The sequence below is a fragment of the Chionomys nivalis genome, chromosome 9 (genome assembly GCF_950005125.1).
Source record: "Chionomys nivalis chromosome 9, mChiNiv1.1, whole genome shotgun sequence".
NCBI lineage: Eukaryota > Metazoa > Chordata > Mammalia > Rodentia > Cricetidae > Chionomys > Chionomys nivalis.
In genome coordinates, this window is record NC_080094.1 from 29,547,433 (window position 1) to 29,691,611 (window position 144,179).

General features: G+C 41.6%; 1 protein-coding gene across 3 annotated transcripts; it reads right to left on the reverse strand.

Annotated features, from left to right (window-relative positions):
- Window positions 1-9,560: 9,560 nt before the first annotated feature.
- On the reverse strand, window positions 9,561-119,708 carry Kiz (kizuna centrosomal protein). Of its 3 annotated transcripts, XM_057781487.1 has the most exons (14): window positions 119,529-119,708; window positions 114,742-114,804; window positions 113,735-113,897; window positions 105,918-105,998; window positions 86,622-87,267; window positions 85,372-85,675; window positions 51,582-51,663; window positions 38,700-38,865; window positions 37,959-38,021; window positions 30,244-30,309; window positions 27,687-27,773; window positions 24,616-24,712; window positions 10,366-10,409; window positions 9,561-9,690 (listed from the first exon to the last, which is right to left on the reverse strand). In XM_057781487.1, exons 1-14 carry the CDS (start codon window positions 119,642-119,644, stop codon window positions 9,587-9,589), a joined length of 2,082 nt encoding a protein of 693 aa, XP_057637470.1. In that variant the 5' UTR covers window positions 119,645-119,708; the 3' UTR covers window positions 9,561-9,586. The 3 variants fall into 3 exon arrangements, with proteins under 3 accessions (XP_057637470.1, XP_057637472.1, XP_057637471.1); XM_057781489.1 differs by lacking the exon at window positions 105,918-105,998; XM_057781488.1 differs by lacking the exon at window positions 37,959-38,021.
- Window positions 119,709-144,179: the final 24,471 nt, after the last annotated feature.

Genomic DNA, 144,179 nt, shown 5'->3' on the forward strand with positions numbered 1-144,179 from the left:
TAACTGTCACCAGAACACTTTGCTAAGGATGCAGCCATTGGTGACAGGGATATCGAAAGTGGACAGAAGCTTGAGAATTAAATAAAAGCTGCTAGGATTTTCAGTTGCTTGGTTTTTGTCCTTTTTTGTTATTGTTTTGGGAAAAAGAAAGAAAGAGAATTGGAACCTAAATGAAATCTTGTCAACCAAAAACACAACTAAATAGTGAGCCTAGCAAATCCCATAGTAATGGAGAAAGTCAGAGAGGAAAGGTTGGTACACTGATCACTTTAAAAGAATTTGAAAGTAGAATAACAATTTATTAAAATGAAAAACATTCAAGAATAACCAAGATCTAGTGGCAGCAAATATAGGTAACTGTCTGGGCTTAAAGTCTCCATCCAAGACTTACTTTCTTAGGATGTATGCGTTGACAAAGTGTGGGTAGTTATAGAGATGGGTTTCAAAGGACAAAAACTTGTGTTTACAAATGGCACCCAATGTGGGGTTTAAACCCATGACCTTGAGATTAACAGTCTCTTGCTTTACTGACTGAAACAGTCATTCTGGTGAAACCTCATGGGTGTAGCTTCTCATGTTACTAGATGATAACTGCTAAAGTCACTTTTAGGAAGGGAGGTAGGAAGGAAGAAGCACATGGAAGTGAGGCAGGAGATTGTGGAAAATGTACAGAAGCTATGCATTCATGGTTTAGATCACATTTTCACAACTTTCTTTTTGTATTTTTACTTACTAGGCATATAATAAAAGAAATTGCTAAGTCTGTTTAATAAATACTGTACATGATAATCGCATAGGGAGTGACTCTATTAGTAGATGTGACCTTGTTGGAGTAGGTGTGGCCTTGTTGGAGGAAATGTGCCACTGTGGGGGCAGGCTTTGAGGTTTCATATATGCTTAAGTCATAAATACTCTAGAAAGCAAAGTGTTCATCTATGGAATTGCTGCTCTTTGGATCCTATCCAAGTTAAAACGAAAAAAAAAAAAAAACAGCAGCAACTCCATAGATGAACAGTTAGATTTTATACAGTTTGATAAACAATACAAACAGACATGAAATTTTCTATCTATTGTCCATGAACTTGGTTTTCTGATTTTAGCTTTGAATTTTCTTTTGTCTTATTTAAATAAGTTTTCTTCCCTCCTTTCTTCCCATCTCCTCTCTTTTCCTGTCTACTTCCCTCCGCATCCACTCCTCCTCCATCTTCATTCAGAAAGGGACAGGCCTCCCATGGGCTTACACAAAGCATGGCACATCAAGTTAAGGCAGGACCCAGATCCTCCTCTTAAATCAAGGTGGGGCCAGGTAATCCAGCATGGGGGGCAGGTACAAAAGCCAGCTAAGCACCAGGGAGAGGTCCTGCTCACCCTGTTAGAAGATTTACTAAGAGATGAAGCTATTGTCACACACATGCAGAGGGCCTAGGTTGCTCCCATGCAGGATGCTGACTGTTGGTTCATCCATGAGCTCCTGCAAGCTAAGGTCAGCCATCTGTGAGTTCCCCCATCATGACTCCCCTGGCTGACATAATCCCTCCTCCCTTTTCTTCCACAAGACTCTCAGCTCAGTGTAGTGTTTGTCTTTGGATCTCTGCCTCTGCTTCCATCAGTTACTGGGTATAGTATATCTGATGGCAATTAGGGAAGTCATCAATTTACTTTCAGTAGATGGCCAGTTCAGGTACCCTCTCAACCACTGCTAGGAGCCTTAGTTGGGGTCATTCTTGTGGGTTCCTAGGGGTTTCCCTGGCACCAGGTTTCTCCTGAACCCTCAAATGCCCTCCATCAAGACTTCTTTCTTGTTACTCCTCCCATTCTGCCTCCAACCTGTCTCCCTCTAACTCCCATCCCTCCAACCCCCAACCCCCGCTCCCAGTTTACCCAGGAGATCTTTTCTATTTCCCCTTCCCAGGTAAATCCATGCATCCCTCTTTGGGCCCTCATTGTTATCTAGCCTCTCCGGGGCTGTGAACTGTAGGTTGGTTATCCTATCCTTTACTCCCAATGACCACTTATGAGTGAGTACATACCATGTTTGTCTTCCTGGGTCTAGGTCACCTCATTCTGAATGTTTTAGCTTCAGATTTTCTTAATTGCTTCTACTCTTCAAGTGTACTGGAATTTTGACACCTGATTAATAAATCGGCCTTCTTATTTCAGTTCCTCCTGGTGTTCAGCATCACCTGCACCCATGGCAGCATTCAGCATCTTGGGAAACAAAATTTCAAGACTTGGATACAAAATCCTTGATGAATGATCTTCATCGGAGGCTCTGGGAGTAGCTGAGGTGGGCAGGATACCTCAGGCCAGGGCTCTTCATAGTAATGTAATGTGAAAAAAATTAAAAACTCGACTCATAAATCAAACTGTTATACGATCCAGCAATCCTACTTCTGGATATGACCACCCTCTAGAGTGAAGAAAAAATCAGAAACATCAAAGAGATATTTGTGCATTTACATTCATAACATCAGTCTTCATAAGCCAGAGTGCAGAAGGAACTTGGCTGTTCATCCATAGACAAGTGGCCATATAAAATGGGTCTACATATGGGGCAGAAGCTCTTCAGCCTCAGAAAGGAAGGAGAGTCTGCTTCACCTTGAATGAAATGTGAGCACATTCATGGTGAAGTGGGCCACAGAAAGCGACAGGTACTGGATAACTGTCAGATACCGGGAGGGGGGAGGGACGGGGACGACTCACTGAGACAAAACATTGAAGCATGGTCACCAAGAGGTGAACAGAAGTTACAGCTTAACCCTGGCGTCGGTTCTGCAAGGTGAATGTGCTGAAACCTGATGCCATACTTTGTAGTGGTTAAAATGGTTTAGGAATTTTATCAAAGTTTTTTTTTTCTTTTTGTCTTTTTGAAACAGCATCTCACATAGCCCAGGTTGGCCTCAAACTTACTATGTCCCAAAGACTCCTTTGAGTGCCTGATGATGACACTGCCCCTCCACCTTCCATGTGCTGGGATGACAGGCATGTATCACCATGCCTGATTAATGTCATGTTGAGGAATAAATTAGGGCTTCTTGCCTGCTAGGCAAGTACTCCAACAACCAAGCTATACCCCCATAATTTTTTAACCATAATTTTAAAAAGAGAAAAGGATTTCACTGTCATGTATGTGTAGAAAGGAAAACACAGGATACATAAATCAGTTAGTTCCCCAGATTCCTTCGCAAGTAAGATCTGTCGCCTCTCAGTCATTTCCGATTCTGAGTGGCTGATGTCAATGTTCCACAGTGTTACCCACAGTGCATGAAGTCAGGTGTCCTTCCATTGTGTCAGACATAATTTTATTAATTGTATAAACCATTCAGCAATGTGTTTCTAATTAATTAATTATTTTGGTGTGTATGATTTATACGTGTGTGGTATGTGCGTACGTGTGAGGGCTGTACAGTCCTATGCACAGAAGCAGAGGCTATTAAAGGATGTCAGGTGTCTTGCTCCCTCACTCTCTGCCTTTTCCCCTTGAGACAGCACATCTCGGCTTGAACTTGGAGCTATGCTGAAGGCCAGCAAGTCTAGCAATCCTCCTGTCTCCACTCTGCATAGGGGCTAGAAGTGCATGTCAGCACACCTGACTCTATGTGTGTGCTGGGATCTAAACTCAGGTCCTCCTGGTTGTGCAGCAAGTGTGCTTACCAACTAACCCAGCTCCCAGCCTCCAGCAACGAGGCTTAATAATTCCTCCAGCAATGAGCAATCATTATGTTCTTGCTGAAGGTATTAATGTCCCCATTTCTCCTACTTCAAACAACACTAACAAAATTGTTGATTGTTTCTTTTTCTTATCAAACTTGCTTTTTATTTATTCTTTGTGTCTTTCACATCATGCATCTGAATCCCATTCATCTCCCTGTCCCTTTGTATCCACCCTCTGCCCTTGAACAACCCAGCCCTCCCCACCAAAAATAAAATAAAATTTTAGAGAAAAAAAGGGGGAAAAAAAAGGAAAAATCTCATCATGGAAGCTGTAGTGTGACATAGTGAGCCACGCTGTAAACCCTTTTATCCATATAGCTTTACTTGCAAGTGTTCATTGCAATGAGTTTTGGTCTAGTTCAAAGCCTCTGGTTTCTGCTACCACCCATGCTGGACCCTCATTGGGACTCCTATTTGATATCCTGTTGTTGCTCTGTGTCATGGAGGTCATGAAGTTTAGGGTCTTCAGGACCCGTCCCTTCATGTGCTCCAGCAGATCATACATGTGGTGGGCTATTTCATAATCCTGGGTCTGGGCCTGGGTAGTTTCAGGGTTGGTCAGGGCCAGCTCTACTGTGTCACCCAGGTGAGGTGCAGAGTATGGCAGCTGGCAAAGGGGACGTTCAGCTCCCTTGCCATCTGGAGCTGGTAGGGACAAAGGGGGAGGGCATCTTTCCCTCACTCCCACACCACACGAGGGAGGCAGTACCTGCTATGCCCTTCTCATGCCTTCAGGGCTGGCTCACCGATGCCCTTGTCTACAGGGTCAGCTCTACTATACTGCCAGGCAAGGCACAGGGTCCATTCTCCTGAGTGCTGCAGCTAGTGATGGATTGGGTCAGGTCCCCCACCTGTTGCAGGTGTTGATGGGAGGAGAGCATCTTTCCCTCACCCATGCCATCACAAGGCAGATAAGGACATGGCCTGCTCTCCAATTCTTATGCCTTCAGGATCAGTTTGCCTAGGTCCATGTGAACGAGATCAGCTCTAGTTGCTGTCCAGGTGGGGTGCAGGATCCTCTCTCTTGAGTGCTTCAGCCTTGGCAGCAGAGGTCACCCAGATCAGTACAGCCCTGAAAGCAGCATGGGCCTCAGACACCAATATGGTTTCAGGTTTTCCACATTTCTTAATAAGTATATTCTTGACAGTGTAGGAGTCCCCCTTTCCTGAACTCCTTCTTAGTACTTCCTATGATCTCTCCCCCAAACAGCATCTTATTGTGTGTTTCTTTTGTAGTATACAGCATTATGAATTTGGTTTCCTTATTATGTCTACTGATTGTATTTTCTAGAAATTTCTCCTTCTGACTCTTTGATTTTTCCATGGAGTTGTATATTTCTCATTGATTTTGCAGATTTTGGCAATCAGGTATCTTACAAATGTCAGTGTTTCAACAATGGATTGTGACCTCACACTGTAGCAATTTTGCCACCCATATGTTTCAGAGTCATATTTATTGACACTTTCCCTTCATGAGTTTGTCTTTTCTGTTAATAAATTCTCTTTCTCAAAGTCATGATAGTTGCCTGTTTTCTTTAAAAATCTCAAGTTTTCTTTTCCACATCTAACAATACTTGCCATCTCCTCCCCACTTCCCTTGTTTTCTTTTTGCACCCAAGCTGTTTTCTCCTGGCTGCCCATCACAGGGTTTCTAACCGTGATAAAACACCATGGCCAGAAGAAAGTTGCCGAGGAAGGAGTTCATCTGGTTTACTCTTTCACATCACAGATCATCATCAAAGGAAGTCAGGACAAGAACTGAAGGCAGGGACGTGGAGGCAGGAGCTGAAGCCGAGACCATGAAGTAATGCTGCTTACTGGCTTACTTCCCATGGTAAGACTTGTTCCATGGTCTTTAAAAAAAAATCAAATGCTTAGAAAGTTGTCTAAAACATTCAAAGTCTCTTTAAAATGCCCAGGTATCTCTGAAAATTCAGATCCTCTTTAAAAGTTCAAAGTCTCTCAACTGTGGGCTCCTTTAAAATGAAAAATAACTTAGAAACTTTCTTATTCCAGGAGGGAATAACCAGGGCACAGCCACAGTCGAAGCAAAACCAAAACCGAACAGTGTGAAGCTCAGTTCAGACTTCTGGGACACACTCAGTCCTTTGTGCAGCGACAGGTATGCTAGTTCTGCTTCTCCGGCTTTGCCATCTACAGCACACACAGCTCATCTCATTAGTTCAAGCCAGCTCGACGCCACACCTGCTGCTGTGCTTACATTGTCTCATCTCCAAAATGCTGGGGTTGCCTGCTCCAACTGGGCTGCACTGTCACCACCAGCCTCTTCTGGGTTCTTTGCAGGAACTCTGACCTTGCCACATGGTGCCCAGGCTCAACCTCTCTCCATCCCGGGGCTTCTACTGTACCTTCACCAGTGGCCTCCCCTGACCCCGTGCCAAACCTCAGCTGTTCTCCATGCCCGATTCATGCGTTTAAACCAGTACCACCTGGGAATCTATTACACGACTGGCTGCCAGCACAAGGTACAGTTTTGGCTCTCTCTGGACTACAGATTCTGTGTGTTGACCCTGAGGAAATACTTCCCAAAGACTGTGCCATCATCAACAATAATGGCTCTTCTTAATCATAGACGATTCTTCCGGCTGAGCTTAGCAACATCCATTGCAAAGGTTTCACTTTAGTGAGTCTGGTCTCGTGTAAATCAGCAGATTATCCAACCCTTACTACCTAGAACCACATATTCTTAATACAAAATACCACACAAATGGTCTTTGCTTCCCTCCAAAACATTGTAAGTCAGGCCACTACCATCTGCATCACTCTGAACATTCTTATCTTCCAAGCCCCCACAGAATAGCCCATTAAACCCTGAGTACTCAATGGCTTTTCTAGCTCCAAGTTCCAAAATACTTCCACAATCTTCCCCAAACCAAGGTCAGGCCTGTCACAGCAATATCCCACATATCGGGTACCAATTTCTGTCTCAGAGTGATAAAACACCACGACCAAAAGGGAGAAAAGGGTTTATTTCATCTTACAGCTTCTAGTCCATCATCCAGGGGAGTCAGGGCACGAATGTGGAGGCAGGGATAGAATCAGAAGTAATGGAGGAATGCTGCTTGGTTAAAAGATTGAGTTTGGCCCTATTCCCCTCCTCAACTTAACTTCTCAGTTGCTCTACCATATGACACAATATAAAGATCTTGCCATATGCTAGCATGTGAAGAACTCTATGAATTTCTGTTTTATACATTATTCCCCATGGCTTTCTCATAAAACCTCCTTCCTTCCTTCCTTCCTTCCTTCCTTCCTTCCTTCCTTCCTTCCTTCCTTCCTTCCTTCCTTCCTTCCTTCCTTCCTCCATCCTCCTTCTTGTTTTTCGAGACAGGGTTTCTCCGTGTAGCCCTGGCTGTCCTGGAACTCACTCTGTAGACCAGGCTGGCCTCAAACTCACAGAGATCCACCTGCCTCTGCCTCCCTGAGTGCTGGGATTAAAGATGTATGCCACCATCACCCAGCTAAATTTTCTTATGGCATCCAGGACCATGGGAAAAGAGGCAGCATCCCATATGCCACCTCCGTGGGATCCTATCCATCCTATCCACAGTGGGATGTGCCCTTCCAAATCAATGTCAATAAAGAAAATGCCCCACAAACTTGCTTACAGGCAATCTGATGAAGGCGTTTTCTCAATTGAGACTCATTCCTCTTCCAAGATCACTCTAGCTTGTGACAGGTGACAAAAACCTAGCCAGTATACACAAAGACCACTTCTGTTTCTAAAATGAGAGGCTTGATGATTTGGTCCCCTTTTGACTCAAAAACTTGAGAAGGTAACTTCTAGAAAGCTTTTCCAGCCCTAAAGCAGTCCAACTCTTTCCATTGTGTATGTTAGGCCACAATGTACTTTTTGTTTATTTGTTGGATTGTCTTAGGCCTTTTCTGATGTCATCACAGAATACCTGATGTGAGGTAACACGTAGAACAGAAATTCTTAGTTCTGAAGGTGCCAGCATTTGGCAAGGTCTTCATGCTTTATCAAATGCAGTGAGTCAGAGAGGGGAGAGGGGCCAAACTTAATCCTTTAACTGAGAATTCATTTTCAAGAAAATGTCATTCATTAACCTATGACCTACCCTCTTACAGGTCCCATTTCTTAAATTTATTTCAATGGCATCAAATCTCAACACAAGTTTTAGAGAGAACATGTGAACTATTGCAACATAACTCTCACTTTCCCATGATAGCAAAAAGAAGAAAAAAGAATGTTGGAACATGAAACTAAAGTATTCTGAATAATAATATACTATATTAGTCAGGGTCTCTGGAGGAACAGAACTGATAGAACACACACACACACACACACACACACACACACACACACACAGGACTTATTAGCATGGCTTGCGGGCTGTGGTCCAACCAGTCCAACAAAGGCTGTCAACCAACTGAAGGTTCAAGAATCCAGTAGTTGTTCAGTCCACGAGGCTGGATGACTCAGCCGGAATTCCAAAGAAGGAGATTCTAATGCCAGTGAAGGAGTGAACTTGTTAGTGAGAGCAAGCAGGAACAAAGAGAACTTCCTTCTTTCATGTCCTTTAGAGGCTGCGTCAGGTGTGGTCCATTTTAAACGTGTATCTTCCCACCTCAAAAGATCTGGATTAAAAGTGGGTCAACCCACTTCAAATTGCTTAATTAAAAACCCACACAAGTGTTACCAGCTACTTGAAGTTTTAGTTAATTCTAGATGTCGTCAAAAGGGCAACCAAGAACCACCACCAGATAATTTAATTTTAAAAATTATTATATATGCACATTTATATGTATATATGTTCATATATATATATATATATATATATATATATCCCCACCTAGCCAGGAATTCCCTATGTAGACCAGGGCAGCCTGAACACATTTCATATAAACAAGTTATAGATCATGCAGTCTTCTGTGGCTTCCTTTCATTTAGTGTGGTATTTTCAAGGTTTACCCATGTAGCACACATCAGCTTCCATTCCTTTTTATTTCACTATGTGGATAGATCTCACTGTTAATCACTTACCAGGTGATGGGCATTTATTTCCACATTATACTTGCTATGAATAACATTTTTATGGACATTTAAAACACACTTTGGAATAGATATAATTTCTCTTGGAGTGGAATGGACAGACGGCAGGGCAAGTCTGTGGTTAACCCTTTGAGGGCTGTTTTCCAAAACTGCTGTACCGTATCCTATCCAACCCTTCCAGCAGCCTGTGTGATTTCTTCACATCTGTATCAACACTTGGATTGTCTCTTTAGAGCCCAGTGGTATCTCTTTGCGGTTTTTACTTGCATTTTCAAAGACTAAAAGCTTTTTATTGTGCTTACTGGCCATCTATATCTTTGGAGAGATGTCCAGTCAAATGCTATGTCCAATTGAGACAGGGTCTGTCTTAGTTACTGTTCTACTGCTATGTCAAAACATCATGATCAAAGCAATTTATAAAAAAAAAAGCATTTAGTTTCGGGCTCATGGTTCCAGAGGGCAGTGGAGTCTATGACTATCATGACTGGAAGCATGGACGCCAGCAGGCAGGCAGACAGGCAGGGTGCTACAGTAGCTGAAAGCTTACATGTTGAGATAACAACCATGAAACAGAGAGATGTGCCGTTACACTGGCTTCCCACAGAACTCCCTGGGGCCAGGGACGAACGCCCCTGAGCCTCTCTCATGCTAGGCAAGTGCTGTAGGACAGAACTACTCCCGGCCCTTGTTCACATTTCTATCATGCAACCTCACTTGAATAGTGTCAGTTTCCCCTTTAACAACTAGCAAACTTAGAAGGATATTTTTATGTTGGGAATTACACACAAACATACAGTGACAGTTTGTTTAAAGACTTTATTTCCGGCATGGAACAGCTTACGTGTCATAGAAATCATCGAAGTCATCAGACACGTTATGGTCTTTAGGACGAAGAGCAGCTTCGATGTCAGAGTTGCTGTCATCAGACTCCCCCCAGAAGGCTGGAAGAGAACAGGACCTGGCTCATTAGCATTTTGTACTCTAATAGAGGGTTTTCAAAACTGCAAGGCAATCGCCTAGTTGAAGGACTGGCTTGCTAAAGGTCTAAAGTACTGTGTCACCTGTACAAATTTACATATTTCATGCTATGCTTTTCACATTGTTCCAGAGCAATCCTTGAAGAATCCTTCTTTTATCTTTCATTAAGTCCAACGCTTTATTATAGGATAGACATCTTCTGTGCCACAATTAGTGAGAGACAGTGGGATTAGAAAGCAGGCAAAGAGAGTACATCTGGGTTAAATGCTAGTAGCTGGTAAGGATGGGGGGAACTGGGTATGGAGAAGCCAGTTAGGGCTACTGCAAAAGTCCTACCAGGCATGGGCAATACATACTCATGGGCCCTGCCTTGGGGGCAGGGAAAGAGAGGCAAAACACTCTGAAGGTAGAAGGCATCAATTCTGACAATCAATTCCAAATAAACTGTACTACCACTGCAGCCCATGGCACCTTCACGGTCCTTTCACTGAAGGCCTTGTTCATGGGCACCTGTGTGCGCTGTCCCTGGGCTCACAGGACATGTCACAGTCCTCACACAAGGACACAGAAGACAAAGACATAACATAACTATTTTGGTTAAGATGAGAAATGACAATTGGTGTCCGTTTATTTCTTACCATTTGACTTGATAGTGGTCACGGGGTCCCTTTTGCTTTCATGCCTATAAAATAAGAAAGTGAAAATGGCAGCTGGTCTAAGAGCTTCACAGGGAGCTGCTTGGGAAGAAGCGGTGGTGTTTATGGGAAGGAGAGAAATTTTATATTTCCTTCCCAGGCTCTAAAAGCATAAAAGTGTCAAGGATCAGGGTGGCCAGAGGCATTTGCTGGGGGGCCCTCCTGCTGAAGGGAGACACAACAGTAGTCGGCAGAGGATGATTTCCGTTCAATAGTCCTCTGCAAAACACTGTGTACAAAGTGTCAGCACTTTGGAGAAAACGCGAAGTGGAATACCTGAAGAGAATTCAAGATGTTGGGGAGGAAGCTGAAATACCTCAGTCAAAGCAGCAACAACAGTGCTAGCTGTTTAACAAAGGCAGTCACAGTAGACACACTGTGAGAAATAGCAGCTGTTTTGGGCACCCAAGTTTAGCTTTCTAGATACCCACTGATAGAAATACTTGTGGCTATGGCCTTTGGTACCTTCTGGCCTCCTCTGGTGAATGTAGGAGGGCAGGATAGCGGCTCTTTGGAGTGGGATTTCTCAGTGTGCCTTTCCAGGGCTGTATGCAATTTTATGAACTTGAAGAGCCCTTCTGGAAGCATCACTTACACTCTGTATTGTACCTAAATTCTCCAAGTGTCATGCTGAGGGACATTAGGGAAGAAATACACTTTTTCTATACAAGGTATCACATTTCCCTCTCATGGCCAGGACCCTGTTCACCTTGATGGAAGAACTTTTCAAATTCATCCCCCACTTGGACAAGTCTTGACAACCTGCAGTTTACACATATGCCTTGTAATACATGCATCAGCAAAGCAGGCTCTACTAAGGGTCCATCCTCTATGCTCTACAGTACCTTACAGCACTCCCTTGCACTTGGTACCAACTGCTGACCAGGATCCAGCAGTAGAGCCCATGGTCATTCTTCATAAAGAAAACATCAGAAAGGAACCAACAGACAGGCAATAGTCATGCTAGCACCCAATGCTACCATGGGGGTGGGCATCAACAAAGTGAGCCTCAAAAATCCTTTTAGTAAGGTATGCACACACACAATGAACCCCATGTGCATTGTGAAATTATTTACCTACTTCCATTACCTAGGAGCTAGGTAGCTGGGCTAGGTACAGGGAGGCAGAGGTAGATTATAAAAGCTCTGGGAAACCGGTAGTCTTCAGACAGCTGTGGTCTGGATAATAAGAGGCATAGGAAGAGGGTCAAGTCTATTGCTGGATGGAATTGAGAGGACAAAGAGCTTGGTGACAGAGAGGGCTGAGAGCTGCAGGGTCCCCAGATGGCAAGGTACTTCTAGTTGAGAAAGAGGACACTGCAGCCCGGACTGAGGAACTGGATGTGGCAGCTGAATATCTTGATGCAAGAATCAAACCACAGAGGCAGCCACGACCAGGCCAGGTCACTACAGCTTCAGTGACTACTATGGGTTCCAGAAACATGTCCAGCATACTGGTAGCTCTACTTGTCCTCCTCCAAAACAATTTGTCGTCAAGCTCAGCAACCTTCAAGTGTGGTCTCCACTCCAACAGGATAGTCCTTTCTCCCACTGCAGAAAGTGGCAATCCCAACTTTCTGATTCCCCCAATGTCCCTTACCAAACATAGTCAATAACTATGCCCTGCCAACTTGACTTCCTGGTAATTCCCAAGGCCCTTACCAATTCCTTATGTACTTTCACCACAATGGCAAGCTAACCAGAAACTTCTGCCTGAATGTTTGCAATGGCTTCACTGATGACACCACACCTAATTTCTTCTCCTATTATCCAACTTCTACTTGGCAACAAGAGTGAGATGCTTGACACATAAATCTTACATTTTCTGGTGAAAAACTCTTTAATGTCTTCGCCACTGTTTTTGGCATAAAGCCTAAATGCTGAAAGGTACTTCCCGAGGTGGCTCCCAAACGATGCTGAGCTTCCTGACTGTATCCCCATGCCCTTTTCACTGCAGTCCTCATCAAACTGCTGTTTTCCACCCATTCGCTCTGCTAACCGATAGCTACTCCTTACCCCATAGGCTGCACGTGGATTATCCGGCGCTTAGCAACTAGCAGGTGCTAGGGTGGAATGAATAAATGACCTTTTTAATGACCTTTTTACAGCACTGGGTCCTGCCGAAAGGCTCATGATCAATGTTCAATGACACAAAATGTGATCTGTATGTTTATAATTAACATGTGACTCCAGTATCAGGCTGAGTTTCTTTGTCTTCTCAGCAAAGGGAAAAATATCCAGGGGGGAAAAAGAGGAAAGAAAAGGAAAAAAAAGTACCTCACACAATGCTGCAAATGTGGCCATGGCCGAGTGACTATCCTCCATGCAAGTGAGTGTTTGTAATCACCTAACTCTCAAAAGCAAGTGAACTGAGCCAGCAGCAAGGTCAGGTCCCACTGCGTGGAGGTGACTCACTGAGCATGTCAGGGACCCTCTTGCTTTGTGCAAGGTAGTTTAGGCATATCATCTCTTTATGAGGCCACTCGAACTTCCCTTTTCTGTTTGCTCTGGGTTAAGCTGCGTAGTTTTGAATCATTTAAACCACTGGGAGCAGGAAACAATATCAGTCAAATATGAATTAATTGTACAGTCGCTTTTAATTATTAGACTTCTTACAAGAAACCTATTTAAGAACTACATATGCCACAGTTGATCGCCGAGAAAGGTAGAGGATGCTCTCAAGTATTCTCCATTCTACCCTGGTAACTTAGGAACAATATATATATTTTTTTCTCTCAGTAGGAACCCATCTCTAAAAATCAATGTGATACTTTTTATTACGTACAACTCCCAGGGTCAACATTTCTTTCAAGGGTCTCACCAAGCATGTAAAGAAAGGCACAGGGGAATGACTGTCTATGGAATCCTGGACAGAGTCAACTAGTTTAGTTATGGAGAAAAAAGTAGACGTGAACTCCCCCTTTCAGAGTAAGAAACTGGGTTTTACTTTTCAGGCCACACGCTTGGGCCATCAGTCCATCAAAAGTGTTTATAAATGAATATGGTTGTACCTCAATGAAACTTCATGTAGAGAGAATGGCACTTGACTCTCATGTACTTTCACACGTCTTGAAACAGAACTTTACTTTAGGCCCTTTTAAATAACCAATTAGAAGTATAAAAACTAGCCGGGCGGTGGTGGTGCACAGAAGCTACTTCCAGGACAGGCTCCAAAGCTACAGAGAAACCCTGTCTCAAAAAACAAAACAAAGCAAAACAAACAAAAAAAGAAGTATAAAGACTGTTGGACACAGTGGTTAATTCCAACACTTGGGAGGCAGAGGTAGGCAGATCTCTGTGAGTTCAAGACCACCCTGGTCTTGGGAACTAGTCCAAAAGGAATAACGCAGACCACAATTTTGCTGTTATTTAAAGTTGCAATGCTGAGGATTCTGAGACAGTCCTGGCATTATTGCAGTGTACACGTAAATTGTCTTATTAAGGGAAGGTGTAAGTGGCAACACTAAAGCAGGAAAGGAGGTGGAAGTAACATACTGTAAGGATTCACATGGGCAAGACCTCACCTAGCTATTCATATTAGCTCCTGAATTTCATAAACACTCAACACTGTAAGATGCTAAAAACGTAGAAGGCTGGAAAATTCCGAAGCTAAGAAGCATGCGCTCTAAAGAAGACAGGGAGAAACCAGAGCAATAAAAGTCTAAGAGGACAGAGCAACACAAAGACCAGGCCAGAGAGTGCATCCTGGTAAAATGGGATTCCTGCAGGATTCCTCCTAGATTACAGATGACCTGGATCAGACATCATTGGTCAGCCCAGAAAGAAATGTTTGCAAAGACAGCCTGTCTCCCCAAATAGTCTGTCCGCTTGAAGCAGAGAGTTTCAGGAAACAGACTATGAACACACATAGCCCCCAACGCTGCAAAGTTCTCCTCATTTCCAAGTCCCTAACCTGTATAAAGGTTGCAGCCTCCCCGCTCCGAGACCCTTCAGTTCCCCTTGTTGTGTGTGCTAATAAACACAGTCTGTTGAAAGTCAGACTCTGGTCTCTTTCTTCCTTCTGCCTCTTTCTGATGCTTCAGAAATCTAATACCAGGGGCTTCAGAGACTGAGGTGTGGGAATAAGGTGGTGAGTTCAAGAGCCTGTAGGCAAGTCTGTGGTGCATCTTCTCAATTAGTGACTGACATGCAAGGGCAGTACTAACCGCTGGAGAGAAGCTCACAGTCGCTTAAGAAAGCAGGGCAAGCCATGGAAAGCAACTCACTAAGCTGCATTCCTCCTCTGCTTCAGTCATGTTCCTGCTGTGAGATTCAGCCTTGATTTCCTTAAGACTGCGGCAACCAAATAAACCCTTTATTCCCTAAGTTGCTTTTGGTCATGGTAATTATCAAAGCAAACTAGGACACTCACTAGATTGGAAAATCTAATAGAAACAGATGAGTTTCTTGATACAGCCGGCCTACTAAAATTAATGACTACGCTATGTAGCTACCAGTGGCCACTTTCACGCAGACCTTCAATGAGAAGGAGCACATGAAACAAGTAGAAATGTAAAATGTGAGGAGAAAAGGAACACAAGGAAGGTGATGCCGACTCAAGTCCTGCACTCAAGGAGGTATCCCAGACCCAAAAAGAGGAACATGGGATGTACTCACTCATAATCGGTTTCTAGCCATAAATAAAAGACATTAAGCATATAATTTGTGATCCTATAGAAGTTAAATAAGAAAGTGAACCCAAAGAAAATCATATAGTCATCCACATGGAGAGGGGGAAGTAGACAAGATTGCAGGGCAAAAACTGGGAACTTGCGGGTGAGGTGGCATGGGGCAAAGGGGAAATGGGATGAGAAACATGAGAAGGGGAGGATGGGAGGAGCTCGGGGGATTGGGATGGTTGGGATATAGGAAGGATTGATACGGGAGCAGCGAAGTATATACCCTATCTAAGGGAGCCATCTTAGAGTTGGCAAGAGACTTGACTCTTGAGGGGTTCGCAGGTGTCCAGGAATATGTCCCCAGCTGGTACCTTGGGCAACTAAGGAGAGGGAACCTGAAATGACCCTATCCTATACTGATGAATATCTTGCATATCTCCTTAGAACCTTCATCTGGCGATGGATCGAGGTAGAGACAGAGTCTCAATTTGGAGCAACGGTCTGAGCTCTTAAGGTCCAAATGAGGAGCAGAAGGAGGGAGAACATGAGCAAAAAATCAGGACCACGAGGGATGCACCCACCCACTGTGACAGTGGAACTGATTTATTGGGAGCCCACCAAGGCCAGCTGGTCTGGGACTGAATAAGCATGGGTTGATTCCGGACTCTCTGAGCATGGCGGACAATGAAGGCAGATGAGAAGCCAAGGACAATGGCACTAGGTTTCGATCCTAATACATGAACCGGCTTTGTGGGAGCTTAGCCTGTTTAGATGCTCACCTTCCTGGAAGTAGACAGAAGACCTTCGTCTTCCCGCAGGGCAGAGAATTTGGACTGCTCTTCAGTATCAAGAGGGAGGGGGAATGGTGTGGGGGGAGGAGAAGAGGAGTGGGGATAGGGGGAGGGAAGTGGGGGGAGGGGGCAATATTTGGGAGGAGGGGAGGGAAATGGGAAACGGGGAGCAGGTGGAAATTTTAATTAAAAAAGAATAAAAAAAAAAAAGAAAAAAAAAAGAAAGCTAAAAAAAAAAAAAAAATTTAAAGAAAAGCCTATGCTAAATGGAATAAAGAGAGTGGTAACCCCAGGGAAACACCCCGATCTTGCTAAGCTTCCAACTTGTGAAAAGAAATGAAAGGAACACTAAGGCAGCAATGGGAAACACCAACAACAGAAAGTTGGGGTAAAGGTAACTGAAAGAGGGGACAAGTTCCAGCCCCAGAAAGCCAGACTTGGTAGTTTCGGCCACGTGCCTCTGACTTACAGTCAAGGACACAAGACAGGGGTTGTGGAATCTCCCTTCACAGTTAAGGAAAGCCACTGAGGCCAGGTGTGTATTAGGGGTGTCCTTGAGTGGAGGCCGAGAAAGGTCACTATGTTGTAGGGACATAGCCCCACCCATTGGGGGCGTGTTTGCCTCGGGCTAATGTTTACGGATAAATCTGCCGGGCGTGAGCCCAGCAGCCCTTTTCTTTTGCTCTGCTTTTCCAGTGCTCCGCGGGAACCTGTGGTCCTGTAAGTTTATTTCCTTATTAAAGCTGTATATATCTATATAATCTGTCTGCATTCATTTGCGCCACCACATTTGGCGCCCAACGTGGGGCTATTTTGCCCCCGACCCGGCACAGGGGGGGCGCAAGCTCCACCTTTCCCGGCTAGTTGCCTGAGCTCAGGAAGGCGATTTACAGCGTGCTCCCTACTCGCTTTTCCTTCCCCCTCCTCCCTCTCTCGGCCTCTCTCTCACAACCACCACGCGCGCCCGTGCGCATGCACGCGTCCGTGCGCACAACACACGAGCGGCCCGGGTGTTCCTACCTCTATTTTTGTATGAGTATGCTTATAACTTTGTCCATATTGTATTGATACATCTACCATATTACATTGTACATTTCTACCTCTGATACTATGACATTGTTTACAGTTGAAGATCATTGTCTTCATATATTGCACAGTTGTTTATTCTTTTAGTCTTCAAAGTTAGATAGGTATTGAGAATTATATGTTTGTCATATTTATTTTTAAGTTTATCAGGTCTTTTAGTTACATAGAGATTATATTTAGTATAGATAGTATGATCTTCAGCCTCTTCGAAGAGCTGTAGAAAATGGCCTTTAATCTAACCTAAAATTTCTATGCCAAAGAGACACAATTACTCCTGGCAACACCACTCTACTCCCGAGAGAACGTTGAGCACCAAAGACACTCCACTGGGAGCTTGTCTTCTTGGCAGAACTGGCCTTTGGGTTAAGAAAAGCCCATACCTCAACTTCTGACAAAGATACAGAATATCCCTAAGTGGATAAAACAGGATTGTCTTATCTTGCCAAGACAGGGTAGGATAGTCCTAAGAAAGTTCCTTGCCTTTAATAATGGTATGCCAGTTATGTTAGGCCTTAGCCAAAGTTGGTTGACTCAACATTGCAAACGAGACTTTGGGTGATTGCCCAGGTAGTCAGTTGTCTCTGTCAATTGTTGCACATTTTGGATATCTCTCGATTGTTAAGTAATATTTATTCCCTTCTCAGATCTTTGACGGAGTTGAAGATTATATAATTGTAGTTACTCTCTATGTTATTTAGACTCCTTGAGATAGAATGTTTAGCAAAAGTTTTGTTCTCAATATTGTTTGTTATATTTATTATTTGTTATTATTGTATATAGTTGTATTTGGTTTGGTTCTATCTTATTTAGACAAAAGGGGGAGATGTAGGGACATAGCCCCACCCATTGGGGGCGTGTTCGCCTCGGGCTAATGTTTACGGATAAATCTGCCAGGCATGAGCCCAGCAGCCCTTTTCTTTTGCTCCGCTTTTCCAGTGCTCCGTGGGAACCTGTGGTCCTGTAAGTTTATTTCCTTATTAAAGCTGTATATATCTATATAATCTGTCTGCATTCATTTGCGCCACCACACTATGTGAAGCTGTGAAGGTGAAGCCTGGATTGTGTTAGAGACCCCCAAGATGTAGATGCCAGATTTGTGGGATACCTGCCAACAGAGCTACAGACTGGGTGTGGGACCAGCCCAAGAGAGAGGAATATGTCATAGTCAACAAAGCTGAAAGGAGTTGGAGATCTAAAGACAGCTTTTGCATCACACATAGAGATGCAGAATCTGGCCTTTGCCCTGCTGGTTTTTATTCTCCAGCATTTCCTCACTATGCTCCCTTGACTTCCCTTTTGGAATGTAATGTACATTCTGTACCAATGTATGCTAGAATACGTGATCTGCTTTTGATTTTGATTTATAGGAGTTACAGTAAAGAGACTGCCATGAGTCCCAGAAGAGACTTTGGACTTTTAAACAGTGCTGAGACTGTAATACACTATTCTGTATTTGGAATGAATGCATTTTTTGCATTATATGGCTAAAAGCCTAAGGGCACCAGAGAGCAGATGGTGATGGTTTGAATAAGAATGGCTCCCATAGGCTCATATATTTGAATGCTTAGTCACCCACCAGGGAGTGGAATTGTTTGAAAGGATTAGAAGGATTGGGGGTGTGGCCCTGTTGGAGTTGGTGTGGCCTTGTTGGAAAAAAATGTGTGCCACTGGGGGTGGGCTTTGAGGTTTCAAAAGCCCATGCCAGGCCCAGGCTCCTGTCTTGTACTCTGCTTTCAGATCAGGAGGTAGCTCTCAGCTGCTTCTCCAGCACCATGCTTGCTTGACAACATACTCTCTGCCATGATCATAATGAACTAACCCTCTGAAACTGTAAGCAAGGCCCCAATTAAATGCTTTCTTTTATAACATTTGCCTTGGTCACTGGCCTCTTCACAGAAACAGAACAGTAACTAAGACAGTGGCTTCATTACAAACAGTGAGACTGATTGAAAAAAACAAAACCAAACCAAACAAAATCACTGAGGGGCTGGAGAGACGAGTCTTCAGTTAAGAGCACTTGCTCTTGCAGAGGGGCAGGCTCTTGGCACCTGCATGGCACTCACAAACATGTAAATTCCACTTCCAGAGGACCCGACACCCTCTTCTAACCTCTGAAGGCACCAGGCACACATATGGTGCATATACATATAGGAAATCAAACACTCATACATACAAAAAACACAATAAACACATCTAAAAAGAAAATCTGATTTAACAAAGGCCAGGCCCAAATGCAGTCACTGGTGAATTTTAACATACTTTCAAAGAAGAATTAATACCAATGCGTCTTAAACTATTCCATAAAACAGGAGGGAGCACTTCCAAACTCTGTCTAAGATGATACCAAAACCAATAAAGCTATAACAAAAGGAAATGATAGACCAGTCTCCTTGAATGCAGGCACAAAAATTTACAACAAAATTCTTGTGAACTAAAATCAATAAGACAGCAAAAGAAATGCAAAACAAAACATTCGCCCTAATAAAGCTCAATAAATATTATTTATAAAACAATAAATTTAACATATCAATAAATAGAATCAAAAGACACAAATCACAAGGTCATCTTGGTAGATACAGAAAAGGTTTTGGACAAAAATCCAATGTCCTTTCATGACAAAAGTACCGTAGCCCAGGAACAGAAGGAATATATCTCAACACAATAAAGGCTGTTTCAGGGCCTTGACATGCGCCAAGAGTCTACATATTCCCATCTAGGTCAAGATGAAGACCAGTCTTCTATCAACAGACCGAAAGGCAGTCAGGAAGGAGCCCATGAAGACTTTCTTGAGCAATGCCCACCCAGTTCCTGTTTCTCAAGACGGAATGCAGATGGCACTGGGGCAGTCTGGGAAGAGGACCTCACTTGAGGGGAGCTCAGATTTCCCTTTGAATGAATGTGTATACCTCTCCTATACATACCACTTGCAGATAACTGTATAGAATATATACTGCCCTTCAGCTCAGGAATGTGATACCAGACTGAGAGGAGGCACTTTTGCTTAAAGAAGAAGGCTTGAGTGGATGGCAGAGCACACTCTAAGCAAGTGCAGCAGTGACCTGGGTGCCTGTGAGAGGCTCACATGGGGAGGAGAGATAGGTACCTAACAGCTTTTATACCTCGCTGGGTGGTGATAGGAACACCATGGGGCCACTAGAAGTTCATCTGGCACAGTCACCCTCTGCTCAGGAAGCACTGGAAAAGTTAACTGAAGCCAGGTAAATGGTAGGGTAGGTGTATTCCAGTCAAACAACGAAACCCTCAAAGACAAAGGACAGTATGCTGCGTCAGGGCATGACAGCAGACTTGACACTGTGCTGGACATCCCATAAGTCTACACAGTAGGTCAGCAAGAGCACCTAGAACATGGCTACTCCAGTGGGAGGGGTACATGCAGTACATTGGGATGGGGCCTGCTTGATACTCACTTCTGATCCTGAAAGGAGGACAAGCAGAGACTAGAAGACTGGGGGATATGGTAATGTTAGCAACATAGTGATGGCCAATCCTCTCTCGCTCTATCTCTTCCTCTCCCCGCCCCTCCCACCTGTCTTCCACAAGGGAAAAATTCGACATTAACAAACCCACCCAAGTTACTGGATTTGGGGTCCACTTAAATTTGGCAATTAACTTTGAGGATCCTGCCAAGAACACAACTTGTGACAGCGAGGACAATTAAGGCTGGCTCTCGGTGGGCTGTACCCTCCCTGTTCTAGGAGAGAGCCTGCTGTGAAAGCTTGAAGACCTTCCTTTGGATCCCCAGTGTCTAACTCCATGTGCTGGCGGTGGGGCGGAAGTAGGCGCATCTTTAGAACTCAGTGGCTGAATCTAGACAAATGGATGCGTTTCAGGTTCCTGAGAGAACCTATCTTGAAAAGTAAGGTGTAGAGAGCGAGCAACAAAAACATCCAACATTAACCTCTGCCCTCCACAGTATGCCCCCCACACATACAATAAGAAGACATTAACCTCTGCCCTCCACAGTATGCCCCCCACACATACAATAAGAAGACATTAAAAAACTAACCTATGAGAAGAAGTAAGATGTAGTATCTGTCTGTGAACCACAAAAATTTCTGTGGGCTTGAAATCAGTATTAAAATTTTTCAAATAGCATGTTTAATTGGATTTTTCTTCGAAATAAACATACTTCTGGAAAAATGTAGGGCAAAAAGCAATCCAGAAAGAAAGGAAAATAAGTACAAATGGCCAGATCAACAAATCTCCGCGAATACCAATTTTAAGTTTTAAAAGGCCACCGGCTGAGGCTGTTTAAATTTGACAAAGCCTGAGCGCCCCCTGATGGCTAGTTGGAGCTCCTACAGCATATGCTGTAATTTTAGCAGCCCTGGGGTCAACTTGTTTACTTTTTTCCTTCAAATAATCAAAGTGATTATTCTTAAGCAAAAGTGCTGTGTGCAATAAAAACAAAGTGTATGGGTTTACGACAGCAAATGTGGACTGTTTAAGAAGCTTCTAACTTAGTAAAATTGAAGGTCAAAGCAGATTCCTAAGCTCGCGATGAGGTGCGCACTTTTATAAGGGTATATAAAGAACTGCCAGGGAATTTTTGCTTTTAATTCAGTGGATAACTAGTGTCTAAGAGTCTTTAAACCGTTCCAGCGAAAATAACACAAGTGATCAGATGAGAAAGGAAAGCTGCGACCATCATCTGAGCGTCAGCTGCAGGCTGGCGCCCCCCGCTGGCCGCTCCCATCACTGCAGGGCTGGCAAGGAATGCCACCCACGGTGGCCCAGTTAAGGGGTGTGGGTGGCCGGGTGACTTTTTGTACCTTTCCCTCAGGCAATTCTGTTGCAAGTACACACTCTTTTTCTTTTGGCAAAACTCTTATCTTGATTCAACCCGAAGGCTGGAGTTACAAGGGAACCGGTAAGCCGAAGTTACAAGGGAGCTGTGCTGATACAGTCTCCATTGAATAAATGGATCCTGGAGAGTGAAGCCGCCTCCTGGGGAAGGTAAAGAGAGACGATGTTTGCTGAGAGGAAGCTCCGGCATGCACCCCGGAACAAAAGGGAACAAGTGGTCTTTACTCGGAGAACAGCTTCCTATTAGGACTCACTCCTTCGGACACCATGCCTTTCATCCCCACTCAACCACAAAATGATTTTACTGAAGCAAATACAATGGTAGAAAAAGATTTACACTCAAAGAATCTTTAATAATAAACTGTTGCCGATCGGCCTATTTGCCCGTGATTTATAATACAATAAACATCGGATTCTATTACGGCTCATGCACTGAAGCCTCTGCTCTGAAGAACGGAATCTGAAAGCACGAGGACCCCGCCACCATCACAATGAAATGAGCATGTATAAATGTGCTAAGAGTATCTCTTTGCATCTTTTATAGCTTGTGTGTATTAATCTGTAACGCTTATTAAGAAAGTCATTGCTATGCAAAGCAGCACCCAATCCCTTTCTCTGGCTTTTCAACAGAGTGCACTGTTTAGCCAATAGGAGGGACCCTCTGGCCCTCATTCTGCATTCATCACAGGCAACATTTGCACAATGTATCTCTCAAAGGCGGCTGAAAAGAAGGCCTTAATACTCATGTAAACAACTGCAAACCAATTACTTAATGAATCAGGCCCACACATAATGAGGTGCAGACAAAGAGCTATAAATGCATTTTTGCGCCCAAGCCCCTGCTTTAAAGTAAAATCCCTCAGCTGTAGTTTGGGCTTAACTAGCACATCATAATTATTGTCTCTAGGACATCAGAGGAAGCCATTTTTTTTAAGGTCCAACAGGGTCCTTTTTTTTTTTTTTTTTTTTTTTTTTTTTGAGGTTGCTCATCAGCTCACTGACAAAACAGAGCAAAGAAGAATTTTTAAAAGTGCTACAGCGCGCAGCACAGTTATGTTTATTCTCAAGTACTGGGTTTCGAGACCACTTGTAAAAGCAATAAAGCACAAGGAGTGACTGCAGTAAGTGGGATCCTTAAATGTAAAGCCTCTAAGAAATTTCAGCGAAGCCAGGCACAAACAGCAGAACCTGAGCTCTCCAAAGCCCAGGGTGGGGTATTAACAATAACAGCCCCAGCACAAGAACCAAACTGCGCCCAACGGCACACCAAGCTGTACACACTCACCGTCGAAGCCTTACATGCTCGATTACTATCAAGTGTCTAGAACCAAGGGTTCCTGGAAGACCTTTTAGTGGGTTTATTTTTCTTAAAGGGGGAGGGGGTGATGAGATTACCTATAACTTATTAGGAAATTAGCTTCATGCAGAAATATCATAACAAGAGGCTTCTTGCTTTAATTTGTAGGGAAGCAAAGTTTAATTTTAATCTTTGAAATGTGCCCAAATGTGAAGGAACAGGTTGAGGAAATGTCCTACATAATCCTATTCCTTTCTAAGTGTGATTAAGAACTTCCCACAAAACTTGTTTTATGTCTTTAAAATATAATGGAAACAAATATTCTTAACACTCTTAAAAACTGAAAGGATAAATTTTTAAGCCAAATAGTAACATTAAGCCTGGGAACTACCTACAGAATTTATTGACCTTTTAAAATTCTCTTAAAAGACTGAGAACTTGAATTTACAGTGTAACCCTAACGGTATCGTATTCAACACTCTGCCAAACCCAGTTAACTCCTGTTTCCCTCAACAATGTGAACAAAAACCAGGATTAAAGGTAAGTTCTGATAAATGAGGAAGCATCTTGGATACTCATCAAGTTTCTAAAAGCAAGAATTTTAGAAAGTTAATCCATCCAAAGAGTCCAGGTCCTAAAATACTGAAATGTTTTTGTAAAACACAAATGAACAGTTTTTTTCCATTTTCATTTCCCTTTAATATGACATTTCTGGATCAAATCATTTTGTTATGTGGACATTACACACAGCAGTAGGAATGTAAAGGTCACGTTTTAACATTTTAGCAGGGTCAAGTAGTAAATTCAAAGGTAACACAATCATCTAAAGGACACTTTTTTAATGAGCATGCTATTACAAAGGAAACTTGCTAGGCTGCTTGAAATAGTATTTAGCCAAAGGTAAAAGAGTAGGCACTGCATTAGGCAAGTGCTCAGATTCACATTAGAAAGGCTTCCTAAGAGACTGGAAGTCATATTGGAGGCGGATGGCAAATTCAGCACACAACTCACTTATCAGAACTTATAAGGAGTGTTACATTCTAGCGAACGTAAAAACATCAATTCTGCTCTTTAAAGGGAACAGGCCGGAACGCATTAGAAAAGGAATGAGTAATGTGGCCCAAAGACTTGTTAAGAGAAAAAGAAACCACACACAAAAACTAACATACAGCAATTGCCTGTTCGTCTATCAGTTGCCTCAGAAAGAAGAACATGCCACTTTATTTCTTTTAAGGCCTGATGTTTTCTCCCTGCCCTTTTCCTGACAACCTCCTTTGTGCGGTCTCTAAGCAGTCCTACTGCGAGCAGCTGTAGACGCTAATTTGTGGTTCACTGAGGTGTCAATTGAGTCTTAAACCAAGGAAACAACAGCTGCAAAACAATACTTGGCTCTGGTGCAAATATTTTCAGAGGTAGACTAAAGTTTCAACTGTTATTTCAGATAAACAAAAAATCCAAACCATAACCCTCCATCAAGTCATACAACAAAATAACAAACAGCCAGGGCTGAATTCACTGCGTAGTGACATTTCTCATCTTGTTACTGCTATTCAGAAAGGCTTTCACGACTTTACCTTGACAAAGGACTTTCTTCACTAGATGAAAAACTAGCTTCCGAAGCGATTTTGTGGGCTGTCTTTGTCTTGAATGTGCTGCTGCCAATATCCAAACCTGTGACAAGCACAGACAAGGAGAGTGAGAGCTAGCCACCAAACAGCCACGAAACAAGCGCAGATACAGCCCCAGATAATTTTGGAAAATCAAGAGGAAAATTCTGTTTAAATCACAGAAGGTTTTATGGAGGAAAAATACTCACAGATCACTGCAAAAAAAAAATGAGAATTTTCTTTGTAATAGAAAAAAAAAGGTAAAATAAAAAAACAAAACAAAACAAAACAAAAAACCCCAAAACTACCCAAAGAGTTCTGCTTTTACTTCAATTTTTCATTCTATTTTGTGGTACGGGGGCGAACCAAGGGCCTCCTCAAATGTGCTTGGCAACCATGTGACCTAGAGCTAAGTCCTCAGCAAGTTCTGCTTGAAATGGCCAACATGTACACATAGGAACATGGGTTGAATAACTCCCTTAGTTAGGACTTAGGCAGGGATGGCTCACCAAGACAAGTACTGGGAACCAGGTCTCAGACACAAGTGAAACTCCCGCATGACAAGCACCCACACTGCCTACTCCGAAGCCCCTTTGCTAAAACCTGTTTCCCATCCCACAAAGAATAAATTTCTGCTAAAAGCCACCAAGGCCACTCTTTCAGCTTGTGCTGAGGACATGGATATACAACACACTTTCTTCCCTGGGGATGGAGACTGGAGTCCTCACTGTCTTCAGCCTTGGATATTTCTGCACCAATCTGGTTTCAATGGGCAGTCACCCCAGATCCCAGACTGTGAAGGGCTTGCCTGCATGCCATCTCTGTAGCAGAGTAGCTCTGCCAGCACCCGGTCCATGTTCAACTCAACAGGGCCTCTACTTTCATATAGGACTATGAAAAGTGGTGTCCAAAACTTAAGTGTGTTTTCCTCCGTAACAGATCTGGAGACAGAGACCTAAACCATCTAACTCGGAAAGTAACTGAAACACCACTGCTCCTTCAGGAATGAGGGGTGGGGATGAGAGTCCTGTCCACACCACCTTTAACTGCTGGGAAGGTTCCGTTTGCCTCACAGATGGTCGACTGCTTCTCTGCAGCCCATAGGACCTGCAGGCAGCAGAAGTGAGAAGACAGTGCACAGCCAGTGGAGAGTGGATGCAAAGCTCCATCATTCCGAGGGCTCATGCCCAATACTACCATCAGACCACGGGGTCTTTCAAGGAATACAGTGTCACTGTGAGGAAACTGACCTGCATGTACTTAGCTGTACAACCTGTGATGTGTCATTTCATGCATGAAAAGTTTAACAGGCTATGATCAAAATACACTGTCTATGAACTGTTCAAATAGTATTATTTGAAATAAGTTATTAATATATTTAATAGTAGTATAATTTTTATAGACAGCCAAAAGATGACAATTTATGTCAAATAGCCATCTTTTGTACCTCCCAATTAGGTATCAAAATACATTTGCCAAATCATTGCAGCACCCCATTCCCAGTCATGTGGATTGCTAAGCAGTTATGCTTGGAGCAAGGCACGGCTCTCTTGGGACCTTATTTATAAAATGAGGGGGCTGGCCAGGCGGTGGTGGCGCAGGCCTTTAATCCCAGCACTCGGGAGGCAGAGGCAGGCAGATCTCTGTGAGTTCGAGGCCAGCCTGGTCTACAAGAGCTAGTTCCAGGACAGGCTCCAAAGCCACAGAGAAACCCTGTCTTGAAAAACCAAAAAAAATAAAAAAATAAAAATAAAAAGTAAAAAATAAAAAAAATAAAATGAGGGGGGCTGGACAAACACCTTCAAGACCAGTCTTGATTCAGATTGTATGACTCAAATGTGAACAGAAAGATGACAGGAATTAAAATCTTTCCAATGCAATAAGGATCTCCTTTAGGAAAGAGGTCCTGCTTTATACTCCAAGAGACTTTGATTTTTGTATTTTCAGAGTTAAATCATAGCCACCAAAAGCTCTGCCCAGGAGGGGTCTTTAACCTAAAGTGGTTCAATGAGTCCTTAAAGCAACCAAAATAAATATATAACCACTAATATTATCTAGCCATGTATTCTCCAAACATAGACAGTTCTGATGCATCAAAAGCAAGTGTCTTGAAAAGGTGTCTGTCTGAAGAAGAAATGCTCAACAGAACCTGAAATCTGAATATAATCCAAGAATTGTATGACATTAATAAATCACTGTACAACTCTGACCACAGAAACCTAAAGCCACTCCGAGCTGGGAAGATGGCTCAGTGGTTATGAGCACTGGTTGACCTGGGGTTTAATTCCCAGAACTCTCATGGTGGCCCACAGTCAACTGTAACCACGGTCCTAAAGAATCCAACACGCTCTTCTGATATGCATGGGCATCAGGAATGTATATGATACACATTCATACATGCAGGCAAAACACTCATGCACATAAAGTAAAATATACATAAAATAAAATAAAAATAAGCTACTCATACACTTTCTCCTGTATTATGTATATTTTATAAAGGATGCTAAATTGAGTAATACCTAAAAATAAGATATAAGATGAAAATCACTAAAATAATAAATGTAAAATAGGAAAATATAAGAAAATCAAAATAGAAACAAAATCCTATGCTAAAGAAACTATATTTTAAGCCTACATTTTAACTTACTGGGGTTTACAGACCTTTCCTTAGGAGAATTTCCCTTCCCACAAAGTGAACACGCAGCACAAAGCTGCTCATTTGATGATTCAGAAATGAGGAGATGTGGGGAAGAGAAGACAGGGGCATCTTCTGTGATAGCTGGTGAAAAGACACCACTGTGAAACACAAGTAGAACATAGAGTCTGTAAGAGCTATTACCATGCTGGGCCAGCCCCATGTATCCAGAAGGCAGGGACTTTCCAAATGTTTGTTTGCTAGGGATGACGAAGTTCTTGCTCACTCAGACTCAGTAACACTCCTCACAAAGCAAACTCTAAAACCACACTTCTCTCAGCATAGTATAGTTTTTGTCCTGAGCCCAAAACAGGATTCAAATGTTGAATTTGTCCTTACTTACTTGAAAATTGACTTTCAAATCTCTCTTCAGTTTGATTCAAATTATCCTGAAGGGTAGACTTCTTCAGTAACTGGTAGGCTTTTGTCTCTATAGATGAAGAAAATGAAGAAAAGCACAGAAATATTTCCACTGTTCATAACTGTTACTTAAATTCCTCTTATGTGGCTAACACTGATGCATGGTCTCCCTATGGAGCCCAAGTGATGGCATAACAGGTGTGTGCAACAAATAAAAATTGTGTTGAACCTAAATTTTAAGATTCGGGTTGAATTTTAGGTAAATTAAAGCACTCAGCTTTTTTGGTGGACTGTGGATAGATTCACCAGCACATGAACAGCTGCTCTCCATCCCAAGCCCTGCAGATGTATCCTGGGTAGGCAGGTAACTCCAGAGCACTCCAGGCCCTGGTTTTCAGGCTCTTATGCTAGAGAGTGGGGCTCTGAGAGAGAGGAGGGAGAATGCAAAGATCTCAGGAGGGGCAGAGGCAATAGGATGGGTTCAGTAAAAAATCTGATCGCAAGGGCTGAGGGAGCCTGCCTGCAGAAAGCAAGGCCAGGTGCACAGAGGGATCATCAAAGCTGCAGCCAAAGGTACAAGTGAGATGCTAGGGAAAGCCCTTCTGAAAAGGCACGGACCTCAACATGATCCGGAGGGGTTGTTATGTGATATGTTAAGTGGTTGTGGATCAGCTTCGTCTTTGCAGGCAAGTGTACTTTTTGCAAGAGGTTCTCAAAAAATGCACATCCCCAAAGCCAACTCACAGTGCAAAAAGGCCAAACAATGCATATGAGTTTTTGGCAACATGGGCCCAGGCTCCTCTGTAAGGAAAAAAGAGAGCAAGGAATCGTGCAGTTGAAGTTGCAGTGGGCTGCTGCCTTGCAATGCAGTTAAAAAGCCAAAGGAGAAGTGAATAAAGGAGACAAAGTAACATGCAGAAATAAAAGCTGGCCTACTATAAACAAAGGACTAAGGGATAAAGAATCGGCTGTAAGTACGGCATAAATCCGAAAATCTGAGGACTAGGTGGCTGTTAAGGGCTTGATGCACACTGTAGCTTGTGCCTGGGAACTCCAGGGAAACACTTCTCTCATTTGTAACATCAACCACTCAGAAAATATGGAGTAATAAAAATTATTAGATGAAACCAACCTTTTAAAAGAAGTCAATTCTTTTCATACATAGAAACAAATGTATATACATCTTCAAGTTTTTGGTTCTGAATCCTGCAGTCAAGCACCATTATGTATTCAATTCTATGTCAAACTTAAGCTTAAAAGTAGAAAATGTTGCAGTTTAAAACATATAGCAAGGCAAGAGGTCTACATCCCCTGTAGTATCCAGTCCCCAAGATATGAAAATCTATCCTGTTTTCTAATTCCAGCCTGATGACACAACAAGATAAATACATTTTTCCTCTACTTTGTTGCATCAGCTGGAACCCAATCATTCATCTCCCTGCAAAGCGCTGAGGCGATCTTTTTCTTTTTGGTATATATTTTTGGTCTAGAAAATAGAAGCAGCTATAGAGAAAAAAGGTGAAAACATGCAGAATAAAGGGGCTAGGAGAGAGATGATGCTGAGGAGAGGGGAAAGAAAAAACCCCAACTTCTTATCTTTTATTCTCTTTTATATGCAAATGTACACCTGCTAAAATACTCCTAAATCTACAAATAAAAAGAAAATATCTGATGAACAAGTGCTTTTAACAGCCCATTACAAGATACCATGTGTCTCACCAGTCTCTAAGGGGTGTATGGAGGCAAGGATCTGCCCAGTGCTTGTGCAGAAATCCTTAATGGAAAAAAAAAAAAAGAGCTGGCCTGGAAAGGAATAACAAAGGGAAATACAAACAATACTATCACTGCTGCAAGGGAACCAGACCTTGAACTCACAAAGAACTGGGGCATTTAACTCAGGGTATATAAGTACTCTTCCTATATGAAGTGGATAGAAATTCTAAAATTAAAATTGAAAAACGCTTTCTGTATAAAGAATGCTAAGGTTCTATTTATTACTTTTCATGGATTTCTATACATTAAAAATGTTTTTCCATTTATATTAGAAGCATTGCCGATGAAATCAAACTCAGTTGCTTTTGCAAAATAAAATTAAAAGCAAAAAATATATTTCTAAAATTAATTCAAAAGATATATATTATCATTTTAAGTCCATAAATCAGCTATCTAGTAATCTGCTCAAATAAAAAAAAATTTGAATACAAGTGCTTTTACAATTATGAAAATATAAAAAATTCTTGTATATTTAAGACTTCAGAGAAAGAGGCCAAAAGTCTATGAATGTGGCAGCACTGGCCCAGGGGAATCCTCACATCTGGACTTCCGGTGCTAAACTCGTCCCCCTGGAGACCTAGATCAGCAAATCCACTGTGAGGTCTCTCTATCTGCTTTCTCCACGAGTGCTGCTGATACACAAGGAACACTCCTAATTCACAGGGGGCCTGGGGCAGTGTCAGAAAATAGATTTACATTCTAGTTTTAATGTCTGTGAAGCAACTCAACAATTAAACCTGAAAATAAATGCCAGCTTTGTCACTGACCTTTCATAGCTGCTCCCAAGCTGAACTGAAACAGCTCTGAGGGTACAATATCCGCTTCTCTGTGTTCTTCAGTTCCACATCCACAGGCCCAAAAACAAAACATTGATTAAAAAGATTTTGGAAAAAAATATATGAGTCTTGGATATGTACAGACTTTTTTCTTGATATCACTTCCTAAATGACGCACTATTATGCAGCAGTTACATCATATTAAGTGCTAAAAGTATCTAGAGACGATTTAAAGTACATGGAAGGATGTATGAAGACACCAAACAGTTTGATGTACGGAAGTTGAGCATGTGTGCCCATTCCCCTTGTATACTGAACAACAACTGTGCTTCCTACAAACTTAACCACCATATTGCTTGCTGCTTATCACTGTATAGTAACAGGAAGCAAATTTTCAGCTCTCAAACTCAGGGAACCTTTAACTTTTAAAAGATTGAGGGATTTCTGTGAAAAGCTGGGTTTTAACAGCATATTCCAGGGCTTTTCATTTTTCCTAGTGCCGGTGAGTGAACTCACGGGCTCATGCAAGTTAAGCAGGTGCTCTACCACTAAGCTGCACTCCAGGCCCTAAACAGCTCTGGAAAAATCACTTTTAGCAATTGATACTAAATAATTTATACGTTGGAAGGAATCAGAAATATTGGCATTATCTTTGCTACTTACAGAATGGCCAGGAATAATGGGTATGAGGTGACCCAAATGCTAGAAATGTAAAATATGAAGAACGGCCTTCTTAACCCCACAGTGGATTGAATATGGCACTGACTTCCCCAGCCCAAATTCAAATCCACTCAAACCCCAGAATGTGATCTTTGCAGACACATTAGCTGAGGAGAGCAAGATGACATCTCCCTGCATTTTCACTGGGCCCTAAGCCAATGCCTGGCATCTACTTGCTCACAGGAGCAGACACACAACACAGAAAAGGAAATAAGAAAGCAGAGGCAAACACTGAAGGGAAACCACCACAAACCAGAACCACAGGGGCTGGGAAGAATTCTTCCTTGGTGCCCCACCCTGGTGGTACCTTGGTATTTTTGCATCTTGAATTGTCCTACTATCTCAGGTTTGTGGCATTGTTTTGTTGCTGAGGGAAGCTTCCGTTAGCACCAATGCTCCCCCTGCTGCGGCCTGCTGAGGACCTGGGACTACAGGTGAAGGTCACTGCGCCTGGTAAGGTTATGGCACCTGTCACAGCAGCTCAAGGAAAATGACGCTGTCTCTGAGTCCTGATTTTATAAAAATGTCTAAATTCTGACCTCTTGTCTTGATTTGAATTGCCTCTGTAAAATATAGGTCTTTTGACAATCTACTGTAGAGGCTCTCCCAGCTTTGAGATTCCCACTGCTTAATTCTCAACCTGGAGACTGACTTGGATGTGTCATAAAATGCTTACACCTGGGATCTACATTGAGTTCTGCTGCAGCACAGCACAGGAAGCCCACATGGAATTTACTGCATATTCACTGAGGGACTCTCTTCTCAATTACGAGTTCATGTCTTCAAACGCTGACACACTAATCAACAGCACTTCTCAGAAAGGTCTTTTTTTTTCTTTCACATCTATGTTGAACACGTCTGTCCCCCAGCTGCAAGCAGCAGGTAATAGGATCAATGGCAGAGGCGCTGTCAGGCTGCCTTCTGCCTAGAGACAGAGGTGCTGACTATCATGGACAACACTACAGCAAACCATGCCCTGCTTTCACATTCATTGAAGTTCTGTGACCCAGGCACAGCAGATAACTTGTCTCTACTAATTCTTCTGAGTAAAGCACTTCTGGGACAAGGGAAGAAAAAAAGCATTCTTGGTGAACTTGCAGTCCTGGAGGTTATATGCCATTACACTTGGGTGGCCCAAACTTGTCACTGCATTCTTTTCTTCTGGGGTAAATCCAGTCACCAGTGACAACCTGGCCATTGTATGTATCCAGCTCCCTTTCAGCCTGGTACAAAACAGAAGCTGTAATGTTTGGAGGGCAGTGTCCAGAACTCCAAGCAGCACCCTGCAAGTCGATCTGACCTGTAAAGCTTCTCCGCGGATGCTTCCGTGTGACGCCAGGAGTATTTCAGCTGGCCAGAGAATATTGAGGAGGAATGGCACAGGGAAGTGACACTTTTAACACAGCTTGACCAACAGAATTGGTGTTAAAAGAATGAGGGGCTGAATGGACATTCTTAGAGGCTTAATCCTCTTGAGATGAAAGCTGACAGCCCTTTTCACATGCAGCTTAAGGAGATGAGTTTTGCCAGGATGGGCACGTGGGGTGGGAAGAGTGGCAGTGGAGTGAGCGATTGAAGAGATAGTGTTCTGCCCTGAATCAACAAGCATTTAAGGAAACTCCTTAATTCCCCATTTTTATTCATTTGTTTGACAAATTAAGGGCCCACTGTGTGTACATACTATGTAAGGGGCTGGTTTTCATGATTTAATGTAAGTTGTATCATTTGCTTAAACTAAAGCTTGATACTGAAAGGGACATTAGTGTGAATACAAATTAAAATGCCATCACTGAGGATGTGAGTACTTCAGAGGGACATGTTCTCTCATAATCTTACTAAGCTTCACTTTCTTCCTAGCTTGAGTGTTTCCAGGGAAACTGACCAGAATATCCTGCATCCTTCATCTGGATGAAGATGGTCGAGCTGTGCTCAGGCCTGTCACACTTTAAAAAAGGAAAGTCTGGCCTTGGAAAATTTTTGCAAGCTGCTCACTTCTCTAGGTGTAGTCAAAGAGAAAGAAAAGATATGACTGCTCAACACTGCTCCCCAGAACTTCTTTGGTAAACCCATCTTTTGCTATGATGTACACTGAGTTCTAACTGACCCAGATGCCTGAATGCAGCCACCTTTCTGCTGTTATAACAAAAGAGACAAGATGGAGGAATGAAAACATCGAACCCTCAAGTTTGACTTGGATTCCACATCCACTGAGCTAGCCCTTATGCTTCTGTTTGACGTCAGGATGAGCTACTCAAATTGAATCCTGTAGGACTATTGTGAATATTAGAAATGACTGAGGCTTCGAGGCTAGCCGGGTCTACAAGAGCTAGTTCCAGGACAGGCTCCAAAGCTACAGAGAAACCTTGTCTAGAAAAAACAAACAAACAAGAAAAAAACAAAAAAACCAAACCAAAACAACAACAACAACAACAAAATGACTGAGGCTTACTGAGGGCAGAGGCATTCTTTTCTGACCTTAACATCCCGAGATTCAGTCTAAGTAACAGGCTAATACATTAAACATGTAAATGGTATATTACTTATCATATAAAGAAAGACATATGTTCATAGATGTGACATTCATCTGTTTTATCTGGATTCTTTATTAAGGATACTAGACAAATCAAAAGGGGCAGCGTGTGTTAACAACAGACTAGTCTGTAGAAATACTTGATCTTGTTGACTGGAGAATGAGTGCTATTATGAGGGGCATTCTATTTAAATCTTGGTGAAGAAAACTTACTTTTTCTATGATGACTAACAGAGCAGATGTCTTTAGAGGAATAATAAATTAAGAATGAACTTCTCTGCTAAGAAGACTTAAAGTTTGGGATGGCATAAGTAAGAAGGGGAAATAAAGACATTAGAATGTTGGCATATTATAGTCGACTTTATTTGGGCCACCAACTCACAAATAACAACACAGGGACTTATTAATTATAAAAGTTTGGCCTTACCTTAGGCTTGTTTTTAACTACCTCTTATAACTTAAATTAACCCATTTCTATTAATTTATGTACTGCCCATCCTGCTTCCTCCGTGTCTCCTTGCATCTCCAGCTGGCAACTCCCCTGAGTGCCTAGATTCTTCCTCCTACTTCCTCTCTCTGCCTGGAAGTCCTACCTAGACCTCTGCCTAGCTTTTGGCTGTTCAGCTTCTTATTACACCAATCATAGCAATACACCGTCACACAGTGGACAAATATCCCACAATACATTAATTCCCTTAGTGTACAGGGAGAATCACAGTCTTGTATGAAGGAATGACAGGATCTATAACAAGAATTCCTTCTACAGGGCCTGCTGTGGTTCAGGTTCTCAGCCCATTTACGATATGAAAGCTAGAAAGCCTCTGTTACTGATCTGTACTTTAGCTATGTTCAGTAAATGATCGACTTTGCACAGAGCAGCTCCTCAAATATACAGAAAAAGAGAGGGGGCAGGTGTGCCCTTCTCATGTTAATGTCTCAGGACTCTTATTCTGAGAACAGTGTAATCTCAGAGTTCTCCACCCAACCTGGAACCTGCCCTAGACTTCACTTTCCCTCTTGCTTTCCTATTTCCTTCTAAAATGGATGCAAAGTGAATAGGAGAGCTTTTCCAGACACCAGTTACTACTATTACCTTCTGGTTAGCCTGAGGGACAGTTTTATAAGTAGTTTTCAATTCTAACACCCCAATATAATTTTATTTGAGTAGCCCCAAGTCTCATTAGAAAGCAGTTTCATCCACTAGGAAGGTCCCACAAAATGGCACACAGAAAAACAATTGAGGATAATTACTCTACTGAGAAAGCTGATATCCCAACTGGATCTCTATTTTAAGAAAAGGTCCCAGCGGCAGGAGAGATGGCTCAGCAGTTAAGAGCATTGGCTGCTCTTCCAGAGGTCCTGAGTTCAATTCCCAGCACCCACATGGTGGCTCATGACCATCTACAACGGGATCTGATGCCATCTTCTGGCCTGAAGGTATACACGCAGAGCACTCATATGTAAAGCTAAATAAAATTAAAAAAGAAAAATAAAAGGTCCCATGTATGTGTTCTACGGTTGTTTCACACACACACACACACACACACACACACACACACACACACACACACAAAAGTTAGTTTTGTTGGCCATTAAAGGACTTCATCCAGCCTGGTCTACACAGCAAATTCTAGGATATCCAGGGCTACACAGAGAAACCCTGCTTCAAAAAACAAAACAAACAACAAAACAAACAGCAACAAAAACCAGGACTTCATTTTCAACTACACAACACAGTTGTGAAATGGCAGCTCACACTTTCAGTTTCCTTCTGAGTCTTTATCATGGTATGCACATTATGTATGCTACAGAAAGCTAAAGATATCGTACGGTTGGCCTCAAACTATGTTATTCATTGAAATATTTTCTGCACAGAGTGCATTTTGGGTAATGTTGCATTGTTTATCAATACTTATGAGACAGTACATTAGGGAAGGCCTGCTACATGGCCATCAAATACCTTGCAGTACATTCATCTGTGAGCATAGAGTCACTAAGGGCTTCTAGGCACGCAGAACCAGACACCCCCAGCCTGATCAGTAAGATCCCAGGAGCCAGTCTGCAATTCACCTGTAAGGGTTTCACTTGTGGAACTCACTGGAATTTCCAAAAGTATCCAGAAATTCTTCAGGATTCTTTTCCTGATGAGTTAAAAATATCTTTCTGGAGTCAAATCATTGGCTGTGCTCTCAAGTGGAGTTGTCCCGAAAGAGCTAACTCAGCAGTACTGCTGGGAAGTACTATCCCCATGAGCCACAGCTACACCATGTTCAGGCTGGTCTTGGGCCTCAGTCACGTCATAACTCAGGGAGGTTGAGCAGTGATAGCCTGACACCCTGGAGCCAGCCAGCCACCATGCAGACCAACCCAGGGACTTCTTTTTCTGAGCACTGCATTCTCCCCCCATGATTATTTTGTTTGCTTGTCTTACTCGTTGAGCTTGTTTTATAAGAATCCTTTTAACTGAGTGCTAGGAACTGATTTGTAAGTGTTAGGGGGTGTGATATCCTGCACAAAAGACCTTATTGTTACCAACATTTGGACTATTACTGTGGACCACAGACAGCAGGTCTTGAGTGTCTAATATCTAGTATTGTTATACAGAGAAGCCCTGTCTCAAGCACGAACATCCTAAGAGGCTGCAAGGGGACACTTGGAAGGACAAGCCCATGGGTGGAGAGGACAAAACAGCAATGCTCTAGGAAAAATAACTTTACAAAGTTTTCCAGGACTTCAACACTATTATTTATCTATTTATTTATTTTGAGACAGGGCTTCTGTATGTATCCCTGGCTGTCCTAGAACTCACTCTGTAGACCAGGCTGGACTTCAATATACAGAGCTGCCTGCCTCTGCCTCCCGAGTACTGGGATTAAAGGTGTGCACCACCACCATCTAGCCTGAAACTTGCTCTTTATGCCAGACAGGCCTTGAACTGGAAGATCTGCTTGCCTCTGCCTCCATCAGATGCAGCTCTCCTGTGCTATAATACAGTTAAGACTTCAATACACGCTGGGCAGTGGTGGCGCACGCCTTTAATCCCAGCACTTGGGAGGCAGAGGCAGGCGGATCTCTGTGAGTTCGAGACCAGCCTGGTCTACAAGAGCTAGTTCCAGGACAGGCTCCAAAACCACAGAGAAACCCTGTCTCGAAAAACCAAAAAAAAAAAAAAAAAAAAAAAAGAAAAAAAAAAGACTTCAGTACACTAGGGCATGGTATTCTCTGTCAACTATTGACAGATGGAGGGTGGGCTTTTAAAGTTACAACTTATTTTAAATAAGTTTACAAATGGCCCTTTGTGATCACAGGTTTATAGTCCTAACTGAAATACATCCAGAGGTCATTAAATACTTCTGCACTCAAAGGTATCAATAAATATATACCAAATAAAAAGATAACCAAAGGACTTCATGGACATCTACAGCTTATGAATCATATATACTTCTAGTAACATCACCAACAAAAATAAACAAACAAAACCCAGAGGGAACCCTATTATAATTTTCTCAAAATGACAAAGAAAAGCACAATGAACATCAATTGGGAAAAAATATTTAAACTAAGGAAAATCTTTGTATTTGGGAGTAAAATGTTACACATACATAATAATTGCTCTGCTATAAACTCCATTTTCAAAACAAGAGTTTATAACAGAAACTTGAGTTTAAAAATTAATCATCATGCCATGAACTACATTACCATAGGAGCAAGCCATTCACTTTTGCTTGTAAATGAGAACAAAACTACCTCATGCACAGATGCACGCTCAGTACCTTAGCAACGGTGTGTTTATTTGTATAAATATTTCAAGTCAGACCTTTGAATTCATAATCAAGCAACACAGCACTTTACAAAATAAGGATCTAGTGAATTTAGATGTATAACAAATAAGGTTCTGTTCAGAATACTAATTGCTGCTTGTTGATATTTTAAGCCCAAAAATTGTAATGATACAATTCAGATTCCACCTATAAACACACCTAATAGATGTGCAGAAGTCTTAATAGGTCTTGATAGACGAAGCATGATTATTAAGACTTTTGAATTGCCAGACAGGCTTTTGTACCTGAGGTATGAGCAAATTTCTACCTAGCACATTTTTTTAGAACATTAGTTTTAAGCAGTTTTCAGTCTGATTACTACAGGAAAGAAAAAACAAAATCAGAAACATCTACAGCTTGTCATCTAGTAACTGGGCACTCTGGCCAACGGACACTTCTCAAATGGCTACAGGGGCTGAAAAGCTGCATGATGGAGGATATTTACAGACTGAATGTTTAAAATCAAGACGAAGAGCTCAGTGGATAGGGGCTATGCTAACACAGCCTGCATGCAGTAGTTAGGATATTCTCTCTCCTCACGGAGTCCCTGGACCCACCAATGACTGACCCTGGAAGCTCTGATGATGCAAAGACTGCATTCTGGGCCTGCAACTGTTAGGCTCTGGCAACTTTACCTGTGGCTGGGGTTGCAGCTATGCTTTCTTCCTTGCTCTCATCTCCACAGACACTTGAAACTTCTAAAAGTAAAAACATAATAAAAATGTATTTCAAATTTATGGAACAGATTTGTTCTTCAGTGCTAGCGGTGGAACTAGGACCTCACACATGATAGGCAAACTCTCTGTACCACTGAGCTACACTCCCAGCCCTATAGGTGTTTTAAGATTTATTTTATGTACAAGAATGTTTCACCTGCATGTATAAATGTATGTTGTGTCTCGTGCCTGCTGGAGGCCGGAAGAGAGCTGGAGTTAACAGACAGTTGTGAACTGTCATATGGATGCTGGGAAGCAAACCCGAGTTCTCCCAGAGCAGCCAGTGCTCTTAACCCCCTCTCCAACCCCTGTATGAGGAGTATTAATAACCATTCTTTTCTTTTTCACTGTCTCTTCATTTACAATTCTTGTCTATTTATTTGTCTAAAGGGCACATAAGTGATTGGATTAAGATTTTTTTTTTAACTTGTGAGCATTTTATTTCACTAGAAGCTTAACAGAACAACACTTAGGGTTCCCACTCCTGCCTGACTGAGAACGTGCATATTAATTGGAAGGTACTATAGAACAAAGACAGACCATGCACTTAAAACCTGAACTAGGCTTTAGTTAGTTGTCTCTATAGTAATACCCCAGAAAGAGGATGCTGCATTGACTTGGAATGCCTTTTTGCTGTGGACACTGTTTAACAATGGTTACCTTGTTCCCTTGTAAGAACACTGTTGAGCCGCAGAGCGGGCTTTGCTTCCTTTATTCCATTATTGTCATTCAGAATAGATGGCATGCTGCAAGATGATTCATTGCTGTGAATAGCTGACCTATGGTCACATTCTTCTGTAAGGACTTTTTTCAATAATGCTGTGGCCTACAGTGTTTCAAAGAAAGCACATACACACAAAATCAAAACAAACTGGAACCCCATTCTCTTTGCTCTCAAAGACTCAGATTTAAAATATAATTTTAGGTTAATCTTTACTTAGAATTTAGATTGTTTCCTGACATTAAAATGTCCTCAAGATCAAAATAGCAGAGAAGGGAAGGGGAGAAAGAGAACCTGCATGAAGTTATGAAGTTGGGTGGGTAGGGATGTGGAGAGAATCTTGGAAGAGTTGAGGAAAAGAAAAAACATGATCAAAATGTTTTAAATGAAAAGTAACATCTGGTTATTTTCCAGTACAATTTAATTCTATACAACAGTTTCATCACAATAATATGTTCTTGAAGACTGAACCTTGTGCACACGAATGTTCTACTTAAGAAGTAGGTCTGTGAGATGAGGTCACCTCTGTTTATCTGAGCTAGTCTGTTTTCCCTTTGGTATACATAAGAGCAGACCCTCAGACCTCCTTTCTGAAGGAAAGATTTTTTTTCTTTCATTGCATGAGTCCTGTTTTCTAGACTTGTAAGAGAGAGTTGGTTTAGGGCTGGAGATGTCTCAGCAGTTGAAAAGCACTTGTTGTTCTTGCAGGGGACTTGGGTTTGGTTCCCTGCAGCCTGTAACTTCAGTTCCTGGGGATCTGATGCCCTATTTGGACCATTGCAGGTATGTGATGCACATATAGACAAACACGCACACATACCTAAAAAATGAATTAAAGAAAAAAAATGCACCAAGCAAAAAGATAACCAACTTGTTTGAGTCTTAATCTTTAGCCAAGGATAAGAGTCTACACTTGCCTTTGAGTCTCCTGAGCAGTTGGGGAAATTCACCTGCGACCCTGCATATCTTTTTCAAAGTACACTAACTAGCCTATCTATATAAGGAAACTGATTTTTAATCATAGCCTACCTGAGAAGCAAGGTGAAGAAAAATGGCAATGAATGGATCTGAGCTAACTAAGTGTTTTAATTTCCAAGTAATCACTTTGTTCCTAAGACACAACTTTGCTAATAACAATAGTTCGGTATCTAGCAGACAACCTCCATCCCACTGTCCTACTGACAGAGTACACACTCTATTTGGGAGTGGTGATTTGCTCCATCCTGGTTATAGTGCTGGTGACCTGTTGACTAATGATTATAGAAAATATGGGCGGCATCCAATCTGTAAGAGATGGGTCCAAGACATCACAAGCCAATAGCACAAAGGCCCTCAGGTTCTATGCAGTTCAGTGTCTGAGTAACAAGCAATTGTTCAGTGAACAAAAAAGAAATCACAATCCTTCATGATTAGCATGAAGAAGGAAAAGATGCTCCATGTGAGAGCCACTGAAGCGGAGCATGGGAGACCCAGCCCTGAGCATTCAGCTCAGCTAATCCTTCAAGACCACAGCCTTTGGCTCTAACGCTGCCGCAGCAGCAAAGCTCGTTCTTTCTGACTTCCTTAGGGCTGGTTTATCTCCTGGACCCAGGGCTTATGACAGAAACTAGAGGAACTGGTCTGGGGGTGTTGTGTTAAACAGCTGTAATTGTTGACCAAAGACCCAGCTATTAAGTTAGCCTCAGAGTAGACCTTGTGCTGCAGTGCTAGTTATTAGGTTCTTTGCCCCTATTGGTATAAACTGTGCCTGGATTTTACTTTAGTTCTGACCAGTCTATGTAGAGGAACTACTCAGGACTTCTGCTTCAGTAGACTGAGGTATGGAAATAGAGCTCTGCCCCTGAAGCTAGGCCCAGAATGGCTCCCATCATCAGCTGTCATTCTGACAGCCCAGCAGCCTACATACACCTCTTTACTATGTATGTTCCTTAGATCTAAAAGAAAGAAAGCCTCCTTGAACTGCATCCTCACACTGCCCAAGGGGCTTTTTGAACCCACCCTGGTCTATCTGCTTGTGCCCAGAAATCTAAAGCATCATAAAGTATGAGTAAAAAGAAACCTCACCTTTTAGAAACCTGACAGTGAAATCCATAACTTGTTATGTTCTCAGGTTTAAAATAATCCATACATTCTAAAAGAACTTAGAATGTGTATTTCTAAATTATAATATATGATATAATTGATAATAATTTTTAATCTCTTAAGAGTACTGTCTTAAACCTGTCAGTAGTGAAATTCCCAGGAATCCACAAGGATGACCCAGCTAAGACCCTAAGCAATAGAGGAGAGGATGCCTGAACTGGCCTTGCCCTGTAATCAGATTGATGACTATTTTAAATGTCACCATAGAACCTTCATCCAGCAACTGATGGAAGCTGATGCAGAGAGCCACAGCAGAGCACTGGGCTGAGCTCTCAAAGTCTAGTCGAAGAGAAGGAAGAGTGATAATGAGCAAAGAGGTCAAGATCATGATGGAGATACCCACTGAAGCAGTTTACCTGAGCTCGCCCATTCTGGCCTAACAGTAGGGGGAACAAGCATAGGACCAAAGGAGGACCTCTGAATGTGGGTGACAGTTGTGTGTCTGGGGTAGACCAGTGAGCCCTGGCAATGGAACCAGGATTTATCCCTATTGCATGTACTGGCTTTTTGGGACCCATTCTCTTTGGATGGATACCTTGCTTAACCTAGATAAAGTGGGGGAGGTCCTTGGTCCTGCCTCAAAGCAATGCCCTAAACTTTGCTGAATTCCCATGGAAAGCCTTACTCTCTGAGGAATGGATGGTGGTGGGAGATTGGAGGGAAGGTGGAGGGAGTGCGAGGAGGGGAGGCAGTGGGAACTGGAATTGGAATGTAAAATGAGAAAAGATGGTTTTTAATTAATTAGTTATTAATTAAAAAATACTGTCTTAGAGAGAAGCCTCAGCAGTGTGGCGCATGGCTTGTGGCTGGGAGAAGCCCCAGCAGCATGGTAGGCTATGGTGACAGCAGCAGCCTCCCGAAATTATCTGACCACAGTCTCAGCCTCACCTGCACCTGGAGGAGTGATCATCTGAGTCTTGGGCCTGAAAGCACCTAGAGGACCGATCACCAAAGCCTCTGCCCTGATTACACCTAAAAGAGCCTTCAAAAAAGCCACAGTCCCCAACTACATCAACTGGAAGAAAAGGAACCCCCCTGAAACACAGTTAGAAGAGATGGGTAGACAACAGGGTAAGAATACACTCAACAACATAAAGAGCAATACAGCACCATCAGAAACTAATGTTTCTACAACAGCAAGTACTGAACATCTCAATGCAGATGAAACAGAAGAAAATGACCTTAAAAATTTTATGAAGAAGATTGAGGTCCTTAAAGAAGGAAGGAAAATTTCCCTTAAAGAAGTGGAAGAAAAGATAAACAAAAAATGGAAAGAAACCAACAAAGCCCTTAAAGAAAACCAAGAAAAAGCAATAAAACAGGTGAATGGTTCAAGAATTGAAAACTAAAATAGAAGCAATAAAAAAAACCACACAAACTGAGGGAAATCTGGAAATGACAAATCTGGTGAAATGAGCCGGGCGGTGGTGGCGCACGCCTTTAATCCCAGCACTCGGGAGGCAGAGGCAGGTGGATCTCTGTGAGTTCGAGACCAGCCTGGTCTACAAGAGCTAGTTCCAGGACAGGCTCCAAAACCACAGAGAAACCCTGTCTCGAAAAACCAAAAAAAAAAAAAAAAAAAATCTGGAGAAATGATCAGGAACTATAGATGCAAGCTTAAACAACAGAATACAAGAAATAAAAGACAGAATCTCAGACGTTGAAGATACAACAGAAGAAATAGATTCATTGGTCAAAGAAAATGTTAAATCTAACTTTTAACACAAAATATTCAGGAAATCTGGGACACCATAAAAAAAACAAATCTAAGAAAAATAGAAAAATAGGGCCGGGCGGTGGTGGCGCACGCCTTTAATCCCAGCACTAGGGAGGCAGAGGCAGGCAGATCGAGGCCAGCCTGGTCTACAAGAGCTAGTTCCGGGACGGGCACCAAAGCTACAGAGAAACCCTGTCTCGAAAAACAAAACAACAAAAAAACAAAACAAAACAAAACAAAAAAACAAACAAAAAAAAAGAAAGAAAGAAAAGAAAAATAGGAATTGAAAAAGGAGAAGACCAGCTCAAAGAAACAGAAAATATATTAAACAAAATCATAGAAGAAAACATTCCTAACCTAAAGAAGGACATGCCTATGAAAATACAAAAAGCTTACAGAACACCAAACAGACTAGACAAAAAAAAGGTCCCCTTGTCACACAATAATCAAAACACTAAACATACAGAATAAAGAATATTAGGAACTGCAAAGGAAAAAGGCCAGGGAACATATAAAGGCAGACCTATCAGAATTACACTCGACTTCTCAATGGAAACAATGAAAGCCAGAAGGTCCTGGTCAGGTATTACACTTGCACTAAGAGACCAAAGATGCCAGTCCAGACTACTATATTCAAGCAAAGCTTTCAATCAACATAGAGGGAAAAAGAAAGATATTCCATGACAAAACCAGATTTAATCAATACCTATCCACAAATCCAGCCCTACAGAAAGTACTAGAAGGAAAACTCGAACCCAAGGAAAGAAGCGCACACGCAATACCACCACCAACAAAAACAAACAGGAACTAGCAATTACTGGTCATTAATATCCCTTAAGCTCAATTGACTCAAATCATCTATAAAAAGACACGGGCTAACAGGCTGTATGCACAAACAAAATCCATCTTTCTGCTGCCTACAAGAAATACACCTCAACCTCAAAGACAGACATTACCTCAAAGTAAAGGGTTAGGAAAAATTTTCAATCAAATGAACCAAGAGAAACAAGCTGGTATAGCTATCCTAATATCTAATAAAATAGACTTCAAATTAAAGTTAGTCAAAAAAGATGAAGAAGGTTATTTCATATTCATCACAGAAAAAATCCATCAGGATGAAGTCTCAGTTCTGAACATCTATGCCCCAAATAAACACAGCAACCCCATTTGTAAAAGAAACATTACTAAAGCTTAACTCACACACCAAGCCCCACAGACTAATAATGGGAGACTTCAACACTCTACTGTCATCACTGGCCAGGTCTGCCAGACAGAACTTAACAGAGAAATAAAGGAACTAACAGATGCTATGACTCAAATGGGCTTAACAGACATCTATAGAACATTTCACACAAACACAAGAGAATCTACCTTCTTCTCAGCACATCATGGATCCTTCTCCAAAATCAACCACATACTCGGTAACAACACAAATCTCAACAGATACAAAAAAAAAAAAAAAAATGGAATAACCTCCTGTGTCTTATTGGATCAACATGGCTTAAAGTTCAACAAGAACACTAATTGCAGAAAGTCCACAAATTCATGGAAAATGAACAATGCTCAATTGAATTACAGCTGGGTCAATGAAGATATTTAAAAAAAAAAAAAAGAAATTAGAGACTTTCTAAAATTGGATGAAAATGACCACACAACATACCCAAACATATGGGACACAATGAAAGCAAGTGTGAAGAGGAAAGTTCATAGCACTAAATGCCTACATAAAGAAGCTGGAAAAATCACGCACTAGTGATTTAACAGAACACCTTGAAACTCTAGAACCAAAAGAAGCAAACTCACCCAGGAGGACCAGACCACAGGAAATAATCAAATTAGAGCTGAAATCAACAAAATGGAAACAAAGAAAACAATACAAAGAATCAATGAGACAAAGAGTTGGTTCCTCGAGAAAATCAACAAAATAGATAAAACTTTATCCAAAATAACCAAAAGGCAAAGAGAGAATATCCAAATTAACAAAATCAGAAATGAAAAGGGGAACATAACAACAGACATGGAGGAAATCCAGAGAATCATCAGGTCATACTTCAAAAACCTGTACTCCACAAAACTGGAAAACTTAAAGGAAATGGACAATTTTCTAGAAAAGTACCACATACCAAAATTAAATCAAAACAAGATAAGCAAATTATACAGACCTATAACTGCTAAGGAAATAGAAACACTCATCAAAAGTCTCACAACCAAGAAAAGCCCAGGACCAGATGGTTTCAGCTCAGAATTCTATCAGAATTTCAAAGAAGAACACCAATACTGCTAAAATTGTTCCATACAATAGAAACAGAAGGAACACTGCCAAACTTTTTTATGAGCTACAGTTATCCTGATATTTGAACCACACAAAGACACAACTATGAAAGAAAATTCAGACCAATCTCCCACATGAACATTGATGCAGAAATACTCAATAAAATACTGGCAACCTGAATACAAAAATACATCAGAAAAATCATCTACCATGACCAAGTAGGCTTCATCCTGGAGATGCAGGGATGGTTCAAGACATGAAAATCTAACAAAGTAATACAACATATAAACAAAGTAAAAGAAAAAACCGACATGATCATCTCATTAGATACTAAAAAAGCCTTTGACAAAATTCAACATCCCATCATGATAAATGTCTTGGAGACAGCTGGGATATACAAGGAACATATCTAAATATAATAAAGGCAATATACAGGAAGCCAACATAAACCAAATGGAGAGAAACTCAAAGCGATCACACTGAAATCAGGAACAAGGTTGTCCCTTCTTTCCATATCTAGTCAATACAGTACTTGAAGTTCTAGCTAGAACAATAAGACAACAAAGGAGATCAAGGGGATACAAATTGGAAAAGAAGAAGTCAAACTTTAGCTATTTGTTGATGAGAGAATAGTATACATATGTGATTCCAAAAAATTCTACCAGGGAACTCCTACTACTGCTAAACACCTTCAGTAATGTAGCACGTTACAAGATTAACTAAAAAACAACAACAACAACAAACCAGTAGCACTCCTATGTACAGATGATAAATGGGCTGAGAAAAAAAATCAGAAAAACAGCACCCTTCACAATAGCCACAAATAACATAAAATAAAATATCTCGGAGTAACTCTATTCAAACAAGTGAAGGATTGTAGGAGAAGAACTTTAAATCTTTGAAGAAAGAAATCGAAGAAGACATCAGAAAATGGAAAGATCTCCCATGCTCCTGGATAGGTAGGATCAACATATTAAAAATGGCAATCTTACCAAAAGCAATTTATAGATTCAATGCAATGCCCAGCAAAATTCTTCACAGAGCTCAAAAGAATAATATTCAACTTAATATGGAAAAACAAAAACCCAGCATAGCCAAAATAATCCTATAAAATAAAAGAACTATGGAGGCATCACCATCTCTGACTTCAAACTCTACTATAGAGCTATAATAATGAAAACAGCTTGGTATTGGCATAAAAACAGACAGGAGAACTAAGGAAATTGAATTGAAGACACAGATATCAACCCACATACCTATGAACACCTGATTGTTGACAAAGAAACTAAAAGTATAAAATAGAAAATAGAAAGCATCTTCAATAAATGGTGCTGGCATAACTGGATGTTGACACGTAGAAGAATGCAAATAGATCCAGATGTAGCGCCATACACAAAATTCAAGTCCAAAAGATCAACACTGAACCTCATAGAAGAGAAAGTGGGAAGTACACCTGAAAGCATTGGCACAGGAGACCACTTCCTAAATATAATCCCAGTAGCACAGACACTGAGAGAAACAATTAATAAATGGGACCTCCTGAAACTGTGAAGCTTCTATAAAGCAAAGGACACAGTCAACAAGACAAAACAGCAGCCTACAGAATGGGAAAAGATCTTCATCAACCCCACATCTGACAGATGACTGATTTCCAAGATATATGAAGAAATCAAGAAACAAGACATCAGATAACCTAATAAAAAAATGGGGTACAGGCCTAAACAGAGAATCCTCAACAGATCCTCAAATGGTGGAAAGATACTTAAGGAAATGCTCAACTTCCCTAGCCATTAGGGAAACGCAAATCAAAACAACTCTGAGATACCATCTTACACCAGTTAGAATGGCTAAGATAAAAAACATCAATGATAACTTATGTCGGAGAGGATGTGGAATAAGGGGAACACTTCTCCATTGCTGGTGGGAGTCCAAACTTGTACAGCCACTTTAGAAATCAGTATGGTGGTTTCTCAGAAAATTAGGAAATTAGGAATCAATCTATCGTATCAAGACCCAGCAATACCACTTTTGGGCATATACCCAAAGGATGTGCAACTGTACCACAAGGACATTTGCTCAACTATGTTCATAGCAGCATTATTTGCAATAGCCAGAACCTGGAAACAACCTAGAAACCACTCAACTGAAGAATGGATAAAGAAAATGTCTTTTTTTTTTTTTACCACTGTGTAGTACTCCACTGTGTAAATGTACAAATTCCGCAAAACTGCAGTATTATAGCTTAACTATCTCAATATTCCAGCTAAGCTGCTTACACAAGATCACTTGATTAACAGTGGCTGTCTCCACTAATGAGCCAACCACAAACTCTGACAAATAATGGTCTTTATTTCAAGATGAAATAATATGTAAGAGCCAATAAGAAGTTAGAGCTAATGGCTAAGCAGTGTTTTAATTAGTTCAGTTTCTGTGTGGTTATTTCGGGTATAAGCTAGCTGGGTTGATGGAGGTGGGTCTTGTATTTATCTGTTGCTTTCATTGGTTAATTAATAAAGAAACTGACTAGGCCCATTTGATAGGCCAACCCTTAGGTGGGTGGAGTAAACAGAACAGAATGCTGGGAGAAAGAAGCCGAGTCAGTGAGTCACCATGATTCTCCCACTCTAGACAGACGCAGGTTAAGATCTTTCCTGGTAAGCCAGCTCGTGGTGCTACACAGAATATTAGAAATGGGTTAGATCAATATGTAAGAGCTAGCCAATAAGAGGCTGGAGCTAATGGGCCAAGCAGTGTTTAAAAGAATACAGTTTCCACGTAATTATTTTGGGTAAAGCTAACCATGCGGGCGGCTGGGCGCTGGGAACAAAGCCCCACCGCTCTTATTACAACACTGGGTGGCCGGGACAAACAAGCGGGCCCCTCTTCCTACAACAGTGTTCCACTACCTTCAGCAGTCTGAAGACTTAGCACCATTAAATGGTTCACTGGTCTTCTAGGGCCAGGAAATAGGGTTTGGGAATGACATGCAAGGGCATACACTATCTGTAAAATGACTGGTGTTGACACTTCCATATTTCAGAACTAATGGTATATAAACTTTTCTGATTTTCACTGAGTAGTATTCCTAAACCTATCAGCTCAATTCTTTTAAAATTTAATGAGTTCAGTTTAAATATGGATCCTGTTACGTTTGGACCTACAAGAGTCATGACTGTTCATATATATCCCCAAGTTTATCAATTACTATTTTCAAATACATGCAATGTGTAAGTAGATAGGCGAGACTATTAGTGAAAAAGATATCATCTCCAAACTACCCTTAATGAAAGCAAAGAGCAGCTGCCAAAAATATGGCAACAAAATGTACAAATTTATATTTTAAAAGTTCTTATAAATCAATAAGGAAAAAGCATTATTAACCTAGTAGGAAAAAAAAACAAACAATGTGCAAGTAGGAAAAGAGTTAACCACACCACAGAAAGGCCAAGGGAACACAAAAGAAATGGAATGTCATTTTCACATCTCTAAATGGTTCTCAAAAAAGAATTGACTATTTAATTTAGAAAGAACTCAAATAAATATTTTATTTAGCCATTATTTTTAACTCTATGACCCTTCCAGAATAAGATCTGGTAATGCATAGCAAAAAATCTGAAAAAATATATGTATACATACATACACACGTACACACACATACATACATACATTTGACCTGATCATGCTAAACATAGGAGTTCTAAGGAAATATGATATTTGAAAACCTGAATTATATAGATATTTTATGAACCTTTCTTAGTGGAGAAAAAGAATAAATTTAAATGTTCTATAGGCAACTAAAAGAAGACAGGGGACTGTGTAAAGTGGGCAGGGGCCTGTGTATAGGGACAGGGGCCTGTGTATAGGGACAGGGGCCTGTGTATAGGGACAGGGGACTGTGTATAGGGACAGGGGACTGTGTATAGGGACAGGGGATTGTGTATAGGGACAGGGGATTGTGTATAGTGGACGGGGATTGTGTATAGAGACAGGGATTGTGTATAGGGGCAGGGGATTGTGTATAGGGAAAGGGGACTGTGTATAGGGACAGGGGATTGTGTATAGGGACAGGGGATTGTGTATAGGGACAGGGGATTGTGTATAGGGACAGGGGATTGTGTATAGGGACAGGGGATTGTGTATAGGGACAGGGGATTGTGTATAGGGACAGGGGACTGTGTATAATGGACAGGGGCTATTAAAGTCATTCAAAAGAAACACAAAAATATGGGATGTTATTAAAGAAAATTCATTCTGTGGCAAGCAGGAAAAGGAGGTTCAAACACGAACAGTGCAACGTGTGTGTGTGTCTGTGTGTATGCATGCATGAATGTATTACTGTGGACTGAAACCAGGTTCTTGTGTGCTAAGCACGTAGTCTACTGCTCAGTTATCCTCCTAGTTCTATTTGTAAACACTTTAAATATTAAGGGTCATACCTCATGTCAACAGTATTACTTATGGCAACACAGAGGCACTTTTCTGTTCAACATTTCAGTTTCATTTTATTTTTCTGCTTCTTTTCTTCAAAGAAATCACACCCAACTCTAAAGAATCTGAACTTTTTACAGGCACCATGAATCCAGAGAGGAAGTGGAAAGCACCTGGGGAGTTAAGCTCTCTTCTATGCGCAAGCAGTGCCAGAGGCATAATGGCAGCGATGACAGTTCCCAGAATTAACTACCACTTCCTCAAAATCCTTCCTCTTGGTCACAGAGGAATAATTTTCAGAAGAGAAACACATATACCAGTACCAGTTACACCTGAGTTAAAGCAAGGAAAGGAATTTTATTCACATATCATTTAAAAGATGAAGAAATTAATCACAAGAGCCAGGAAATGAATATGTAGGAGATACCAGAAAACAATCCATCATTTAGGGGACATTTCTTCTGGTAAATAAAATATGTGTGGGGGCAGGACCAGACCAATTCTGAGTGAGCTGCTCCTTTGTGTCACAGTCTGCCCATGTTGAAACAGACATCACTTGGGAGAAAAGAAGTATTAAGCCAGTTTGTATTTTAATGACACTCCCAACTCATTTCCCCCCACATAAAGTAATTACAAATTTCTCTGAATTAAAAGCATGCAGCTCAATTATGTAACTGCCTATCGGGTTACGAGGGTGCGGACAGATCTCCCGGGTCTCCAGGCAGTGAGTTTCTACGGCTTTGGTCATGTGTTTGCTCAAGAGAAGGGATTGACTAGAGCCGACAGCACAGGGGCCCACAGGTAAACATCATTACATGCGGCTGTTTAATTAGCCTTTTCCCCAAGAGATCAAAGTCAATACTTCTGGGCTTCATTAGACTTTAAATTTCCAAAGGAGCGTTCTTAAATTTTCAAAATCACTTACTTTTAAGATTTTCTCTAAAGAGAGATATTTAACCCACTGTATCTACTAAATATCTATCCTGTTTCAATACACAGAAATAACTCTGATACTCTATTTAGCTAATCACGGGAGGATGATGAAGGCTGGGGATGTAGAGTAAAGATAAACATGTGGTTTTTTTTTTTTTTGGTTTTTTTTTTTTTTTTTGGTTTTTCCAGACAAGGTTTCTCTGTGGTTTTGGAGCCTGTCCTGGAACTAGCTCTTGTAGACCAGGCTGGTCTCGAACTCACAGAGATCCGCCTGCCTCTGCCTCCCGAGTGCTGGGATTAAAGGCGTGCGCCACCACCGCCCGGCTGATAAACATGTGTTTAACATGAACAAGACTCTGGGTTCAATATCCAGCATCACATACACTTGCAAGCACATGAACATACACGCATGCATGCACAAATCATCTTCAGAAATTACACATGCATTTTGTATTGAAGTTTATGGCATGTTGTCACTTTGGTACTAATACTATTCTTTGGATTTGGGAATTCTTTGGCCACACCTACATGTTTGAGAAACTGCTTGTTTACTCCACTTTTTAAGTAAAAGCCATCTTAGCCCTGCCCAAAGGCCTGCAGTCATGTTCCAAACTCCAGGAGATATGTAACCCTCTTCTGGCCTTCATAAGCACCTACATTTACTTTCACATACACACAATTAAAAATAAAATAAGTCTTGAAAAAAAGACTTATATGGGCTGGTTTCTAACAGCTCTTCCCTGTCATCCCAAATACTTCCCTGGTCTCACTTTGTCAAAAAGCCAATTTCTAACGGGTCACATCTTACATGTCCCTGTACTTCCATCAAAAGCTTTCTCTCACTGCTCCTCCGGGTAGCTGGGCTCCCTTTCTGGTACCCAATCCTCAGCAAGAGAAGGCCATATGTCACTTATTTCTTTCCTTCCAATGGACCTGTGCACAATAATGCAGCAAAAATGTATCTGTTGGCTTAACCTTAATGACTTTACAATATTTTAAAGTAGGACACATTGACAGAAAACCGGTATGTTACAGATGTTTCTAAACTCTGAAGATGTTGTAATGGATATATTTAAAATATCTCTGGGAATCAACATTAAGTCAGAGTTAGATCCTTTCACAAATATGTAAAAGGTTTAAGATCAGAAAGTTAAAAATATTATCTGCCAATCATGAAACCTCACCACTGTTATCATTTTTTCAAACATGTTTATTATTCAGAATAGACTATTTCTCCAAACAGCTTGCATAACCTTGGAACTTATTTAAATGAAAGTTACTACTAACCCTAGTCCTTGTTGTAACTAAGAAAATAACCTCACCACGTACCTCTTCTTTAAGAGAATTATCATGTTCCTTCATACATTGTCCTTGTGGCTTCAGTAAGTGCCAATTTGGTACTTGTTCAGATCTGTAAGACAGAAATAGGAGACACACTCTACATACAGAGAGAGACAGAGATCTGGAAATATATGTAGAAATGGGTAAATTAAAAAAATTCCCTTATTTTTAAAGGCCTTATAGCCAAGTTACTAACTAGAACAACGTTTATCAAGAAAAGTCTGAAACCTAACATATTTGAGACAATAAAACTGTGTTCAAAGTCCCCTGTGACGTGTGTGTCTGTCTGTCTGTCTTTGAGTGCATGTGTCTGTCTGTATGTATGTATCTTATGTCTGGTTGTGCTCACTTGTGTGTACACATGTGAAGGCCAGAGGTCATTAGGCGTCTTCTATTACTCTCCACGTTAATTTCTGAGACAGGGTCTCTTAATGAATCTGAAACTTGCTGTTCCAGATAGACAACTCTCGGTGAGTCCCCAGGATCCACATATCTCTTTATCTGACCCCATTAAGTTATCTTTCCCAGATCTTCACCAACCCCACATCAGACAGAGATCTGATCTCCAAAATATACAAAGAACTCAAGAAATTGGGTCATCAAAAGAACAAATAATCCAATAAAAAAATGGAGTACAGACCTAAACAGAGAACTCTCAACAGAGGAATCTAAAATGACTGAAAGACACTTAAGGAAATACCCAACATCCTTAGTCATCAGAGAAATGTAAATCAAAACAATTCCATCTTATACCCGCAAGAGTGGCCAAGATCAAAAACACTGATGACAACTTATGCTGGAGAGGTTGTCGGGTAAAGGGAACACTCCTGCATTGCTGGTGGGAGTGCAAGTTGATACAGCCCCTTTGGATATCAGTATGATGATTTCTCAGAAAATAAGGAAACAACCTTCCTTAAGATCCAGCAATATCACTTTTGGGTATATACCCAAAGGACATGTGCTCAACTATGTTCACAGCAGCATTATTTGTCAGAGCCAGAACCTGAAAACAACATAAATGCCCCTCAACTGAAGAATGGATAAGAAAAAATGTGGTACATTTACACAATGGAGTACTACACAGCAGAAAAAAATAATGACATCTTGAAATTTGCAGGCAAATAGATGGAGCTAGAAAACATCATGTTGAGTGAGGTAACCCAGACCCAGAAAGACAATTATCATATGTGGTTTTTAAACATAAAGCAAAGAAAACCAGCCTACAAATCACAATCCCGTAGAACCTAGACAACAATGAGGACCCTAAGAGAGACATACATGGATCGAATCTACATGGGAATAGAAAAAGACAAGATCTCCTGAATAAGTTGGGAGCATGGGGACCATGGGAGAGAGTTGAAGGGGTGGGGAGAGGAAGGGAACAGAGAAAAATGTGTAACTCAATAAAATCAATATAAAAAAGTTATCTTTCCCAAGTTCTTCTTTTTGAAAATTTATTTTGTTATGATGTTATTGCTAATAAGCATTCTCAAGTTTGACTGCATATAGAAATAGCCAGGAAGCTTTGCAAAATCTAGATACCTAATGCCACTCCTGCTGAGTCTCACAAAATGGTCTATACTGTGGCCTAGACTCACTGCATTATTCTAAAGCACAACCATGTACCCTGGAAGCATGAGATATGCCTGTAAGTGACATAAATCACATCTCTATCTCAATAACAGCTTTTTGTGCCATTTTTATTTTACAATGAAAATAATTCAGATACTGTTATGGAAGATTTAAGAAGGAAGTGTGAGCTGCACCAGCTGTGTTTGCTATACTAAAAGGTGGCTCCTAAAGGGAGGCTCCCTTCCAGTCTAGTTGCAAGAAACTCATCAGCTGAACCCAAAACATCAAGCAGCAACAGAAACTAAGATGTCCCCAACAGTCGCTGAGGGTTATTGAAGGATTCGACTTGTCCTGAAGGGGCTCCCACAGCTGACACTGGAGACCATGTGGATGTCCGTGATCCATGCTGTCATCAGAAACTATGTGTAAGTCCCTGATCCATGTTCCTGTTGACTGTTAAAGGAAAGGAAGCTACTGCATGGCAGTGATGATCGCAGACTTACAGTTGAGAAGGAGATGCATATGGGCTTTTGTGATCAGCTCTACTCCCACACACCCTCCAAGAAAGTAACTGCCTAAACAGAAAGCCATCAGACTCTTAAAAATTGTGATGAGGCTGCTGCAGGGTAGCTCCCCACAACTGATAGCTTCTGGTGGGGGTGCAGGTGGGGGAAAGGACTCAGTTTAAGGGGCTGGCCCTAGGCCATGATCCAGAAGCATATAGGCAACACAAATTAGACTTTTTTCTTTCTTCCTTCCTTTTTCCCTTCTTTCCTTCCTTCCTTTCCTTTTCTTTTTCTTTCTTTTTTGTTGGGGGTGTTGGGGGTGTTCCAAGGACTGGGAGGACTGAGAACTGAATATGTTTGGGGTTCACGATGTGAAATTCTCAAATAATCAGTAAAAATGTTATAAAAATTTTAGAGAGAGAAATGTACAGATCAAAGTACTCGACAACGTTCACATGCTCTTAATGGCATCTGTGTCTATGTGGGCACACACCTGAGTGCAGACAAGGACTATTTCCAGCCATCTTGCTTTTCCTTTTCTGGTTATCTGTGTCAGAAGCTCTGTGGCACTATATTTCCTCTGATCACCTTTGTGTCATTGGCCCCTGAATCACAGGGTGCATAGGCTGGGCAGTGGCTGTCATAACTAGAAGTGTCTTTCCATCTCTGTGTGCAGGAAAGGCTGTCAACAAGCTTTCTGCTGGCATTCCTTAGATCCTACGACCTGTGAGCCTGTGACAGTGCTTGTCCCTTTTCTAGAGACCTACTAGCTTTCACTGCAGTGTATGGCCTATGGTTTGGACCCAACTTCCACATGGAACACTGTGTGGTTCTGACTCAGGGTTTTCTTATCTGGTTGGGGTACTGTGCAAGCTAAGATGCAGAATAGTCTCCCAGTCTCCTCAGACCAGCTCTGGCTTCCCAGAGTGGGATTTTTTTATTTTGTCTCATTTTCTCTAACTCATTTTCATATTCTCTCCCTCTGCTTCCTTCCCTACCCTCTCTATAGCCCTCCCTTACTCTCCAGTATCTTGTTATGTATCCCAGGTTGGCCTGAACTCACATCAAATTTCCTCTGTCGGTCTCCAAGTCCTGGGATTACAGGTTAGTGTTACCATGCCCAGTTTATTTGAATTTTTTCATGATAAAATGTAGAAGAAAAAAAATCTAGGTTCAATTTAGAATCTTTGTTGTTAATTTGTTTTGTTCTGAGAGAGTCTCATCATTTCACCCTGACTAGCTTAGGATACACTCTGTAGACCAGGCTGGCCTCCAACTCACAGATATCTACCTGCTTCTACTTCCTGAGTGCTGGGATTAAAGGTATGCAACAACACACCTGGCCCAGAATCTTCTGTAACATGTCTTGCTTGACCCAACCCAAGTTTTCCTAAATTGGAATAAGATGAAGAGAATTCTTAGAACCATTTTAAAACTCCTAAGGTGATTCCAAGACTTCCCACTCATGTGACAGATAGCATCTTTGGCAATGTGGTTCCTACCACAACTCAATGGTATCCTGTTTCTGACTCTATGAAATGAAGTAACCTTTATGTCTATTTCTTTCTAGATTTTCCTACTGAAAACTGTACTGACTTGTTACTGACAAATTTTAGGCCATTCATGAAGTAAATCTGTTTTAACAAGCAAGCCAACTGTTTCTAGCTGAAAGTAAGTTTAATTAGAGTGAGCTTCCCTTACAATTATGTCAATTAAATTGTGAAAGAATGCTTACTCCAAGGACTAAACCATATGATTTTCGGTCGAAGCAGAGCCCAAGTGTGAGGCGTTGGTTACTATGACTCCAATCAGTAGCAGCTTCCCTGAGGCCAAGCTAGTTAAAATTCTTGTATTTACTTATTAATTATTTAATAAAGTATGTATTTGCTACAAAAAGACAAAGACAATTAATTAAGTGCAGGGCCAAATGGCAAGGCGAGAATGGTTAGAGCATCTGAGATTTGATTTTTGAAAAGCTAAACTAACTGTCAAGCTTTCCTGCTGATTTGTTTCAGGACACTTGGGGCAAGGAGCTGTCCAGCCACAGCTGTCCTCGAATATAGTCTTTCACATGTCTCCACAGGAACACAGAGTATGAAAATTTGCAAAGTGCTACAAAAAAATTGGAAGGAATTTTATTTACCTTATATTGTGAAAATGTATAACCTCAACACCATGGAGAGCAAAGAAAGTTTGATGTCATATAATTTATATACATCTCTAATTACAATCCAAACAAATATATCAGCTTCTCCTTAACTACAACTGACTTATTATAGATTGACAGTTTGATGACTGTTTTAAGTGCAGACACAGTAATAACTGTCCTGAGTTTTACTGTGAATCTAAGTACACTAAAACAAAGGAAATTTTGCATTCTTTACAAGTCACGTAGAGCTCACTGCCTGAGCTGAAAAGAATAATTATATTTGAAAGTAGATACAGAGAATTAATTGCACCTGGAAAAAAATACAACGGATGATGGAAGTCTTACTACATTTTTCATTTATGACAAAACTACTTAAAATGTTTTGTTGCAAAAAAGCAAATTTAAATAATTCAATATCCAAATGATGTGAATCGTATTAATTCATAATTGTCTAAAATAAGAACTTGGTTCTTACTTAGTAACAGTAAATTTTGCACATGAAGCTCTTGGCATAACATAAATTAATCCTCGGCTTAACAGAAACCAATAATGATGAAAGTAGTGGGTTTATTAGTTTTTTTCTCCTTTTTAATTTGCTTGATTTGTGAGTAGGATTTCACATCTTTACATTATCTTCTGGAGTATGTTCTAGGGTGGGTGTCCTACTTTAGGGCAGGATTAGAAAGACATGTCTAAGTGCCATGTTTTGTTGAGCAAGGCAGGGCTGCAGTCATACCAACTTCATCTATTCAATAGGCTTTAAGAATTTCGTAACCTGCTAAGCCCTTCTGCTGTCCCCCCTTATAATTCTATGAGACGTGATTCATTAACTGTTAGACAACAGAAGTAAACCATTCTCTCCAAATCTGCACTTCTGGAATGGCTCATCAAACTGGCCTGCGGACTGTTTGGACCCTGGGAAGATCACAGAAGAGGTAATTCATTCTGGGAAGTGCCCTGCTAGAACTCCTGGGTGCAGCAAGGTTGGTACAAGGAAGACAGAGAGGAGCATGGTGATTCAAATTCATCAGAAAGAGTCTGTGTTTTAAAATCTGACTGCTTGTCTCCCATAGGCCACAACACTTCACTTTTTCCCAAGGTTAGAGAGTGAGTCAGTGCTAATCAGTGTTTCATAAGCAGCATCTCTGGTGACAACATATACAGCAACTCCAACCATAACAGAGCGTAATGTTCATGGCAGGCATTTCTGACTTCATCTGGTTTTAAAAATAATCACAGTGAAGAAAAGTCTTGAAGACTCTTAATTTTATAATTTGTGTGGGTTAAAAGGATAACATCTTATGCAGGACTGTTGTATCTATAACTGTAGCTTGAAGGTCATATGAAATGAAATCTTTTATAATGGAAATCGTAGTGTAATCAGTGTAGACCCATCTTATCACTAAGAGCAACAATTAATAAACGGAACCTCCTAAAACTGAGAAGCTTCTGTAGAGCTTTTTCAAAAGAAGTTCCCAGTCCTATTGGTGCTACTGGTCCTGAGACCACATTTCAAGAACCAGCTTTAGACTAAGGGGTCTCTATCTAGAGTGAACTTGGAAATCTGGGAACTCAACTAGTGCTTAGACCTGCTGAGGTCCTCCTTGTCGGTTGGTAGCTATGGTGGATAAGTCCTGAGCTGCTCACCTGACTGTACATCAGTCAAAGGCTACACCTCCCTCCCCTGCTCACCAAAGTAAACTTTTGTATATTTATGGACAAACCTGTCTCAGAAACATTGCTACAAGAAGGCGCTGAATGTAAGAAGTTCACTAATAATAATAAACAAATCATTTATAGACAAATAGATGAGGATGGCTGCAAGCATGGCAGTGCGCACCAGTTTCATCACATGTCAGTCTTTTCAGTTTGAAGCCCTGGAACATGATGGATGCCTCACCACAGCAGCCATTTCATGCCAGACACCCCATGTCCTGTTCTGCATTGTTGCTGCCCAGCTTCAAGTCTGGGAAGTTGTGAAGGACAGCCTGTTCTGTAAACTTCAAGGTCTTCTTTCAGAATGTCACTGTGATTACAGAGCCTATAAAATAAAACAGGTACTGCCTGAGATGTTTATTTAAGCACAGACTGCCTGTTTCTAGAGGCTCTGGTGGTTCATGGTGGTTTATTGAAATTATCTGTAATATAATCTGGACATAAAAATACAGCAACTACACTGTCTCTCCACGAAGATGTAAAATGTGGCAACTTGAAAAACTTGTGTATTTGTAGCAGTTTTACTTCCAAAGTAACTTTTAACTCTTTGATGACTTTAATGGTGCTCAAATACACATTTGAGCTGGGCACTGTCATTCCACAGTCTATATTACCAATGGGAATACTGATAATCCTAACAGCAGAAAAGGCTAATTTTATATTGTCAATCATTACAAAGTTAGATCTCTACAGTCTATGAAATTTATTTAAATTGTCCCTGCTAAGGAACTGCAATTTTCTGGCTGAAGTGTGAGTTGCATCCTCTACTCCTGATGCAGAGAAGACTATTATTTTCCATTCAGCTCCACCACAGCAAGAACTGGAAGGCATGGAAGAGTTATGGTAGCTTCTTTACTCATTGGGGGATTTGAACAATTTGGCCATTGTTTTAGATTAGCTCTGTCACTGTATCAAGAAACCTCCAATAGTGCTGAGTAGTTATTGCCTCAAAAAATGTGTATTGGTGGGAAGTACAATATGGGAGAAAATATTAAAGACAAAACAGTATTTTTCCTTAGAAGCAGCTAATTACATTGTGAGTTGGGACTATTCAGCGCACATACACAGAAAAGAAAATGAGAATTATTTATACAACTACTTATTAAGCTTGTTGGTAATTAGTGTACTTATGTATGTTACTGGACTGATGTAGTGGCTGGATGCCTGATAGCTCAGAGATAAAGAAGATGTGTGCTGGCTGCTAGAGGGGGAGGAACAAGGGCAGACACCGTCCACCCCAATTCTGTAGCAGGTCTTTACAGTATAGAAAATATAACTGAGCCACTAGATTCACGTCCCCTCTTGACTGTCATCTGTGATATTAGTGCTCCAACTACAGCCAAGTTTCAAGCTTTTAGCCTGGGTTTCTTTTTTTTTTTTCGAGACAGGGTTTCTCCGTAGCTTTGGAGCCTGTCCTGGAACTCACTCTTGTAGACCAGGCTGGCCTCGAACTCACAGAGATCCGCCTGCCTCTGCCTCCCGAGTGCTGGGATTAAAGGCGTGCGCCACCACCGCCTGGCTAGCCTGGGTTTCTTGATTCCTCTGTCAGGTCCTTCACCACTGAGGTCTGTTGCCCTAACCCTTCCAGACCTCCCAGTCCAGTCTGACTCAGGAAAACTTCTTATTGCCCAGGCAGAATCTGGACCCTGGCTCTTCTTGGAAGGCTTCATCAAGTAGCCACTTCATTCCAGAATACCTGCCCTATTCTTCTGGAAGAGGAGGGTCCCCCAGAAGAAACCAGTTTCAGAGCAGTAAGGGGAAGCAGAGTCAATGGTGAGTGTCACCAGGCAGATGAATGGATTACCAGGAGTTAAGATAAAGATCCCTGAAGACAACTGGAAAGAAAACAATGCCAATTCAGGCTGTTCTGAACATATAAATTAAGGGATACTTTTTTAATCATAGAAAAGAGAAAGGTACTATGTTTTTTATTTCAGTACTACAAGCTGAGAGTTACTTAGTAGTGAAAGTACTAAACTCCGAGATGAAGGGGTATGAAAACAAAGCCCTTCTTCATCTCGACCTGGTGACTTCTTCATGTTTCTTTGAGTGCTATCTTTTGGAAGACTTCAGTTTTATATTTCAGTTGCTGTGAGCTATGCTTGGTCTGGTAGTTTTATTTTCCATGGGGAAGAGCAGGTTGAAATGGTCATAAAGGGTGTTGAACTCAACTACATGTTACTTGTTTAAAGTTTTAAATATTTTACTGTATTTTAAATAAGATAAAATAATAATAAAACACTGTATTTGTTCACATATACAATAAAATTTTAGGGAAGTGCAGCCTACACCAGCCAGAACAGATAGGTGCCTAACCCACTGTCATCAGAGAGGCTTCATCCAGCAACTGATGGGAGTGAATGCAGAGACCCATAGTCAAACATTAGGCAGAGCTCGGGGAACCCTGAGGAAAAAGGGAAGGATTGTAGGAGTCAGAGGGTTGAGGACACGAGAACATGGCCCACAGAATCAATTAAGCAGGGATCACTGGGACTCACACAGACTGAAGTGATAATCATAGAGCCTGCATGGGTCTATACTAGGTTCCCTGAATATATGTTATGGCTGTATAGCTTGATGTTCTTGTGGGACTTTTTACAGAGGGAGATAGGGGTGTATGGCTCTTTTGCCTGCTTTTGGGACCCTTTTCCTCTCACTGCGTTACCTTGTGCAACCTTGATATGAGGGTTTATGCCAAGTCTTATTTATGTGTTTGGTTGGTATCTCTGGGAGGCCTGCTTTTTTCTGAAGGGAAATGGAGGAGGAGTGGATCTTGGGGGAAGGGGAGCTGGGAGGAGTGGAGGAAGGGAAAACTGCTGTCAGGATATAAAGTATGTGAAAAGAATAAACTTTTAGAGAGGTGTCTTATAGCCAGTGTTCTACTGCTATGAAGGGACACCATAAAAAAAGGCCACTCTTAGAAAAAGAAAGCATTTAATTGGGAGGTTGGTTACAGTTTCAGAGGCCTAGTCTATTACCATGGCAGGCAGCGGTATTGGGAAAGTAGCTTGAAAGCCAAACACTCCAACCCCAAAGCATTCTCTCTCTCTCTCTCTCTCTCTCTCTCTCTCTCTCTCTCTCTCTCCCTCACACAGACACACACACACAGACACAGACACACAGACACAGACACACACAGACACACACACACAGACACACACAGACACACACAGATACACACAGACACACACACACTGGGGGGGATGAGAGGGGAAGGGAGAAGAGGACAGGAGAGAGTAAAGCCTCAAATCTCACCTCCAGTGAAACACCTCCTCTAATGAGGCCACAAGCACCACACCTTCTAATACTTCTCCCAGGTGACTAAACATTCAAATACATGAGCCTATGGGCGCCATTCTTAGTCATATCACTACAGGAAGGAAAGTCAACTTCCAAATGTACAACAACAAAAGTCATCATTCAAAGAGGCGATCACAAGGGATGAGTGAGTTATTTAGGAACAACCTACATCCACAGAGGTAAGGAAGGAAAAAGGCAACTGACCTTCCCATTTCAGGGTCTGGTGAAAATTTCCATCATAGTTTGGCCCTATCTTTCTTCCTGGTTCATGTTCTAGGGGCCCACGTCTCCCTTCCTCCAATCCTGGTTTTGCTCCCTCTACCTGCCATAGCTACCACAACCACTGACAGGCAGTTCTGAGGAAAGGGGGCGCTCTGCTGTGGAGCTGGGGAGGACGGTTCCTGTAGCAGTTTGAATGGGAAATGTCCCCTTCCGGTGCTGCTGCTCTGGGATCTAGCTATGGGACACAGGCCACTAAGAGTGGGCCTAAAGGTTAAAATCTGGCCTTCCTTTTGGTTCTTTCTACTTCCCATTCACCAAGACATGAGGCCTTCAGCCATATGTTCATTCAGCTACAGACTCCGCCATGATGAACTAAAATTATGAACTAAAATAAGTATTTCCTCCCCGAGGCTGTCTCTGAGAGAGGGACAAACCAGCGAGCAGCAGTGTTCTCCACAGAGACAGGGTAAGGGATGGGAAGCTAGCATGTTCTCTCTAAGAACTCTAGGCAGCCTTTCTCGCTTTTAGCACTAAATTTCATTCAGCTTCTCAGAGGCAAGAAGACCAAAAGCCTGCCGAGAAGCTTTGGTCTGTGTGTTTACGTTGTCAGTTTTTGCTCATAAATAAATAAATAAACAAATAAGTTTAAAATAAACTTGCTGGCTAAACCCAAACACTAGAAGTTCCTTTTTAAATAGAAATCAAAGATGCGTTCTTTTCTGTATATTCTGTTCTCAAATGGTGTATATGTACGAATACATAAAAGCAAGACGAGCAGACAGTCTTCCTTTATCATTACTTCACTCCTGAAACATAATCTCTCGCCTTTGTGTCACTGTCTCACAAACGCTCAAAGTTAACAACAACAACAAAAAAAATTAAAACTAACTTAATTTTGGTTTTTCCCTGGAACCTCAAAAGGGTCTGGGCCTGACCAAGTCTCTTGGAATACTCAAACACTCTGCTTTTATCAAGGTTCAATGCACCATGGCACTGTTTTCACTCCCGAATACTCTTAAGCTCTCCAACATCCTTTAACTTCATGCATTCAATTCTAGACCAGCCTGGAACTAGATTATTCCTGCCTCAGTTTCCCTAGTGCTGGGATGGTAGGCAAGCAGCACCATGCCTCACAGTGCTCTTACTTAGAAACAACTCTGTGTGCTCTCCTTCTGTCTCCTTTCCATGTTACATGGAAACTGTGGTGAGTGCCCAAGCCTTTTAAATCAGTGGTTCTCAACCTGTGGGTCTCGACCCCTATGGGGGTCAAAAGACCCTTTCACAGAGTCATCTTTAGACCATTGAAAAATACAGACGTTTACATTACAATTCATAATGGTAGCAAAATTACAGTCATGAAGTAGCAACAAAAATATTTGTATGGCTTGGGGGTCACACAACACGAACTGTATTAAAGGGTTGCAGCATTAGCATAGTTGAGAACCACTGTTTTAAATTATACTTTCTATCCTGAACACTATACTATCAACAACCCATACAATTCTTTTTTATTTCAGTGGCCAGAACATGGTCTCCTATGGGCACAATTACATGTTTGGTGAATAAATGACCAATTGTTTTATGATGGAGAAATAGTGGCATTGGTGATGAGATAGCCATTAAAATATCCCAGGTTTATTTCCATTCCCACCAAGTATCTTATCTGTTCCACTTATTGAATCCAGGTAAGTCATAACTCTTTCTTCCCCATTATTCTCATGACTTAGCTTCCTTTGTAGCCTTCTGTATTCAGAATCACTGCAGGTCAATGCAGAGCCACTGCTATGTTGGTGAGAAGACAATTTCACCTACTGCTTATAGGGCAACCTAAACTAGGAGCGCCTTTAAATACAGGGCAATAGAAACTAAGGTTGCCTTTAAACACCATGCCATCAAGTTCTGTCTCTTTTTTTTGTTTTTTGTTTTTTTTTGGTTTTTCGGGACAGGGTTTCTCTGTGGTTTTGGAGCCTGTCCTGGAACTAGCTCTTGTAGACCAGGCTGGTCTCAAACTCACAGAGATCCACCTGCCTCTGCCTCCCGAGTGCTGGGATTAAAGGCGTGCGCCACCACCGCCCGGCAAGTTCTGTCTCTTTTTTTCTTACATTTCTGTCCCAAAGAAATTTCATTACAACTCACAATATTCAAGATCATGAAAGTTCTTGGTTTAAATACTTGTATTAATTTCATCCATATAGCAAACACACAAGGTATGCACCTGCTGTAACATGTAACTAATGAGCCAAAGCAAGTCTGAGTCACTAATCACTCTGTGTGGCACAGTATCTATCATCCAAAGCCTTTTGGCACCTTCACTAGTCAGAGACTGGTCTAGTGACCTCCCACCCACAGGTAGACAAGTGCTACCTCCATAAGGATGCAAATTAAGATTTAAACAGTGGAACAATTGCCCAACTCTAATCCTTTTACAGAGGTGTAAATGTCCTTTGAGAACTGAATTCCAAGCGGCTGGCTTTTGTAAAGGAGTCTCACAGACACATTTTACCAGAGTGGTGTTCAGCTGCCAGCTCTGAGGCCTCCTCATAAAATAGTTAAATAAAGCCAGTGCAACTTGTTTGTTTTGATATCAAATTTCCTGGCCATAACAAGAACGTAAATAAAACCACAGTAAGAATTAGTGCCCTGGGAAAATAAATTGGTTGTGACTATTTCAAGTCTGACTGACACCTGATTCCGGGAACTGCTGTATGTGAAGCAACTGTGAAATTTGTAAACCGGGTTTTGTTTGCTACACAAAACGATTGTAGAAAGACAAACACATACATAGTTAAACAGTATTTTTCTTTGACGGGCTGTCTTACAAAACCTATGTTTTGGTGGCTACCTCGGTCCCCATTGTACAGCCCCCTGGGTGGTCCCTTCCAGGGGGCCACTTGAAGGCAGCACAATGCCCACAAGGAGAGAAGGAGGGGCCAGAAACACAAAGGCCAACAGAGCAGGGCGGTCTGCAGCAGGCTGAAGAGCAGGGGTCAGCAAACAGCGCTGCTTCCCTTTGCCCAGGAAACAAGGGTTCCTTCTCTTTACCTGGAAGCACTGTGATTAAGCTGACAGCTGGAATTATGGGCTACCTTTTGTAGGGTGCCGTCCGACTGTGCTAAGGTCCCCTTCATTGTCACAGAAACTGCACAAGCAACACTCTTGCCTTTACCCGCCTTTGGCCTCCCAACAGACCTCATCATTCTGTTCCATTTCCATCCTTAGAACTAGGCCCCTCCTGTTACCACATTTTTTTAAAAGTTTCTTAATGAGGAGCTGGAAGGCCTGGGAGAATTTATAATAGACGTTTCCCTCCACCCCTGAGCAGAGATAACCAGCCTGGACCTGTCACTGTTTCTAGTAGCCAAGAATCATTAGTGACAACTGTAGATGTCTTTTAAGAAGCAGATAAGTGTTTGCAGTCCATTCTCTCTTTGGTAACTACGGATGCCATACTTAATATATAGGCTGATTGAAATCCTCCCAGTTGCAGATGGGTTGAAGATCATAAAAAACATATATTCTTACTTTCCTGAATTTCTTTTAAATCCTCACTGACTCATTGGCAGAGGGGTTTAATTAAAAGGGTGTTAGCTGAGTTCTCCATCAGAATAGTACACATGGTCCTCCAAATGGATCTCCAGGGCATACAGAGGCTAAGCTTATCTTGCTTTACCATCTGATGAAAAACAGAGTGTCCAGGGTAAATGTTATATAATCATACAACTCCATACCTTTCCTAAATTTAACAGAATTGGACACTGTATTTTGGAAGTCTTAAAACACTATAGGCAATATTCCTCTTAAGTATTTATTAGATACTATTTTAAGTGGGTCCATAGGTAAGCTCCAGAACAGTTGCTCTCAACCTTCCTAAATGTTGCGACCCTTTAATACATTTCTCATGTTGTGGTTACCCCCAACTATAAAATTATTTTCACTGCTATTGAATAACTGTAATTTTCCTGCTGTTATGACTTATAATATAAATATCTGTTTTATGATAATCTTAGATGACCCCTGTGAAAGAGTCATTCTACCCCCAAAAAATCATGACACACAGGTTGGGAACTGCTGCTCTAGAAGGTCCTTGAGGGAAAAAGACAACTGATATAGTCAGGGTAGAATCATCTTTGCTAGGACCTAAAAGTGGCAAAGAGCAAAACAACAACAGACTGTGGTGTTGTTACAGTTGTGTCTGGAAACACATGCATACCTGTGTACATACATATATAGAAGGATATATATTATTTATATGTATATATAAGGAGGTTTATGTGTGTATAAGGAAGGAGACAGGGGACTCAGAGCAGACATGAAGGTTATGCCCTCTGAATGAGAAAGGGAAATTGCAGGTAGGTTTGCTGAGGTCTCAGGCAGCATTCACAACTCAAAATTAAGATGGGCATACTGGTACATGTCCACAATCCTGGCATTTCAGAGGCTGAGGCAGGAGGACAGTGAGTTCAATGCTAGACTGGGTTATAAAGTGAGACCATCTCAAACAAAACAAAATGAAGAAACAAAAACAAAACCCAGCAGTCTTGGAAATATGTCACTTTTCCAGGAATAAATGATTCTCCATGTAGGCTAATTAACTCTGAGAAATGAGCACAGAGTTTTATCTTCCACTGGGAAAGTAGTGAAAAGTTTGCTGGTGGCATGGGGAGAGAAGAGTTGCCCTTCTCCCCCATGCCCATCAATGTCTGGGGCAGGTGGGAGAGCTGGCCTTGTGGTCACAGAGTGGGAGAGCTATCTCTGACTCGCTAGCTGCAACACTCAGGATAGCAGGTCCTGCAGCTCACCAGGACAGCACAACAGAGCCAACCATGTTAGCACAGGTGTGGGTGAGCCAGCCCTGAAGTTGTAAGCATGGGAGAGTTGTCCCCCATCTCACAACTGGTGGACCGACCAACCCTACAGCTGCGTAGGCCTAGACCCAAGGATATGACTTGGTCTGCCCCAACATCCACCCTATCTATGATCTGCTAAAGCATGTGTTTGGGAACTGACCTGTACACCCAAAGTTGCAGGACCTCTACAACACAGGGCAACAACAGCAGGATATCCAGAAGGAGTCCTAGCAAGGGTCCAGCATCAATAGGTACTAGAAACCAGAGGCCTCTAAACCAAACCAATGACTCTTTGAACAAAGGGGTTCTGGCATGACTCACTGAATCACACTGCAGTTTCCATGAAAAAATTTTTAAATTTTTCCATTTTTTTCTATTGTTCTCTCCCCCCTTACTCTTAAATTTTGTCTTATTTTTTTGGGGGGGGGGTATAGGGGCAGAGAATGAATGCGAAGGGACAAGGAAATGAATGAGATGAAAATATATGTAAAAAGGCACAAAATAAATTTTAAAAAAAGAAAAGTGGGACAAGTCCCTCCCATTGCTCTGGGCTCTAGGCCAGACAAGGACACGGGAGGGAAATTACCTTCCAAAGTACTAAATGCCTGGCCATTTCCATTTGCCTCCTACTGATGAGTATGGCAGAAGCAGAGCAGGCCTGCTGAAAAGTCTGTGCTGGGTTACAGCTGAACCCTTTTAAGCGGCAGCATTGAATTAAAGTGAAGGAGCTGAATCAATTTATGATGCAGATACTCATTCTCCTAAGAAGCTGCTGAAAGGAGCTGTCAACAAAAAGATAAGGAACAAGTGGGAAAAGCCCACCTCGCTATGAATAAACAAATGGATGAGTTGTAAGAGGCAGCAGGCCAGAGGCTGTAAGGAGACAACAAAAACTACTTGCTTTGCTAGGTTGAGTTCCGTCACCAGATGAACACACTTCTCTTGTCAGTGAGTTCAGGGAATATGAGCACAGCACAAATGTTTTCATTTTTCAAAATGGCAGATACCAATTTCAAGTGTGCTCTCAGCTGAAGATGGGACGGTATTCCTGAAGCAACCTAGACCAGCATATGCCCAACACACCCACCAATCAGGCCATCAAGGCTCCAGACTGGAAGGAGATTCGATTGTCAGTTTTCAACCACTGAGGTGCAGAACACTTGAATTCACAGAAATTTTTGCAAAATACACTGAATACAAAAATTAGGGAAACATTTTCTAGCAGGCAATAAATGTATTATAATATGAAAATCAAACCACTGGCACATATGCCCATGGTTTCTTAAAAAAAAATCTATCAATGTCCACAAAATCATCTATGTCCACATGCTATTCCTTTTCATTTTTCCATTTATTTTGTTATCTTCTAGTAAGCAACTAGAGCAGCTACCAAACTTTTAGTAAAAATATTTTTCAAGTGACTGAAGTGGGAAGCCTATCATAGACCAGGCGAGTACTCTTCTACCACTGTTGTGGGTCCCAATCCTCATGACCACCAGGATATCACAATGCTGTTCTCCCCTTGCAATCAGAGCAGCAGGGCTTACCCACAAGAGATCCTCACAAAATTGGGTCTATTAACATTCCCTTATAGAAGAGCAGGGAAGTCATTAGATACTCACTTGAGATTACAGACACTCCCTCCCTCCTGCCCCAGATGCAAGAGGCCCATGGGAGATGCTGGAGTATAAAGGACACAGGTTTACTGAAGGAGGGCACTTTACTTATAGAGCTTGTGGGACATTTTCACCCAGGTCTCTTTACAATGACACAGCTTTTCAGGGATCACTTATATTCTTGTAACTAAGCCCAATAAACTTATTGGTTCATGAAGCTGGACGTGGATGGAATAATTTCTTTGGTCTATGTTGGTGCCTTATCTGGGGTTCACAACCCCTCAGGAAGTCATGCCAAGAACTACCAACCAATGATTCCACTTAAGGTGATTTTGACAAAAGCACCCAAATTACAAAGATTCATTTCCCTTAAAATTTAAGACTTTATTTAAGATTTACCACAAAGAAGGAAGCAAGTTCAAATCTAGCACTGTTCTTACCATATTCAATCATTCAGACTGTGACAGCCAGGCTGACTGATTTACCTTTGCAGAAGGAAAAGAAAACTCTAGACAGCCTATGAAAGTCAAGGACAGGACTTCTGAACTGCTCTTCATATTTCCCCGCAGGTCAGGGCAATGCTCAATCCCTACTAGGACTAAAGACAGTACGATTCAGTATAAAGGGGAAAACACAACAGGACCCACTCTTCACTCTGTCTCTCCACCCATGTGGCCTTGCCTCTCAGTGAAGGGAAGCACTCCCATTCTAGTCATTGAGTTTGAATATTCTTTTTCAAATACCTTCTTAAAACTTTAATATTTTCCATGCTCATGATTCTCCTTTTAAAAAACAGATTGGATATTATAATCACAACATTTCTTCCTTCCCTTTTTTCCCTCCAAAGATTTCTACATACCCTTCCCTGCACTCTTTCAAATTTATGGTCTCATTTTTTATTGTTATTGCCTGTGTGCATGTGTGTGCATGCGCGCGAGTGTTGCAGGAGGTCCTTCCGCTCCTCTAGCCAATAGGCGCTGAGATACCAGCCCATTGGGGCGTGGTCTCTCTCCCTTTAAAAAAGAGGCCTCTTCCCTCCTCGCTCTCTCTTACTTTCCGCTCCTGGCGACTAGACTCCCTTCCTGATTGCGCAGAGGGCTGTTGTCTGGGATGGTGATCTGTAAGTTTTTCCCCCTTTAAATAAATAACCATTCTATTAATCATAATTCCAAACTGGTGTGAGATTGTGACTTACGCCTTCGCCTTCACGTGAGTGTGCGTGTACGTGTATGTATGTATATATAAATATTCCTAAACGCACACTGCTTAGTTGGTATGTTACTTTTAAAGATGTCTCCCACCAATAGTTTCAAAGACTTTTTCTTCAAAGGTGATAAATTAAAAAGAGAATAAAAGGGAAGGTGGACCATGAGGAACTGAAGAAGAATGACAAAGAAAAGGAGAAGTGAAGTCAGTAATGAAGATGGACAAAGTGCTACAACTTGCCATTCAGCCACTAGGAATAGAACTCAGGTTCTAATAAGCTACTACTGCCCCTCCAAATTCTCTGACGTTCAGACAAGGTGGAAATAGGCCACATTTGTGGGCCTCCACAGATAGGTCATCTTCCAAACGCTTCAGAGATTTAAAGAATATGGCATTTAAGATTTTTTTTTTTTTTTTTTTTTTTTTGGTTTTTCGAGACAAGGTTTCTCTGTAGCTTTGGAGCCTGTCCTGGAACTCCCTTTGTAGACCAGGCTGGCCTGGTAGACCAGAGATCCGCCTGCCTCTGCCTCCCGAGTGCTGGGATTAAAGGCGTGTGCCACCACCGCCCGGCTTAAGATGTTTTAATAACATAGGTTCTATTTTTTATGACAATGAGACATGTCTGCTCCTAGCAGCACCATCCTACTTCAGAGATGATGTTGTCAAAGAATCTCCACATGTGAGCCTATTTCCACTTTGTCTTAAAGTCAGAGAGTTTGAGCTTGCTCAAAATTGTTGACAACAACCAGGGTTACACATCTTGACCTAGGGTGTGGTTATTTGGTTCTTTTGACATTAAGATGATCTATACAGTTGGATCCAGTCCACCCTGACCAATGGTCAGGATACTTAAGCATACTTCTGTTCCTTTTTATTAAAATAGGAGGTTTGGCCCTGGGAGTGGCTTTCAGGATACTTGGTCTGTCGTGGGCTCACTGCCTAAACAATAGAATGCTAACGACTTGATTTCTCAAAGTATTGAAGCAAATAACTGTTCTAGTTGTCCTTTGTACCATGTTAAAGCAGTCTTTTCTCTCCCACCTCCCCTACTGTATTGGGGTATAAAAGTGTATGAAAATTAAATGCAGGAGGATTTCAGTATTCACTAGAACTCCCTCCCGATACTATCCTATGTTTTCTGCTTTATTATTTTCACTTGCATCTTCTTACTCTTTACTTATTTTCTGATCCCCATGCTCCTACCCTGGTAAGTGGTATTTTTGCCAAAGCTAGTCTCTGACATCTGTCTATCTAAAGCATATCTCTGTTTTATCTTGGAAAACATACCTAATATAACTACAAGTTCAATTGTAATAGGTGACTAATTACTAACTTGCATTTCCTTATTATCCTGAAGAGTTGGTGTAATGGTAAAAATAAAACAGCACCATTTCCCTGATTGGCAGCAGTGGGCAGCAGGCCATGAGGGGCAGCAGGTCCCAGGCAGGGAGCTGCATGGCGGGTAAGAGACCATGACAGGTCAGCCGGTCCCATGAGGAGCTAGAGATGGATAGGCATGCCACGAGGAGCCGCGGCGGGTGAGAGACAGAGACGGATTGGCACACAGTGCAGAGAAAGTGGATATTTATTAAGTGGGTTTTGGAAGGAAAGGGGAGGGGAAGAAAGGGAGAGAGGAAGAGGGAGAGAAACAAAGAGAGAGAAAAAAACACAACAGAGAGAGAGGGACTGGGGGGGAAGGAGAGGAGCCATGGCAGCAGCCACCACCTCTTCCAAAGAGAGACAGGGGCAGAGAGAGAGAGAGAGAGAGAGAGAGAGAGAGAGAGAGAGAGAGAGAGAGAGAGAGAGAGAGGGAGGGAGGGAGGTGGGGGGAAGGAGAGGAGAAGCTACCTCTTTGGGAGAAAGATGGAAAGGAAGGAGCTCACAGGCTGGAAGCCAAAGGAAGATTCCCTTGCCTCAGCATATGGGAGGAGGGAGTGGGTGGTGCTTGTCTCTTAAAGAGACAGGACAAACCATTACACTTGGTAATAATAACTTTCAAGGGCTAGAAATTTGTATTACCTTGATAAATAAGCTGTATAGGTACAATATGTTGAACAAGATGAGAAATATATGTTTTAACAAAATTAATCTCAAATTTGTATCAATATACAAAATATGTATACAATATACAAAAGTCCAATCCAATGTAGAATATAAATCTAATAGTTGCTGTTTAAAAATAGATTAAATAATCTATCTTATCATATCTATATCTTCCCTTTTTTCTTTTCAGAGTAGATTCAATAATCTACCCTTCTATCCTGTCATATCTATATCCCCCTTATTTCTTTTCAAAACAAGAACCTTGAATCCAATCTCCTTTGTTCAACTTTCCTTCTGACCGTAACCAAGAACAACTTGTAACCAATCCCCCAAACAATGACAAATATCCATAACCCACTGACTGACCAAAAACCATCCACTCCATTTCTTTGGAATGTGGGTGTCATATTCTTAAATTTACTTCCTGCTGTCTGGGGTGAAGGCATTTTTAGAGAATCCTGAAAAGAAAAATTTGGGTTAACTGTCAAGTCCTGGGAGAGGTAGCTGTATCATTTATTGTCCAGTCTCTGTGTAATGGGAAAGTAAAGGGCTTATCTCAAGCCCTGGCTAGAGTAGTCTGTGAGGCTGGATCATCTCAGCTAGCCACCTTGAAATTGTTCTGAGCAGTTTGTAGTGCAAAGTCAATTCTTTAGGTGGTGTTTTTCAGCTTAGTGCTGGTATCATAGTCCTGGTTAAACTGTTGTTGAGCCCCATCCTCATTCTGGATATTTCAAAGGTTGCTGTTTGTCATGCTCATGGTTCACTGAAGAAAACTGATAGAGACTCAAACCCAAAGCCATGTACAGGAAGGAAGATGAAACATTTTTCTAGAATTACTTAGTATTCTATATGATCGTTAATATCATGACAAAAAGCTTAAAACACACACATAAATTAATCTTATAAATTTTGAGATGATATTTATACCTTAAGGAAAGCTGTTAAACAGTAGATATAAAACCAAAGAATTATGAGATCAGTGGAAATAAAATAGTCTTTAAATATCTGTTTATTTTCTGTCTCAGATCAGGTGGCTCTTCTGACATGATTCAGAGATTTTGGATTTTACTTTAATAAACATGTTTAGATTTAGAGAAGAAGAGAGCTACACCCCAACTCCAAAGCCAGCTTTAATCATTAATTGGACCGAAACTATAAAAAGACCATTTACATTATATGTTTGTGGAGAACAGTAGAAACAAACACTTATGGAATTTTATCCTGTTGGAATTGTGATATACCAATAGACCAATTAATTTTTTTGATATATTTTTTTTTCTGGAAGATTTGTCCTTTTTCTTCAGATATCATTTGTCCAGTGGTCTTTGGATACCTTAGCTGGATGCCTCCATTCTCCTGAAAATATAAAAACAGAACCCTTCCCCAACCCTAATTTTGGGGAGACTCTCTTTTGGCAACTTATATCTTGATCAAAGGAAAAGTATCTGTTATGCTTTTTATAGGTTATATAGGTTTTATATGTTAGTTTAGATTAAACAGCCATGCTGACTGACAAACTTCTAATAAAGAGGTGTCTCTTGTTCAAATTGAATCTTGATTTTGATGGTATCCATAGCTTTTCATTTCCTGTGGAAACAGAAGTAACATATGTCCTGTTTCCATTCTGAGGACAGTACATCTTTAAAGTATATTGGCTGATTTAATTCCATAGTTTTTCCTACTATCCAATGTCTCTCCACAACTACTGTTCCTTTCTCATCAGCATTTAGAAAATTCAAAGTTAAAGCATTATGTAATCTATTTCTAGGGGTATTTATCATCCTTTTCTGTTTATTTAACATATCCTTCAGAGTTTAATTTGATCTTTCTATAACAGTCTGGCTTGTTGTCATGTGATGGAGGGGTCTTGTTTTTTAAGCCTTTGCTACTGACATGATTTTTTTTAAATGAAATTCTGCGGCCTCCAGCACATTTTCTATCAATAATTGATCAATTTCTGCATTACCTTGTGCTAGAGAACTTGGCAGATCTGTATGGAATTGGATGTGTGTTATGTATATGGGATGATTCCTATTCCTATTATTTCTTACAACTGAATAAATAATAAAGCCAATTCTGTATCATCTTGTATAAATTCTGCAGTTTCAATATGCAAAACATCTCTTTCTGCATACTGTAAATCAGTAACTATGTTGAGAGGTTCCTTAAAATCTATTAACACCAAGAGAATAACATGTAATTCTGACTTTTGAACAGAATCATAAGGGCTTTGGTCCACTTTACTTAAATTTTCTGATAACCTGCCTTTCCTGATTTATTTGCATCAGTATAGAATGTAGAGACTCCAGTTATTGGTGTTTCTCATACGAAGCAAGGAAGGATCCAGTTAGTACTCTTTGTAAGTTGAATTCTTGCCAGAGGTGCAGCAAGTTGCAATTGAAGTTCCAGGTGTCAACTCAGCAGAAGGGAATCCTCTGATGAGCCAATCTCATGTAGGCAAGGCCAAGGAACTGCAGATCCTAGAATGTCTTTTGCTTCTGCTGTGCCTTTGTATGTTTGCTGCGGCTCTCTTTCTCTGGTATTTAGCATGGTGTGAGTGGAAGTGGGGAGATCTCTACAGCCTGTAATATGTTTATCTCTTGGAAACATCCCATTATACACAGGCATTTTTTAACCTGTGGATTGTCAAGAAAATGATCCCTCCCTTAAGATGTACTGTCTAATTTGATAATAACATGATAGCTTATGCAGAGTTTTGATGAATAAAAATAAATACAAGGATATGTTTCACAGTCAGGGTCTGTGAGTTTCACCTAAGGAGCTGCATGGATTGTAGCTCAAGTTAATGATAAACAACTGAGTCCCAGCAGCCCAACCAGTTTAAATTCTTTTCATTTTAATGTCGAGAGATGTGTTTACAGGTCTCAGAGTGCATCACAGCTGAAACAAAGCTTTGAAAATAACCAAGTTAGACTAAGATGGATTGTCAATTAGCTTTGAGGTGAAAACCCAAGAAGACGATCTAAAGGTTTAGAAAGGCACATGGTTGAATGCAGAGCTCTTTAAGGTCAGGAAACAAGAACAAGGCAGCCCAATTATTATGGCTGGCTCTTTCTTTGTAACTGCAAAATGTAGCCTGCCAGTAAAATATCTGATAAGAATACCTTGCTTGTCCACAGGGTTAACCCATAACAAGTGGCTTGGGTATGAATGTATGTGGGTCCCTGAAATAATTTGTTTTTCACCTAAAATACATAAAATTTTTAATCATGTGAGGGAGATGAAAAACACGTCTTTACCTGTAATCATCCACTTGAGAAATGAAGTGCGACTGTTTTGACTCTTGCACTGTCTAGAAGACTGTGCTGGGGTATAAAAGTTGTAAAACAACACACAAAAAAAGGAAAAACAATAAAGAGAGAGAGAATTTAAAAGGGATAAAATAAAGAAGAAAACCATCAAGAGAGTTTGAGTGCCTTTTCCCCAACCCCCTCAGATAGAAAAGTCTAGCTTCGCTGACTCCGTGGATTCCTATCAAAGCCCTGTGCTGCTGGAGGCTGCCCCCCCAGACAGAGATAAATTCTCTTGCATTTGGGATATTTGTGGATAACAGTTCCCAAAAATTACTACAAGACCTTTGCCAGGGTTCACTTTCTTCCCATAATTTGTCAATTTCAACATTATTAAAAGGTACTATAATTTCTGTTGGGTTTATTCCTGCTAATTGACAAAGTTTCAATTTTCCTTTTAGAATTAACACAGAGACCTTTTCCATGTACATTTTTATTTTTTATTTTTTTACTCAGTTTATGTGGCATAAATATCTATTCTAACATAACATCTTCCTTCTGCATTAAAATTCCTATAAGGTAATACTTGGAGGGTAACATGAACAGAATGCAGGTAAGATTCAGATCTACATGATCCACATGTGCCTTCTGTAATTTCTCTTCAATCAAAGCCAATTCTCTCTCAGATCAGCTGATAATTTCCTGGAACTATTTAAGTCCTTATCACCATCTAAGGTTTTGTTTAAATGAATCAGCTCACCAGGTTTTATCCCAGTAGTGGGCTATAGATTGGAAATGTCTCCTAGCAATTTTTGGAAGTGATTAGGAGCTGCAATTGATCTCTCTTAATTTGCACCTTTTGGGGTCTAATTTTTACAAACCTATTTTATAGCCTAAATAATTAACAGAATCACCTTTTTGTTTTTCAGAGCAGTTTGTAATCCCCAACAAAGTGAATTTTTTTTGTTTCTTCAAACATTCTTTCTAAAGTATCTATGTTTAAATCAACTAATAAGATGTAATGTACTATGTAATGGTAACATAGATTGAGGAAACTGCTTATGTATCGTTTCCAATGGCTGCCGTACAAAATACTGGCACATGGTAGGTCTACTTAACATTCTCTCTGTGGGAGAACCTTCCACTGATAACTCTTAGCAGGTTGAGAATTATTATAAGTAGACATCATGAAGGAAACTTTTCTTTTTTTATTATCTTTACTCCTTTAATCTATGACTGTCTGTACTCTGTCTCTTTAAAGGCTTTGTTTCCTTTTTTAATAAACCATTTACTTCTTTTTATAACTCTCTATACTCTTTTCCTCCTCTCTCCCAAGTCTTCGTACATTTATCCAACACTGTGACTCATTTAGAGGTCTTTTATGTCTGAATCTGCCCTATTGTGTATCTGTAGTTCTTTACTGTCGGTAAGCACTTTTTAAAATGCTAAGCACTTCTTAAAAACCTAAGCTGCAGAATTACTAGGGTATATACGGTATTTCCTACTTGCTCCACACAGTCTAACATGGTAGAAGTCTGTTCACCTCCTCTGCAAGCCCTGCACATTGCCCCAGTTTTAGACACACAGCCAGTCCATGTTGCGACCAAGAAAGCCATACTACGTTGCTCACAAACCCCATTCAAATGCTCGGTCTCCTGAAAGAACCAGAGTGCACGCTGGTAGCATGGCCCAGAAAGCTGGCATTTCAAAACGGCATGACTTCTTTTCCCGCTAACACTGATCAGGGAAACTTCTCTTAAAAGAGCTGTGGCAAGTCACCAGCAAACAGCAAGAAGCTGTGTTAAACTCTGCATTTTTGTGTCTAGATTTCTTTTCAAGCTGCCTCAGGTTTTAAGTGGATTTTAATTGGCCACGTGGGCGCCAATTTGCAGTAAGGAGGCTGCTTGGTCGTTTCCCAACTGCCCAGCCCTGAAATAATCACATAGAAACTGTATTGATTAAATCACTGCTTGGCCCATTAGCTCTAGCTTCTTAATGGCTAACTCTTACATATTAATTTAACCCATTTCTATTAATCTGTGTATCACTATGTGGTTGTGACTTACCAGGTAAAGTTCTGGTGTCTGTCTCTGGCAGGGCTACATGGCTTCTTTATGACTCCACCTCCTTTCTCCCAGCATTCTGTTTTCCCCACCTAGCTCTGTTTCCCTATAGCTCTGCTATAAGCCTAAAGCCGTTCCTTTATTAACCAATGATATTCACAGTATACAGAGGGGAAGCCCATATCAGTTCCTCTCTAACCTTATAATGAAATGCTGACATTGGGTCTCTATCAAATTCCTTTGTGTGGATCTGAATAACTCAATAATCTGTTTTATTAAGTTTTTCTAAGGCCTGTATCTTGGCAGCCAAACCAAACAACTTTTTAAGAGATAAACCAAGAATTATCAAAACGATAACAAGAATTATCAAAATGATAATTAGCAGTACATCATTCCTACTTGATTATCCCTTCAGTTAGTTGTTCCATTTTTAAATCATGCATTACATAATCATGCAGAACCCTAACTTTCTCTATCACAGTTGTGTTTCCCATTTTTTAACGTAGGTAAAAACACTCCCTTGTAACTAATTCTTCCCTTAAGAATTCCCAATTTTCAAGCCGGGCAGTGGTGGTGCATGCCTTTAGTCCCAGCACTCAGAAGCAGAGGCAGGTGGATCTCTGTGAGTTCGAGGCCAGCCTGGTCTACACGAACTAAGTCCAGGACAGGCTCAATGACTACAATGAAACCCTGTCTTGGGCTAGAGAGATTGCTCAGTGGTTAAGAGCATTGCCTGCTCTTCCAAAGGTCCTGAGTTCAATTCCCAGCAACCACATGGTGGCTCACAACCATCTGTAATGAGGTTTGGTGCCCTCTTCTGGCCTGCAGGCATACACACAGAATAGTTTTCATGCAGAAATGTTCATCAGTTTATATTTCTTTCCTTCCCACTTCTACACATGCATGATCAATAATACCACAGGGGCAAGACCAATCCTAGTATATATACATCAGGGGCTCAAAACTTCCCGCTCAATTGACATACTACCTTCTCACTTACAGGTTCATAACTGCTACACCCAAAACTCAGTAGCTTTTATTGTACCTACTGATTTTGTAAGTTAGGAGCCGGGTAGAGCTTGGTTGAATGAACTTCTGCATCATATTATACAGTCACTTGTAGAAAGAAGATCTGTTAACCAAATTCCAGAAGGCTTCCCCAAAGGGTCTGGCACTTTGGTGGGGACAGCAGGCAGGGGAATGCTAAGCTGGTAATACAGAGCATCCACACATCATTCCTTTAACACAGTAGCCTCAGAAGGCAGATTTCAAACAAGATGGCTCCTGGCTCCAAGGCTGATTGTTCTGGCAAATAAGGTAGAAAGGTGCACAGCCTGTTATAACTTAGTTGCCTGCTCTAACACAGTTGTTATAAGCCATGGAGCAGTTATTCCATCACGCTCTATTTGTCTGAAGCAGGCATAGCCAACCCAGACTCAAAGAAACAATGAAGAATCTGTAGCTAGCTTTAACTGTCACACAATCCCGTAGCTCACAGTACAGAGCTTTGGGCTTAGCAAATGATGGGAATTTTGGTTAGATCAAAGTGGGATCTTAAGTGAACTGGAGTTTCAATTATGATAGTGTAACTAGAGGAGAGAATAATTTAATTTTAATACATCATCACAGAAAGTATAATTTTAAATGGTCTATCTTCCTCTTCTCCTCACCACTCTTTTCTTTTTGTTATTGTTGTTATTTATTGAGACATGATTGCACTTAGTAGCCTAGGCAGCCCTCCACCTCCTTTTTATACTAGGCTGGCTCAGTCTTCCTGCTTCAGCCTCCCAAGTGCTGACAAGGTAGGGCTACCATATCCATCCCATCAATATAATTTCAAAAGAAAAAAAAAGTTAAGAGTCAAACTCAATATAGAAGGTCTGTGGGCTGAGTGTACCTTATCCTATCCCTGAGCTTCTTTCTATACATTTCCATGATTAAATCTATGTTAAAATCTTTGTGACAAACTCCAACTCAGCTTTAAAAAATGTCTGTGGTGAGCTTACTAATAGAAAGGAGAAAATTTTAAAAAAGAATTGGAGGAGAGGGTCAATGAGATGGCCTGAGCTCAATCCTTGGATCACATGATCAAAGAGAGAGCTGACGCCTGAAAGTTGTCCTCTGACCTCCACAGCTATGCAGTGGCACTGGTACACACCTGCAGATGCATGCGCGTGCACACAGAAAGAGAGAGAGAGAGAGAGAGAGAGAGAGAGAGAGAGAGAGAGAGAGAGAATAAAATATCACATGTTTTTAAAAAGAAAATAACTAAAGGGGCCGAGGATGTAGCTCAGCGGCAGTTTGCTTAAAATGCAAAATGTTCAGGTGTGATTCCTAGCATTACAGAAATAAGTAGAAAGAAAGAAAACAATCACTGACCAGATGAGATGTCAAGACAAAGGTCTTTTTTTTTCTTTCTTCCTCAAGCACAGGAGTTTGGAATCAACATGGGTAAAATAGAGAAGATAGGGAGGAAAAGCATGAGAACTTGAAGATTATGTCAAAAGAAATCCAAAATTGCATGTAAGGAGAAAGAAGGAAAAAGAGAACTGGCTCTCCAAGTACTATGAAAATACCACCAAGGATACAGCATTCACACCGTGGAGATATAAGGAAAATAAACGAGTAAAGGAATAGAGAAAATATTTAAAGCAACAATGGCTTTGACTTCCAAAATAACAAGTATATCCCAACCCAAAATCTGGAAGTCAGAGAATATCAAGATAAACACCCCAAATTTCTGCACCTAGGAATGTGCACATTCTTAATGAAATCAGAATGCAGTTTTAACTGGTAGAATCTTAGAGACAAATCCACTATGACAGCTTGAAACCTAAACCTACCTCTAATAGTAGCTGACTGAGTCAGTGAGCAGTCAAGAAGTGTACAAAGCAGACAGCAACAGCATTAGACGTAACTGAAACACGAGGTCCACTATACCCGCTACCACCACAATCCAGTCGTCTCAAACTCAGAGCACATTCTACAAATATCACACACCTTGCCAAATTTAAAATAATTAATTAATATGATTAAGAAGTATGATTTTTAGAACAAGTATGGAATACCAGAGACTTGGTAGGTAAAATAACTCAATTGTATTTCTCATGGTTTTGGGGATGGAAGTCCAAGATCAGGATGACCAATTCAGTTCCAGAGAAGGCCTGCAGGTGGCCCACCTTCTATCTGTGTTTTCAAGTGTAGAGGAAAACTCTGGTATTCTTTATAAAAGGTGACTCATTTATTACCTCAGGTCACTTTTGGTACCTTCCTTCTCACAGGCCTTATTCCATAAACAGTCACATTAGTAGTTAGAGTTTTGACACAGGAATTGGTGTGGGCAGATGGGCAGACAAGTACTTATTTAGTTCACTATACTAGACTAGCAGAGAATGGGGAACAAATATCAGGACACAAAATTCAGCAATGACAATTCTTCATTACCGATATTACAAATATCAAATGGCGATTAAAAGAACAATATGAACAAGCATATGTCTACCCATATGATAATTGGATAAAATTGACAGATTACTTGAAGGACAGGATCTATCACATACAAGGAGAAATAGATCATTTACAGAGAGCTATAGCTATTGCATAAGCTGAATCAGTGTTTAACCTTCATTGGTGAATTCTAGTGACAGTCAGAGAATGAACTCTACACCAAGTCTCTGTAATCTCTTCTCTGCAAAACAAAACAAAACAAACAAACAAACAAACAAAAATAAGCCATAGGCCAAGAGAAGACACAGTAACCCTTTTCATAAAGAACTGGTTATCAACACCAAATGGTCATCTTGGAAAATATACATATAAGTAACATTATATAGACTAAGCAGGGTGTATTTAGGAGTGTGTATGTGCGCGTGTGCGCGTGCGTGCGCGCGCACACACACACACACACGTAACAAAAAAAAAGAGGTTATGAATTTGAAAGAGAGCAAGGGGAGAGGCACATGGGAGATTCAGAAAAGGAAGAAGGGAATAATGTAATTACAGCCTCAAAAAGTAAAATAAATATTTAAGTATGGACAGATGCTTCTACTCACATAATCCTTGCAGAGATGCAAACTCACTTCCAATTCTTGTATCCACCTTCTACTGCTGCATAGCAAATCACAACTCTGGCACCTAACACAAATTTACTATCTCAGTTTCTATGGATCAGGATCTTGATACAGGTGAACAGGCCCTTTGCTCCAATCTCACCAGCCTGGAATTAAGGCATCTGCCAGGCCCACAATCTCACCTAAGGTCCAATTCCATGAATTCCTTTTCTTGTCTCTGGAGAACTGAAATCTTCAGTCCCTGAAGGGTATAAAAACTATTCCTTGCCACAAGATGGCATTTTGCTTCTTGTAGTCTATCTTATCTGCTCAGAATCCCTCTGACCTAAGTAAGGTCCCAATCTCTTTTAAAGCCTCATCTGATTAGGTTAGGCCCACCTGGATAATCTTGATTAGCCCAAAGTCAATTAACTCAGGGCCTTCATAATATCTCCAGAATCCTTTATCTTCCATATAGTATAGAATAGTCAGTAAAATGAAACTGGATGTTCAGTAGGGGGCAGGAATCTTGGATCCAACTTAGAATTCTTCCTACCATATGGAAAATTAATCCTGAAGAGGTCAATGCTGTTACATTAATCCTTGCAAAGTAGGCCACTCCTCACATTGCCCGTCTCTTAAAATTATGTTCAATACTTCCACATGACACAAAAAATGAACTCCGAATGCATTATTCAAGGTCCTTCTCCACTGGAAACCTTAACTCCCAGAATCCCTCCTCAGTGAGTAAGGCTGGTGCTGGGAGCCGATTGAGTGGCCGCCATTACAAGATGGCGCTTGGCCCCGGCCTCGCTTGCTGGACAGCTCCATATTAGGCAATGCAGTGGAACCGTGCCTCTTGTATGTGCAGTGACGATGATGTGCTTAGGGCCAATCCCGTGGCCAGGAGCATCGGCAGGCCCGCAGCGGCCAATCCAGGCACAACTCGTTCCCTTACCCCCTATATAAGCAGCCGCCGTTTGGCGTTGGGGCCCCTCGCTTCCGCTCTCCCTTCAACCAAGAGGCTCCAATAAAGCGTGATTTGGGAAGAATCCTCGTCTGGTGGTCGTCTTTTCCTGCTGGTCAGGGAGTTCGCCGCAGGCTGGGACTCATCCATATCTCAGTGTCCTTTGTATCAGCGTGCCTCTTCCTTCAGACCTATTTTGCTCTTTCCCTCCTAACTTAAAAGCTATCAAGAAGCTGCACTGAGCCTAAAAGACCTTTCCTGACTCTTTGAACCCACATTGAGTTTTTCTTCATCTGAATTTCTCCTGAAATACTGGAGTAGACTGCAAAAATGACCATATGCTTCCCATCCTATGTGTGCTTCCCATCCTATGTGTGCATCCCTTTGCAATACAACTTTGAGAGCCCCACGACTCTTTATCCAATGGAAAGGGAGCAAACATGATGCAAGAAGATATCTGCACAGCACTCCTACAGGGCTGAGGGCAACTCTGTGGCAGAGTATTTGTCTAGCATGAGGAGGCCAGGATTCTAGCCCAAAACCACAGAACAAAACCAAAGCAAGCACTAGAGAAATAGAGCTTGCCTTCATGCTGTCTTGAGGCCCTGTCACTACTAGTGACAGGCCATACTGACCTTCCAAATGATGAGAGACATGAGGCCAAGTCACTCCTGTGGCCCCCAAGTGACAATGGACCACCACCTGTCACATGGAAAATAACCAAGGTAGTGCTTCAAACCATAAGGTTGGATATCAACTTGTATTTCAATTTATTTATTCTTTAAAATAAGGAGATTCAAAAATCACCCTTTTTAGTAACATTTTATGGCTTCATTGTATTATACAGTTTGTTTTTTAAAAAATTTATTTACTCTGTGTGCATGTGTGTGTTTATACACATAAGCATACAGAGTGGATGTAGCAGTAAGAGGATAACTTTGTGGACTTGATTCTCTCCTTCCATTTTTATGTGGATTTCAAGGATTGAACTTCGATTGTCAGGCTTGTGCAGCAAGCACCTTTAAATGCTGAGCTATCTGTCCAGTCCTTGGCATGTTTTCTTATAAGAAGAGCTTATTATACTTATGATGGAGAAATTGTATAAACTGGCTTTCAATATCTGAAAGCATTTATGGGAGTGGGTCTGGAAACTGACTCAAACACTTAGCAGAGAGAGAGAGAGAGAGAGAGAGAGAGAGAGAGAGAGAGAGAGAGAGAGAGAGAGAGAGAGAGAAGAATTTTATGTTTGTTTGTTTGTTTATTATTTATTTGTGAGACAAGGCTTTACTATGCAATTCCTAGTGGCCTCCAACTCACTATGTAGAACAGGACGGTCTCTAACTTAGAGATCCACCTGCTTCTATCTCCAGAGTGCTGGATTTACAGGTGTACACCACCATACCCAGCAGGATTTTATTTTTCTACTTATGTATATATGTGTGTCTGTGTGTGGGTTTGTACCTTCGGAGACCAGAAGAGGGTACTGGATGCTCTGGAGCTGGAGTTATGGGTGGTTGAGAGCTGCTCAAACCGGGGGCTAGAGACTGAACTCAGGTCCTCTGCAAGAGCAGTATGTGCTCTTAATTACTGAGGCATCTCTCCAGACTCTTGATTACCAAGTCAAGTATCATTAACAGGTAACTGTACAAATGATTTATGGTATATCCATATACAGAAATACTATTCAACCATAAAAAGAAATGAATTTTGATAGATGATAGAATATGGATGAACCATATGCTTAAACTGAAATTAGTTAGACATAAAAGGGGTATGCGTTACTCCACTTTCAAAGAATTATTTAGAGTATGAATTTTACCTATACATTAAATATAATTAGTGTCAATGAATTGTGTATTTTACAATGGCAAATTTCATGCTATGTATTTATTATATGATTTAAAATTAATGGTGTAATATACTCAAATCCTAAACTGCATACTCTAAATAGGAGACTTGAATAGCATGTGAACTGTATCTTAATAAAGCTGTATATTTATCAGCACACCAAGCTCAGTGGGAAAGGGTGCTTGCTCGCAGCCAAACCTGATGACCTGAGCTCACTCCCAGAACCCACACGACAGAAGGAAAGAACTGACTCTGAGTTGTCCTTTGGCCACCACATTCGCACCGTGCACATATGCAAGCCCTCGCCAGGTGCACACTAAAACAATAATTGTAATAGAAACAAACCCTTCTTCAACCTCATTTCTAGAGAGTGCTTTCATTGCAGAAAATCAATAAGCTCAAATTTAACAGCACAGACAGCAAATAACCATTGCTGACTAACCTCTTCATTTTGAGGAGGGGAGGTTATTAGCATGAATATTGAAAAATTACTAAATACCCATATTTTCTAATGAGTAGTGGAAAATTCAAAAGTATTTAGATTTAGGGTTATAGGAAAAAGTCATTCGTGCAGGAGATTTTACCTCAGAAAACCACCAAGTCTTAGGGAATATACTGGTCCTTAGCCTACAGATGTGCCACCTTGTTTGGAATATTGTCATAAAAATAAGCCTACTATCTTAGCCGGGTTTCTATTGCTGAGACCAAACACCATGACCAAAGAGCAAGCTGGGAAGGAAAGGTCTTATTTGGCTTATATTTCTGCATTGCTGTTCATCATTGAAGGAAGTCAGAACAGAACTCAAACAGGACAGGATCCCAGAGGCAGGAGCTAATGCAGAGGCCATGGAGGGGAGCTATTTACTGGCTTGCTCAACCTACCTTCTTATAGAACCCAGAACCATTATCCCAGGGATTGCACCACCCACCAGGGGATGGACCCTCCCCCATGTATCACTAAATGAAAAAAAAAAATGCCTTCCAGCTGGGTCTCACTGAGACATTTCCTCTGACGACTCTAGCTTGTGTCAAACTGATAGAACTAGCCAGCACATCTATAAGCAAAAAGCAGACCCATTCTATCCCTAGTCATAGTTTCTGATGTGCTTCTGGATGATGGACACCTGCAGCTCTTGGGTGAGTGAAGCATGACAACAGAAACCCCCGGGCTTCCCTCAGAGGCATCCAGTTTCTACGACAGCCATCAGCCACTCTTGTGCGCAGCATGCACTCGGCACCTGTGCACCTGTGCAGACCACCCACTGCCCCTCCCTGCTGGGATGAAAGGCTGTCAGCATTCTGGTGCAATTGAAGGGTTTGGGGGTGGGTGGGTCAGGAGTTAGGTGTGCAAGTTCTGTATGTGTGCATGTGTGCCCAAAAGGTTTATGTGATACTATTGTGCTCCTGGTCTTAGTTTCATCATTTATAAAAGATAAGGTCTACCTTAAACTTTTACTTAGGCTTCTTCTCCTAAAAGGATCTGATGTTACTAGCATAATTTAATTGGTTGGTTTGTTTAATCAAAGGATTTGTTTTCAAGACCTCGTAAGTTTTCTTTCTCTCTTTTCTTTTTTTTTCTTTTTTAATGGTTTTTCAAGACAAGGTTTCTTTGTGTAGCTTTGGAGCCTGTCCTGGAACTCTCTTTGTAGACCAGGCTGGACTCGAACTCACAGAGATCTGTTTGCTTCTGCTTCCCGAGTGCTGGGATTAAAAGCATGCGCCAGCACCACCTGGCTCCCTAGTAAGTTTTCTATTCAGGGGGCATAGAAAAACTTCTATTCGGCCCAAAATTTTCAATCAATTGTAAAAACACATACCTTAACTTTTATGGAGGACATTAGTAAGTGCTCAAAATGTACCATGCTAATGCTCTACTAAACACCAGGGGTTCCAATGTTCTCAAATTTACACCCAGAAAAGGAAGTCTGGCTTAGCAGTGAAGAGGTATTAGCTCATTTAATGGCGTGAGGGAAACAAGTGACACCACGGAAAGCAGCACAAGGATGAAGCGTGTACTCATTAGATACAAAGTTCTGAGTTCCCCAAGTAGAACTCCTCGTAAGTTTAAATATTTCTTTCTTCCGTGGGAGAAAAATATTAAAACCATTTTTTATAAAAAGAATAATGGTAGGGGGCTGGAAAAAAATAATGGTAAGGGTTACATTGAGTCACTTGTAAATTTACCAGGGATTGCCTGGGAAAATTATAAACTGCCAATCACCACAGTTCAATGACACTCAGACTTTCAAAAACTACCTTAAAATTTATAAAAAGGAAAGGAAGGAAGAAGAAAGCAAGTGAGAGTTTACTTATAAGACAAGGCAGCTTACACAATCACTGCTACGGGTGCTCAGTAACATTTTCCAAGTGGAATAGACTCTAAACACCATGAACTAAACAGAATGTGAAAAAGAATGGCTTACTGTCTTGGTGAGTCTGGGGAGGACTCCCCTTTTGAAACAGGAGGGCTTTCAGTCTGCAAAATGTAACCAGTGAAGAGCGGATCTCTTTGCTGCTCAGTGTAGACTGACCGTGAGGCCTGCCTTCTATCTTCACCCTCCAGCTTGGCTCCTGGATTTAGCAGTGACTCCAGAGTGTCCAAAATCAGATCATCTTCACTTACAGAAACAGTGAGATCGCTGCTGCTGCATGGACTTCCCTCCTCCTGCTCTTCCTGCAGTTTCAGAAAGGCCTTTTGTGACTTTGGGTCCTCATGAGCAAGATCATCTGCAAGAGGGAAAATGAATGCATTGCTGGTTGCAAAGTTCTGAGAATGCAAATATCACAGAACAGAATTTCATTCCTTAAAAAAATGTACAGAAGCCTCCTGCTGTGGTGATATATGTCTGTAATCTCAGCAGAGGCAAGAGGATCTCTATGAGTTCAGGGTCCACTTGGTCTAGACAGAGAATTCCAGGCCTATAAGAGCTACACAGTGAGATTGTTTCAAAAATAAAACAGAGACAAAACAAAAGCAACAAACATGTAGAAGCACAGGTCTGGGAGACAGCTCAATGAAGTGCTTGCCTCAGAGGCATGAAGCCATGAGTTCACCCTGGATGCACATACAGGTGCATGCTGGAGCAGAGCACTGATAATCCCAGTGCTGGGGAGGCAGAGACAGGGCATTCTTGTGATCCACTGGCTGGTCAGTCTAGACAAATTGGTGAAATCTAGGCCAATGAGCAGCCTTCAAAGGAAGTAGGTAGCTTTTCTAAAGTTGACAGCCAGGCTTGTCCTTTGGCCTCCCTCCGTATGCACACACATGTATATCCTCCTCAAGATAAATATGCTCATATGCACACATACAAATGCATTAAAACACAGCAGCAATTCACAATTATAGTATTGAAATCTTTCAAAAATGAGTTTCTTTTTAAAAAATGTATAAACTTAGTGGTGCTAAGGCTCAAACAAACTCAGGGCCTCCTATATTGTAAGTACATATCTACCATTGAACTGAACATCCTCAATCCTCAAAAATATTTTAAGCATATGCCTTTAAAAATTCATATTTTGAACCATTTCTTTGAACATATTTAAGAAATCATTAGAATGGAACTCATTGACAAAGTCATTTATTTGTTTTTAGACAAAGAGATAAAATTATAGATCATAACCAGAAAAGCTAGGCACTAAGAAAACTCAGCAAACAAACAGTCTCTCATCTCACCTGAGAAACCATCACAAGCAGAATGCTTCTCTCCAGCCCACTTATTTGCAGATGCACGGTGTTCTGAAACTGATAGCGTGGGGCCCAGCGGGCTAGCTCTTTCTTCCCCGACTTCAATATGTTCTTGTGTCAGTATTTCTCCATTTGATCCCTCTGATCTGCTGGAACTGTCACACTTTAAATCAGTGGTTCTGTTCTCTGGACTTAATCTTTCCTGTACCGAGGCATGGAGCTCAGCAGACTTCTTGCCTTCAGATAAATTACCCTTGCTGGGACGTGTGCTGCTCCCTATCTCCAAGCAATGAGTTTGTTCTTCCTCAGACAATACACAGCTTGTGACTGGCGTTTTCTCACCAATCTGAAGAGATGTCGTTCCATCTATTTTGTCAGACTTATTTAAGCACTGTGTGTCACTATTAGTTTGTACTACACAGCTGTCTGTCACACAGCTGCTCTGGGCTGTCTGTTGGTGTGAATGTGGGTCAGGAATTGAAAAGTTCTTTGTGGGTTGCTTAGATTTCTGCTCTGTACTGAAATCGTCCATGCTTGAGATGGCTGGCATCTGGCGGCCCATAAAGATTGTTGCTGGTTGATACAATCCTCTTGACATGGCTGTCCCTGAGTTAATTCCAGCCTGTACTGCACCCTGCAAAAAGAGATGTGAGTTAAACACATTGCATATGAACAATGAAGCATAACTATAGAATTCAACACCTACCACCAACAAAACGTGTCTTCCCACTTAATGAGCTGGCAAACTCTACTACAGTCCAGATTATTATTGTAATAACAATGTCACTGTACAAGGTAACTATTGCCAAAAAACTACAGAACTTATTTCTTTTTTTTTTTTTTTTTTTTTTTTTTTTTTGGTTTTTCGAGACAGGGTTTCTCTGTTGTTTTGGAGCCTGTCCTGGAACTAGCTCTTGTAGACCAGGCTGGTCTCGAACTCACAGAGATCCGCCTGCCTCTGCCTCCCAAGTGCTGGGATTAAAGGCGTGCGCCACCACCGCCCGGCCTACAGAACTTATTTCTAAAAATGAAATGCATGCATTTAATCCAGCTGAAGTACATGGCTCAAATAAAACAAAATTAGTACATTTTAGGTTATGTGTCTTTTACCCCAGTGACATTCCCTGGAAAGTGCTGAGTTATAAAAGCCCTCCACACAGAGCTCATTTAGCATTGCTATAAAGGAACCTGACCAAAGACCAAAGAGGGGAAAAAAAATACAAGGAAATACATAGGGCAGACAATGAACAATGAACGGATTCAACTCTATTTCTACTGCTTTATATAAAATAAAAACTTCCAGTGGTGACCTTCATAATGGCATTAAAGCACAGGATAGTAATAATCTGTAATCAAATTAACATCAAAACTTCCTGAACATCTTTAAGGAACTTTTAAGTAATTTAAATTTACTAGCATGCTTATAGGAAATCTGAGCCTGTCCTTTGAAGGGTAGAGAAAAGGAGAGAAGACAGAAAGAAGCAAAGCTGAGCAGAGAACCGGCTTGCACAGGGGTGCTGGTGCCAAGCAGAACTAAAAGTAACAAGCGTGAAGCCTTCTAGAAGCTAAGTGCTTTTCTTCCCAGAGGACCAGAGCATGGCCACAGTCAAGAGTGCTCACTACCCAGAGCCTTACACTGCGGATGGGGAAATGCAAAATGTATCTACATCCTTCCTCTGCAGAAGGAAATACCAACATCCAAATTGCAGGACAAGAAATGTCAGAGACAACAGAATCCAGGCCGTATTTCTCTTCAAACATCGTCTCTTCTAATCTTGGAATAACAAAACAAAAACCACAACCCACCCCCAACTCAGAAGTCAACAAATCAAGGGCACCAGAGAAAGGCAAGGGGATAGAGTACTAAGCAATCTCTGCCCTGCAACAGCTGACAACCCGGCAAAGCTCTTCATCTAGCTGGGAGTTAATCAGCCTTCTAGGAATCTGGGGAGCATTTACTTAAGAGAACCAGTTAGATCTTGAAAAGAACAGTAAGCTTCTGAGCTGCCAGGTGCTGGCCAAGTTGACAACCTGTAGTTACAGGGAAACCCAGACACTAGAAGAGGAATGGGGCGGGGTGTGTGTGTGTGTGTGTGCAAAATTCTTTCAAGGGCCCCATTTCCAGACAACAATCATCACTGGACTATCTGGTATCTCCTTGGGGGACTCCACACAAAAGACTATTTTGACTTGAACTAGCTTTGAGCTGACAAATAGCCTTGTTCCCAAGCTGAGTTTGCTGAAAATAATCAGAAGCAGTTGTTCAATGTGCGTAGATAGCACTTGGAACAAACAAAAGGCTACATACATTTTAAAGAGAAAGCTGGTCAAAGTGCTGCCTGTGGGGTGGCAGACTCTGGAAGGTTCCAGTATACTCCTGGGAATCTGGATGACCACCTGCATGCCCTGGGCTGTGGGAGTGCTCAAGTAACAGGAAGTAAATGTCTGAGCTCTCACCTGAAGCTCACTTTGAGGCTCCTAGCAAGAAGTGAAGGCCAAGGAGTAGCCCAATGTACTTAGAACCTATTAGCAAAGACAATGAGACTCCTAGTCTAATGAAAGCTGATGGTTATTAACTAAATTTAATAGAAATCTCAGAGACCACACATAAAAAATAAATCACAAAATGGCTAAACAAACAGAAATTAACACAAATTCTGAGGGTAGAGTTCTCAAAATGGCCACATTTAATTACTTAAAGATGAAAAGAAGTAATAAACTTTATCTCATATAGACAGTGAGCATATATAACCAGCAAAAACAATCTCTGAGCAAGTCCAGGTATTAACTGACTAAAGCTATTAAATTAAGTATGATTAGCTAAATAAGTTAAACAGTTAAAAAAAAAATCTTGTCCAAAGAACTAGAGTAATCCAACACACAGAGGCTGACTCCTCAGGCACCCAGATGAATGACTTTGAAGCCAGTAGGTGCATTTACAGAGAGATCTCAAAAGTGGGAGGGGCAGGAGAGGGAGGAAGGGAGAGAAAGACGAGGGAGGAGGGGGAGAGAGATCTTAAATACAAGAATAATGTCCAAATAGAGAACATTATAAAGATAAATAAATTATAGGACTGAAGCCAAGCACACCTATAATCTCAGAAGTTCGGAGGTAGAGGCAGCAGAGTAAGTAGTTCAAGGCCAGCCTTGCTACACAGAGAATTCAAAGTCAGCCTGAGATACATGAGATACTATCGCAAAAGAATTAATAGAAAGTACAGGTCTAGTTTGATGTGGTGGGGCATGCCTCATGCCTTCAATCCCAGTACTCTGGCAGAGATAGGCAGATCCCCATGAGTTCGAGGACCATCTGGTCCACACGGATAATTCCAGACCAGCCAGGCCTACACAGTGAGATTCTGTCTCAAAACAAACAAATTGTAGGACTAGAGGTGTAGCTCACATGCCAACTATGAGTAAAACCTAGGTTTAAACCATAGCACAAGAGATATAAATGGTTAAAAAGGCCCAAGTGGGAATTCTTCAGTTGAAAACAACAGTTATTAGAATGAAGGGCTTAGCAGCAGAAACAGACAGAAGAATGAATTAGCAATACTGAGATAGATACACTGGGACAGTGCAATCTGAGAGAAACAAAGAATGAAGAAAACTATTAGCCTCAGAGCACCTTTTACTACAGCAAATGCATTCAAGTCCGAGACGAAAGGAAAGGGACAGAAAAAGGCTATGGGGGGGGGATCTTTATAACTGGAATAAGCAAATTTCAAGGGTACCAGAAAATTAAAAATACAGTCCCTAAGCTTAACTTGTATAAAAACTCTATCAAAAAGGTTTATTTTTCAGTCATGATTTGAATCTGGGACACAAATCCACACCAATGATACTAATTAATGGAAAATGGTAGTTACCACAAATCACGCTAGCCCACCAAAAATCAAAGTGATGTTTTCGTTGAAAACAGACCATTCCTGAATCTGTATTAGTACTTGACTACGAAAACAAACCTGAACTAATACCTGAACTGTCTGAACTGAATATATATATATTACAGCTTCAGCCATCAGATGTGGAAATCTCAAATAGCCTTTGGGGTTAAGTGCACACAACCATTGCACAGATGGTCAAAGGGGTCTGGGGATCTTTGTTCGTTGGTGATGCAAACTACAGTTAATGGTGATCCTTCCATGAACCTAGAATAAGCTCTAAAGGGAACTATAAAATCTGAAAACTAGAAGATACCAGGATAAGGACAGAACAAGCTCCACCACTGCACTAGAACACACCTCTAGACTTCAGAAAGAGCACAACAGCCAAAATCAGTCACTGCTCTCCTTACTCACAGGAACAAACAGTACGTTTTCCTTTGAAAGTCTTGTCAATGCTTGCCTTTTACTGTTAAAAAAAATTAGCCTGCCCTCATGATGGGGTCATCATAGTTTTTTTTGTTTTGTTTTTTTGTTTTCCAAATACATGCTATACATATGCACTCAGAATCACTGACTGCCTTCTCTTTGTCTTTGTTTCCCTGAGTGAATAGGTGCTGGAGTATCTTGGATGCTTTCTTTTATAATGGACACAGGCTGTTTAGGTGGTGCTGCACGCCTTTAATCCCAGCACTTGGGAGGCAGAGGCAGGCGGATCTCTGTGACTCGAGGTCAGCCTGGTCTACAAGAGCTAGTTCCAGGACAGGAACCAAAAAACTACGGAGAAACCCTGTCTTGAAAATCAAAAAAACAAAACAAAACAAAACAAAACAAAACACAAAAAAACCCCAAAACATAACAATCCCATTATCTTTATCATCATTCATTTCAACCACTTCTGATTTTCTGCCCTTCCAAAAAATGCTATATAGACTGAAGTGGGGCCCTGGCTGGCCCCAGGTTTCTCTGGAATGTTCAGAGTGCCCCACGAAGCTCTTTTCTCTCTTCTGTAAGCCTAAACCCTCCTTCTTCATATAAGGTAAAGCAGATGGGGAAAACTATAATGAATTCTTTCTTCAGTTAATCTCTTCCAGAGTAACTTTTGTTTCCTTTTAAACCACTCTTCTATCTTCTGCCCACATTTCCAGTTCTGATGATCCCGTTTCACTGTTGGATATGATGGCTAAGGAAATGGAGCATTCTACTCTTCAAAAAGCTTTACATGTCCTTTTTCTGTTGGCATGAAACAACACAGCTGAAGTCTTTCACCAAAATGGTTGCATTCATTATTTCCACAACCATCTTGGCAACATCCTCATTCTCAAACTCCACAAAGGCATAGCTGCAGCTACTTCCAAATCCTTTTACTTCTGGACAGTCTGAATCTTAGAACAGTGCCAAACTGGGAGAAGCAAGCATGGATTTGGCTTTTAAAAAATGCTGGAGGTAGGTGGCCCCAAAGATTGCTCCAGAAATGGGGAGGGGCTAATGTGTATATATGTACATGCTTGTGCATGTAGTATGCATGGAGGCCAGAAGTCAATGTCAGCTGTCTTCCTCTGCTTTTTCCTATTTTTTGAGACAAGGTCTGTCTGAACCTGGAGCTAGCTGTCTGGCCAGCAAACCCCAGGAAGCTTCACTGTCTTTGCTTCATTGGTGTTGAGATTACACATGAGTATCACTGTGATGGCTTTTTTTTACATTAGATGCCAGAGAGCTAAACTCATGCACTGATGTTTGCACAGCCAAGTATTCTGACTGAGCCATCTCTGTAGGAGTAAGTTCTTCTTGAATTTTCTTCTTTGTTGCATGTTAGCAAACCTAAGCCATTTCCCTCTAAAACTGAGTCTTCTTGCAGATTCGGCAAAAGACTTGGCTTAGCTGAGGCAGGCAAACCCACCATGCTGAAGGTGCTCAAGCAGCACAGCTGCACATAATGCTTTCTAATAATAGGAGTTCTGAAGAAATAACAGAAAAACCTCCCGAATTAGATGAAAACATGAACTTGGCTGTTCTTTCACCCAGGCAGAGGCAGACACTCTTCTGGATTCTTCCCTCCCAATAAATCTCTTGAATGAGGGTTGGGTGAAACCTTTCTTTCACCAGAGGAGAGGAGCTGGAGGAAGACAGAGGAGCTAAGGAGACGAGCAGGGCTGTAACACTTTGGCTTTTCCATTCATTCCTTGGCTGGAAACCGCCAAAATCCCTTTCCATCCGAGCTGTGATACTTTCCTGCACCTGGTGGCAGTTGAGGAAATTGAATTTGACATCAAGGAGAAATCACAGGGCACTGAGGATTATGACCTGTGTATCACCTCCCACAAAATGGAGAGACTAGGCCTTGACTTGGATGATGAGAGCAACAACCAGCAAGCAGCATTCACACAGGGCCCAGTTGATTCTCACCTCCTGACCACCCAACACTGCACACAGTCACTGGTGCATGCCTGCCAGTGCCGCAGTGCCAACTGTTCCCTGCCTTCCTGCCAGAAGATGAAGAGGACCATACAGCCCAACAAAGGCTGCAAACAGGAAAGCAACGATTGATGCGTCATCTGCAGACAGCTTTTCATACTCTACTGGTACCATGCCAAGCACTGCCAAGAGAAGGAATGCCTGGTGCTATTCTCCCTCAGCATCAAGCAAAAACTCCAACAGCCACAGGCCCAACAGCAGGGTCTGCTGTTCTTAACTCCTGTTACTCGAACCACCCTCACTGGCCAACAGCCAGCAACCCCACAGACACCCCAGTCCCAACCCACCTCTCAACCTCAGTCCACTCCTCCCAACATGCCATCCTACTGGCCCATGGCTCAAACTACCAGCCCTGGGTCCCAGGGTAAGGCCAAGTGACCCCAACAACCCCACCTCAGACTGCTTAGCCCTCCCTTCAGGGCCTCCAACTGCAGCAGTAAAAACAGCATGCAGATTCAGAGGACAGCAGAGACACAGTGCCAGATGCCTCGTGTACAAATTGTTCAAAGGCCAATTTAGCACCGGATACCCCTGATGATGTCCATGACCCCTATGGGCATGAAACTGTCTCTCATGGCCAGAAGTCCTGGTGTGGGCATTTTGGAGCCAGGAATGGGTCTCACAGGAATGCAACAGCAGCCACTTTGGGTCCAAGGAGGAATGCCTATTACCTCTTGTTAAATAAGGTGTGTAAAACAGAAAAGAAAGAAAGAAAAAAATCATGAACTTACATAATAGAGTTCAACAAAGTAGGATAAACTAAACAAATTAGCTTCTATAAACTATACTCATTAGCTTCAAAAAGAAAATTAAATCCAAAGTTGACAACGACAAGAAACAATAAATTACAGCAAAGATAATATTTAGACCCAAAAGGGAAGCAGCAAACCAAAAGATGATCAAAAAATTTTAGAAATCTTTTAAATAGACTCATCAAGAAAAAAGAGCAAGGACTCAATTCATTAAAATAGAAATGTGAGCAGGTAGGTAATATGTTACTAATATTTCATTAAAAAATAGAAGAGAAGCTAGGTGGTGGTGGCACATGCTGATGTGAGATGTCCTTCTGTATATGTGCTGCTTGTATTAGTTGATGAATAAAGTTGTTTAGGCCAATGGCTTAGCAGAGTAAAGCCAGGCAGGAAATCTGAACAGAGATATATAGAAAGAATAGGTGGAGTGAAGCACATACCAGCCAGCTGCAGAGGAAACAAAACATGTAGAAAATGGCAATACACAGACTAATAGAAATGGGTTAATTTAAGATGTCAGAGTTAGCTAGAAGTATGCCTGAGCCATTGATCAAATAGTGTTGTAATTAATATAGTTTCTGTGTTATTATTCAGGTTTGGCCAGCCAGGAAACAAAAGTATAGTCTCCATCTACAGCGTGCCTTTAATCCCAGCACTCAGGAGGCAGAGGCAGGTGGATCTCTGTGAATTCGAGGCCAGCATGATCAACAGAGTGAGTTCCAGGACAGTCAAGGCTAAACAGAGAAACCCTGGAAGAAGAAGAAGGAGAGGGGGGGAAGAAAGAAGGGGAAGAAAGAGGGAGAGGAAGAAGAAAGGAGGAGGAGGAGAAGTAACAAATGTGTCCAAGGATGTGAAGACAGTAGACTCATCACTGGAATATAAAAAGGTGCAGCCACTTCAGATAAAAAATTTGGGCGGTAAACAAAAAAAATCTTATTAAAAAATAAGTTATATATCTAATTTAAGATTAGAAAAAGTAGGGCCGGGCGGTGGTGGTGCACGCCTTTAATCCCAGCACTCGGGAGGCAGAGGCAGGCGGATCTCTCTGGTCTACAAGAGCTAGTTCCAGGACAGGAACCAAAAAAGCTATGGAGAAACCCTGTCTCAAAAATCAAAAAAAAAAAAAAAAAAGATTAGAAAAAGTATTCTTGTGCCTATTGAGGATGTGGAAGAATATGAAGACACAGCAGGATAGACAAGCTGTCTAGAGGAAGAGAGAAGCCTTCCTCCATGACCGATTTGAATTTCAGTTCTTCATTTTTTACTTCAGAGACGTTATCACTGCTAAGTAAAAATTACTTGTTAATATTGCTCTAGTTCAACAAATACTTTCCTTATTCCAAACAAACAAACAATTGTTCAAATAGATGGTTCCAAGGAACGGGCTACTAATATAGCATGCCCTAGCTGACTGTACCAAGGCCTCAGCTGGAAACCTCACATGGCTATTTAATAGAGATCTGAGTCAAATTACTGATGAAAATCCGGTCTCAGAGGCCTTTGGTTTTTCACTTTCAAGACCAATTTAGGGAGTTACCATACTTGATGTAGGTGGGTCTTCTATCTATCTGTTGCTTTCATTGGTTAATTAATAAAGAAAACTGCTTGGCCTGATAGGTCAGAACATAGGTAGGTGGGGAAGACAGAAGAGAATGCTGGGAGGAAGAAGGCAGTGAGACAGACGCTATAGCTCTCCTTTCCAAGATGGACGCAGGTTAAGATCCTTCCCGGTAAGCCACCACCTCGTGGTACTACACAAATTATTAGAAATGGGTTAATCAAGATGTGAGAATTAGCCAGTAAGAGGCTAGAGCTAATGGGTCAAGCAGTGTTTGAATGAATACAATTTGTGTGTTGTTATTTCGGGTGTTAAGCCAACCATGCGGGAGCCGGGCGGGACGAAAAGCAGGCCTGCCCGCAGCTCCTCACCACAAATGGCACCCAGACATGGATAACTGCATCCACAGAAAGCCTAAGAAAGCTTGGGAAAGAATAAAGTAAAGCATGTTTCCTTGGTAGCAGCAATTTCTCGGGTCTGCTCTGCTTGCTAGAGGCAAGCAAGCGCTCTCATCTAAGAGAGGCTTCCTGACTCAGCTTTAGCTGCAAAACCCTGCGCCTCTTTTAAGAGGTCCTGCCACGAAACTCTTAAACGGTGTTGATGAAAAGTTGAACACATGCTTTTCGGTTTTCAGTCGTAGCAAGAAAAAAGCTGTGCTGTTTTAAAATGCCTGTTTTCTGGGTCGTCCTGCCAGGGCAAACTCTGACTCTTTCAGGCAGGCAGTCTGACTGAATGTGGTCTGTGAGCAGAATGCTGCAGCTTGCTTGCTGGCAAGGACCTTGAAACGCCATAGAGTTGTGGTGATAAACAAGGCTACAGCCGGCACCATGAGGTTGGAAAGCTAAGGAATGGGCTGGATCCAGCTGTCAAAGCCATGGCTTTAATCCTCTTCATAAAGACTCATGTGGTCAGAAAAAGAGAGATATACAGTAAAGAGAGATTCAAAGTCGAAGAAAACCTCTAAATGGTTTACAGTGTGATAAAAATATATGTAGGCTAAAGGTTAAAGTTCTTAAAGTAAAAAAAGAGAGAGAGTAGTTGGGTGTGGTGGTAAACACCTTTAATCCCAACACTTGGGAGGCAGAGGTAGATTGACCTCTGTGACTTCAAGGTGTGGCAGGACACACATTTAATCCCAATGCCTGGGAGGCAGAGACAGGCGGATCTCTGAGAGTTCAAGGACAGCCTGGTCTACAGAGTTATTCCAGGACAAAGATATACAGAGAACCTGTCTCAAAAAATAAAAGTAAAAATAAACAAAATAGAGGTTAAAATAAAGTTGCATAAAGATGGAAAATATACAGAGAATCTTGATACTGTATGCTATTATGCTCTCTTTGAATTGTTTGAATGCTGAGGAAGGAGCAACAGCTGCTAAAAGATATTTGTTTATAAATGCTGCTGAACTAATCCAAGATAGATATTTCGAAAATACCTTGACTTTAAAATTTGGATCTAAGGTTATGATGCTTTCGAAAAGTTCTTCTTTTGTTCTTACAGAGGATGAGACCCTGTGGATGCTTCTATCCCAATATGGTATGATAGACCACGCCCTCCTGAAAGGTTGCCTTCAAAAAATTACTTCACAGCTGGGCGGTGGTGGCGCACGCCTTTAATCCCAGCACTCAGGAGGCAGAGGCAGGCAGATCTCTGGGAGTACGAGGCCAGCCTGGTCTACAAGAGCTAGTTCCGGGGTGGGCACCAAAGCTACAGAGAAACCCTGTCTCGAAAAACCAAAAAAAAAAAAAATTATTTCACTCAACTGCTGACTGAGATGAATCTAGCACACAGGTTATACCATGAAAGACCTAAATAACAGCGCCCCCATTCAGCACGAAGCAGTTTGGAGAGAAAAAACTGCGCCCATATTCCCAAATATTGTTTATAAATGTTCTTTTACATTTAAAGGGGGAAATGATATAGATATGAATAATTTACATTGGTATATAAATTTTACTCTATTGATATAAATTTAAGGTCAATATTGTTATATGTATATGTATTTCTGATCTTGACTAAGGTATTGTGATTGTGTAGTTCATTTAAAAATGTAATGTATAATTAGGAAATATAGGTTGCTAATGGATAATCATCGATAATAGTAAAGCTTGTGGTCATGTTAGATTTTCTAGATATATAGAGATATATTTCAGTTAGATAGACATTCTTCATATCTTTCAAAGACTGCGGAATATGGCATTTAATGTTTTAATAACTTAGGGCTTTTCATGACAATGAGACACGGCCGCTCCTGGCAGCACCAATCTACTTCAAGAGGAAGTTGGGCATCGAAGAGGCTGCTTATGGAGTTGGTTAGCCATTTGGGCAAGAAACTGCTCTTGCCTGGACTTATGCATAAAGTAGACACAGAGAACCCACAGAGAGAAGACTGCTGAACTTGCCTAAAGGTGAGATGGTCTTTCGAGGTTCCCGATTCATGAAAGAGTCTGCAAGACATTCTGCAGGACACAGCAGAAAGTGACTGAACTGTCTTTGAAATTTCCTGCTTCATGGAAGAGTCTTCTGGATACTGTGGGCCTGTAGGCCGAAGATGGATGCCCCAACAGTACAGAGGAACTTTGGGTGACTGTCCAGGCAGCAAGATGTCTCCGTCATTTCTAGAGTTTGGAAGTTGCTTATTTTTTGTTTAATTAGGTAATATTATATCCTTCTGGAGTCTTTGATGGAGTTGAAGAATGGATAGTTATAGATATAAATATTATAACTGTAATTGTTACTTGATAACTGTTTTGTTATATGTAATTTTGCTATGTTAAAGTTAAAGCCTTCTTTTTTGTTTAAACAGAAAAGGGGGAAATGATGTAGGAGGGTCTTCTGTTTTGTGTTGATTTCACTGGTTAATAAAGAAACTGCCTTGGCCATTTGATAGGCCAGCCCTTAGGTGGGTGAGGTAGACAGAACAGAATGCTGGGAGTAAGAAGGCAGTGAGAGAGACACAGTGAAGCTCCGACCCAAGATGATGGATGTAGGCTAGAATCTTTCCAGTAAGCCACCACCTCGTGGTGCTACACAGATTATTAGAAATGGGTTAATCAAGATGTGAGAGTTAGCCAATATGAGGCTAGAACAGTGTTTAAAAGAATACAATTTGTGTGTTATTATTTCGGGTATAAGCTAGCCGTGCGGGAGCTGGGTAGGATGAAAAGCAGGCCTGCTCGCTCATCACTACACAGACTGGCTACTAACCCAGCAAACAGAGGACACAACAGTTCTCATGATCTCTCTCTTTTTTGTTCTAAGCAAAAACCAAAGACACAAAGCAAAGGGCCAGGTGTAGATCTTAGATGGAAAAGTCATAGGGCAAAGACCAAATGAAGTGCATCTGAGTTACTCCCCCAGTAGTTCTCAGATCTCTTGGACTGACTAAAAGAAAGCAAAAGATCCCCACTGAACAACACTCAGAGAAGCAAACGCCAGGAACAAGTTAAGATGCTCATCATACAAACAAGGGAAAGCAGCACATAAGGGGATCTTACAGTCATGCTTCAGACCCACAAGAAGTGGATGCAATGCCCTGTTAACAGAGGTTTGCTTCTGGCAAGGAGAAGCAACAGCTCATGACAGGAAGTAGTTCAGTGCTCTCTGATTCTGCCAGGTGTGACCAGAGTTCCCAGACTACTGAATTCTGAGTTCTCTGAAAAGCTGAGCAATATACTTATGAATGAGGACATTAGGTTTTAGGGGCCTGTAGCTATTCAGGAGTTATGATCAGATGGCCCTAACTACACACAAAAAAAAATGAAGTGGGACATCACTCACTAAAACCCCATACAGGCAACTCTAGAGCATCTATCAAGATTCAAGGAGTTTCTAAGTCTTCAGTTTGGTCTCTTCACTGGCTAGTTGTTCCTGCTTGTTTATCTGAAGTGATGTGTAGAAGTGCATGTATGCACCTGTGTCTTAGAATTTGATATAATTTCAAACTTACAGAAAAGTTGCAAGAATCACAGGAAAAAGTAGCTTAACATTCTTTAGCAAGATGGACCAACTGTTTGCATTTTTCCCATTTCTTTGCCATTCTTCCCTGTTCTATACATGTGCCTGCAATACACTTACTTATATATGTAGACTAGTTCTGTGTGTTTCCTAAGCTCAGGGCACTACACTCTTTGTCCCAGTGGTGGGCTTCATGACTATAGTCAGGAAATTTAATGAGGATATAATTTTGTTCTCTATTCTGTACTTCGCATTTTTTGTCAATTGCCCAAATAATGTCCTTTATAGCTAGTTACCTTTGTTCTAGGTTTGTGTTTCCTGAGTCTCCACTAATCTGCAGCAGATGGTTAGGCGTTCTTTCTCATTCTTGACCTTGGCAGTTTTTAAGAACACAGGTTATCTGCCTGCACATGTTGTCTCTCAATGTATTTGACTGATGTTTCCTTAAGATTGCACTCATATTATTCATTTATGGTAGTATAATCACAAAAGAGTGTTTCTTTGTAAGGAGTAAGAAGAATGAGAGAAAGAAGAGAGACAGACAGAGAGAGACAGAGAGAAAGGTTGATTGATGCCTAATTTTCTTCTAGTAAACAAAGTAATTAGAAAATAAACCCAACAGAAAAAAAGAACACCACACAAGTGTAGTAGCATTCCACTTGTATTTTAATAAATAAAACTTGCCTGAGGATCAGAAAAATAAATATTGGCCAGCCTTACAGACCAGGCAGCAATGACACATAACTTTAATCCCAGCAGACACACTAGTTTGCCAGGCGGTAGTGGTACACGCCTTTAATCCCAGAACTAAAGAGGATTATAAGACAGGAGGAGACAGCTCTCCAGTACAGGTACAGTCTCATTCTGAGATTCCTGGAGGCAGGATTGTCATTTTCGAACTGAGGTGGAGCTAAGAGTCAGTGGCTGGCTGCTTTACTTTTCGGATCTTGAAGTTGAACCCCAACTTCTCTCTCTGAGTTTTTATTAATCATATTTCACACAAGTTCATGTATAGATCATTTATAACCAAGAAAAGTTGGAAGCAACCTAAACATACAAAGTCAGGATTTTGCTTGGCAGCTTTTTCATTTGCTATCACTAGATTCTAAGACACATATTTCTTTTCTTTTAAAAATAATCTTCAAAACAGGAAAAACTGTAAGTTCTGAGTCTTCTCAGAGCAGTTTCTGAGTCAGGGAGAACTCCCAGTTCTTCATTATTGTTGGTACTGCACCAGAATAAGGACTTCAAAGGCTTCTAAGAGGCAGACATACTGTCAAAAGAAGGCACATGTGTTCAGTATTTAAGAACCTGACATAAAGACTAGCTTGTCTGTGCCCTTCTACTGCTGTGTAGCTACGACCTGGCAGTAGATCCATCTTCTCAGATTTCCACTTTGTTCTTCCTTTTCCTGCACCATCCACCTTCCACTTCTTAAAATTTCGGGGAACTAAGGAGAGTAAGAGCGAAGCAAATGAACACGGCTGAACATACTTACTGGTGATCAGAAGTCTCACTAACAGCTACTTTTACTGAGGGAGAGAAAAGGAACATGTGTACAGATATCAACAAGTTTAGAACTGATGGACTTAGAACCTACAGTTTCAAAGTAGATAAGTCTTGGTCCTTACTCTACTTTAAACAATGCTGCATTCATATTTTGAAAACTGATAGGAACATTTTAATTTTTCTAAGTGAATTTTTTTCCCCTACAGCCAGGGGAATGAGAAGCAGAAAGCTGAAGGAGAAAGGAAAAGGAGCTGTCAGAGCAAGCATTCAGTTACATGAAGAATGGCTTTGCTAGTGATGTATTATTTTACTGAGTATTAGCAGGTTTGAGATTTGCAGAGGACCCTAAAATGACAAAGAAAAAAAAAGCAGCAATGTATGTTTTCCTCTGGCACTCCCCTTGTGCCATGTCATGGGGGAAAGAAACCATTTCCTATAAAATGTACGTGTCTTTGCTAAACCAGCTCCCGCTTCTCTTGTCCTCCTCATTCGCTGTTTCACCTTCCCCTCACTCCACAAGCCATGGCCCTGTATCTATGTGCATGAGTTTTCCACTTGTAAGAGCCTCTGCACCATAACATGCTTTCCCATCATCCCACCAAAGATGGCGAACAAAGGAAGAGAACTGTCTAGCACAAATCTCCCATCAAAAGTGTTTGGACTAAAAAAAAAAAAAAAAAAAAAAAAAAAAGTGTTTGGACTATGGGAAAAAGGTTCCTTCATGACTTGCCCTTTCCCACCATTTTTTTTAAGCAAATTATTTTATATGGTTACCTAAAAGTAGGTTGATAGACATATTAAGACTCTTGACCAAAATAAAGTTTAAAAGCAAAACTATGGTTTTTGCTTTATTTGTTTGTTTTTTAAGACTCCACATGATAAGTCTGTCTTTTAGGATCTGGATCCAGACTCTAGCGCTCAACAGTGTGGGGCCCGGGAAAGACAGAGAACTTCTTTGACCACTTCTTTCTTGATTCACAAAGTAGACATTAAACACACTGGATTTTGTAAGGCTGTTGTGGACTCACACACATACACACCCACACAAATCTCTAGAATGAGAGCAGAAATATAGCAAGACCAAAGCCAATGTTAGTTACTATTAGACTGGTTTTCCATTAGATACTTAAAAGGCACACCTACAAGGAAGCAGGATGCCAACCGTGCAGGCTCCATCTGGACTGTTACTTCAGACATCTCTCTTAAAAGAGAAGAGCTCTCAGTGCTTTCTCCTCTGCTCTGAGCAGGCTATTAGCACCCTTTTGGTCTGAAAGCTGAGAGAGAAGAACATTTCCTACACAGTCCTGAAAAATGGGTCTGTGCATCTAGTCTGCAGAAGGCTTTGAACTTGCTTAAATAACTCAATCCTCTTGAGAAACTACTATAATCCAGTTTGGTTTCTAATTGTTTCCTGAATTACCAGCATAGAAATTAAAAAGTTATAGGATCTGGGGATGTGGCACAGTGGTACAGACAGCTTACATTTGTAAGGGCTTGTATTCAGTCCTCGGCACTGAAAAACCTATTAATGAAGTCACCGAGCTGAAAATAGAATATTTTACCTTTCATGGCTCAGGGTAGAATTGACGTCATTGTAGATGTGAGAATGTCTCGCATAGATGTGAGAAGGGAAGGTCACCATACCCGCAAAGGCAACTGCTCAGAGCCTCATTCTGGGAAGAGTCTGTTTCCATTTGAGCAATGACTCAAGGAAGCTACTGGTGAGGACAGCACCATAAACTGGTAAGGTGAGAAACTGGCCTTTCTACATATCTGTTGACAGTAACCTTCTCTGCTTATTTCCCATGGCAGCTGGAAGAGGATAGGACCAAATTCCTGGGCCCTCATTATCCTGGCGTACACCTCGCATTCTCCGACCACACCTGTTCCTCTTCATCTGTGACCTTCTGTTGACAGCCACAGAGCAGTCAGAAGTGGGGACAGACACAGAGTTCAGTGGCTAAGCTGGAGGACAAATACCTTCCTTCCTTCCTCCTAGGGTAGGACACTTCTGGGATACGTTTTGTCTTCTCAGAGTGCCCAGTGGGCTGAGTGCCAGGTGCGATAACCCATTCAGTCACACAGCCACTGACTGCTTTCCTGTTTCTGAACTTCCCATCCTCCTTGACTGTGCTTCTGAGACTACCTCTTAAGTAAGTACCTGCATTAATCCTTGGCTTGGGATTTGTTTCCAAAGGATTCCCAAGTCATTTGCTCTTTCAATAGGGGCACTTGAGCTTTAGGATTCAGTTTCCCTCCTATGAGGGGTCTGTTCCTTAACCTCTTGGCGATGACCCTGGCCCTGCAGAGGCTGTCCTGGTTTTATGGATACTGCTCAGAGGCTGAGAACAGCTGTCCCCACCCCCCTTGAGCAAGGAAAAACCATCCTCCCCATCTAACACTGGGATGCTGCCTCTCCTACAGTGGGGCTGCTCCAAGGAGCAAGTAGGTCACCTCTGCTGACCTTCCTCAAGTCAATGGTTAAAGCTGTTTCAAAGCTTTTTCCTGACCAGCAGACTCACAGTGACTCTGGTGTCTGTCCGTGCAGGCTTTCTCCATTTAATCAAGCTAACTGGAACAGATGTTCCCATTACTGAAACATGAAGAACTCTGACAATCTGCTCCATCCCTAAAACCATCTTTTTATGACCCAGCCTTATTGCTTTGATCTAGCCTCTCCCCTCCATCAATGATTTCTTTTGCAATGGTTAACCCCGATTCTGATTTCTCCAGGTTCACCCTGGCCAGTTTCACTCCTGTGATATAATCAGTCTGTGTCTTTTGTCCCAATAAGCACAGATATGCACACAAACACACATTATTCTAAGAAAAGCTCAGTTCTTGAGCACAGAGCCTTAGTTATGGGTAACTGAATTTCACGATACATCTGTCCAAATTCATTTTATGGTGTGTCCCACAATCTCTTTAGATTTCAGCCTCACTGTGCAATGACCTTCTGGGCTTCCCTGCTCCTACTCCTTTACTGGTGGTGCTATGACTACCAACAGTGTCCACACTTTGCCGAAGACCATCCATCATCCTACTCATCCTGAAGTGCCTGCCAAGTACCATTCCCTCTACTAAGGCCTGTGTTAGGCACCACAGAGGAAGCAGCCTCATCTTTCTCCTGCAGCTCAAGTTCATCCCCGTAACTAACTTATTACACACTACCCTGTGCCTCAGAAAGAACACTGTTTGAGAATATCTTGAAAGCAAGAATTAAAACATTCTTGGAGAGGTCCACTGTGGTTTCTCAACAGAACAGTTACTCAGTGACTGTACTACGCACTAGAAAGTTTCCAGACCAGTAACTGGGCATGGAGGGAAATTCCTATGACTATTTAAAGAAGAGGAGCTTGGATTTCAATGAAAAGGACTTGTTCAGAAATTAGCATTTAATGAGGATTAACTAAGCCATGATTTTGCTGCAGTGTGTTTACCTTTTAACTGATTAGACATCAAGAGAAAATTAGAAAAGGCAAGATACAAGTTCCTCAAAATGTTGCCTAATTGATTTTTATTACAGTCAACAGTCAAAGCTTTTGAGGACAGCTTTCAGTACAAAGAAAATGCCCTGTTCTAATTATCAAACGGAGACTCCATAACTATAGGCAAGGTAAGGAGTCAGTAGTGCAGACAGGGGGTTAAAACTCTCCATTTTACTTAAGTGTCATTGATACAGCCATACTAAGAATGTGTCTATCAGGAATAGCAAAGAAAGAACAAACTGGAATATGTCTATCAAGAACAGCAGAGAAAGAACGAACCAGTTTGTAGATTCAAAGTATGTCAATTATTTCCCGGCCAAACGTCCAACAGAAATGTCATTCTGGTCTGGAAGTCTATCACATCACACCACATTGCCCCACATCTAATGGTGTATAAATCACTTATCATTAAAGGCCTTTTATATAGGTCAAGGTTGCTGGGGCTTGGTGTTTTGTATCTTACTGTTTAAAGAATACTCTAAATTCTAGCTTTTTAACTTTTTAATCTATGGAAAAAGAAAACTAAAACTTCTATAAACTCAGATTAATGCCTGCTAGTGCAAGGAAGAAAGGAAAACTAAAACCTTCCTCCTACCATAAAAACAAAATAGTGTGGCCTCTGTTTCTTTTCTGATAAGAGTCTTAAATACCAAACAGTTAACTGCATAATAACATTTACTGGCAGCCAGGCAGCCTGCTTAGCAGATATATAAAGCAGGTAAAAGGAGAAAAAGTTAATTTCTTGGCTGAATGATTCCATCGGTAGCTATAGGGCAAACCTGAAAGTCTTTTAGTAAAGTAGCAGTTGATTCTTCTATCAATCTGTAGCACACATACTCTTCCAAGGAAAGCATTAAATATGAAAATCATATCCCGTTATCATCTGTTTCCAGCTTTCAGCCCAGTAAGCTTTTCTTAATGAATGCTGCAGCCTAAGGAACAAGCACGCTGGTGGCTTCTCTGAATAATGGAGTGATGCTACCATTTTTGCTTATTACAATATCGACTGGCTGAGGGGGTTTCACACATAGTCACAAGTGACTACTCTTGCCAGCATGCTCCAAGTTATTACAAGATGTTTTTAGACATTTCATCTAAAAGAGCTTTACTGCTTTTAGTGAAGAAAACATCTATGGTCTTGAGCAGAATCATTTATATGGAGATAGGCAGAAGGATTAGAAGCCTGTATTACGGCAGATACATAGCAGAATTTATTTAAGTATTCCTTGCCAGTCTTTTTGTCTATTGCTTAGATATGCAATCTTTTCTTTCCACTTTGTCTGTGAAAAGGTTCAAATGTAAAAATTATACATAAAAGGAAAGAATCAAAGCACCATACTTAGTTTATTTTCATTTAAAACATTTCTCAATCCAATGAAAAGCAGCTACAAAACACTAATGATAAAAATACAGTTTTACCTTTTGCAACCCCTTCAGTTTTCTATAAAATCTTAAGTCCAAGTGACTACCTTTTGGCAAATTTAATTAAATTAGACATTAAAACAGTATCATAGAAGCAAAATTCTTTAGATAATCATGGTTCCATCAAAAACTCCTTATAATAAGATAATTTTATTTAAAACTCTCAACATATGAACACTCTAAAAATTGTCTAAATTTTATGTCTAAAAACCATAAAATCCATCGCCTTACTGTGCTACCTTTTCTCTGGCTTCACCTTCCGTCCCCAGGCTGTCTTTCAATAGGAGGTGCATCTTCTTCATCTCGGCCTCATATTCAGTCTAAACATAAACAAAGTTTGATTTTATGGGAGATACTATCAGTGTTATAAGTAAAAGCCACCTATAGCTTGCCATCTTTGCAACAAAAAGAGGAACAATGGAGCAGAAAGAAGCTGACGTTGCTGAGAAATTCAGCTTATCTTAGAAAAAAGGCAATTTCACAAATAATATATCAAAAGTTGAACTCTATGAAATGCTACATAATTTTAAAGTAAAACAAGGCTTAGTGGATTTTTAGTTTTCTACCTTTTTATGGAAAACCTTAATCCTCAATACACAGCAATAGCATATTTTCTTTAAACTATCATGAAAACCCAGTTATTTGATTCTAAAAGTTAGATGTTAGATATCTATTTTCAAAGCCTAAAAGGAAAAAAAGAAAGAAAGAGAGAAAGAGAGAAAGAAAGAAAGAAAGAAAGAAAGAAAGAAAGAAAGAAAAGAAAGAAGTCCTATGGGTTTGTTGTATCATTACATATTTTATCTTATATCACTAGGATCCTCAGAGTCACAAAATTCAGTACATTCTTTACTAGGGCATCAACTTGAATCAGTTTTATTCTCTAAAAATAAGAGTATACTGTAGGCAGTCACCAGTACCATCAAAATCAAGTTTGCGTGGGCATGAGTAACTGCATCAAAAGGCCTGCATTGTCACCTCGCTATAACCATATATATGAAACTATATGAAAAAAGGAAATGATTCAGTTCCAAAATGTATTCCTCTAAAATGCACAGCATGAAAGTACTTTGATTCAGTATATTCCTACTCAAAGCCTTAAAAAGCCGCTGATTGCAGACCATCACAGATAAGTATCAGGATGTTTCTGAATTAAGCAGTTATACAAACAATTAGAAACATACCTCCGAGATAATGAATTAAAGGCTGTTTCCTTAGCTCCCATTCTAAACAAAAACTAGGTCTGAAATTTGTTTTGACAGACAAAAAATGCATAAGTGACAATAACCCAAACTGAACATCTGCCTTAACATTTTTAAAGATATTATACATGCCCACCTTTTTAATAATGCTATTTCTTCTAACAGGTGCTATTATTAACATGACAGAGGGTAATAATGATCAAGGAACTATGTAGCTAAAGTTTATATAAGACCAGTGCAAATGATACAATAAGATGATAAAGTAAACAAAGATAGTGGAATAGGCAGCTATCAAAACGCAGTTCCCACGCTTCTGCTCTGCGTCTACACGTTTGAATTCTGACAGACTCGATTCCTAAGCCCAAACGCTTTCAAACTGCAAACTTGTCAGATACTAGGAGAAGTACCTTTAAAGGACGAGAGTCAGATTACAATAGACATAAAATAAAAACACATAAAACTGTTCCTGCTGTGACTATAATTTTTTTGTTATGATCAGTGAGTATTGGACCAGTCTGGTTATTAGGGATCATTTCAGAGCCACCTCCCAAACAGAGCACTTTCTCACAGAAGCACAAGGGTTTTATTCAATTAATTGTGTTGTAGCAAAGAGCAAATGATAACTGCATAAAGTTTCAAAGAAACAGTAAGAAATGCATTCTCAAGAGCCTGACCTACACTGTTCTCAACACACTGAAGTTTACTGAACAATAAGGTACTCTTCCTAAAGTATGGATCAAAAAAAATTGTTTAATAAATTTTGAAAGCAGAGTGATGCTACCGTAAATTAATAACAAAATACAAACTATATCTTTGTACCCTTTAAAAGGATAACCACCTAGAATATTCCGTTCTTTTCTTTGCCCTTTCTGGACATTTAGTAACTACCATATCTATCTTCTGGATGCTAGAAATTGTCCAGCTGCGGGACTATTAGCTCCCTAGTGCCACCTTCTCTCCAGTTGCAATTAAACAAAAGCAAAGGATTCTACTACTTTTGTAAGTTTATTTAGAATGGATACACACCAATACTCAGGGAGGAGGCAGAGGCAGGAGAATGGTGAATTCATGTGTACCTGAGCCGTACAAGAAAGGTCTTGAAAAGGTTTTTTTAAGTTTGGTTCTAAAATAGCATACAGATTAATTTTCCTAACTGTTCTTGCAAGCAAGCAAGCAAGCAAGCAAGCAAGCAAGAAAGAAAGAAAGAAAGAAAGAAGAGAAAAAAGAAAAAAAGTCTAGTTCGACAGAGGACATGTCCTTGTTTGCATCTTCATTCTCTTGTCTCATCCCTAATCTCTCTGATCAGGCTCAGGAGTTTTTTCTGTTTCCTTAAAACATCAGGGCTTGGAACAGATCCTTTCTCTCTAGTGTATACTCCTCCAGTCTTCCTTTCCTTTCTGACACACAAACTTTTCGTGGTTAGATTTGTTGATTTAGGGGGCAGGGCAACTCATGTCCCGGTAGCCTCACCTAATCCAGAATCCCCAGGACGACCCTCTTGTCATTTTCCCCAACCTGGGAAACCCGTTTTTATAAACTAACAGCTCTGAGTTAACCTATGTGATAACACCTTCTGTCAGTAACAGTTCTGCTTCATGGCACTGGTGATGCTGTCCACCTAAATTTAAGAGAACCTTTCCACTCGCTTCCTCATACGCAAAAGCAATTGACTCAGCTAAATTACTAGGCACCGTTAACAATAAGTTGGGCCATGGGAAGAGGAGACAAGCAGTCCTACAGGTCTCTGGGCTCTCCCCGCACTCACAACACATTTCCCCCCTACTGCATTCCTATGCATTCTCACTGTCACTCCTTTTTCCCTTCCCCACACTGTCATTTGCCTGACAAAGTCCCCTCTACCCTTCTTTCCTACTACTTTCTTTCCCTCCCTGGTTTTTGCAATCGCACAGCTGATTCTCAATTACAGACTAGGGAAACAGCTTACGCTAAACAGATATTTACGGTCAGCAGCCCCACTTCCACAGGTTATAACTGAAGATGGGCACAGTGACAAATTGTTTAATTTGATTCACAGGTGAATCTTTGGTTTTCTCTCCCCCTATTTTTTCCCAATACCCGTGCTTCCTCCTAGAGAGTAGAGTCTCACTAGAAGACACAAGAGAACGTGCATTTATTCAACTAGCACTTACAGTAACAAGGTATACATAAGACATAACTAACCCCATATTAGTTCTCACATAAGTGGCTATAATCTATTAAAACAACCAGACCCCAAATATGGAAGAACTGACTTTCAATCAGGTCTCAATGTTTACTGAGTGCTTACTGGAATCACAGTCTGGATGGGACACAGAGCACTGACATCCTAAGACAAGGAACCCACAGTGAAATAAGAACAACCAATACATAAACAGAATATCATGAGGGAAGGACAGAGGTAATTACGACACAGACTTAAGACAGGGCAAAGTGACAAAGGCAGGTATGAGATAATGTGGGGCATTCAAGGAAATGCTGTTTGTTCAGCAGGTTAAAGGACTGTGGGTATATGTGATCATGAGAGAAAGGGTGCACATGTCCAACAGATAAAGAAGTAGAGAAACAGTGAAGTAGAAAAACAGTGGGAAGATACAGGATGGGAGAGGTAGAGGAAGGAAGACAGGGAGAGAGACTATGTGTATGTAAGTATGAGGGGTGCATCATAGGACTGAGGTGGGGTAGTGAGCAGGTACAGATCAGCACCTGGGCTCTGACCTAAGATACCTGGTCTACCACCTCATAATTGGGTGAGGCTTGCCCTTCCTGAATTATGACATGCTGGTGCCATGCCTAATACAGTGTGGGAGGCTGCACATATATTAGCAAATAAATACTCTATATGTGTCTTAAGGGCCTTTTTCTGTGCTCCAAAGTTCCAGTACCTGAGTACCTGTGTCTAGGGCCTCTCAAAACCCAGGGAAGTTTCTCTGTCTATAGGAGTACATGACTAATTCTCCAGCCCCATGTGCACCCCTACCCATCCATTCTCAGCCCACACTGCTCAGAGCCACTGCAGAAAATCATAAGCTGAGCCATGAGGCCAGTTCATTCTTTTTCAGCTTTCAAACTATTCTAAAGGACTTTAGCATTATATATACAAAAAGGTGGGGCAGGCTCATCTCTACAAAGGAGGAGAAACTGACCAAACGAAACTTGAGAAAAACCTCTATCTTTCAAGAATTGTTTCAACTTGTTCTCATTCCTGGAATTCTACAAATTTTAAGTTCATGTGTATTAACTATGCTCTATCCAGGACAAAGTCTGCAACATTTGGAGGCGTAGGTGATGCGCTCTGAACATCTTTAAGTAATTTACCCAAGGTCCTCAGCAAGGAGGTAAAGATCTGGCATCAAAGTGGAAAAGCATTAAGAGGGAATAGATGACTCCATCATAACTAAGGCCAACACTAGACACTGGCATAAAAGACCAACATTTAGGACAAACCTCTGCTTACAGCTAAACTAATGGTCACAAACTGGGTTTCTGGCATTAGTGCTGGGTTCTGCGGACATGTGGTCAGCAAGCAGCTGTGGATTCAGTGTGACTGCTAAATCTCAGCGCTACATGTATCTCATGTTCTTCCAACTGCAGTTACATGACCTATTCTTTTATTTCATCAACACAACTGTTTCAAACAAGGAATTCTTATTCCAAAATTTAAAGCAACATAGTCTATGTGATTTTTGAAGCATGTTATAAATAAAACTTTCCATATTCTTATAAAGTTTGTTCTTTTCTGAAAAAAAAAAGATCCTCTATACTGATACTCTTTCCTAGCTCATTATACAAGTTTCTAAAACATATGTTATATAAAACTAATACTCTAAATATAAAATTATTTACAAAGTGGTGCAGGAGAATTGTTTGTACTCTGTCAATCATGTATTTTAATAAAACGCTGATTGGCCAGGCAGGAAGTATAGGCGGGTCAACCAGTCCAGCCCAGAACACCAAAGAGGCAACATGTGACCTGCTCAGCTGAGAAAGGTACCGAGCTGTGTGGCTAGCATAGATAAGAATAATGGGTTAATATAAGCTACAAGACCTAATAAGAAGACTGAGCTAATGGGCCAATCAGTTTTATAACTTATGGAGATCTCTGTGTGATTTTCTTGGGGGCTTGCCGGCTGTGGGTTACTGGGTAGGACAGAAACCCCAAAAAGCTGGCTCTTCATGTTACAACAAAGGATGATTCCAATTCCTTTCTCCAACATTTGATGATAAGAAGAAATCATTGGATAAGGTCACATGATATAAAAAATGAGAGAATTTTCTATTATTTCCTTTATTCCTGATTTGTCCACTGCTTTACTTTCTATGTGAAATCTCTAAGTAGTTTACAATGTGGATAATGGCAACTGCTTCTGAACCTTGAGCTCTTGACTGGAATACTGAGAGGCAAAACTTGCTAAAGCTTAAACACAGCTAATCCCAGAACTTGGTTTCTAAACTCTGCTGCCCCACTTAAGCCATTACAACCCTTTGAGCAAAAGGCTACAGGCAGAGAAGACACAAGGCACACTTACAGCATCCTGCTAGGCCCCAAGGAAAATAAGGCTCACACACACAATCCAAGGGTCACGTACAAAGGGCACAGGAGCCATCTAATGACTCCCAATGGCTGCAGGTGTAGCTCAGTACATGTGCTGAGCATCCTTAAGGTACTAGTTTCAATCAAAGCACCCAAAAATAGAGACTCCCATTGGCTACTTTTGTAAAAATAGGAACAAAAATAACTATTGATAACATACTAATTAAGTAAAAACTCATTATGTTCATCATGCTATTGAGAAATAGGGAGGGCACAAAGAGGAAATTCCTCTTTGTTACAGAAGAAAGTGACAGGGCCCACAGGTATGGGTCCTTTCTACCTCAAACTAAAGTCATCCTGATTTAGACCAGAGAGTTCTGCTCTTGCAAGGTTATTGTCAACAGGTGTGGCTGTTATCCAACCCTGGTATTTCAGGTGTTAGGAATAGATCTGTTTCTACCTCAAACAAAAGTCCAATTAAGTTCCTATTCTTTTAGGGAGATAACTATGGACTCCACCCAGGTCTAGGGTGGCAACAGAATGTTTAACTAAGTACGTAGCCCATCATTCTTCAACTGGTCTGTTCATTCATTGTATCACATGAATGCAGTATTTTATCTTACTCCTACCTTTTGGGGTTGGAGTATTTTAAGCAAATGGAAATTGAACTTGGGCAATTTCAGTGTTCACTGGAACTCCCTCCTGTTATTATCCTACACTTCTGTTTGTTATTTTCACTCATGTCTTCATTCTCTTTACTTATATTTTAATCCCCATGCCCTGACCCTGGCAAGTGATATCCTTGTTGAAGCTGGTCTCTGACAAGAGGGTCAGTTAATGGAAGATGTAACTGAAAATGACGCTCTGAACAACCTCCATTATAATAACTCTCTCAGGAAGGCTCATCAATAGATCCCCAAACCAGTGGATAAAAGGCTAGTGAAGAATATGATCTTCCAGAGATGCCAAGCCATCACTCCACAGATCATTTACTATGTTCTAGGGGAGGAGGTAAAGTATCTTAAAAACAGGTGTCTAGAGGTTACCATCTTAACCAACAGCTCAAAGACTGCCTCACTCATGTGGGACCACATGACACTGACACCAGGGACTCCTTATTGAACACTTCAGGAGCATGATTCACCTGGGACTCTTACCAAAATCAACTAGAACCGCAGAATAATGTCAAGTCACATGTCAGGGCTCCACAGTATGGCTGCATCAGAGGACACTGCACAGACACACAGCATTCTCAGGACTGCACAGAGTCCTGCCAGGCAGTGCTAGTCCAATTGCATTTCCAGTTCACAGGGGATGCCGTTGGAGGTGGGGGCAGATTCTGGATAAGGAAACCAAAACTCAAACTTCAAGTGACCAGCAATTGGCTGCCTTTGCCAAAATAGCCAATGCCATGAAAAAAAAATTTTTTTGTAATTAGATTAAAATAGACTTTGAAGGTCATGATGATAATATATATCCAAATAACATGTAAACTCTAGTGGGCTCATGGTCTAGAAATAGAAGATGCTTTTTAGGGAAACTGAAAAGATTTGAATATGAGCTGAATATTAAATGGTACTGTGGATTAGTTAGTTTTAAGGATAAGAAGAATATAATTATATAAGAGACTATTCTTGTGCTTAAGAGCTTAGGAGAAAAGGGTCATGATGTAAACAAGAGACTTTGATTGCTCAGAAAGAAAAGTCCACATGCATATACAAAGTAAATACTGCAAAATAATTATACTTGTTACATCTAGTGGAGAATATGTGCCCACTAGAATAATTCCTTTCATTTTTCTGTATATTTGAAGTTTTTGTAATAAAATTAGACTAGAGAATAACTGCTAGACCATAAGAAAAAAAACACTGAAACCAACTTCTTCTATAGCCAGTATTCTGTTGGGTTATCCTGAGCAACAACACCTGCCACTGCAAACAGCAGGGGAAAAGACAAGCTTCTGGCCCTCCAACCTTGGTATAAGTTTCAGAGCACCATGTAGGCATGCACTAGAAGGGACTAAGGTGCCAGAATAAAAGGAAGCCTTGAACAGCAGTCACTATACCACAGAGGCCAGGAGCATGAGGTCAACTCCCAGGGAGCATCCTAATGGACTCTTGACCTGAAGAGAGTAACCCAGACCAAAAAAGACACAAAACAGGAAAAAAAAGAAAAAAAAGACTCAAAGAGGGAATTGACTTCTAAAAGGAACCTTACTGGTGCTTAAATTCACACAATAACAAATAACCCTGTTCAGACAACTGAAAGTGGCAGCCACTGATCTGGGAAAGCTTTTCAAAACACATTGTAGAAAACAAGATGCTACCTTCAGTTTCTGAAGCTTCTCTGAATTTGTGGTCAAGTGTTCAACATAAGTCTGGACACACTCGAACTTCTTTAAATATCCTTGGTTTCGGAGATGAGCCCTCCTTTCAGACTCACAGATTTCCTTCAGGTATTTCTTTAGTTTTGCACATTTCAGCTTAGCTCTTAAGGAAAAAAAAGTAGATCTTTAATAATATAACTCAAATTTAAGAAACTTAAGAATAATTTTCTTTAACAAAAGTGTTAATAAGACAATAAAAATCTAAGAAATTTTACTCAAAGCATTGATGCCCAGGGAACAGAATGCATATGAAAGTTCAGAGAAAGAAAATTATTATGGTATCACATTGGTCATGACATACTTCTCTTAAGAAATGCACAGTGCCACTGGACAACACTACAGGAAATAAATATGTTTAAATAAGAACAGAAAAGACTATACTGCCTTATTTTAAAATATTTAAGCAAGATGGGCAGTGGTGGCACATGTCTTTAATCACAGCACTCGGGAGGCAGAGGCAGATGGATCTCTGTGAGTTCGAGGCCAGCCTGGTCTACAAGAGCTAGTTCTAGGACAGGCTCCAAAGCTACAGAGCAACCCTGTCTCGAGAAACAAAAACAAAAAAATTAAGTAAAATCATATTGCTAACACAAAAAAACTAAACACTGAAAACAAAATGTTTATAATAGCTATATAAAATCATAGTATTTACTTCAAATTATTATGCATTGAAAATAAAATAATGACAAAAACATTCCAACTATAAGAACTATGATATAATAGTAGGCGTTCTTTTTTCTTTTTTTGGAAACAGGGTATGTAGTCCTAGATGGCTTGGAACTTACTATGTAGACCAGGCTGGCCTCAAACTCAGAGACACAGAGATCTGCCCGCTTCTGCCTCTAGAGTGCCAATACTAAAGGTGTGTGCAACCACCACAAGTATAGGGATTAAATTTTGACTAACAGCTGCAAACAAGCTGGACACTCATCACTGTCACCTCTTACCTGAACTTATCAGACTTATTGTATTCATAAAGCTTGTCTTCCAGGTCGAATCTCTTCTTTTCACTGTAATACAAACAACAACAGAATAAGTCACTGTATTGTATAAGCTGTTTTTACTGTATTCAGACTATGACAACCTTTAAAATCACGCCTTTGTGAGACTGTTCCATCAATCTATTTGAAAAAAGAGAAAATGTCATGAGTGGCTGAAACAAAGACCTATCACCAAAGAAGCAGAAGAAACAAGGGCAAAAACTCAAGATTCTCAACATCAGTGGAGCTCTGTTGTGCATGCCTGTAAAGCCAGCACTTGAGAGGCTGTGGCAAGAGGATATAGTGAAAACCTAGCTGAAAAACAAAAATTGACAAGGATTCTCAAAGTAAGAGAAAATGTTTATGGCCAGCTTGTCTCAGAAAGCAAACAAAGAAAAAAGAATGGACTCAGAATAAATGTTGAAAGGACAACGTATATTTATTTCCACATTAGAAATATGTGTTGAGATCATGATTATTAAACCTTCAAGGGTTCTAATACCAATTCGGTGCTTAACTCAGGAAAAATGAATGACTAGATGGTACAGGGAATTTGCACTTAAATGGATCTTAGAATGCTATGCCTCCATGGTATTACAGCCATGAAAGACTGAAGTCTGATCATGAGGAATCATCAAAAGGACCCAGAAAACTTAAATTGTCAGGACCATGACCAACAGGGACGGACCAAAAATTTCCCTCCAAGTAGACAGAAGAGATATGGCATACAAAATGCAAACCATGTTTCCCAATGAAACCCCAGACCAGTAAGGACCAGAAGGAAAGGGGGACGTTGCTGGGACAACTGGTGTCTGGCGTGAGTGTGTGGACTGGCACCACAGGCGGGCAGGTAACGGTGAGAGCTCTACCATGGCTATCTAAAAAGGCATTCTTATTTTTTTTTAAGTACATTGAAGATTTTAGTGGTGATAAGCTATCACACTTGCAGTTTCAAATACTGCAGAGAAGAGCATTGATCTGAATAGGCATATGGAAAGAGAAAATGAAAATACAGTATCGGGACTTCAGGAGAATCTGGGTGAGGAAAATACTGGAGTTCTTTGTCCCATGTTTGCAACTTTGCTGTAAGCCTGACTTTATTTTAAAATGAATCTGTGGTATCTAGTGAAGGGGGCCACCATTTCTCCAAAACTCCATCACCTCCCAAACTGCAAGTTCTTTTTAATAATGATGTAAAGATCTTTGGTCTCAGTTCCCTCTTCGGGGGATGCAGACACCTGCTAATCACACTTCCTCTCTTCAAACACTCCATATCTTAGCAACCACAGTCAGACACATTGTGGCTCTCTATTCCATGCAAAATGGTGCTGAACTCGTCAACTCCCTCCTCCATGCTGCTGCATCTCTAAATGGTGGTCCTTCGTGCGAGGTTTAAACATAAGGCTTAAAAATTTGATATTTACCTCAGTGAAAGTCAAAGAGAAGGCTTATTGGTAGGATCACTATGTGAAGCCTACATAGCAAATCTCTGTTTCAGACTCTGAAATGCCCAAACCTGAGATGCTTACACAGCCCACGCTTCAGTCACTTGTGCCTCTCATCTGGGCTTTCACAGCTGGCTGTTCTTACAAGGCTGGATATTCTGCATTTTAAGGCACTTGTTCTGTCTGTGCCTCAATACTACAATTTTCCATCACCCTCAGCTCTACTCAACTAATGCCTCAGTGTCAATTTCTCGACCATTATGATATGTTACCCTGAATCAATATCACCATTGAAAATAACTGGGGCTGGTTAATGGACCTTTCAAAGGATGTTTTTATATACAATAATTGTTAAGCATCAGTGCCACTTATATGTTTCTACCACACTTGTGGGCACTATACCACACTGCAACATGTCACTCCATTAGACTCTTTTAGATTCAATTATTGACTTTCACGACAATGCAGAGAAAGCACTACATACACACAGAAAAACAGTCAAGCTATATAATTACACCAATGTGTGAATACAGAGAAGATGACTGGGGTTCAAAGCAGGGCAGTTTCAAAGGGAGAGCCCAGCTACCAGCTCAGCTAACCTTTCAATGACTGCCTCTAAAAGGGGTGAGAAAGGCTCAACTATTTGTTGTTGCCGTTAATCTCCTGCTTCTCTAAAGTTTCCAAATTGATAAAGCATTTCCGACTGCTATCCAAATAGCAGCATTCAAGAGGACCGCAGACTTTCAGGAGACAGCGCTCCCTATGCTGAGACTGGCTTTTAGCTTCAAATTGTTATTACAAATGTTATTACATTTATTTGTATGTATGTGTGTGTGCATGTGCGCATGTGTGTGCTCACGCACATTCATGTGTGGCAGTCAGAGGACAACTTTCACGAATCATTTCTCTCCTCCCACCCTGTAGGTGGGATCAAACTCAGGGCATTAAGTTTGGCAGCAGGCACCTTCACCTGTGGATCCATTTCACCAGCACAGCTTTAATATTTTAAAAGCTTACTAACCTAGTTTTTTTTTTAAGAAGAAGAAGAAGAAGAAGAAGAAGAAGAAGAAGAAGAAGAAGAAGAAGAAGAAGAAGAGAAGAAAGAAAATGAATCCTTATTCTACATATATTAATTTAGTTCCCTCATTCTGCTGAAGAACCAAAGTTCAAAACGGCCAGCAACCCTTTGTCAAGGTCTCAGGACTTGCCATGGCTAGAACTCGTGCTCCTGTGCTCTTACTGTAGCGTTCTCTCTAAAGTTATTTGCTTCTCTATCTTGTGTGCAGTATGCATTAATTAGAATTACTTACAGATTCTTAAAATGAAAAATGATCACACACAGGAACAGATTTATACTGACTTAAAAATAAAACAAATCTTCAAATGCAGGACCATGAACAGGCCATAAAATGTGATTCCAATTTCTTATATAATGTCAACAACCTTACCTTGCTTAATAATTAAAGCAAGAAGCACTAAACATAAAGTGGATCACCACTACACAGTTATTGTGCCATAAGGACCATAAACAGCCAGGTGTTTCGAGCACAGGAGGCAAAAATAACTCACCACTGACTTAGTTCAAAAAGAATGTCACTTAAATCAGTCACATTTTAAGACCAGATCTTTAGCTATGGAACACAAATAAGTAAAAGCCCAAGGTAACTAGACGACTCTTCAACTACAGCAACGAGCTAAAGGCACAGAAACAAAGTCTTGTTTTTTAATTATCTGGTATATGAAGACATTTAATATCACCTTGGATGACTAGAAAAGTTTCGTTATTTAATGGCAACACAAGGCCACTGGGTTCCACATAAGGCATTCATAACACCTAGACACTAGCCAATTGACTCTTGGATTCCACTCATAAACTCAAATATTTTACCAAACACCTCTTTCACCAAATGTACTACACTGTAAGCCAAAGTGTCTGCTAGGTGTCATTTCTTCCCTCCCAGAATACTCAATGTAGGCCAAAGAAAAAAAAAGTAAAGATGTCACCTGTGTTCCTCAAGAAAGCAGTAAGCAAGCTGAAGGTACAAACATTAGGAAGTGTTTGGAAAAGAAAGGCTCTGCAGGGAAAGATAGATAGATAGATAGATAGATAGATAGATAGATAGACAGACAGACAGATAGATACATAATACAAAGAGATTTTTTAACACGGGATCTCCCTGGATGACCTGGAACTCATTATGTAGTCTAGGCTGGCCTCGAACCTGTGATCCTACTATTTCTGCCTCTTCAGGATACACTACCACCAGGACACCCATAACTGATTAATTTTTTTTTTAAAGTGGGAGATTACAAGATCCCTAGGTAGGAGAGCAGGAGTGCATCAGAAAGAAAACAGGATGTAGAAAGAAGAAAAAACGTGGAAAGGACAGCTAAGGCCTGTGGCAAATAGTTCACAAACAACTGACAAAAATTAAGTCTAGCATGAGATGCAGTTCCTTTAAAAAATCACTTTACCTCACCTGCAATTATTGTTATCATCTTAGAATTGTTATAGCTCTCCTGTTCCATCTGAATGATTCTGTAACTTTAACACTCATTAAATGTTTTATTTATCAAGAGATCCAAAAATCTATTTCCTTTCTTGTCAACTAATGAGATTTCTAAGTCCAATTAATTTGGCAGCTAAATAAGTGTTCCGACAACTTATCTTTCATGTGGTTATTTATCGTCAATTGCTTTACAATTTTCTCTTTATGCATTCTTAGATCTAGCTCTTTCCAATGGTTCTCATCTTTCATGCCTTAATTAAAGGCAATACCAACCTTCAAAGCTGAGCTCGTTGAAAATTTCATCCCTTCACTAAAAACTTAGGCAGCCCCAGACACCTCCAAATGACTCCTGCATTTTAACAGGGTGTGAGTTTTAAATACACAGTTACACGCACACCACCCCACTCCAGTCTGCATTCCTGGACCCGTCATCATTTATGCAGTGTCAGTGTCAAACTAGGATGACAATTTGAAGAGAGAGTGAGGAGGAGGCGTGTAGAAGAGGACTAGAGAAATTCACACGACTTGATGGGGACTGGCAGGCAAAAGAACTCCCACTCTGACTTCTGGCCGCCTCCTCTGAGGGACACGGCTTTAGTTGCCATGGGAGATTCTCTCTGAGCCTAACTCAAACATGGGGTCATTTGTGTTGAACTTTGTGCTCCGGACCCCATCCGGAGCTAGTGGAGGGTGGTAGGCGGGTCCCGGGCCTGGCGAACCTTTGGCGGGAATGGGAAGAAACGCCAGACAGGGTACCCGAATGGCCCAGCTGACTCCCCGACCCGTCCCGCGACCGTACCTTTCCCGCAGCGCCTGCTGGAGCTGGCCCACCCTTTCGTAGTAGCTGGGGCTCGCCAAGGGCGCGGACGCGGCGGGGACCTGGCGCCCGCCACCGCCACCGCGCCCTCGCGGCATCGCCACGGGGCAGCGCGAAGGCCTCCGTTGCCAAAGGAGACCGCCCCGACATGCAACGCGGGTAAACACGGAGGCCAGGCCGCCTGAAGAGGGCGGGGCGGAGGCGGGGCGCCGAGGAGGCGGGGCAAGATGCCGTGCGGGGCGGGGCGGAGGCTGAGAGCCTGGCTAGGCGGCGAACCCTAGTGGTACAGGCTACTTAGGGACCAGAACCCCAGAGAGTTGTGTCACCTCTCTGCTACAGCTGCGTTGCTCCTGCTATAGAATTCGTTCCGACTGTATTCATTTTATCAGATGCAGTTTCTAGTTTCCCACTCCTTTCCCTGCCTCTTCTCTTCTTAGAATTTGCAGGGAGATACTGTAACAAGGTTATTTTGCTACCAGCACTTAAAAAGCAAAGCAAAAAGCCAGAAGAAGGAAAAAAAAATTAAGGACTCCCAATACTCAACAGATGTATACAGTCCCGTTCTGTCCTAGGAACATGATGGCTCCAGTTGCCATCAACTTTTACAGGAGAGAAAGATTTGGTTTCTAACTAGTTACTTGTGAATCAATTTACTTCTGCAGACAGTTCTCCAAGATGTGGAGCCAGACTGCCTCAAATAAATCCTCTCTCCCACTGTTCAGCTGTGGGGGAATCCAAGGCACCCCAGAGTGAATTAGGCATGCTATGGCAGCAAGATTAATTTAACCTTATATCATTTAAAATGAATTAGGGGTCATAAAGACCCAGAACATAGTATCAGTTTTTATCATTGCCTCCATCCACATGGCAAAAGGCTTCTTGAAGAAAGACAACTATATTCTAAAACTCATTTAGAAAGGGAAAATAAAAATAAAAAATGTATAAGCACATGTATGAAATCACTGTGGTTCCTTATTCTACACTTTTTAAGGTTTCTTTTCTCAAGCCAGTAGTTTTATATGCAAAGCGCCACTTTAACCAAAGCATCTTTAATAGTGAGTCAGGACACCATGGTGGTTGCACAGAATCTGAATGGGGGTGGGGCTGCGTATTAAAAAGTTTGCAGCAGTAAGCCATTCTTAAATATGCAAAGACCAAAACTCAATTGAAAATTAAGGTGTCATGTATCCCAGATGTTTCTGGAAGTATTTGTCCATGTTTCACACCTTGACATAACACGCTCACTGTGCACTGCGCATGTCTGTCACGCTGACTTCAAATCCTAAACTGGTCATTAGGGAAAGCAATGAAGCCCTCAAAGGTCAACAATATAAGGTCATGACTTTAAGCCTTTCTTTCCCGCACTGTCTGCTAAAATGTTGAAAGGTACAAATTAAACTGGACTGGGCAATATATCCATATAATTTCAGCACTCAGTGAATGAGGCAGGAGGATCTCTAATTCCAGACAGGCCTTACAGACTTTGCCTTTATTTAAAAAAAAAAAAAAAAAGTGGGCCAGAGAGTTATCTTAGCAAGCAAAAGATGCTTGTTTTGCAGGTATGACAACCTGAATTTGATTTGCTTCCCCGAAGTTGTCCTCTGACCTCCACTGGTACACTCTAGCACACATGCATACACATTCACGCACACACAATACTGATCTAATTAAGCTCTCATGTATCAGGATAAAAGACTATAAGTAAAAGAGGGTCTCTCTTCCTGTCTTCACCGTTATACCTTTGTAAGAGTGTGGACATCCAGGGTGGAATTCACTTCTCTGACTCCTTTCCTAATCCAACCCCCTGCTGCGGGACAATGGTTTTGTACCTTACAAAGATTTGTTACTTATAGTTTAATAAAACGCTGATTGGCCAGTAGCCAGGTAGGAAGTATAGGTGGGGTGACCAGGCAGAAAGTAGAGGTAGGGCAATGAGAACAGGAGAATTCTGGGAAGAGGAAAGCTCAGCCTACAGTCATCATCCCAGACACAGAGGAAGCAAGATGAGAATGCCTCGCTGATGAAAGGTACCAAGCCACGTGGCTAACACATACAAGAATAATGGGTTAATGTAAGATGTAAGAATTAGTTAATAAGAAGCCTGAACTAATAGGTCATCAAGTTTATAATTAATGTAGGCCTCTGTGTGTTTCTTTGGGACTGAAAGGCTGCTGGACCAGGCAGGACAGAAATCTCTGTCAACACCCCCCAATTTCCCACCCCAGGTTCACTCACATGCCTCACTCACATTAGGGCTCTCTGTGCCCTATCTTCTCTCCATTCAACAAATCCCATCTGCACCCACAAACCTATCTCAGCCTCCTTTTGACCTAAAGCTAAATACTAGTGTTGACTCCTTGTAAGAATGGCCCAGGAAAGAGCTCTCTGGAGGCCCTGTAAAGCAGTTTGGGACCCTTAGAGCTAGGGTTCTGGGTACAAGGTACTGTGTTCTAGAAGACGTGTGTTTGTGCACCCCAAGAAGCATGTGCTTGACTCATGTGAAGTGACCAGAGAAGGACCCGAACAGGTCTGTGATATGCAGGGCTAGTGCAGGACCCTCCCATCCCGTGGTTAGATAAGCAAGGATGTGACTTACACTTATTTGCTCTATCGTCTCATTATAGCAAGTCAATCCATGCTTGTGTACTGAGGTTTATTTTACCAGTTTTAGTGTGTGATGATTAATCTTCTTTGTCAACTTAATTACCTAGCTTTGGAATCACCTAGGGGACACATCTCTGGGACGAGGATGTTTCCACAGAGATTTAACTGAAGGGAAAGGTCCATCCTGAATATGGCCTGCAGCATTCCACGGGCAGCAGGACCAGACTGCATAAAAACAGAAAACAAGATGAGTGTTAGAATTCCCTGTGCCTTGTTTCTTGGCCCTTCCTTTTGCTGTCATGGACTCTGCCATCCGTTTCTTAACATGGTGGCTCTGGAACTCTCTGGAACCCAGGAACCAGAACAATTTCTTCTCTCAGTATTTTCTCACAACAATGAGAAAAACAACCTATACATATAGAACCAAAGTTTTTCTACAATCCTGACAAAAATAAATAACTTTTCTTAGGCCTCTAGAGTAGTCTGTACAGTGAGTGACCAGGACCCACCCCACAGACTAATGTCTAAATGGACCATTTCCAGCCCCTTGAAATGCAGGCATTTACCCTACAGTAAAAAAAGCCCAAGATCAGGCCCCAAACTCCTACCAATCCCAGGCCAACCTGGAAAGCTCATACCTACCACCCCCCAAGAAATCCTAAGTAAAGTATGTTTCCTTCTCGGTTCTTTGCTATTTCTCTCCTGAGTAGAGACAGCCGTCTTCGTCTGTCTTCCCCAATAAATTTCTTATATGAGGTTTGTTGTGTGGTGTGATTTCGTAGTATTCTTTGGCTCCTGACAGCCAGGATACCTTTCCCTCAGAGATGTGACACTACACCTTTCATTTTTAAGGTATTTTATTTATGTCTGCACATTCTTCTAAGATAACAATTTAATAATCACATTCAGAAAATAGCAGTGTTGACGACGAGCACCATTCAGTTGATAGTTTTCTGTTTTACCCAGTTCCCACAGCCATTAAGTCCCAAAGAAATCACACAGAGGTCTACATTAATTATAAACTGACTGGCCTAGTATTTCAGGCTTCTTATTAACTCTTATATTAGTCCATAATTCTTGACTGTGTTAACCACGTGGCGAGGTCTGCATCTGGGTCATGACTGCAGACTGAAACTTCCCTCTTCCTAGAATTCTTGTTACTCCACCTCTACTTTCTGCCTGACTACTGGCCAATCAGCATTTTATTAAAAATAATAATAAGTGACAGGATAAAAGACCATTGTCCCACAGCAGCACAGAGTAAACAGGAGAGACAGTCATTTACCATTTACCATCCTGCTCCTGACCACACCCCCACACCATTTTTTTTTTCCAGACATGTTTTCAGAGAATTCATTCTGTAGACCAGGCTGGTCTCAAACTCAGAGACCAGTCTGCCCCTGTCTCCTGAGTGTTGGATACCACCACATCTGGCTGGCATCCCAATTTTCATCAGGTCAGTTTAGAAGAATCTAAAATTAAATACAGTTAAACAATAAATACTCAAAGTAATTAAAATGTTCAGGCTATGATTGACACATTAATGGCATATAATAATTTTAGATGGAGAGCCTCCTTTATCAACAGTAACACATAGCAAATGGAAAGAATATTTCTAAAGTATTTATGGCAAAATTATACATTTGGAATAATGATAAGCATTTAACAAATTCAGAATTCTTCCTTTTAAATATTTATTTTGGAAGAGGCTCTTTTAATACTTTTCTTTACTTCCTCTAGTAGCCTGCCCGGACTGTGAGTCACTGTCTAATGTTCCTGCAAGTCTAAGGGTGAACTAGAGGGAAGAAGAGCTCTGACTTCAGCCCCTTATTTAATTTAATTAATTTTTTTTATAAGAGGGTCTTTTTATGTAGCCCTGGTGGCCTACAACACACTATGTAGATCTTACTGACCCGAAACTCATGACAGTCCTCTTGCCTCTGTCTCCTGAGCACTAAAATTATAGGTTTATTCTACCACTTTCAACTTTGGTCTCCTCATTTTAAAGATGAATAAAAAGTCTTGCAGCTGATAATCTGTGTAATTTTAATTCAAAATTTGTGTTCTCAGTAAGCCAACAGCACCGGGGGCCTGTGTGTTGAACCAGCATTCACATGGGTCTTTGGATAAGCTACATGAAACTATTGTATCTGTTAATTAAAGCAACTGAATGAAATGATGACATGGCTTTTAGGGATATGTTGAAATTAGAACTTTACCCTTTAAAATATAAATATCATGTCCTTCCCCCCCCCTTTGATTGAGCCCTTGAGTATGTTAGGTAAATGTTCTACCACTAAATTTCCACATGCTCACACACACACACACACACACATACACGCGTGTGCGCGAGTGTGCATGTGTGTATGTGTGTGTTTGTTTGTTGGGGGAGGAATTCCACAGCCCAGTTCCACTATTTTTCGCCCACTGTTTTGTGTCTTGTGTTTTAGCTAATGTGTCTTGGAGAGATAAATAGACATTTATCTATACATCTCCATCAAGACTTTTTTGTTTTCTTATGTGCATATGTGTGCACCTAGGTATACATGTGTGTGCCATAGGCAGGTGCTTGAGGAGGCCAAAAGTGGGTGTTGGATACCCTAGAACTGAAGTTACAGATAACTGTGAGCCACCTGATGTGGGCACTAGGAGCTGAACCCACATCCTCTACAAGAGCAACAAGTGTTCCTGACTACTGAGCCATATCTTCAGTCTGGCACCTCAAGATTCTACATAACTGTGAGGCATTTTCTATTATGAGTACTACCTGAGACAATTCATCTAATCAGTCCTCCTCTGTTAAGTTTGTTTTTGCTTCATATACTATGATATTGACAGTGATGTTTAATGCAGCAATTTATATTTTTAAACAGAACTTTGGATCTGCCTACCCCTGCCTCCTGTGTGTTAAGATTAAAGGCGTGAGTCACTACCGCCCAGCTCATTTTCTATGCTATAACAAAATATATAAGGCTGAGTACTTTATACATGAAAGAGGTTTATTAGCATGTATTTTGAAAGGCTGTAAGACCAAGGTCAAATGGCCTCTTGGTTTGGTCTCTGACCAAGGCCTACTATCAGAAGACAATGAAGATGAAGCTGTTATAACAGAGATCACATGGTGACATCAGAATCCAGAGAGAGTGATGTGGGATGCCCTTCTGTATGCTGTGAATATGTCTTATTGCCATTAGTTAATAAAGAAGCTAATTTGGCCAATAGCCAGGTAGAATATAGGTAGGCAGGAAATCTAAGCAGAAAGACAGGGGGAAAGAAGGTGGAGTCAGAGAGGTGCCAGCAGCCACCAGGGAAGCAAGATTTGAGGTAATAAGCCACAAGCCTTGTGGTAAAATATAGAATAATAGAAATGGGTTAGTTTAAGTTATAAGAGCTAGTTAGTAATAAGCCTGAGCTAATAGAACAAACAGTTTGTAATTAGTATTAAGCCTCAGAGTGGTTATTCAGGAACTGGCAGGAGGGAGAGAGACCTCCAGTTACAAGACAGCATCAAGGTTCAGGCATCTTTACTATCAGCACACTATTAGGAGAACAGCCCAAGGTCCCATAAGAGCTGTCAATCAAGGAGCACCCACAGTGACTAAGCAACTACTCTGCACCGCGTACTATCTGTGAAACATGGTACCACTTCAAGACCAAGACCATGATGAAGACTTAGCTTCCAGCACAAAAACAATTGGGGATACATTGACATTGTATCTAAACTGCAGCATCTACATACCTGGATGGTCTGATCTAACAATTAAAGGACTTAGGAAATGAAACTAATAACCCCTAAAGTCTTATAAGCCAATTCCCATCCCACCTCCCAACATATCTCCTGCTGGTTTTGTTTCTCCAGTGAATCTTGGCTAAAACAGAAAGGTATGGGATTGCTAAGAGCATTTTGCTGGGAGACATTGAGATGAGAAGATATAGGTGGTCCAAAAAAAGAACAGAAAAGGTATGTATGAGGCCCTGGTTTCGATCCTGGAAACATTAGGAAGTAAACAAATAAAAATGTCAATGAATAAATTTTCTCATTTTCTTTCAAATCAGAAAGACCAACAACCACTAAATACCTGAGCTATCAGAAAGCTAAATAATAGCCAAAATACAGACTAAAGAGGAGTAATGGGAAAATGAAATGTTAGAGGCATTACTTAATGAGATAGACTCTCTTTGTCTCATAACCCGTCTACCTACAAGTAAGTCCTTGAATCAACTCCTCCAAGTTCTCCAGGACTGCCTCTATAGGAGCCCTTTGAAGCATCATATCCTTGTACACTTTGCCCCTTGAGGAGCTGGACTGTGGCTTTGCATACCAGTCAGGGACAGGTCTGCAGCTCTGGATGTACGAGTGGCAGGTTGTAGGTGTTGACAACACACAGGAATTGATCTAACAAGGCCAAGATCCTCCTCAAACATCATTTGGTGGATTTCATAATTGTTTGCCACTTGCACGCACTTCTCATCAGGGTTCAACAAGTACTCCTACCTAGAAGGACTGGAGACAAAGAGACACTCTAGGCTTCTCTTATGATGGTGCACTCACGGGAAGGTTAAAACTAGAGTTTTTGCATAATAAACGCCGGTTAATTTGATAGCTACGTGTTCGTGTTTACAGGGTGAGATGGCACCGGTGGAGAATTTTGTACTTCTCATTGTGTTCAATTATCTAGGAGTCTTTGTAGAAACATAGGCTTCATTCATTCCTGGGGCACCTCGGTGGTGAAGCCATAGAGAGCATTCTCCCTACTCCAAGTACTTACACTGTGTCCTTGAGAAGTGGTTGAACAGAGGTTGAGAATTTTGAAGCAGGTGCATCGTTGATGTGGTAAACTGTTGCCTGCTCTTAAAAACTGGGTGCCTTGGGCAGAATGCTTATCTTTGCTACGTCCCAAGTCTGTCACTTATAAAATGGTGGCAGTATCAGTGCCCTCCTCTCTCAGGGCTGTTGAGAAGATTAAATGTGGTAAACTGTGTGATAGTTTTTGCATTATGCCCAGTATAGTTATTCCATCCACATAAGCGGGAATTGTTTCTTTAGAAGGCAAGAAAACAATCCTTTGGGAGGCAGAGTGGGGTCAAAGGGGTGGGCCTTGCTTACCTCATGGTCCTGTATCATGCAATGGCTTAAATTTTGCTTTTTGCTTTTTGCTTTTTTTTTTGGAGGCTAGCTTCCAAGAGTTCCCATTCTTCATTATTGTTTCTGAGGCAATAATCATGCAAATTCAGTTGTGGTAAAGGATATACTATGAAAAAAAATTCCTCTTGTCCTTGCCAGCAACCCTCCAATTTCTTCTCCTGCTTTCTTAATATGGCCTTCTTGAGTTATTCAAAACATGCATCGGTCTGTGTCTATAGGTAGATATGATACTACTTTAAATATGTTTTTATGTAGAGTGTTTTGTTTTGAGAGTAGAAGAAGCACAAACTACAGTATGCCTGTGGAAGTCTGGTGACAACTTACGGGTTCTTTCCTTCCACCACGTGGGGGCCTGGGTACCAAACCCAGGGCATTGGTCCTGATGGCAAGTAACCTTTCCTGCTGAGCCATCCATCTGGCCAGCTCCACTAACTATGAGACTGTGTTTCTCCATGTAACAACACTGGCTGTCCTGGAACTTTCTTTGTAGACCAGGCTGGCCTCAAAATCACAGAGATTTGCCTGGCTCTGCCTCCTGAGTGCTGGGATTAAAGGACATGTGCCACCATGGCCCAGTTCCACTATTTTTTACCCACTGTTTTGTGTCTTGTGTTTTAGCTAAAGTGTCTTGGAGAGATAAATAGACATCTATCTATACATCTACATCAAGACTTTTTTGTTTTCTTACGTGCATATGTGTGAACCTAGGTGTACATATGTGTGCCGTAGGCAGGTGCTTGAGGAGGCCAAAAGTGGGTGTTAGATACCCTAGAACTGAAGTTACAGATAACTGTGAGCCACCTGATGTGGGCACTAGGAGCTGAACCCACGTCCTCTACAAGAGCAACAAGTGTTCCTGATTACTGAGCCACATCTTCAGTCTGGCACCTCAAGATTCTACATAGCTGTGAGGCATTTTCTATCATGAGTACTACCTGAGACAATTCATCTAATCAGTCCTCCTTTGATAAGTTTGTCTTTGCTTCATATACTATGATATTGACAGTGATGTTTAATGCAGTAAATTATATTTTTAAACAGAACTTTGAAATGCCACCAGAGTAGACATCTTTATAAAATGCCACCGCCCTGCCCACGATTGTACTACTCAAGAGATCATTTGTCCACTATGCACGTGTACTCTTCTTAACAGACCTGCTTGTCCTCTGCTTTGCTACCACGAGTAGGAGCCCTCATCAGACACAGCCATTCATTCTTGGATTCCCAGTCTCCAGAATTAGAACTCAAATAAAATTCTTTTGTTTATAAACTATGCAATCTCTGATATTCTGTTACAACACTAGATGGAGTAGACATGAGGGCATTTAAAAATATGAGTTATCTCAGGATAAACCTGGTGTAAAATGGGGAAAAAATCTTCTATGCTGAAAACTGTGATTATTGCTGAGAGAAGTTAAAGAATTTGTAAGTAAATTGAGAAAAATGCTGATCAGGGCATGCAACACGGCTGAGGGAGCAGATGTGCTCAGATCAAACTCGGTACTCAATGGAATCCCAATAAAATTCCCAGCAGTTTTTGTTTCTTTTGAGATACTGACAGAACGATTATAAAATTCATATAAAGCTGGGTGGTGGTCCCACATGCCATTAATCCCAGCACTCAGGGAGGCAGAGGCAGGCGGATCTCTGTGACTTCAAGGCCAGTCTGGTCTACAGCGTGAGTTCCAGGACAGCCAGGGCTGGAGCTGAGAGAGCTACAACTTGCAGGAAGTCGACTGACTGTCACACTGAGAAGCTGGAGAAAAAGAGACCTCAAAGTCCACCCCCACAGTGACACCCTTCCTCCAACAAGGCCAATGCTCATAATAGCGTCACTCCCGTCGGAGGCCAGGATCTTTCAAACCTCCACATCAGGCCACCAGCTACTGAAAAGCACACAGAACATGTTCAGTCTCTAGGAAATGCTAGAGCAGAAAGTCAACATTCTTTATAATCCAATTTCTTCTCCAAGAGCATCCTTCCTCCTTTCTGCTTCTACCCTCCTCTCCCCTTCTCTCCTCTTCTATCTCTCTCACACTTCCTTCCTTCCTCCTTTCCTTCCTCTCCTCTTCCTCTCACACTTCCTTCCTTCCTTCTTCCCTTCCTCCCTTCTACCCTCCTTTCCTCTTCTCTCTCTCTCACCCGCCCTTCCTGCCTCCTTTCTTTCCTTCCTCCCTTCTTTAATACTGGGAACTGAACCTGGGGACTTTCACATCCCAGCCAGGAGCTCTATCCCAGAGCTACTATCCTAGTCTTTTTAAAACCCTGGCTAATTTCTTCTTTTTTATAAAGCTTATTTTCTATTTCTGCTATGAATTTCTCTGTAAGAATAAGCTTCTAACAAACATGTTAGAAATGTTAGAAGCCATGATGTTTGGGCAATAAATGGACAAAAAGATGATGGACTATTGAGATGGCTCAGCAGGTAAAAATGATTTCTGCCAAACCTGATGACCTGAGTTTGATCTTGGGTCCCAAATGGTGAAAAGAGAGAATCAACTCCAGCAAACTGTTTTCTATGACCTGCCCCCCACCCCCAGTCATTCTCTGAATCTTGGGGTTTTATATCATATCCTTTGATTTAACCAATTGAGAATAGAAAACACATTCATTATCATTTATTCATACATGTGGGGGGCATGGTGTTCATGCCACAGTGCCCATGTGGATGGAGGTCAGAGGACAGCCTTGTCGAGAAGTTCTTTTCCTCTTTTACCTGGGGTCAGGGGATGGAGCTCAGGTTTCCAGGCTTCAGAAACAACGGTCTTCATCTGTTGAACAATCTTAACAATCAGCAGAGTATTTTTGTAAAACAGTTACACCTTTGCTGCTGTGTTTAGTCAGGTCAACAAAGACGACCCCTGTGTTAAATGTATGTAGACCTGTTTTTCTTTTTATCTATCCCTAAACTGACAATGTAACAACTACTTAAACACTGTTGCTAGAGGTGATTTAAGATATAAGTTAGAAGTTGGTCTTGGGGTTACACTTCTGCAATTCCAGCACTCAGGAATCAGGCAGGAGAATCACTGTAAGTTCAAGGCCAGCCTGGACTACGTAACAAGTTCCAGGACAGAAAGAACCACATACTGAAGCCCTTTCATTCAAATAAATAAATAAAATAAAGTGTATAAGGAAGATATGTACTGGTTATACATAAATATTGTGATTTTCACATAGGGTTTGAACACCCATGGATATTTATTTATATTTATTTATTTACTTACTTATTTAGGGTCTTTAGGTGGTCTAAGAATAAATCTCTGATGGGTATTAAAGAATTATTGTGAGCCAGGCGGGGCTGGCACATGCCTTTAATCCAGTACTTGGGAGGCAGAGGCAAGAGGATCTCTGAGAGTTTGAGGCCAGCCTGGTCTGCAAAGCAAGTTTCAGAACAGCCAGGGCTGTTACACAGAGAAACCCTGTTGTGAAAAAACAAAACAACAACAACAACAAAGAATGATTTGTGTGGGGGTGCACATATATATTTAAATGGGTTGATGCCTGTGAATGCAAAGTTTGAGAAATCAGAAACATGTAGGCCATTAGGCCATTAGAAACTCAGGAAGGAGCTGGCTTTGGGCAGAACTGTTCCAGAAAACCTGCTTTTACTTTCAAGGTGTTTAACTGGTTTGCGGTCATCCATATTAGTGATGCTACATTCTCAAAGAGGCTCAGAAAACAAAAGTGGGTGACGGAGAGCCTTATGAAACAGAGCTAATTTGAAATTCACAACTGGCTTTCTTAAACCAGAGCCCTGGGCTAGGAAGTGAGAAATGTTGAGTTCCTGCTTTGGCTGTGAACGATGAACAAGCACTGTGAGTCCCTGTGCTAAGCGTGTTTCCACCCCCACCCCCACACCTCTAGCATTCCAGGAACAGTTGGTAATGTGTACAAAAACAGCAATATAAACTGTCATGGTGGCAATGACTTTTAATTCCAGGACTAGAGTGGCAGAAGGATCATTAATTCTGACCAGTTTGTCTCAAAAAAGTAAAAAGTGGAACGAACAAACAACAACAAAACAAAACAAAAACCAAAAAATGACAACACAAACAAATCAGTAGAATTATTTTCCCCACATTTAGGCTTCTAGTTGACTAAACATTGTGTTTTCATTGTTTTGAAAGCTTTATGTATGTAGTATGATTCCTTAATTCACATTTCAGAAGAGGATACTATCAAGCTCACTAATTCAGGTTGAGCCGGGCGTTGGTGGCGCACGCCTTTAATCCCAGCACTCGGGAAGCAGAGGCAGGCGGATCTCTGCGAGTTCGAGACCAGCCTGGTCTACAAGAGCTAGTTCCAGGACAGGCTCCAAAGCCACAGAGAAACCCTGTCTCGAAAAACCAAAAAAAAAAAAAAAAAAAATTCAGGTTGAGTTCAATGTCTCCAGGTTTGGAAGAAAGTCTTCATAGACAGGCATTTGTCTACTTTAACTCCCAGGATACAAAGTGATCTCTTAGTCCCTGACAACACATGTCCCTGTCATTGCAGAACAGACGTAGGCATCACTGCCTGGATAAAGATAGTCATGATATTTTTTCCCTCCATGGGCTTATGAAAAAACCATACAATATTATGTTTCTTCTCCTCTGCACTAGCTTCTGTAGGATTTATGAATTTCACCTATCAGCGTGTGTGTGCGTGTGTGTGTGTTGAGTTTTGATACCTATCTCTTTGTGTGTTAGTGAGCAGGGCAGAAAAACGCAGACAACAGACTAACAGAAGAGAAAATATCTCATGAATAGTCTTAGACACATTTAATATTATTGATGATATTCTGTGATAAAATAGAACCACAGGATCAGGATTTATATATTTATTTGCTTACTAAATTGGCCTCATACCCTTGTAGGAGAATTAAATGTAATTTAGCTTCTAAGGATTTTGAGCATATCCTTGTTTGGCATTTGTTTTATTTTATATTTTTATTTGTTGATTTGTTTTAGCTTTTTTTTTTTTTTTGGTTTGTTTGTTTGTTTGAGAAAAGGTCTTCTGTAGGTCATGTTGACCTCAATCTAGCTTTTCAGCTAAGAACGACCTTGAACTCCTGATTCTTTTGTCTCTACCTGGATTACAGGCAAGCACCACAACATCCAGCCTGTTTTATATTTTTGAAGAGAAAATAAATCAGCTGGATCTAAGGTTTCCTCAGAAAACTGTAACTAATAACTGAGGTTTACTGTAGCCTCTTCCTAGAAAGGCTGGCCCCTCCTGGCCCTCTGGGCTCAGTTTAGTCTGAGCAGAGGAGACTGGCTGGGTAGGAGTGTGGATTTCAGAATAGACAGTTTAAAATGCTTATGTTGGCTGACAGGTGGGTATCCCTGTTACCCCTTCCCAAGGTGGAGATAACTTCCTTTCTGTATATTGTTGTCTATGCCTAAATGCTGGGGATTGACCACACTGCTCTGCACCAAGACCACTTTTAATAGGCCCTTGTTTCTTGTGTGTATAATTAAATCATAATGTAACATTGATTGGTTTGTTCATTTTTAAAAGATCTGGTTAATAAAAACAGGAAAGGGGGAAATCAAGAAAGTAAGATGACTTTATGTTTTTAAAATGAAACCTCCAAATACCCTTTCAACTGAAAACATTTAATTTTTTTTCTTTATTCGCAATTTGTAGTGTTCAGAAAAAGAATAAGACAGCCTCATTGCTCTGGAGTTAAGGAAGCTATCCTTGGAGATGTCTTCACTGACCTGGCTCCATCGTGACTAAAGAAGCTGGGATTCCGTCAAATTCAGCCTTCTGAAAAACTGCAAGTGAGGACACTGTTGATTAAAATCGACTGCACTGCAGTTTGCGTAAGTCACCCAGATTAAAATCTAAATTTCAAAAAAAATGGGCCGCGAAGGATGTGGTTGGACTTCCGACTAACTCTCTGCTGAACTCTAAAGCTGGGACTGCACCTTTCCAAATCTTTTTCTAGGCAAGAGGTCCCAACAATCCGCGTGGGGCTTGTGAGTTTCTTAAGAGTGACTGGAGAGTCCCCCATCCCCCCCAAACCAGACGTACCCGCCGCCGGGTGAACCATTCTGGGCTGTCAAAACACAAGGCGTCGTGCTCAATCCCAATAACTAGAGTGATGATTAATGAGCAGCTTGATCATTTAATATCTCATGTGATTAAATTATAAGGCGTGGGGGAGGGGAGCTCCGCACACTCCCGACAGCGGTGGGGGACACGGATCAGCCAGCGGGTACCGGCAGCACGCGCGAGCCCTGCACTCCTGCTTCGAACGTCGCCTGGCTTGGCTCCGCCACCTCCACCCACCGTGGGTCGGCGCCTTCTCAAGGTCAGTGGGTCTGGGGAGGGGAGGGAAGGAGGAACTCAGGTGGTGGTGGGGAACGGGGTCGCTTGCCTTGGGGAGGGGAGATGTGGACACTCTGCAGGGTAAGTAGGAGCCGCCCATTCTTCCCGCAGCAAAGCAGCTTTAGTTGCTGGAAAACAGCCTCAGGCAGCGGACTGTCAGACCTTAAATCTCCTTCCCTCTACTGGAGTCTGGGGTGTTTTGTTCCTGGAAAGGAGGGACCGGTGGTCTGGAGCTTTGGATCTCCACCTGTCCCTGAACTCCACGCACCTAGACCTGGAGTGGCTTTTCCTGTATATAGGCCTGGTGACCGTCGGGTGGGAGCATTCTTCCTGAGCCCGCAGACCCTTGGCGGGGTCTCGTGCCGAGCGGGGTTCACACCAGCCCGGTGTTCAACCGGAAGGTGTGCGCAGTCGCCCCAACGTACCGAGATGCAGGGACGCGCAGAGACTCCACAAAACTATGACTGAGGGCTTCTAATTGTCTGGGGGAAGGGGAGTCGGAATCGTGGGAAAACCGGTTCCTTTGGTTTTTTAAAAAAAGGTTCAGCTGAGACTACCACTTACCTCCGAAGAGTGAGCGCAGGGCCGCGCTAAGTAAAAGGGCGGGGGGGGGGGGGGGGGGGGGGGCTGTCACTCGGCTGAGGCTGCAGCTACACAGTTCCGCCTGGAGCGAGGCAAGTGGCCTTTGCAGTTGAGGGTCCGCGCTGGGGACAGCAGCCTCAAAGGGGTCTTGAGAGGTAGCCGGTGGTTCACAGGGGGAGCCACCTCTTATTTCATGATCATATTTTAGGTTTTACCATTTAGCCAGGAATGGGCAGGCCCTACTGGAGCAGACCCTAAGAAACTGCACCCCAGAGATTAATTTGTTAAGAGCCAAAGCAGAAGGGTAAAAATTAAAGCGCCATGCCCAGAGCTGCAGAAGGCCTCTAGCCAGGCAGAATTTTCAGCTCAGAAATGGTTCCCAGTGGGGAACTGCGGGTGGAAACCACGTCTTTCATTCAGCTCTGGAGAAGGGTGAGAGGACGGGAAGAGTGGTGGCCTCGGCTCTCTCCTTCAGGGGAAAGATTGGAAGCTTTCCTTGGATATGGAAAAATCATCTCCCCCCAGTACCACCTAATTTCTTTGAGCATTTGAAAATAGCACCAAAGAGGGGAGAAAATCACTCATAACTAAACACGCCTGTAAATAGAAGTCACAATATAGAAAATGTTTACATGCATGCATGTATATGTATGTTTCTCTTATTGTGCATGCAAATGTTTATACAATGTATTATATATACCTAAAGAAAATGAAAAGAAACCTACCCATCTAGACTAGAAAAAAGCCCTCAAAGAAAGAAAGAAAGAAGGAAGAAAGAAAGAAAGAAAGAAAGAAAGAAAGAAAGAAAGAAAGAAGCCCTCTACACTAATGTTAAGAGGCTTGGCCTGAAATGCCTCCAAGTTAACAGATGCAGACTTTGACTACGATTTCAGAATATTCTGTTTTAGGGAAGAAAAATCCTGAAATGGGGGGAGGGGTGAAAGGGGAAGTCTGAAAGCTGCTTCGGTCCTTGGTCTTAAGTGGCTTCAAACCTGGTAGCCTCTTCCTTTCCAAGGCCTCTCCTTCTTCTACCCCGGGCCCAGGCTCTAAAGAGGCCACTCCCCTCAAGGTGCATTCGTAATAATCGAGGAGGGTTTATGGTCAAAGCTGTTGCCTCAGTAGATGACAGGGCCAGAATATTGCCTTTGTCTCTGGGGTCCTGACACGCCCTCAGGCCAACAAGTAGTCTCCAGCCGGACAGTTTAGTTCCAGTCCCTCAACCTCGTCCTTCAATTTGTTTCTTATCGGTGCTTTATTCAGTTAGCCCTATATATCAGGTTCTCTGGGAAACAGCGGCTTGGATCTACAGAGAGTCATTTTTAAAGTCGGGTGCCAACCTTTCTACAAGACATACACACTATTGCGTAACTAACTCGTGCCTGGTGGAAGCAAGACCTTTCCCAGGAACTACTGTGGGCTCCGGGGGATCCAACAGGGAGAGGCCTAGCGCCCTAGACAGAGCGTGCCTCTGAAAGAACTACTCCGTGTTTTCAATGTTAACTAGGAGCAGGGAGGTGGAAGCGTGGGCAAACTGGGTTTTATTTCCCAGCTTATCTGCTGACTCAACGATGCCAAGAGGCTAAGTTTCTAAAGGAGAGTTAGTTTTATTCCCCGAGTCCCAAGATCACTTCAGTTTGATGGTGGCAGAGATCTGCAGAACAGCCGTCCAAATTGGTGGTGCCATCGGCGGCATTGTTCTGCAGGACTTGCGGGTAAGCGATCTGGAGGGACCTTTTCTTCTTACCGGAGCGCGAGTTGGCGTGCATTGATTTCACTCCTCACTCTCCGCCCTGCTGCTGCCCAACATCATTTAGGCCAAGATCGGGTATAATGGAAACACCATCAGCAGACAATTACCCTTTCAGAGGATTCACTTTTCCTCACAGACACTGTTATTTGAGAAATAGGATCATTTGATTTCATATTGCACTAAATAACACCCAGCCGGTTCAAATTGCCAGCTTCTTAAAAACCGCCCATTGGAATAAATTGCAAAGGCCTCTTTGGTTTTTCAGGCCAATGCTGTGGGTACCAGGCAGAACTTACAAAAATAACTCGAAAGCAAACCCTGAGCAGTCGACACTGCGCTTCCTCCACCCCCCCCCCACGCCCAACTTTGAGATGGCTCAACCACTTGACTTTGGAATTAAAATGCACAGTTTCAGCCACCCAGGAAGCGCTTCGAACCACAAAGTGCATTAGTGTTCATCAGAGGAAGATAGTGTGGTGCAGCAGACAGCGAGTTCTCTGTATCATGCAAGATTGCCTTGCATGGTTAGAGAGCGTGCTTGAGGACTGTTGCAAGTTTGGGCTTTACTACTCCTGCCTGCGCCTTTCCGGTTCCCGGGTCTCTCACTCCCAGAGCCAAGTGCCACCACTGCAGACACCTCGGGTACAACCACACGCCCTCTAGCCCTGCTCCTTCTACTCTCGCAGCTAGAGTCAATTGGGTATCTACGACTCCAAGGGTCCGCCTAGATGGCAGAGGGGGCGAAACTGCATTGGGGCATCAGCGCGGCCGTGTCGAGTGGGAGACAGGAGAGGACCAAAAGCCAGCAGAGAACATTAGATTAGTTAGCTGCGCACACACCACCACAGTCATTTTAGGAACTATTAAGCCTTCTGAAGTTGATCAGTTTGCTATGGTTTAATTGACACTGTTCAACTGAGTGACAATTGTTCTGCTTATGGGGATGATCCATCCACAAACCACACGCTTAAAAAAATTGAGTTTTTAGCTCCTTCATGCCAAGGGACAGAGTGTGTTTAAGAATCACAGAGTTTTGGCAGATCTGACCTTTGGAGCCTTTCTTTGTTAGATTTGTGCTTAAATACTTCAGGAAGGTGGGTTAGATTCTTCCTCTCCTAGATAAAATAAAGACAGGATCCTGGAATTCTCCCTAATGCAACCCACTGACCGCAGCAGCAAGAAGGGACATTTTGTGGGCCAGTAGAAAAGGCCCTCAGTGACCTACTGGAGAGCCTTTCCCTTCTGGTGGGATTGGGAGGAGCCAAGGAGAAGCGAGTTGTGGGCCCTTAGGAATTGTTCAGAAGTACCAAGTTTCTCCCGGTTGGGCGGGCGCTCGGGGCAGGGTCAGCGGTGACTGGGAAAACGTGGGCTGTCTACCTAAAATGGGTAAGATACTGTGTTCACATTCTGCACTTGGCTCTGCCCTGAGAACCCCTAGCCTCGCCTCTCCGAAGCATTCTGTCAGATTACTTTTCTTCCTCATCAATAATAGGAGGCCCAATGTACCCACTTAAAAATCTGGGCAATGAGCCTTGGGTGGGCCCACTTTCCCATCCGGCCTTGCATATCCGGATCCAAGGCAGGCTGGGACTGACCACTAGATCCCAGGGAGAGTTCTGGCGCCTGCCCCATACCATTCTTAACATTAAGATGGTCGTGCAGTCCCTGGCGCCTCATTTCGTCCACCCACCCCGATAGCCTCCGGGCCGGTCATCCTCAATTGGAGTAACCCTTTTCAACACCCCACCTCTTCCGGGTGTACTACATAACCCAAGAACCATTTCCCCGCCAAGTGCTAAGGCCACAAGGGCAGCTTTCCTAAGAAAGGTTGGAACAAAGCGGTTAAATTCCGAGGTTCAAGAAAAGCTATCTTAAGGCGATCGAAAGTTCAATGCCTGTGTAAACCGAACCTCAGAGCTTCTGACGGAACAGTCGCGAGCCGCAGCAACTCTAATAAACGGATGTCTGCTGGCAGAGGCTGCTGGGCAGCCGGCCGCGCCCCGGGGCACCTGGAGGAGACTACTGGGAGGATGTGGATGGACCTTTCCCTCCACGCATGCCTTTGACACTCTCCTCCCGGGTCAGAGTCCGAAGTGTGTGAATTAGGGTCGACCTGCGATACCAGCTGGGGGAGTCGTGCCGGCCCCGTCCAGGCCTGCGAGCCTAGGTGAAGGCAGTGGGACAGCTGTCGCGGCTCCAGTTGCTTTGGGGAGTGGCTAAGTAGGTCAGCCCTTTTGCCCACTATTACCGCCCCCCACGGTCGCTCGCGTGTCAGTGCCGGTCCCCGCGCCACCCTCACTCGCGCGCTGTCCCTCCAGGTCGCAGCGTTTACCAGCGCGTTTTGTCCGCAGTTGGATTCCAGGCTGAGGGGCTGTAACCGTGCTCTTCTCCGACGAACGCTAATCAAGTAATTTCCCCATCCCAGTCCCATCAAATTGCTCTTTAGCTGTTGAACCACGGAGTTTTGCTCGTCTTTTCACATGCTAATCACGCCCATTCAACGGCTCTCCGTGGGGCTGTTTGTCGCGGGATAAATCTTCTTGTTTGCCCGCTGCATGATTAATTGATATTGTTGTCTGGCTTTTGTGGGGACCGCTAGGAGCTGAAAGGCGACGCGTCGTGGCTGCGCCGGGGGCCGCTGGCGACATCTTCGGGCTGCGGAGGTCCCCGCAAGGTCGGGCCAGGGCTGATGACATTATGCGCCCGATTTGGTTTTCCTTATTAGAACGATGATGAAAGACTTGGAGACCCGAGTCTTTACAGCCCACCACCCGGGCGCTGACACCACACAGCGTTTAAGCCACAAGCGCAGACAAAGCCCTGGCATTTGCTCAATTCAGGAAAACGAGTTGGGTGTCCACGTAGGAGACAATTACATCTTATTTCGGCCCACCCGGGATTTCAGTGGAGTTGAATGTGGCAGTGCCGCACAGAGGTAGGGTTCTCAAACAAAGAATTTTTTTAAAAGTGTTTTTGATTGAGGGCGCTAATAGAAAACAAAGGATCAGTTAAGGAAGTCAGAGCCGTTGTAGGCAGCGTTAGCGCAAACGCGGCGCAAAGGCGCCTTCCTAGGCGCCGGATACTCGTTTTTGTGGATTTGCAGAAGAGCGCTGTTCTGCGACTGCCAGCCACCACCAAGGTCCGCCTGGACCAGAGCTCTAAGGCTCCAGTCAGTCTGCAAATTCACATTTTATTTGAGGGCCCCGATTCCTACTCGATGCTGTATTTTTCTGCCTCTGGCAGATGTGCAACCAAACCTCCAAATTCCTCTGCCCCCTTAACCTTTCCTCTGCGCCCTGGGGTTTTATCCTCCACAGACATCCCTAAAACTTGGAGATTCAATTAAACAATTCCAGTTACGCAGAGCTCCTACGGTCTGCTCATTGCAAATATTTCCTTTTTCCAGTTCTTAAAAGAAAAAAAAAAGCAAAGTAAAGAAAAGAAACTGTCGCCTTCGCTTTCACTGCGTGCGGGGTAATTGATAGGCGCCATCAGAGGTCAGAATTTGCATAAGAATTAAGAGCAGTAAATTAATTTAATATTCCGTGCACATCCCCAATTATTCCTGGAGACCTTTGTCTCCGCGGCTGCCAGAGAGGGGATTCAGCTGCTCTTCAACCAAACAACATCTGTGCGGTTAATAATTTGATAAACAGCTCATACAAATAGTTTCTGAATTATCTGGCTGCCCAATGACTATTCAGTTTGGAAACGTTTAGGCAGGGTCTCCGGGAGTCCTCTGAGGGGCTCAGGCTCCCGCCCTGACAAATGTCCCATCTTTTAAACATCAGCAGAAGACAATGTGTAGAATAAGTCATTATCATTGAGTAATAATCCTACCCCTTAAAATAAAAAAAAAAAAGACACAGACTGGGTGTTCTGGGTTAGGGTAGGTCATCTATTAGAGATTCCACCTGTGATAAATAAAAGGCTGGGAGGTGGGTAGAGTGAAGGCATACTATGTGCAGGTAAAATGGGGTGTTGGGAGAGTGAAGACATACTGTGTGTAGGAAAGATGGGATGCTGGGGAGAGCAAAGAGAGGTTGCAGGATGCTTTCCTTTAACTCCTTTACAATTGAGTGGCTGGATTTGTACGTAAATAAATCCTCAAGGATCTTTGGGGAATGACGGACTAGAAAACTAAGGTGTGACAGAGGCTCGCAGATGGAGATTAATTTTCTACTATGTTGCTTCTAGTATCTTTCATTTCCCCCCCTCTATATATGAGTGTTATTTATTTAAAAAATGCATACAAAAGTCCCAGGGACCGGAAAGAAGGTAAGTTATGTTGGCTCATGTAGGCTTTGACGGATTTGTCCCGGTGCTCCTCTTTGGGCACCACCAGTTCTCACCCACCAGTATCCTGAAAACGGCTTCTCACAAAGCCCAGGTACAAACAAGACAGATACACAGGGCCCCTCCAAAACTTTAAGTTGGCCCAGCTAGTGAAACAGCCATAATAAGATGATGCTGTCCTATGTCAAACCCAACCTGAATTTAGACACTAACCCCTCACTATTACTGTCTGTAATACGGAAGATGCCACGGCTGTCATTATGTTCTATTATCTTCCTGCCACCCTTAGCAAAGCCTCTTCCTGATATCAAGTCTAGAAAGGAACCATTTGATCTTGGATGAGACTCAGACTGCTCTAATTCCTGCAACCTGTGCATTGTGGCTGTTTACAATGAATCTGTATTTACCCCGGAATTGTTCTGCAGTGACTTCAATATAACACAGGGTGTTTCGCAAGAGCCTTTATCTCTGTCTATACATTTCCACATGTTTGATGTACATACCTCATACATTCCGCATCCTGCTTTTCATTTCCCACACTGCTGACAGTCTAAGTACTTGAAGTCACTGAAACTACCTAGACGTTCTGAGTAGTGTGGAGGCAGCAATATGATAGACCTTTATTCGTCTACTCTAATGAGCCTCTGGTAGCATCGAGCTTTAAAGACAGGCAAATCCTTCAGGCTATAGGTCTAAATATACGACTTTACACTGAACGCAATGCTTGCCTTCGCTCAATTGAAGAATTGCTTTTCCAGAAAACAAGTCATTGTGTTACACAAATAGGACATTAGTATTTCTACTGGGCACATTTATTTCTATTTTTAACATTTTCTTCTTGCATTTCATTAGGTTTCTATACAGAACTGTAGATACTGTGGGGCCTGGCAGGCTTTTATATGCATACAAATCATCTCTGTTATTTATGATTGGGGTATCTGTCTATATTGTTTTATTAATTTCTGACTTTGATTCAGACTTCTCTAGTCACCCAGAGTAATTTGAAAACATTTCTTTTCTTAAATGGAGCATTATCAATTCTTTGGGGAGCCATTCTATTTTAAACACCAACATATTCAACTGCTTAATCTCTAGCTCTGATGTTACTCATTTTTATGCCCACAACTTACCCCCTTTGGGTTCTTTTATATTCCATATTTATCTTCCTTACATGTGTTTGACTTTTTTTTTTTAGAGCACTGTGGGCAGAAAAATGGTTAGTAAATAAGAAGATAGATAACTGATTATATTTTTGACTCTGTGAGTAAAGACACAAAACAAGGAAAGTAGGGATTCTTTTCCTACTAATGAAACCCTGTTCAGAAAAGCATTCTGGACACCATCGAAGTTAATGAGTTTGGAAGACTTGTCCTCATAAATGCTTGGCTCTTTGGTGATGAAATGCATATTGCCAACAGTTTACTAATTTAGATGTATCTTTGGAGGGAGGTTTGGACATAACCGGCACTTGGTCCTGTATGTTTGTAGGTGACCAACTTTCTGTGTAGAGTTCAAATCAGAGGTAACTCTTCCTCCTCATGTCCACGAGCACTTAAAAATATTGGGGCTGTTGTAATGAGTGATATTTGGTAACCTAAAGAAAACTCTGGCCGGGCGGTGGTGGCGCACGCCTTTAATCCCAGCACTTGGGAGGCAGAGACAGGTGAATCTCTGTGAGTTCAAGACCAGCCTGGTCTACAAGAGCTAGTTCCAGGACAGGCTCCAAAGCCACAGAGAAACCCTGTCTCGAAAAACAAAAACAAACAAACAAACAAACAAAAAAAACAACAAAAAAAGAAAACTCTGGGGGTCCACAAGATGGGTCAGCAGATAAAGGTACTGGCCACGAAGCGTGACCATCTGAGTTGCAATTCCCAGGTCACATGTGATAGAAAGAGAAAACTGACCCCCACAAATCATTCTCTGACTTCCTTACAGAAGTGTGGAATGGCACACATGTTCTCTTTATCTCTTTCTCTAAATGAGCGAATGAGTATAGTTAGTTTAAAATAAAAAAGATTTTAAAAGCACAAACTTTGGTAATGTTACTTACTGAAGTTGGGAAAGGAAATACAATCCCATGTCTTGGGGAAAGTTTAAAGGCCAAGAGGCAGAATGATGATTCAGTGTGCTCTTTATTTAGATAAAGGATTTCCCCCAGTGCTGGGAAGCAAACCCAGGTTCTTTAAGATACATTTGACTGGGATGTTTTTTTCTTTCTTTTTGAAAACTACAAATAGTAAATAATCAGGAAATTCTTCCTATAAACAAATTCCTCTAACTTATTTGCTTTTTTTGACATGAGTAAATACAATTTTTACGTATGTAATCAGCTTAACTCTCAAAACTTACAAAACTTTGAATTTGAAAACATTGACATACAGAAAAGCTATAAACAGGATCACTTAAATAATGTGGTCTGTTCTCATTGTCTTCTATTTTCATAATTAAATGAACTGCATTAGTTTCTCCATCTGAGACACTGGTTCAAAAGGATGCATTTCTGTGAGCTTTGGATGTTTGGAAACCACAGAAGTAAGCCCGGGTTCTCCAGAGATGATGATCCAAAGTTTCTGGTCACCAAGTGTGTCTGCTACATCCCTGGTTCTTTCCCATTCTCTCCTGGCCAGGGTTGTAGTTAGGCAGGTCCAGCTTCACTCTTCAGGGCTCCCTTCATATCACTGTGACTACAACTTTGTAGAGTTGTTAGCGCAGGTTCTGCATAAGTCGATAGCACTCCTTGGTAAAGAGGTGCCAGTGAAAGAATCTGTGGCCAAGAGCCAAGGTCAACATGGTTCTGCTTAAAAGGAAGAGTCATGGGTAATGGGGTCTATGAGTTTCCTTTGCTGCTTGAGCTGCTCTGAAAGTCTGATCCAGTAAACCCAACCCAAGAAGGAGTTCAGAAGCATGCTCTGCTTTGCTGACTCGGTTATGAGGAATGGGGGATCCACATAATACCAGATTCAGAAACATGACATTTGAGACTTTCTGTAGCGGACTTGGTATCAGAGTGAGACTACAAAGGAAAAGCTGTGGGCAGGAAAGCTCATGGTTCTACTTGTCCACTCGGTAACTGCAGACATTTGCCTGATTTCCTATGTCACAGACTACGGTCTGCCACTTTTCACCATTTATTTTCTTCCTGTAGCATATACATGGTGGTCCAGCTGAACTGCGCTGCTTAGCCTTCTTTGCAGCTATATGTGGCCCAGGAGACCATGTTCTCCCCGATGGGACACAAGCAGATTGGTATGCATACCCCTTAGCTCACTTATGCCTCTCTCTTTCTTCTTACTGTCTGAGAATGACATAACAGAAGCTCTGGGGCCCCATGATATCTTCCTGGCTAGAGTCATCTCTTTTACTCTGGAATATTATATGAGGAAAAAAGAATTTCTATTTTGATTTAAAACTTTCATAGTTTTGTCCATTTTTTACAGCATGTATTCAGAACAATCTTCTTCCTAGCTTTGGGTTTTTTTTAACTATGGAGTGAGCATATATTAGTTCTGATTTCTTCAAAAGCAAGCACTGTTGTAGAAGGTGATCCCAGAAAATACCATTAGTTTAAGGATGGGAAGAAAGGCAACTTTCTGGTATCAGGGAAGAAGAGTTCCACTAAAGTGTGTTATAAAGCAAGTTATTATAATGGGCAACTAGAATTTAATTCTTTGGAAGAACTAGAGAGACTGTGAGCCCTTATGAATTGGAGTATTTATGCTCCAACCACTCTCTGTCATTAACTGAAGGCTATTCTTTGTGAGCATGATTTCCCCAACAAGGTTAGCTTCAGAAGGGACAAAACAAGATATTGGTGCTTGGCCATTGAACTGGTACACACTAATGTATAAAAGGGAAGAGACAACAGACAAGATACTGAGTAGCGCCTACCACAGAGGATTTTGGATAGACTGTCTTAAGATCTCCTTCCTGTATT

What these genes read in the sequence shown, in the direction of transcription:
- Kiz (XM_057781487.1), bottom strand. Translation starts at nt 119,644, where the DNA reads ATGCCGCGAGGGCGCGGTGGCGGTGGCGGGCGCCAGGTCCCCGCCGCG. An exon ending in AAGGTGAAGCCAGAGAAAAG is followed by an intron (nt 87,268 to 105,917) that starts GTAGCACAGTAA and finishes CTCTTTTTGCAG; the next exon opens with GGTGCAGTACAGGCTGGAAT. An exon ending in TCCCCAGACTCACCAAGACA is followed by an intron (nt 51,664 to 85,371) that starts GTAAGCCATTCT and finishes TCTGTCTTACAG; the next exon opens with ATCTGAACAAGTACCAAATT.